This window comes from Chionomys nivalis, chromosome 2 (genome assembly GCF_950005125.1).
Source record: "Chionomys nivalis chromosome 2, mChiNiv1.1, whole genome shotgun sequence".
NCBI classification, from domain to species: Eukaryota; Metazoa; Chordata; class Mammalia; order Rodentia; family Cricetidae; genus Chionomys; species Chionomys nivalis.
The window spans coordinates 104,212,639-104,356,817 of record NC_080087.1 but is presented as its reverse complement, the minus strand read 5'-3'; the positions used below and the strand labels follow the sequence as shown (position 1 = coordinate 104,356,817).

Below are 144,179 nucleotides of genomic sequence, written 5' to 3'. Positions count from 1 at the left end.
CCACTGGGAAAGGAGCCTTATATCTAGGAAGCCGTGTTGTAGATTTTTGGGGAGAGACTTCTGCCATACTCTCAAGTTGAGTCTCTCCATGTCTCTACTTCAAGGCTTGGTAACACAAGAGCTAAGGCATGCACAGAGAAGAGAGCGGGCTGGGGAAGGAAGAAGGAGGAATGAATGCTCCTAAGCCAGCCAGACACCCCACAGGAAGGTATGAAGGACTGGGGAACCAGGCCACTGGAGTGGAACACGTCCTGCTCAGTCACATTCAAGTTACTAGCAAAATAAGCAGCAAACCCAACCATGATCTCTGATGTTGGGGATGGCGTCACCTGCACATGTGCATCCAGGATCCTCTCTCGGTGTGATGCTGATGGACTCAAGGGGATGGAGACCCGGAGTGGGATGCAATCTTCAGAACGGGAGGAGATAGGGATGGGCGACCCCCAGAGCCCAGCTAAGCCCCACTTGCCACATCTCTTACCTGCTGCTGATTTTGCTTTGCTGCACTCGTGCTGCTTCAGAGTGATGGTGGACTTGGTCTACCAACAAATTAGTTTATTGTTGAGCCTATCACAGATGTCTTCTATGACCTGGTAATGGGCACATATACACAAGTATAAACTCTGTTCAGTAAAGAGACCATTACCAACTGCAGAATCTCTGCATTGCAAGAACTGTAAACAGACTGCTCCTTCATTCCCAGCCAACCAGGCCCCAATAATCACACAGAAACTGTATTAATTATAACCCTGCTTGGCCCATTAGCTCAGGCTTCTTATTAACTAACTCTTACATCTTAAATTAACCCGTTTCTATTCATCTGTGTATCACCACGAGGCTGTGGCCTACCAGTAAGGTTCCAGTGTGTCCTTCCTTTCAACAGCTACACGGTGTCTCTTTGATTCTGCCTACTCTCTCTTTACATATCTCTTCCAGCCTGGATATATTCTGCTCTGCCATAGGCCAAAGCAGCTTTATTTATTACCCAATAAGAGCGACACATATACAGAAGGACATCCCATATCAAGCCCACTGAGAGCAGATCCGGGGTGAGTAGGGACAATTCTGTTCTGGTGAAGGCTGATTCTGTCTTCAGCTTGAAGGGTGTGGCTATAAGAAAAGCCCCACCCACTGGCCTGAGTAGGGTCCACCATACTAGACCCTCAGCCTTCAACTTCCTGGATTCATGCTGGCAGGAGACCCATTGTTCTGAGCAGCTCCGGGATGGGGTGTTTCTAAAGGGGGAAAAACTTCCCTGGGGCAAACAAAAGCAACAAAAAAACAATTCCAGCCAGGCTACTGAGGGCAGAATAGCGAAAGTCATCTAACTAATGATCTCTGCACTCCGGCCACAGAGCAGGAGATGGGGACAAAAGAAGAAAGACACTGGCTGTCCTGGGTCCATTTCCATGCCTCCTTATTCAGAAGCAGGTCAAAGCGGTGGGGGCCAGGCTTAGGAGCAGCACAGTGTCTCTTTGCCAGGACACTCAGTGTGTCCCCGATGCCTGAGCATCCCTAAGCTGGGCTGGGTGGGTACAGCCCACTTGCTGCGAGGTTAAGAGAGGGTGATGAATTGTACTCCGTGGAGAAGATTGTAGAGAAGAGAAGGTGTCTTCCAGATTTCCTGACACAGCACAGCCAGTTGAATCTGGAGGCCAGGTTAGGGCCAGCTGCCTACGAATTTCACCCAGAGTAGGGAGAAACCCATGGAGTTTGCGCCTGCTACACAGCAGATGCCCAGTGGCTCAGGCAAGGACCTAGAATTAATCTTCTGAAAGTTCGAATTTGGTAGCTCACAGTCCTGATGATGACACCCATGACAGGGACAGCGACTCTTTGGTTCACTTCTCTCTGGATGTTTCCAATGCCTCGGCCCATAGCGCTCTGTTCCTGGGGATATTTCTTGGATGTGTGTCTGACGATGGCACCGGAGTCTGACAAAAGCGGGAAGCAAATGTGCCAGCCAAGCACTTTTTGAGAGTTACTTCGTCTTTTTCCTCTGGGCCATTGTCCCAGGTCCTCATCCCCAGAGAGAAGGCCATCGCCTAGGATCCTATGCCAGCTTTGTGGAAACAACCAAAGGTGGCATAAAAGCTTCTGGATGCCAGTGAATGCCTTGGGTCAATCCTAGCATCCTTTGTGTGCTCCGTGGTCCAGCTGAGGGACACAAGTTCCCCATCATCCCAACTCTTCTTCACCTTGCCATCTGCCCCACGTCTGCAGCATCTATATGGGCTGTGTTTTTTGTTTGTTTGTTTGGATTTTCAAGACAGGGTTTCTCGGTAGCTTTTGGTTCCTGTCCTGGCACTAGCTCTTGTAGACCAGGCTGGCCTCGAACTCACAGAGATCCACCTGCCTCTGCCTCCCGAGTGCTGGGATTAAAGGCGTGTGCCACCACCGCCAGGCATGGGCTGTGTTTTGCAGACCTAACCTAATGGACCAACTCCAGGGGTCAGTCTACAACCTCGCCCTTATGATGGCTGATGTAGAACTCTGTAGGAAGGGCCCAGGGGGCCTTCTGCCCTGTTCTCTAGCTCACAGAGCCCGCTGAGTCTGTGTCTGGGTAGCCATCCATCATGGTGACCTCATCCTCATTCAATACAGCATGCGTTATTCTTTCTCCTCTTAAGATGCCTCATGGGATGTGTGGTTGATCGCAGAGGTTTGTCCCAAGCCAAGTAGGCAGTGGGGGTAGACAGAGAGGCAATACTTGTCAGGGACCACCACAGTGCTGTCCTAGGCTCTGCAGAGCAGATCCTCGCTAGACTTCAGCCTACCAGTTCTCTCTCAGCCTCGGGGTACCTCCCAGATGCCCAGTCCAACCAGATATGACTCACTGCTGCCCATGGCTTCCTCTGTCCCTGATCAGTTTTCCACCGCTATGCTTCTAAATACATAACTCACTGTATAGCCACACTCATGAGCATTCAGTCCTTGCTAAAAGTGAGTCAAACAGTTCTGTGGCTGAGCAGTGGGCCCAGCATTTGACATGTGTCATCTTATTGGCCCCTGACAGCTTCCCTTAAATGAGAGTGGCTAACTTAGCTCCGTTTCATAGACAAGAAACGTTAGATTCAGTGAAAGCATGAGCTTGGATTCCAAGTCTAAATATTTTATTTGGGTCCTTTGATCATCAGTTATACTATGAGAAGAGGCCATGCCTCTGGAAGTCAGCCCAGGCCAGCCAAAAGGGTATTGGCCTTATGGGGGATTGGGTATGCTCCTTGGGTCAGAAGCAATTAATTTTCTACATTCCAACCCTGGTCCATGTATTCCTTTGGTTTTTCCTAGCTCAGCTTTTTATTGGTGTGTGCTCTTGTGATCCATGAACGTCCTTGGGTCCCCTGCTAGGTTTCAGTTCCTCAAGGGAAGCAGCTTCCTCTGATTGTGACTCATATTCCTCAGACAAAAGGACTTTTGTCACCCTATAGAATTCCGCGTATTGATTAGCGTGTGTGTCACACTCCACAGATGCGTCTGTCTCCACGCTAGAATGAGAGCTCCTGGAAGTCAAAGTCATTCCATTCAACTCTGTTTCTTTTGGATTCAGACAATAGTAAGGGCTTGGTAAGTGCTTGGTGGGTGGATGAGTGGATGGCTGTATGGATAGATGAACCCTTGGATGAATACGTGGATAGAAGCATGCATAGATAAGTGAGATGTGGGTCGATGTGCGGATGGATGGATGGATGGGTGATGAGTGCTTCGATGGGTGGACCATAGATAAGGAAGTGTGTGGGTAGATAGCTGAGTAGATAAATGGGTGTGTAGATGGGTAGATGCATAGAAGCATGCATGGGGGTGGATCGATGCGTCTGTGGGTAGATGCATGGATAGTTGGGTGGGTGGTACTTAGATGAGTAAAGGCCAGAAGAGTGGATGGAGGGTTGGACAAGTAGATGAGTTGATAGATGTTGAGTGAAATAGCCAATGGGTAGATATATGGGTAGGTTAGTGGATGGATGGATGGATGGATGGATGGATGATTGATGGGTGTATGAATGGATGGATGAGAAGTGGGTAGATGGGTAGATGGATGATTAATACTTATTTGAGTATACGACAGAGGAATAGATGAATGAAGGGATGAATAAGTGAATGTATGGATGAGGGAATGAATGGAGAAGTGGATGAGGTGGATGGCTGGCTGGCAGGGTGAATGGCTGGATAGTGCCTAGGTGGGTGGATGGATGGGTAGTCGGATGGCAAGTTCTTAGATGAGCGGATGACAGATGGGTGGAGGAATGGGTGGGTGGAAATATGAATGAGTGGATGAGTGAGTTCGTAAGTGAAATTGTGCATGGAGAGGAGGTGGGAAGAAAGACGGCTTGATGGCTGGGTAGGTGAGCAGGAAGAAAAGTGGATGGAAGGGTATATGCTGGGCATGTGCAAGTGCTTACTATTTGCCCTCTTCTGAAAGATTTGATATTGGAGGCTTTGAAAATAAGAAAAAGGACACACGAAAAGGAGTGTGGGTGGTACCTAGAAGCTAGAGAAGAAAAACAGAGAGTTGTCTCTTGGCACTTGTTGAAGGAAAACAGCTCTGTCAACACCTTAATTGTAGCTCATTGAGTCCTCTATTGGGTTTCTGACCAGAAGTTATGAATAAATGAACATTTTTAAGCCTCTAAATGCATAATAATTATTCCTGGGGCTTTGGTATTCAACAAAGAAGGGCAGAGGGCTTGAGGATTGTCTCTGTTACAGTCGGGGAGATCAGGGCTATTCTCCCAAATAGAGTTATGTAGAATGGTAACGACTGTCCTCAAATCGGGGCTTCAGATTAGACCATGTCCTTGTATGGAAGCCTTGCCCTTGGGCCCTTACTCTTGCCAAAGCACCTCCAAATTGCCATGGCCCACAGAGCTACATTCCTGCCAGCAGGGTGTGTTGCCCTTCTTCACTTCCCAGACACAGACAATGTGTGACTGGGACTCACTCAGGACCACCCCAACACCCAAGATCCAGGTGCCATCAGGGCCACACTACCTTCAAGGCTCCAATAGACGATCTGCTCTTCCCTTTCTCTGCCTCTGGTGGCTCTAGACTTCCTTAACTTGGCAGCTGTATCATTTCTATCTCTGTCTCCATGGTCACATGACATTCACATACACCTCTGTCGTTCCCTCCTCTCCTCTTAGTCTCTTTTGTGAGTTTCTATGTTAGTTTTTCTGTGGCCACCATAACAGCACCAATAGAAATGTTCCCTTTGCTCCAGAGACTGAGGATCCCTGATCAAGGTGTGGTCAGGCCTGGGTCCATTTGGTGCCCAATCTCCCTCAGATTTCAGCGTTACTGTCTTGGAGCCCCTCCACTGGGGCTCCCCCATAGCCTTTGCCTTCATTATCACATGGCTTCACGCGGCCGTCTCTGTATTTAACTCCTCTATTTTGAAAGTCTGTCCCACTGGATCGGGGCCCACCCTGATGACCTCATTCTCACTTCACTTCCAACAACCACCCTGTTCCCAAAGAAGGGCTTTCAGTGTGTTTTAGGGGGCATGATTCAACCTAGACAATCTCAAATCTTCCTCTTCCCTTTCTTAAATGTCACCATTTACTGAATATCGGGCCCCTGAGGAAGGAATCCTAGAGGACCCTTTCGTCTTAACTCCAACACATCTTTATAGAGATGGAGGTGGGGACAGATCTTTCTTGGAGCCACAGTTCAATCCACGCATGTCGGGTCATAGGGGCACACACTTACTAGGTCCAGCCACGGCTCCATTACAGCTTGGTGGGCCTCTACTTTCTCATGTAGGTAAAATGCTCGGCATTTCTCGGTGTTTTCTTCTCTGTAATTTCCAGTAACTGTTTTGTCCAATGTTTACTGGATTTTCCCCCTTTGGAAAGCTGATTCGTGGCTGCCTCTTGAAAAGAAGCAAAACACAATGGATAAAGAGAATGAAAGAGATTTGTAAAGGGCCCCCATAGGGACCTGGAGCTCCTCATAGAGACCTGGCTTCCCCCACACGGAACAGGAGGCCCCCCACAAGCTTCTGCAATGACAGAATGGTCCCAGAACCTCAGATACACGCTTTTAGGAACAGTGAATCATTGTGTATGTCCCTGGTAGGGGGCCGGTGCTGCTGAGGAAACTCGGGCCCTATGAGGTCACTCACACCGAGTGAGCGGCAAGCATTCTCATGTCAGCTCACTTGATACCACAGTGCCGAACAAGTTTGGCCTGAGTGAGCCGAACACACAGTATGACTCTGTGTCACATCCCTGGGACCTACTGTGTGTGCTTAGTTACCACAAGCCAAAGGAAAGAACCTGGTACTAGAACCTCATCACCGTTAGGAGCCGGAGACACTTGATTCCCAAGGATTCCACAGAGACCTCCAACTGAGCCAGGTCAGGCCCACCCTGTTGTTAGACCAATGGCTTTTTACCAGGGAGACCTGCGTGTGATCAGAATATCTTCCCCAGAGGAACACAGCCAGGGTAAGTCTACCCTACACACTCAGTCACTGGCATTGCCCTTCTCCCTACATGAAGACCTTGGGAGGCAAATAAAGTTGTCCAGCATAGCACAAGCCATTGGGTATGGGATGTGCCTAAGAGCCAGGAGATGGGCCCTGACATTTTCTGTCCTACATAGCCAAGGCTAAGTCGAGAGTCACAGAACTTACTGATTACCCCTAGAGTCAAGGGCCCTGGACCATGGCCCCACCTGCCGCTCCTGAAGCCTAGACTCTAGGGCATGGCTGGAGCAGGGATGTCCTGCAGCAGGGCAGTTTTCAGATGCTGCCTAACACCCGGGCATGTGGAGGGAGGGAGAACCACCAGGTCTGCCCAGTCCATGGGCTCTGCTTTAGGCTCTGGAGTCACCCAAATCCAGGCAGGTTTCCTCAGGTCTTCGTAGAAAGTCGATTCTTTCCTCCCCCACTTTCCCAGAATATCCTAAGAGCTCTCCAGGCAAAACCACACTCCTGTCCATAGGGCAAGGAAAACTGAAACAGCTGCTATATTTAACAAAAAACACATCCTGTTGCCATGACAACCTGTGTTCTAAAATTAGAAACGCCTCACACAGTGGGGTAGCTGCCATAAAAGAGAGCTGCTGGAAAATGCCTCTCCATCCATCAGTCCTCTGGAGGGGAGCTCGGTGCCCCAGCCCGGCCCACCCACACTCCAGACATCGTGCTCACACGGGTGCAGCCTCCACCTTCTGGAGGGGATGAAGTCCCTCTCTGCTTTCCCCCAGTTGGGCCGAGGGGTTTCTGTCCAGGTGATGGGGGTTCTCCTTCAACAGGAGGTACTTGACCATGCATGATCATGCACCATGCACCATGATCCTGGGGCTATAGACAATCCTCCTGGGGAACATGTGTAGGCATGGGAGGCCATCAGGAGCCCAGGGCAAAGAGCCAGGTAGAACCTGGGGACCCTGGTCACTTCTCCCTGCCTTTAGAGGAGCAGGGTTTTGCCAGTATTTCACAGGGCTTAGCTTACAATTGCTTCCCGCCTCTCAGAGTCCAACCCCTTGCCTCACCACCCTGGCCTGACCACTGCACACTACTCAGGAAACTAGGGAGCTGGACCCTTGGGGTCACTCCCTCTCAGACAGCGTTGGAAAGTATTGCTTTAACAGACATCAGGCCTCCTTTCTTCTCCCAGGACCTGGGACTTTGCAGACCTTTTAGTGCGTTGGACTTGTCCCTGCCTTTTGACCATAGGCTCCTGCCCATCTCCATCCACTTCCAAGCAATGGGGGCTTTTAAGTGAGCTGCCGACAAGCCCGTGCACCCCTTAACTTCCACGGGATCCTGAAGGGGGCAATGAGGTGACATCCCCCTCCCTCCATCAGAGTGATTTTCTGGGTCCATAACTTTTAACAGACACAAGAGTGTATGGTCACCCAGTCACGGCTCTGCATGGCTCTGCATGCCTCGTAGTCTCTGACACCCCTGGCCTGCTCCATGTCATTACTCACTTCCACCCAAGCCCTGGAGACGCCGCTCGGTCCTACATCCACAGACACCATCCCCAGTGGCATAGCACCAGAACCCAGCAGGATAGCTCCCTGGAGGCTCACATGACCATGGCTGTCTTGAGAAAGAGCTCCCGTGGTCACTCACAGGAAACCCTCCGGAGACGCTGCCTATCAGCCTGAGCCTTCGGGAGATCATCAGGATGTCCATCTCCTCCCGGAAGTTAAGTAAGAGGTAAGCGTTGCTGGGGGTGGGGGAAGTGCTTTAGTGCGTGAGGGATGGTAGGTTGCCCAGAGTGCTCCAGCGACACAGCTTCCATGAACTGTCACCTGTGCTGGATGGAGTTCTCAGTGGTACAGGTCTCCGAGAGTCACCATGCTCCTATAAGTAAAACCAGTAAACTCACTGGTTTTGGCAAATGGTCCCCAATGGAATCTTTTCTGCTCACCCTGGTTTCCCCTTTTTATGCAGTCTGGGACTCACAGGATGGTGTCACCCACATTCCGGGTGGGAATTCCTTGCTGTCTAACTTTTCACCGACACAGCCAGACATCCGTTTCCATGGTGATTCTAAATCGTTTCGGGTTGACAGTGGAGATTAACTGCGACAGATTTAGAGGGAAATTTGAGGCGAAGCAAGCTTGGGTTTAGGGACCTCAGGACTGGGGCAGCGGTTCAGTGTGTAAAAGCGCATTGCAAGCATGAGACCCTGAATTCAGACCCCCAGCTCCAATGTAAAAGTGCACAGTGGTGCACGTCTGTAGTACTAGCATTGGGGGCAGGTTGGGGGATGGGAAAAGAGACCCGTGCTTCCCTGGAGCTTACTCGTCAAGCCAAATCTGGCTCCAAGTTAGGTGAGAGACCCTGCTTCAAAACTCAGGTTGAGAGCAATAGAGGAAGACACCCAGAGGGGACCGATGGCCTCATACCCACCGCCACACAACTGCATGAGCACACACGGCGTGCACACTCACACACACAACTACACACACACACACTTCCAATAGGCTCGGCCTCACCTAACAAGAAGAGGCCCTGTGAAGAATCAGTTGCTGCTGAGAGGTCTTTCCCAGCGCAGCTGAGGGAAGCAGGGTCAGAGCACCCCAACCTCAGAGCACCCGCCCACCCCAACTCTAGCAGAAGCATTGGGACACATTGAGATCATGTTGGGAAGAAATACGGTAGGGCTCTTCCTGAACGTGAGAGCAACCCCGACGTGGCACTCTGCAGTAACAATAGCAAGTTGCCAAGTTGGGTGAACTTCCCTAAGCAGGAGAAGAAAGGTTGATTGGATCATGCTGGAGACGGGATCCCGGCTCTGTTCTCTTTATGGGAAGAAGGTTCTGCAGTTGTAGGATGAAACCATGAAAATTGCAGGCGGAAGAGCAGAGAGGGATGTCAGGCAGGGAATTGCATGTGATTGATGATGTTTGCCTGGCCTCTGATGCTTGTGGTTACTTGTGGGGCCTCAGAGCATGGTGATTGGCTGAGACTCCTCATTCCAGATATGATTCACATTTACAGCTGTTGGTATCTACGGATTTCCTTTTCTCCTTACCTGGCACGCTAAGGTGTAAGATCCTCCACCCATGCACCTGTGCACACTTCTGTGTGGAGGGCTGCAAGTCTCTCTCTCTCTCTCTCTCTCTCTCTCTCTCTCTCTCTCTCTCATCCTCTGTGTGTGTGTGTGTGTGTGTGTGTGTGTGTATGTGTGTGTTGGAGGTATGGGCACCTGTGTTCAGGAGCATACAGAGGCCAGAGGTAAATGTCAGTTATCTTTCTTCATTGTTCTCCTCCTCAGTTTTGAAGACACAATCCCTCACCAGACCTAGATATCAACCATTCAGCTGGACTATCGAGCCCCAGGGAGCCCCTTACCACTGCGATTATGATCACACACTATCAGGGACGCAAACTCGGGACTTTATATGTGTGACAAAAACTTTTACCAACCGAGCCATCTCCCCAGCCCTCTGCCTCCTCCTGGTGCTCCTGTACCACTGTCCACTGTTGCTGAGCTCGACACAAGCCCTTCCCGAAGGAAGGCATAGTCTACAGTAGGAGCCATGGGGCAGAACTTCACAGGAATGTCAGGGGACCCCAGAAGTTCAGTCAGCTCCTTCCTGAGCAGGGACTTGACTAACAAGTGTATGGCTCAATTGGTCTAAGCAAAGCTCACCAGATGTGGCTTTTCTGGGGTCCCCGTCAGAATTCAAGGCCACCAGGCAATGGCTCTATAGCAGGTCTGCCTTCACAAGACTAATGCTACCAGTTTGATGATCAGGTGGCCTCTTGGCTCTCACTGCACTTCCTACACGTCATTGCCCTTGATGGTGTAGCAGGAGCCACACCTTCCTGGTTCACTAATGCTGCATTTCAAGCACCCCAGTTGTCAAGCTAAAAATGATGAGGACACCCACTTAGCTCACAAATAGGTAATTTTGGAAGAGTTGGGTAGACTACAGCTGTCTGAGCCCTAAGTACTGGTAGTGTGAGGTAGAGAGGGCCGTGTGAGGTAGAGGGGGCCGTGTGAGGCAGAGGGAGCCGTGTGAGGCAGAGAGGGCCGTGTGAGGTAGAGGGGGCCGTGTGAGGCAGAGGGGGCAGTGTGAGGCAGAGAGGGCCGTGTGAGGCAGAGAGGGCCGTGTGAGGCAGAGGGCAGTGTGAGGCAGAGGGCAGTGTGGGAGAGAGAGCCCTGACTTTGCAGGTGCTGAGAGTCTCAGATTCCCTCACAGATGGATAAACACTGTCTCAGCTCCCAGGCCAGTGGGTCTGAGCTCAGGTAATCAGTACTTCCAGGTTCATAAACAGATGCTCCCAGTTAATGAGGGAATTTGCATGCGAGGGAACATCGGTGGACCCGATGTGACCTGAGTGTGTTGCTTGGTACATTCCTTTCTTCCTCTGTCTCTGTGATTAAACACCTGCCGGCAGCAACTTAAAAAGGGGAGGGTGTGTTCCCTTCACAGCTGAGGGGATTCAGTTTATTGTGGTGGGAAAGGCATGTTCGTGGGTCTGGCCCACAGCTGTGGAGGTGAGGGACCTCTTACATCTGCATACATCGAGGAGAGGGGCCGGGGAGTAAAAGTGGGCCAAACTCTATAGCTCCAGAAACCCATCACCCTAGCAATCCCCTTCCTGCAGCTACACCTCCACCTTTTGAAGCTTCCACAGCCTCCCAAACAGTTTTACCTTCTGTGGACCTGATGATAAAAACAAACCCATAGGGAACATTTCACGATAAAAGTGTTATATTCTATCCCAAGCCCTCCTTAGGCTTGTGACGGCGTAATTAATGCATTGGGGTGAATTTCAAAAGTAGCCATTACCTTTAGAGGTCCAATATTGTTTAAAAGTCCAAACGTCTCTTCAGAGACTCAAAGGAATCTCATAGCTGTGAGCCTCTGTGGGATAAAGTGCACGTCACACACTTCACATACCCAATGGTACAAAGTAAAGTCTCCATTCCAAAAGAAGAGGAGCAGGGGTTGGGGGGGCTGGGTATAGATAGGGACAGACAGGCTGAAGCAGGGCAGGAACTCGGCAGAGAGAACGCCAAACCCTGAAACTGCCCGTTCAGCTTCTGGTACTCGTGAGGGTACTGTTTACACATGAGAGGGTTTGGCTAGTGTCCCGCCTGCTCCCTTGCCTATGGTACCACCACGTGTCTTCCCATAGCCAGTGCTCTTGGCAACTTAGTGCTTACAGTTTTCCTTGGTGAGCAAGCCATGTTTGGGGCATCTCCAGTAGCCTAGGGTCTCCCCTGTGATGTAAGGCTTCATGTTCACGGCCTCACTCACATTCTACTCAGTAGCTTCTTCCCGGGCCTGCTACACATTTGTGGACCTCAGGAGCTTTCTTGAACCTTGGCACAAGCCTCTCTCTTGTGTCTTCCACGATGCCTGCGAAGACAGTACCACATAGATGATGCCACGTTCTGATGGAAGCTTGAGATGTGGTCTCTCCTTTTTAGGACATGGATGCAGGGGCCTGTGTGTGTTTTCTTGGCAGCACCTGGAAAAACATTTTCTAAGAAGCTGTTTTCCAACAGGGCACCCTTTTCTATTCTTTCTGATGACTTCTCACTTTTGTGCCCGAAAGCCGTCTTGATAGGGAGGGTCTTACCGTCAAACCCCTTACCTATCATCCCAGTTCAAAGTCTGGGTGTCTCTTAATAGTGTCATCTCTCCAATAGCCACGGGTGCTTTCTTGGTCCACACTCCCTTGTCCAAAACCTTTAAACCGGGCTGGAGAGATGGCTCAGTGGTTAAGAGCACTGACTGCTCTTCCAGAAGTCCTGGGTTCAATTCCCAGCAACCACATGGTGGCTCACAGCCATCTATAATGAGACCTGGCGCCCCCTTCTGGCTTGCGAGCACACATGGAAGGAATGCTGTACACTAAATAAATAAATAAATAAATAAATAAATAAATAAATAAATACACAAACCCTTTAAACCCTTCACTCTCTTTCTTTGTCACATCACATGGGTTTTGGGTTTCTGCTCTGCTTTCTCTTTTGAATTTCCACTGCCAATCTCGCTAAATGCACTGAGCAATAACCCTGCCCCAGCCCGACTATGTTGCTGTCTTGAATTTTCTTTCACCCAACAAATCACCTCATGTGATGGCTCAAATGTGTAGAGCATGAACAGAACACAGCTAGATCCTTAGTCAGAGTGGCATCGGTGACCAACAGCCCAGTTCCCAGTAGAGTCTGCTCCCCTCTGAACCCTCATGGCCCTGGCCTTCCTTGCTTGCCTGTGCCCCAACATTCTAGAAGGTCTGGACTCCCACCAGAATAGCCGGTTCGGCTCGCTTAGCACTCTAGGTTTTCTCTTGCACACAACTCCTCCACATTGTTCTTGCAAACCAGTGTAGAAGGCCTAAGAACCATGTGGTCATGTCTATGGCCCAAAGGGCCCTAAAACTCAGTGCCAATTTTTCTGCATCCGTTACCTTCTTACAACAACAATGAAAGAACTGAATAGAGGAGGGAAAGTATTTTGTCTCAGAGGATGGGTACGTGCAGGCAGCCCGTCACGGCAGGGAAGGATTGTCAGCGTGACTGGCCCACGGCTGTGGTGGTGGGAGCTTAGTCACATCCAGGTGGATCAGGGAACAGAGAGAGAAAGACACTGGGCCAGAAGCAAGGCTCGTTAGAATCTTGAAGACCCATTGTGCCTCAGTGAGTCACTTCCTCCAGCTAGGCCCCACCTCCTAAACATCCGGCAGCCTCCCCAACAGCTCCTCCAGCTGGGAACGTGAGCCAGTGAGGAGCGGAGTGGGGACTTTTCGAGCTGTAACCGGAACCATAAAGGCAGTCGTTGCTCTGAGCTCTTCCATCTGGGCATCTGCAGCTGTTATCCCGGAGAACTCACATCTGGAGGGGGCATGCACAGAGCCCTGTTCAGCAGAGTCCCCCCTGCAGCAACTGCCAAGCCCCAGGGCCTAGTTAACTGCCGGCTTAAAATGGAACAGGAGCTCCTCCAATTCTATTTTCCATAAAAATACAAGTTCCAAAAATAGCTGCTTATTTTTGTACCTGTAAAGCCAGGCTGATGTGAGTGACTATGTGTGACTTTGTGCTGGTGAGCGGATCTGAGAGTCGTCAGCTGCTGGTCTCAGTCTCCTTTTCTGTGGCGGCGTCAGGCTCGCGCTGGCCCAAAATGATCAGAGCTTGGGAATATTGGAGAGGAAGGCATTGGGTCCCAACTCTTCCCCACCATGCGGTAGGAAAGGCGGATTTTCACCTCAAGGGAGGATGGCTGGAGGGAACCCTTCAAGCGTTCCTAGTGAAGTCAAGGAAAGTCCTTACTCAATGGTGTGTCCCCTCTGCCTCATCCCTTCTGTGGGTGGAGCTCCTTTTCACTAGCTGCCTCCTTGAGGTGCCCAAGGATCAGGTGGCACTCATGGAGGGTGGAAATCATTCTTGAGTTGGACTCTGGCAGAGTGCACAAGGGGAGGGTGCTGGGGGCCAGCAGAGAGGACCTATCCCCTTGGACTTGGAGCTGTTTTAACGAGAGGAGCACACCATCATCTAGAGCCAGGTTACAGACAAGGAAAGAAGCCACCAAAGAGAGTGCGGGGCACCCTGGATCCTCAAAGCACAAGTCAAGACTGTGCCTCTTGAGTTAGGAGTGTAACATTAACAGAACTGGGCTGGGGGAGTGATATGGGGGCACCTCAAAGCCAGTCTGAGCCCTGGCATGGACTAAAGGGAGAGAGGAAGGCAGGACAGGGATCTGGGTCCATGGCCAGCTTTTTTTAATGTCCCTTTTCTCAGCTATCAGTGGAGGGCACCAGCACCCCCACCACTTCTTCCACCTCTTGAGTTCCTCAGATTCTCAGCATCCTTGCCTGTACTCACCAAGAGACAGGATGTGTTCAGAGATCCCTCAGCCAAGAAAAGATACTGTGCTTCCTGCCAGAGCTGGAGACTGCTGCTTACAGAAGAGACATTAGATGGAGCACCTATGAGCTGCTGGCCTCTGAAACGGAGTAACTGTGTGACAAAGAGATATCAGAGACTAGTGGTAAGTAAGGAGCCACTCCCTAAAGGCCTGAGAAGACTCATCCAACTTTCTGAATTGGAAATCAAGTCCCGGTGTAAATCTCCGCCATGTTAATAGACTCTGGACTCAGATTCCCAGAAAGTCAGATGCCCAAGGAAGAGCTGCATGCATTGTTTTCAGCCACCTCCACAAGGGTAACATGGTAATTCCATGACTTCCTTGTAACAGGCACATGACTCTCATGTCCCGGGACTGTCACCTGAAAAGCTTATGGGGAAGAACTGAGCATGTGCAGTCAGGCAGCACCTAGAACTGAAGCATCACAGGTCTGTGATGTCATGACCGGAAACAACTACATGGATCTCACGGTGACGCTGCTCCTCTTCCAGCCTCACATGACAGAGCCTCTGACAGCTACACGTCCTGAGGCCACAGTTCTTCCTCATTGGGACATCTTTCCTTCTCATTGCCCTGTGGCTGACAGCTTCAACTCAGCTGGATTTAAATATCCCAGGAGAGCTCTGATGTCAGACACACGGTGAACCCAGGCAGTCAGAACAGAGGCTTGGGAACATGAGTTCAGGCCATCTTCATAAGTCAGAACTGATGGAAGTGTTTCAAGAGTCATGTTAGTGGAGCAAAGGCACCACCAACCACCATTGAGAGAGACCTCTATGACATTAAGACGCTGCCAGACACCCTCCGTGCTAGTGGAAGGACAAGACATCCCGGGAGAAAGGGAAGGAGAGTAAGAGAGCCAACCTGAGACCAGCATGGCTGCGTAGCTGGGAACACTTGCCCTATGATCAGCCCAGCTTCTAGCTGGTGGAGGACACTCTCAAGCCGCCGCTAAGCCCAGTCACCATAGCCCCTTCCTCCTGTAACAGCAGAAGGCACCGCTCACCTTTCTCAACACATTTTACTTTCTGGAAAACTCCATCAATTACCTTTATCGAGGTTTCTGTTGTCTGGTCCTGAGACTGGTTGACCTTCCACCCCTGTTCATCCTGAGGCCACAGTTGCCCAGTCTCCTAGTTTCTTTCTAGTGCCGTGATAAATGCCGTGACCCAAAGCAGCTTGGTTGGGGAAAGGTTTGTTGCAGCTCACAGCTATAGTTTATTATAAAGGGAGGAAAGGGCAGGGACCCAAGGCAGGAACCTGGAGGTGGCACCTGGAGGCAGGAACCGAAGCAGAGACCAGAGAGGAGCGACGCTTGCTCTCCGTGGTTCACCCAGTGTGCTTTCTTATGCAGCTAGCGATACCCGCAAGTGACTGGCACCACGCAAGAAAATGCCCCATAGACTTGCCTACAGGCCAGTTCTGTGGAAACATTTTATTAGTTGTGGCTCCTTCTTCCAAGATGACTCTAGGTTGTGTCAAGTTGACAAAGACAACAACAACAACAACAACCAACTACCGAGCATATCCACACACCCACAGCCTGGAGTAACTTCTGTTCAGTGGGGGCCGTGCAAGTTCTACCTCCTCTTTGTGGCATCCTGTCAAAGCAACCCTCAGGAGGGAGGAAATTTGGGAGAAACGGAGCCAAGCAATCTCCCGCAAAAGAGAGGAGGAACAAAAAGCACTCCAGGGCTTTGCTGTTTTTAATGAGTTAATCTCAACAGTTTATTTAATGTATTGTCTGGCAATGGTTTTTGGTTTGCAATGAACCTGCTCAGGACAAGAAGCACTGAGAAGCTTCCAGCTGATGGAAAGTTCCACCGTGCTCATAACGCTGACGGGGTAGGGTAGACTGCAGGAATGATCTGCGGATCTGAACCCTTCACCACGGGCCTAGCTGAAATCCTGGATCCATGAAAACTAGGAGACACGACCTTCCATGAATGCTCCAAAGGATACTTAAAGGAAGTGGTTGGCGGTTCAGGAAGATGGTTTGGCCACTAAAATGCCTGCCTTGCTGGTATGGGGACCTGAGTTCAGTCCTCTGCACTAACATTAAAATGCTGGGTTTGGAAGCTGGGTGTTAAAACAGTTTAGGGTATGGGTATTGGCGGAACACACCTTTAATCCCAGCACTTGGGAGACAAGAGACATGTGGATCTCTTTGAGGCCCGCATAGTCTACAGAGCGAGCTCTAGGACAACCAAAGCTACATAGAGAAACGCCTGTCTCAAAAAATTAAAAACAAAAAAAAAAACCCACAGAAAATATGGAACTAAAATGAAAACTTTCATTTAAAAAAACTGGTTTAAGCGCTACGGCATCTATTGTTCTTCTAGAAGACCTAAACTCAATTCCCAGCACCCATATGGCAGCTTCTAAGCATCTATAATTCCAGGTCCAGAGGATCTCACGCCCTCATCTGGTCTCTGTAGGTACTGCACACACATGGTACGCAGACAAACATGCAGGCAAAATACCCATGCACACAAGAATAAGTAATAAATAAATAAATAAATGCTGTGTGTGTCAGGGCACACTTGTAATTTCAGTGCTGGGAGGAGGAGACAGGCAGATTTCCCCGCTCAGCAACCAACCAATATAGCTCAGTTGGCAAGCTCTGGATTAGTCAGGGGTCCTGTCTCCAGGGAAGTGGATGGTATTCCAGGGGATGACACCCAAGTGTATCCTCTGGCCTCCACATGCCCTGGAATACAGCGATAGCGAGAGGATACAGAGACAGAGAGGCAGAGACATTGGTTGTTATTCATAAACAGTAGCCAAGAATCATAACATTGTACACGCAGATACAGAAGATACCTCGGTCTGCTCGCTGTAAAACGCGACTCTTCATTTATATCAGTTCATTCTTCTAAGTCAGTTTGCCTGTTAAAACGCTCAGCTTCCATGTGCACCCATCAGAAGGAAGCCGAGCAGCCAGGCGCGGCTCCCTCAGCAGAAGGACGGTGAGAACAGCAGAACAATAGGGATGCCCGCTCTCCTAGCCGGTCCATCAGTGCCCCTAGGTGCAGTCAGTCCTAATGAAGAGGCCTGCTTTTAATATCCATTGTGGCATCAGGGTGAATCCTAGAGAAACATGTCCCTTTGAGAGTGTGAAGTCTGATGAGGTCATGAGTGTAGCTCAAGCTTTGAAGGAAGCTCCCCGGTTCCCCTTTCCCCAGGGAAACAAGGCAGTGTTTCTGCAGGGAGCACAGCATGGCGACATCATTCCTGCTGAGTCAGGAAACCTGAGGAAGAGAGCCCGGGTGGTCAGTGAGTGACTCAGAATCTTGTCAAACAAGTTAGAGTCATTAAAACTGAAAATCACACACGTGTATGTATGCATGCATGCATGTATCAAGGGCTTCTAGAAAAATGGGAGAGGGAGAGGGAGCTCCGTGGTCACTGAGGCTGGGTGGCCCCACAGTCTACTGGAAGAAGGAGCTCAGCTGTGGTCAGCGGTGTGAGCTCTCTGAGGAGGGAGCCCTGAGAACATGAGAGCCAGTGAGCATCCCTTCAAGAGCAGAGAATGAGCTGAGCCATTCCGCCATGCTGTGAGTCAGGACAAGGAAACTGTTGTTACTTCCTTCCCTTTGAGTTTGGCTCAGGCCCTCTGTGACTGGATAAAGCCCTGGGAAGGGCTGTCTCCACTACTTAGACAGATCACCAAATGTCCATCTGGACACACCATCCCAGACACCCAGGAGTCTGGGCACACGGTTGCCTAGCCAGGCGGGTACATAGAGTTTACACACACACACACACACACACACACACACACACACACACACACGGCAGGGGGAGTTGAACCACACACATCTGCGATTGAGTTATATTACACGCAAACACAGATACCATAGCAGTGTACTGCTTCCCTTTATCGCCTGTCATAAGTTTAATTTTATGAACATCTGAGTTCTGGAAATCAACCCAAATGTCCTATCATGCTATTGATGGCACATTACAAAAACATTTTGAAATCTTTACTCAGAGTGTTAACTAAATGGAGCGTTGAAGAACTTCAGTGTTGAAGACTTTGGCTAATACAATGATTAGAAACAAAGCTAAAAGCGGAAGACCCAAAGACCACAGGAGGGATGAAGAGCCGGGGACTTCCAGGCAGCAGCCCCCGCTCCTCAAATTCCCCAGCCCACAGCAGTCCCAGCAGCAAAACCCTGGTTACTTTCATAACTATTCAAAATACTGGGAAGAAACCAACTCAGGGAGAAAATGGAAAAGACATAATTCCTCCAAAATAGGAGAGTGTCCTAGAAACTCCAAAGTCTTAGGAAATATATTACTTAAGATTCCTTTGTAAGTTTTTATCCACGGGAAAGAAAATAGGACTTACTGCTAATTCAAGTATCAGAGCTAGCAAGTGGCATTTTTAAACAACTATGGCTAGTATGTTAAGTAGGGAAAATATATAAAATAGAGTCTAAATGATTTAATAGACAAAAAAAATACTCTAAAAGTCATATAGGTCTCCTTGAACTGAAAGCCACAATATCTGAACCTAAGAAATGTATTCAAAATAGATTTCAAAATAACCAGAAAACTGTGGCAGCAGAAAAACAAGCACGCTGGGTGATGCTGGTGTCCTCGAAGCCCGTAAGACTTTGAAGAAAAAACTTGGAGATGATTCTGCAAACCTAAAAGTCTATGTGAACTTATAAAAAAAAAAAATGGCAAAAAAAAAAAAAAACCAAAAAACACAAAACAGGGCCAGGGAGATGGCTCAGTGACTCAAGGTGCTTGCTGCCAAGCCTACAGCTTGAGTTTGGTCCCCAGGACCCACAAGATAGGAGGAAAGAACTGAGCTCTGAAAGTTGACCTTTAACCTCCGCACATATGTTGTGGTGCACGTTTGTTGTCGTGCACATGGACACACACACATGCACACACACACTCACACGCATATAAATAAATCAATAAATAAATATAATATTAAAGTGTTTTTGTTGTTTTTGTTTAGTTTAGGCAAAAATAACTATGTTTAAAAAATCAAAAGCAAGGGGAGCTCATCGTTGGAAAACTTAGTTCCAGAAATACTGAAAGAAGCATGTTGCTCAGAATTGAGGAGGAGACCATCCCGACAGGAGCTGGGATACAGTGGTAAAGAGGAACCAGCAAAGGGCACACGCGGGTGCAAATGTAAAGGATGCTAACATGCCAGCAGCAGTAATGACCGTGCGTGTCAGGCTTCTGAGCTTCCTATTAACAACAAAATAGCAGGCTTTGGCAAAAGGAATTCTATTTCTGTGAGGCTCTTCTCTCACGCTAGTTCCGGGAAGCCAACACCACATCAGGCCTGCAGAAGGTTTGCTGGGGACATACTTGTGGAGGGCGGGGGGGGGGAGGAGCAGAGCTAATAGCACCTTTCAGCCATGATGCTGGCCTGCCACCCACAAAGAGAGAGGAAAGGGGAAAGAGTAGGCGGAGGACCCTAGATGGCAGACCTCTGAGACCATCTCACCTGTTCTCCTTCTGGCCACAGGGAGTTAGGGTCATCTTTCAAGGGAACCCTATGACGCAGGAGTAAGTTAATTGTGCCCTTCTTCTGTGCTGTTCTTGGCTGGAATACCCTGAAAAAGGTAGCGAGCCATATGGCAAAAATAGATCAGAATAATGGGTTAATATAAGCTACAAGAGCTAATAAGTAGCCTGAGCATGACGATTTGGGGGATCTGTAATTGTGGTAGCCGAGGCTGCCCTCCATCCTGACCTTCCTTCCATCAGGTCCTCATGGATCCTTAGAGAATCCTCATGGCTAACACTGCTCTGGGTGTGGTACCATGGCTGTTAGAACATGGATGCACCACATCAAGTGGATGCATGGGACAATCTCTAGGCAGCCTCTGAGAGAAAAACATAATATTTATGTTTTGAATAGCTTTAAAAAGTGTAACACAAATGGGGCCTGCTTGTTGGGGTTTCTGTCCCACCCAGTATCCCACAGTTGGCAAGCCCCTCAAGAAATCACACAGAGATCTCTATAAGTTATAAAACTGGCCTTTTAGCTCAGGCTACTTATTAGCTCTTGTAGCTTATATTAACCCATTATTCTGATCTATTTTTGCCATATGGCTCGCTACCTTTTTCAGCTGGCAAAAAAGTTTTTAAAGCTGGGTGTGGTATTGTAAGTCTGTAATCACAGAACTCAGGGACCTAAAAAGTAAGCAAGTTTAAGGCAATCCTGGGCTACATAGTGAGTAACACACACACACACACACACACACACACACACACAGAGCTCTTGGTGAATAAAACGTGAGAGGAAGAAAACAGATGAGACAAACATAAAACAAATAGCAAGACTTTACAGTAATTATATTAAATGTAAATGGCACAAACTCAAAGGGAGAACAGACCATATTACACAGATGAAACCTCTCTTGTGTATAAGATTTAAATTTGAGATTTTGTGGCTTTCCTTTGGTATATCTTAGTTTGTGGGGGAAATCTCTTAAGAGAGCACCTATTTTTAATGGGATAAATTTATACTCTGTACCAGAAAGGAATTAAATTGAGATGTCTTACAGTTTTGCACAAACTAAATATGGTAAAGCATTCAGAAGAACCATAAATAGATATGGTTCATTTGACACATTTTATCTTATGTTTGCAGAAGAAATGTACTCTCAATGAAGGCATAAAGATGGTTTCCATGGAGACACTTGGTCTGAGAGGTTTACACATTGATACATGAACACAGAGTCTAGATTGTCCTCTGCTTTGTAGACATGAGGCTGAGAGACACCTCAACACATATCATGAACAGCAGAAAACAGCCACTGGAAGAGGTCCACACTTTAAAATGTACTGAGTGACATTTTAAGAAGAGATGAAAGTGGAAAATAATAAAAAGATAAATGTTAAGCCGCATTGTGAGACTCTGTGTCAAAATTTAATGAATTAGTTTGTTAAAAGATAAACACATTTATGATGGGGCTGGAGAGATGGCTCAGCAGTTCAGAGTGATTTCTGTCACTACCCATTGCTTTACTGTGTGTTTCTAAAGCACAGAATCCTTACTGAAAGCAGTCATATTGATTAGCTACATAAGTTAAAGGATTAGGGCCACACCACCAAGAAGCATAATGAGTAAGGAGACTTCCATTGGAAGCTTCCATAAACCATTACGTTGGAGCCTCAGTGACCTGGCCTTTGAAGACCTTCCCCCACAAGTACCACCGTCAGCACCACTTGACCCACAGACCAGTGAGGATGATGCTCCTAACACCTGCCCATCCCAAAGATATGCAAACCGTATTTGTGCAGGAGGTCCTTGGTTGTCCCAAGAGTGTTTGATAGAAATTGGATATGGATGCAGAGGTGCTCACTTACAGGAGGTATGGACTAGGGACCAGGAACTAGTGGCATTACTAAGTGGTTGTGTCCTTAGTGTTCGGAGCCTAGAGTCCCTAAGAAGCTTAGCTCCCCAGGGCCCTTCCCAAAAACAGGAATGCAACTGTCATGTTGAGGAGTCCCTGATAGTACCTAGGACAAGTTGTTGACTCAGGCCCAGACACTTCATGCCCAAGTGACTCCTGGGACCAGGGCTAGCTTCGAGCTACTTTTTCACCACACAAGAATGGGCTCAGACCTGCTGAATAACTGAGATGAAGGGAAAGAACTGCCCCATGTAGAACTGCAGCCAGAGAAGTCTAAATCCAGCCCCAGTACGTTGGGGAACTGCCCACTGCCTCAGGGAACTCCCGGTTGCTCCTGGAGCCTTTCTACAAGATGTGGTTTGTTCTAGAAGGTGAGCTGGGAAGACACTGCTTAGCTTAGTGTCCTCATCTTTCTGAAGGGGACCAGGCATTAGATGACTGTCCCTCATCTTGTTCAGTTCCATGCTGGGCCTGACGTCCAGCTCATCTAGATTGCTTCATAGTCATCTTCTCAAGTCAGCTTGGCTGACATACAATAATGAAATAAACCCACCCACACGCCCAGGGCCACTGACAAGGCTGAGCTCCCACAGGGTGGTTCCTTAGATCAGCCACTCCTCAGGACCAAGATGAGTTCTCCCTCCTGCCATGGGGTTACACTCCTGGTCAGAGTTGTCCAGAGTAGGGTGGACAGCCCTCGCACTGCAGCCTGTGAAGGGTTCCTGTGACAGGCACACCCTGATCCGCATCGGCCACCACTGGACTATCTGGAGCCATGTCTTAATGTGGTTACCACATCTTCTACCAGGCCATATTTTTAATGAGGAATTTCCTGGAATATCTGCAGTTAAATGACCACAGCCCTAAAACAACTCTTGACCTCTTTTAATGTTTTTAAATAAACTCCTTTGTTGAAATATAACTTCTATACAGAACATTGCCAAAATGTCAGAGTATGGTGTGCCTATTGGGGTGACCTGCTCCAGTAAAGGGCTTTTCCAGGTACTCAAGACCTTGGGTCTTTTAGAAGCACCATCCTTGACTTTGACACAATCCATGAGCGCTTTCTGAGCAGAATGCCACAGTGTGCTCTCTCTCCACAGCCTCTGTAGGAGCTGCCCCTGTGAGTGCATATTCTGCCATTGTCCCTTGGACCCTGGATGCTACAATGAACCCACCCTGTTTTGGGGACTTCTCTGGTGCCCATATGTTGCTCTACTGGGTGTGAACCTCAAGGTGTGACACTGGGAGGCCGTCACTGTGGAAGGGCCCTAGCTGGTCCTGAAGTAGCCCTACCTGTCATTGCACTGCTCGCTGCAGCTCCTGAGGTTGCAGGCTCTGGCCAAACCAGTGAGTGTCGAGAGCGGATTTTCTTCTCTCTGCCTCTTTGCTGCCACAGAAAGGCTTCTGTTTGCCCTTTCCCACCACTCAATTAGGTCGGCTGGACCCTTTTGTCAATAGCTTGCTCAAGTCTTGTGCTGTTTCCCTCCCTGTGGTGGTAGGGATCTAACCCACGGCTCTCTGCAGACTAGGCCAGCACTCCACACTACACCGAGCTCCACTCCCAGCCTTTTGGCTCAGTTTCCTCGTGAAGGGCAGAAGTACTGGATCGATCCTGTGAAAGTCAGCAGCTTCATGGAGAAGTCTGCCCACTCTGACACTCAAATCTGTCTCTTGTTTTCTTTTTCTTTTTTGCTCTTCATGCTTTATCTTTTTTTCTTCTTTGCCTTAATGTTGGGTTTCTTCTTTTACTCCTACCAACTCCCTAACCCCACATTCCTTTAGTTTCTTTAGGGAGGGTTTCACGGACTTTGAGATGGAAGAAATGCATTCTTTAGTTACAAAATTCTGGAAGAAAATTTGTGAAATAAACTGCATATCTATCTATTATCCAATTATTATATACAGTCAAATACTTTAGCACTTGCCGTAGGTATGATTTATATATACTAAGAAGAGTAGCGGGGTGAGAAGATGGTTCATTGGGCAAAAATGCTTGCTGTGCAGGCACGGAAGCCTGGATTCAGACTCTGAGCACTCAACTGAAAAGTGAATATGTGTGCCTGTAACCCAAACACTGGGGCTGAGTGGTAGGGCAGAGACACGGGGATCATAGGGACTTGCTGGCCAGACCAGCCAAAAAAAGAACAAGTTCTAGGTTCAAGGGGACCCTGTCCTTGGGGAAAAAGGAAGACAGCAATAGAGGAAGACACACAAAGTCATTCCCTGACCTCTGCATGTGAGTGCATGGGTGCATACACCTGCACACATATACCAGCACACATGCATATAACACACATACACACACAAAAATAAGTAAATAAATAAAGTGCTTTGCAGGCAACTGAAAGGTCTGATCATAGCCCCACTCATCCCCATGCCATGGCTGCTTTCTCTTTTAGTTTGATAATCCGAAGCATTCTGTGTTCTTCCAGCCTGACCTGGGCATTTGTCCCTTCCTCATTCAAAGCTCCATCCAGGATTACTTCCCTCCTGAGGGAGACTTCTCTTGTGCGTTGCTGTTGGTTCATGTGTTTTGGCTGCAAATTTTCCCAGACTTTATTTGACAATTCCTCTGACATACCTTGGTCTTTAGATGGCTGTCGCAGGCATAGAATGCTAAGTCGGTAATTATTTTTCTTAGCACTTGAACGAGCACATTCACGTACAGTCCTTTGATTTCTGCCTTTTCTTGGCGGAGAAAGCAGCTGTCAAATTTATTTCTTTGGAAATTATGTCCCCCTCTTCCCATCTCATCTGAATTTCCTCCCCACACCCTCTCAGTCTGGGATGTACACAAGATGAAATGGACCACCTCAGTTGTTTCTGGCACACTTCAGTGATCTGTGTCTCAATTTAGCAGCCTCCCTGCCCCTGCCTGTGCCCCCAGCACCCACCATACTGACTCCTGTCTGCAGTCTGATTCCATCCGGACCCTCATGAGTAGACTCCGTGTTTGTCCTTCTGGGATTGTGATCTCGGGGCCCAGCAATGTTTCTGCACATCTCAGCATGTCCTCTGTCCCTTCTAAGGCTGGGTGGCAGCTCACTGTATGGGTAGACTGGACGGCAGCTCACTGTATGGATAAACCGCATTTTGGTTGTCTGAGCATCTGTTTCACGTTTGAGATGACTCTACATTTGAACTATTCTACACAGTACTGCAGCAAACACCCATATGTGCACACCTCCTTGGGATGACGTCTCATTGTTCTGAAGGATGTACCTAAAGATGATGTCAGGATTACATGGTAAACACACTTTTAATTTCTTGAAGAGCCAACATATTGCTTTTCCTAGCAGCTCTACCATTTTTTTTTGCTCTTGGGTTTTTTTGTTTGTTTGTTTGTTTGTTTTTGTCAACGTGACACAAACGAGCGTCATCTGGGGAAAAGGAACCTTAAGTAAGAGACTGTCCCCATCATCCCCCATGGCCTGAAGGCAATCCTTCTTGAATAATTATTGATGTGGGAAGGCTCAGATCACTGGGGCCAGTACAGTCCCTGGGCAATTGATCCTGGGTTGTATAATAAAGTAGGCAGAACAAGCCATGGAGAGCAAGCCAGTAAGCAGGCACTCCTCCGTGGTCTCTGCTTCAGTTCTTGCCTCCAGGTTCACACACCTTGACTTTTCTTCACGATGGACTCTAAGGTGTAAAATGGAATAAATCCTTTCTTCCGAAGTTGCTTTGGGTCCTGGTGTTTGTCACAGCAGTAAACAGCAAACTGGGACAAGGTATTTGGTGTTTGGGACGTTTCAGGCCAGTAAACATTCAAATATTGCTTTGTTCTATTTAATCTCCCTGCCCTATCTACTCCCTGGGGCTCTAATCGCATATATATTGAACTTAATTTTTTAATTTATTTTGTGTGTGTATGTGTGTGTGTGCGTGTGTGTGTTGGGAACAGAGTGACTGCATGCATGCTACAGCACACTTGTGAAGGCCAGAGGACAATTTTGGGTAGTTGGCTCTCTGCTTGCATCATGTGGGTCGCAGAGACTGAACGCAGGTCATCAGGCTTGGAGGCAAGCACCCCAGCCTCCGAGTCATACCCCCAGTTCCTATTGGGCTTTTCAGAAACCCTCCCATAAAACGTGGCTTTTATCCTGTGCGTATTATCCATGTATGTGCCTTGTATCCACAAAATCAGAGGCACTGGATACCCTGGAATTGGGGTCATGGGAGACAGTGCACCATGTAGGGGCTAGGAACTGAACCCAGGTCCTCCAGAAGAGCAGCACGCACTCCTAACTGCTAGGCTGTCTCTCCAGTCCCTCACTCCAGGATCTTGATCCCTCGGTTTTGCTTTAATGGTTCTCTGGTGTTCCTCAGCAATTTTAAGTGTATATATCAAGGTCATCAGCGATGGCTATCGGGGACGTTTGTTGCTGCTGCTCATTTTCTAGAATCGGACTTCTTTTGACTTTGCATGGCTGGGTCTGGTGCAGCTGAGGGCCAAGCGTGACCTGTGTCCCCCTCCCATCTTTCCAGCAACAGTAACTACTGCAAGCATCACCTGACTACTCTTCAAGAGACAACTCTTAAGATGGAGTAAAGAAGCAGTTGGGCTGATCCCCCGCAGTGCTCCCAGAGTGCGAGGGAGACAGGCATGAGTTCTGTGACCCTTGAAAGGTGATTTTAGATTAGTATTCCTGCCCTGCCAATGAAAGCCATGATGCCAGTGACAGCCAAGAATTTGACATCCAAGGGCTGGGGAGATGCATCAGTGGTTATAAAGGTGCTTGCCATCCCCAGGACTAAAAGCGTAGAAGGAGAGAGCATACTCCTGCAAGTTTCCCTCTGACTACTACATGCTCTCTGTGGTGTATGTGCACACACACACAAATACAGACACACACACAGACACACATGCACACACATGCATGCACATACATGCACACACACAACCACACTCATCAAGAATCAGGAGCAACACTGACTGTGACTTCTTTCTCTTTTAACTCAAAACACAATGATGAAAACACAAAAGGATTATTGAGACTTTTTTTTCTCACAAACTGGTGGCAAAGGAAAAAAAAAAGAAAAACCACATAGAGGGAAACCGACAGAGCGTCAGCCATCACACTCAGTGTACTCAGACTGTAATTCAACCAAAATGGAAGGAGTAAGTCAGCACTTGGGAGACACTGAGAAGCAGGGCCAACCTGAGGCTGGTGATGTTAGGATTTGTGACTGTCTTGAAACCCATTATCACGTCTAGAAATACAAGTCTTTATTTTTAGAAACGCACATTGAAGCATTTGCTGGGGATGTCACGTGACGACTCCAGTGTTTCTGAGGAATACAGAGGAAGGAAGAATCGTGAGGGACGTCAAAATAGGGAAAGGGGAAGACTGGCCACGTGCCAGACTTAGAACTGGGAACAGGATGCACGAGGGTCCGTGATTGCATTTTGCATGCCTGGAATTATATATACCAAGGTGTTTTAAATAGGCCAGGAACAAGAAAACGCATCTTGGGGTCCTATCTTTGCATCAGCGGCTGCTCTGCCTCGCTTCTCTTTTTATTCTTCAAGTTCAAGTTCCTAAGTAGACAGTGACTACATCAAATCCTGCCCCAAACCTCTGTGGTTAGCAAGGAGCTACCTTGTTGTCTGAGAAGATCAACTCTCTCTTTTCCTTGAGAAAGACCCTCAGCTGTGTACTGGTGTTCAGTACCTCTGTAGTCAAAAAAGAGGTCATAGGCTTTGAACATTTGGTCAGAGTCAGGGCTTTGTCATTTTCTGGGTGGCAAAGCAGTCCCCCATGTCTGCTGGGGCTGGCAGAGGAAGAGGCAAGGGGCGCCACCTTCATCGAGAACTTGGGTTTCCACTGGAAGGTCACTCCTAGGTAGAAGCCCAAGTCCCAGCCTCCCCCATTCGCTGGATAGCCCAACACACACGGCGCCATGCATTACCTAGTTTGCTCTTCACTGTCCTCTGCCAACCCAGGCAAGTACTGACCACCTTCGGGGTCCGTTCCTCATTTAGGAAACAAAGCTGACTGACATCCTCATCTGCTTCATCCGCGAGGTGAACCAAGGTCAGGGGGATGGAAGCCTGGGACAGAGCAAGGCTGTCTCTGTGTGAGTACATGCTAGTGTACTAGAGACAGCTAGTTGACGTCCTTGCGCTTCTAAAGTTATTCTAGAGAGAGCTGGAGGCTCTGGGCAGAAGCAAACTGCTCGTGAGAAACATGGCCTCTATCACGTCCAGAAGTTCAGGTGTGGGTATGGGCCCTCTCAAGCCTTGGTCACTATCCTCACAAGAGAAAAATGGTAGCCTTGGTGACCGAGAAGTGATCTCTTTCTTCCTGGTGGGGAGGCTGAAGGATGGGGTTATCCTCCTGCTTGGGGCGAGAGGCCCTTTATCTTCTGTAGAGAAACTACAGAGGATCAGACATTGGGTAGATAGAGCCCTTCATAGGAAATGAGGTTCACTGCAGCCAGTGCCAGGGGGGCAGAATCCACCAGCTGCATCTAAGGACACCAAGTGCCGCCACACAGGCCACGCAGAGGGGCGCTCAGTTTTCATGTCTGTTTGTCTGTCTGTCCATTTCCATGCAAGCCTAGGAACGGTATGCTTACTGCTCACGACAGGATGAAGGCGGCTTTAGAAAGCATCTGCTCCGTGTTCTCAATAAAACTCAGGGAACTCGGAAAAGAGACGGCGGCGTGTGAGAGAGCGAAGTGACAGACGAGGACGAAAATGGAATCGGCTGAGTGGTGGCAAGAGCAGGAGGAAATCGGGTGGGATGGAGGCTGGCCCCAGGCTGGGGACTCTGTCTGCAGAGAGGTCCTTGGCCATGCAAGGCCCTTCGACCCTTGCTTTAAAGACCTGTGAATAGGAAAGACATAAAGTCTTTTCACCTATGCCCCAGCCCTGCTCCTTCCCCCTCAACCCCAGCAAGGCAACTCTCAAAGCTTTCTGCAGAAACCGGTAGGAAGGATGAGACTGAATCCCACAGCTGCAGTCTACAAACAAGCCGATTACAGGACACTCACCTCCTTCCCGGCACAGACCCCATGGCCACCTGCACTCCCCTCGCTGTCCCTATAGCCTGTCCACCTTGCAAACGGAAGCACATTCGTTGCTGACCCAGCATGGTCCCCAACCCTGCTACCCCAGCTGGTGCTCTGCCCACTCCCACCCGCTCCCCAGTCCCCCTGCAAGAACACCTGCTCCCTGAGTACTCCCTGCTCTCCCGCTTGGGCTCCTTCCGCAGGCTGGCACCCACAGCACCCCTCCACCTTGCCTCCTTAGAATGGCACGTGACATTCCTTCCAAAGGTTCTGCTATCTTCCTGAATTTGGGTTAAATTTCTAGTTTCAATCTGGCCTTGTTATTTTAGCAATTTAGCCTCATAATGTTAACCTATGTTCTAGCTACCACCTCTGTGGTCTGTGGTACCAGGAAATCCCCATAGGCTCCAGTGTTTGAATGATTGCTCATCACCTGGGAGCTCTCCATAACTTTAAGGAACCTTAGGAGCTGAAGCTTTGTTGAAGGGTGTACATTGCTGCGGGCGGGCTTTCAGATTGTATATGCTGGCCCTACTTCCTGTTTGCTCTCTGCTTCCAGACTGCTGATGCAATGTGACCAGCCAGCTTCCCCAAAGGAGATGTGCTGCACACTGTGACAGGAGACAGGTCTGATACCAGCCACAAGTCAGGAAATAGCTAAAGACGGTGGAAGACAAAATAATAATAATAATAATAATAATAATAATAATAATAATAAGCTTTAGCTCCTCCAGAGGCAAGGATGGCTGCCTCCCACTCAGTTGGACATGGCTTCTCAAGTCTGAAACCGTAGCAGTTGAGCCAGCCAGATGGATATCCAGAGATCACACTGTTCAGTCTGTCTAGCCAACTGGGAAGTGCTGGGTTCAATGGGACACCTTGTCTCAAAGGCTAAGATGAAGAGCAATTGAGGAAGAAACCTGGCATTGCTCTCCCGGCTTCCACATATGTGCACATGTGTATACACACACACACACACACACACACACACACACACACACACACACACAAGAACTGCCTGACTTGGGGAATGCTACCTTCTCCTGACAGACAACCTAGATCTGAGGTTCTAGGTGACCTTCAAAAAGGCCACCCTCGTCCTCGTCTAATTTGAAATGTCACCTTCTCTCCACAGTGAGGGGAAGGTACCCTCACGAGACAATCCAAGATGCCGTAGTGAGATTCTTTGTCCAGGGTCACGTGGCCAGCAAGTGACAGTGACTTCACCTCCTATTTGTGGGACACTGGCTACGCTGACAGAGGGAAGGGTCACTGGAGAGAGCCACAGACACAGCCTACCCAAGTGGCTAGCCTCTGGGGATGGCTAACTCTGCCTACCAGGCTCCTTCAAGCTCCATTTTTAAGGACGCCCTCCTTTCGGGCCTTATGGAAGCTTCTATGCCCCTTTGAATGAAAGGCTGGGCTCCTCCTATGCCCACGAGGGTCTAAGGATGTTGGATTGGAGCCAGACAAGGTTACAGCCAGCATAGCCACGGCCTGGTCTCCAGATGTAGGCCTGCACTGCCTCTCTCTCAGCCTCAGTTTCCCTCTCTGTGAAACAGAGGGCTCTGCTGAGCAGGGTGCTTGCTTCTTCTACTGCTGATGATACTGCTCACTTATTTTCCCCCCGAGACAGGGTTTCTCTTTAGCTTCGGAGCCTATCCTGAAACTAGTTCTTTTAGACCAGGCTGGCCTTGAACTCACAGAGATCCGACTGCCTCTGCCTCCCCAGCAGAGTTTGGATTAAAGGCGTGTGCCCCTACCATCCGGCTACTGCTGATTTTTATTGCTGAAGGAGCAATGCCTCCTCCAGTCTTGGGGGTAGGTGCTTACAGGATTAGATACCCAGGATGACAGAAGGCTGCACAGGACACTGTCTGCTCCGTCTGTGGCATGCAAGCTTCCAGAGAACCTGCCTGTCCAGCCAAAGGGGGTTCTGTAGCAAGTACGCTCAGTAGCCTCCTGGGCCATACTGTCTTCTGCAGTGTGCAGACCCTCATGGAGAATTCCCTCCCAAAAGAAACAAGCAGTGCGAACTGCTCCATGACCTACGTGACTTCCAGGACAGAGTCCCAGGTGAGTGCAGACTCGGTGCTGCTCGCTGAAAAGCCAGGGTCTGCTCGCAAGACTGGATTAATATTCAAGTCTCAAAGGCTGCTGCAACACTCGCCTGTGGGGCCTCCCGTTGACTTGAGGATGTGTTTCGCTGAAGTCTTTTTGCCTATTAAGCCTCCTCCCCAGCACGCATCCAGAGTGCTGGCTCTGCGGGTCTTTGTTTTATTACCACCCTGCTCTTTCGCTTAATGAGGGCACTATAGCTTGCTAATAAGAAACACATTGATGCTCAGCTCCCTTGTGGCCTGGGCTCAGGGGAGCCATCTCTAAGCCCTTGCTGGGTCCCCCAGACAGTGGCTGCAGGGTAGAACAAGATTCCTCTCTATTTCTCTCTCTCGTCAACTTCTGGGAGTCACTGAGCCAGTTCCCATCTTCTGTCTCTATTGGTTCCGGGGATACACTGACTTCAAACTGTCTTGCAGGAGGGGCAGAGATGGCCAGACATTCCTCCTAGAGGAGGCTGGGAGGACCGAATCGTTACAGAAGTTTTAAGGCTGCCAGGAGCCCAAATCATGACTTCCAAGAAGTTATGTTTCACATCTGACTTTTGTCATCTCTGTGACATCAAAGCAACTCATACAGCACAGGACAGTCAGGGCAGACAGGCTACCACTTCCCCAGTCCAAGCCTCCAGCAAAGTTCCGGAAGGTTGGAGATTTGTTTCTGAGCTCCAGGCTTCACTCGTGTGCTGGCTGGTCCTAGGCAGGGACTTGTGCTTTGGGGCAGCTGTTTTCCCATCAGATCAACCCATCTCTCTGTTTGATCCTCCTTGCCTGAGACCAGAGGAGGAAGGGAAAAGAGGAAGGTTGTGTGAAGCAAGGCAGATTCCTCGGGCTCAGAGTCCAGGGAGGGGAAGTGGGAAGAGGACAGGCCCTGTGAGCCTCGGGGCTAGGCTGTCTCCAGCTCAGCCCCCAGGCCAGAGCTCAGACCTCTTTCTGAGAAAAGCCAGGGGGGAGATTCTTCCTGTCCTCAGGCACCTCTGAGGTCGCGTGGTGATCTTTGAACACGGCAGTCTGAACGCATAGTCTGAAAAGTTAGCTTTCCCAGGAACAGCGATCGCAGCCCAGCCAGGCGCCATTTCCAAATTCCACCCTGGTGTGGGAATTGCTTTGAACTTCTTCAAAAACAGAAAGTGTGGGACATCAGGCCTTCTCTGGGTAGCCCTGTCTCCAGCACATTTTTCTTTCTTCTGGGGGAAGTGATACAGGCCCCAAAGTGAAAAACAGATCTCACAGACAGGGGCCGCAGAAGGCCACCCTGCTCCCCTGGACAGCACTACAGCCATGTTCACTCCACACCCTTTGATCCAGAACAGAACTGGCTGCCCTCACACCTTCCCTCCAGCCAAGGTCAGTGAGGACAGAAGTCCAAAAGACGTGTGGCCACCTCCTTCCAAAACACACACACAGGGAGGTGATGTTTAAGGCGCCAGGGCTTGCAACTATCCTAATAAATGGCCCCCCAGAGTGTCACAGTGTCCTGAGTTGTCTATTTGGTAAATAATAGACTGTAGAAACAGTTGTTCTTTATCAAGAGACGTGGGTATGGTTGTTTTGTTACTGCGAGACTTTTAAATGTCACAGTTTACAAAGCCAGTCTTCAATCAGCGCATAGATTTTATTTCTATTTCTTTAGTTTTATAAGTAATATGATCTTTTGTACAGTCTTCCCCTTGTTTCGTTTTATTTTTGAGGCAGAATCTAGGTTTATATTCCAGGCTGGCCTCAAACCCCTGACCTTCCTGCCTCAGCCTCCCTTAGACAGGGAGGGTCAGAGGGGTGAGCTACTGTGCCTGTCTCACCTGTAGTTTTTCTGTGAGACCCTTTACTGACCACTGTCAGTGAGACCTTTTTAACCTTTGTAATATTTGTGATTCTAAGATATTTTTTTACATGTCATTGCTATTTTGCATCTAGTTCATATGCATATAGGCTGCTTTTTAAAATTTGAGTGACTTACACAATTCCTCCTGCTGTTTCTGTCAGGACAGGTTTCCTCGGCCGCGCTCCTGATGTCTTCTCAGCCATAGGTTTGTTTGTCTTCTTAGCTGGCCGTGGATTTTTGTTTTTGTTTTTTTTTTTCTGAACAGAAGAGGTGCATTTACACGTAGTCACACTTAGCAAAAACTTTTTATTGAGAGTTCTAGAACTGCGACCATGCTCCTTAAAAAAAGCCTCTTTCCAAAGTTTTTGCATATTGTTCTAGAAAGTTCTTAATTTTGGTGCTTCCGATTTAATCGGTGTAAATTTATTTCCTAGCAACGACAAGACTTACAGCATGGTCTATTCCCTAGCATCACACTGTCTCAAATAAAGTCAGCCCCTCCACTCGATCCGGAGAGCAGGTGTCTGTCTGTCTGTGTAACTGTCCTTCCTGCATGCTGGCACTGATCTCAGAGACAAGCTCTTCAATGACTTGTTGGTTCCTCATGTGTCACTCCACTCAATCTGAAGAGCAGGCTGCCTGTCTGTCTGTCTGTCCTCCCTGCCTGCTGCCAGAGGTCTCAGAAGTAAACACTTCGCTGAGAAGTTGGTTCCTCTTGCGTGACTCCCAGACACGCTCACCTTTAGAAGTTCCCTTTTGAGATTTGTGGGTTTCATTTCTCCATTGCGGTGGAGGAGTTTGATTTGTGCAACGGCATCCTCTCCTCTTGTTCATGTGTAAAAGCAGAAATGAACAGCTCAGAATGCGGCCATCATAACCTTCCCTCTAACCATGCAACCAGTTCTGAAGCCACCCTGCCAGGACCCTTTCCACAATGCCAGGGGGCAGTCAGCTTTGATCTTCTCACGCTGCCTTGCTTGGCAGCTCCTCCCTGTGACCCTTCCAAGTCTGTTGTCCCTGCCCAAGGCTCTTCGTGTTCTTGGGCTATACAGATTCTCCAAAAGCAGTGACCACCTCCCTCCAGCCTTCCCTGTTTGTGCTTGCTGCATCTGCTGGCCCTGGTGACTGACTGGTGAGTAAAAAGCTGTGGGCGTGGCCATGAGTGGCTAAGCTCCACCCTTTTCCTCTCTACCACCTGTACTTCTAATGTGGAGTCCCGAGGAATATTTGTTAATGGCCTGGGGGATCAATCTTTGTGCCTTAAAACTTGTCACTATCTGTCATGGTTTGTGGACTACCTGCACTCATCTGGGAGGAGGGCAGCAGGTAGGGAGCAAGGTTGTTTCACCCCACACTGGTGCTTCTGCTGAGCGCCGGGGTGGGTAAATGGATGGATGGATGGATGGATGGATGGATGGATGGTGGATGGATGGCTGGGGTGGGTGGATGGATGCATGGATGGATGGGTGGATAGATGGGCAGGTGGGTGAGTGGATGGATGGGCGGGTGGGTGGGTGGGTGGATGGATGGGTGGGTGGGTAGATGGATGGATAAGTGGGTGGATGGTTGGTGGGTGAGTAGGTGTGTGGAGGGACAGAAGGGTTGGTAGACAGAATCATGGACATTTAGGAGGATGACTTAGCTTTTGAGTGTGAGTTTTCTTATATTACAAGTGTGGATGCTGTTGGCTCACTGTGGCAAAACCCAGGATAAAAAGCTGTATGCTAGGATAAGACAGTATGAATGGATAGGCCCTTCCCTTCTTTTCTGCAGAGACTTTTGTCACATGGAGTTACGATTCCCTTTCCACAATCACTGCTGTCAATCCAGCTCAGTGGATCCCTGCCCTGGGTGACACATTAGAGGCCTCACTCCCCTTCTTCAGACTCGAAGGCTAGTCCTTTAGCCCTTCTCTCCCTGAAGCCAGTACTAAGGGCTGGACTCTGTCCAAATGTCTCGACCTTCCATGGAAGGGTTCCAAATTGGCCATGGGTTGGATTGCCAGGCAGAATGCCAGCTTCTTCCTGGAGATCAGCAAACAGATTGCACCCCAGACCTTTAACCTCAAGTCACCTGGCACCAACAACAGCCCGTGAGTGTGTAACATGGGCAGAGAAAGCAAACAAGTTCCGAGCACAAGCAGCGGTTAAACCCGCTCTGATTTTAACAGAGCCCTGACTTGTGAGATGTGAGCCAAGACCTCCAGGGGAGGCTCGGAGGCCTGGGGAAGGAGGTCTCCTTCAGTTCTTCTTTGGCTCTCCTGTGCCGTTTAAAGCAGGCCTAGCTGGGCTCGCACAAGCTCAGGGACCTCGTTAAACGGGAATTCTAACCAGAGGGTGGTGAGGTGGGACCTGAAAGTCTGTGCTCCCGACATCTGTGATCCTGCACGTTCATAGACCCCATGGGAAGAGACAGAGGGATGGGTTTTGGCCTTTAGCCGCCATTGTTCCCACAGTCATTAGAGTGAGGGCAGTGTATTTCCATTTCCCTGAGCCCTGGGGTCATATTTCGTTTGTGCCATTACAATCCCTGTTGGACTTCTGTTGCCCCTTTCTCCAAGTCCGCCCCCAATTCCTCCTCTGGTGGATGAAGACAGTGTTTAGAACTGCTAATGCCAATAGAGTTTCTATGTGCTCAAAAACAACAACAACAACAAAACCTGAGAGCTCGATGTGCGGGCCCAAAGGTGACACCCATCCCTCAGGTCTGCCCCTGGTCGTTTTTCTTCATATACAAATGACAGATCTCATCTGTACCCCCGTCAGGACCCCTCAACTTGATGTTACGCAGGACAGAAACACCAACTGGTTTCTCCAGCTTTCTTTCTGGCAATGAGGACAGGAGCCTCTCATGAGAGCACACACTGCCCCTTCCTCAGGTCCCTGTGGGCTGAGCCTCTGCAAGTATTGGTCATGGCTGAGGCAGGTGGTCATGACACCTACCTCTCTTTGTTCCCTGAGGGGGACTCAAGACCCACCCCTATCTCTAACGATCTGTGGAGGGCACAGACTGAAAACCCCCTCAGAGCTCCCTTGTGCTCCGCTTAGCTCTTCGATGTGGACACAGATGACACACTGGGGAGGTGACCGCAGGACTGAGCGCGAGCGTCAAGAGCATCTGGCCAGGGCTTAGCAGTCAGTGGAACTGGGTTCTCCAGGCATTTTGGAGTGGCATCAAGGGAGGGAAGCAGTGCTTGCTGGCAGCGGAGTCGGCTCTGATCAGAAGTGAGCCGAAAACAGCCTGTTTCCTGAAGCAGGAATTTCTGCAGTCATGGGATCTGCAGTTTCAATCTTTCCATTTAAACGGTCTAGCTTTGCTCTTTGTCTCTACCCCTCACAGATACATGCCTAGCCTTGGTAGGGGTCCACTGGCACGGTCACAGAAGAAGCCGCGGGTCCTTATCTCCAACCCTAGCAGTGGCATTCAAATCCTCTGAGAACCTCTTTCCCCGCTGAGAAGACCGCTGGGCTGGAAAGTACTGGATGCCGCTCTGGGACTCATAATGGGCATGGCTGTGAGGCAGGGCTGTGGAAAGCCAGCTGCTTGTGACAAGAGGTGGAAAGCTGCTGATGACCAGAGCTGGCTGGACTCTGAGACTGTCCCCTTGATGGGCATGGCTCTTCCTATGGCACCCTGTCCTCCTCCTCTGCCTGACCTGTGTTGACTATTCCCTGTGCCCCACCCTTCCAATCGACCTCTGAGGACCCCACATCTGCTGTGTGCTCCTCTTTCTATAATCATGGGGGCTACTCTGAATGTCACAGTGCTGGCCACCTCCCTCCTCTGCTTGAGGTTGCTGTTCCTAAGGCTTGTGCTTTAGGAAGTCAGACAGGAAATGTGTTTGCACCGTGTGTGGGCTCAGGGAGAGAGCGTCTGGAGGGCTCCATACATCTGCCGAGCATTGTCTTCCCTCTGTTGATTTCCAGAATGTTCATAGAAAAGTATGTGCCAGAGGGACTGGTGCTGCAGGCTCTGGCTTACAGTGGGCACATTTAGGGAATCCACTGAATGCCAGGGCAGATGCCAACCCAAACCCACAGACACACCTGGCTACAGACACGCCCCAAGCGATCGCTCATAAACATACGCTCAAGGGTTCATCCGAGTTCGCTGCTGTTTGATTACCTTCTACACACACACACACACACACACACACACACACACACAACCTGTTCAAACTAACACAGGCCAGTGAGCATGGAGGGGGGGTCACATCAGTTAGAAGTCGACGCGCTCAGAGGTCTCCTCACAGATCCGTCCCCGCCAGACCTTATGTGGCCTCCTCCTTTGCTTGTCAAACTTTGAGATCCAAAGCAAGCCCTACTGTGAAAACCCCACTTTACAGTCGTGGAAACTGAGGTAGGTCAGGGCCGAGTGAGCTGTTCTGAAGAGCAGTTTGGGAGGGTGAGATGAACGGTCTAGGCAGCCCCGCTTTTGAGGAACTGAGGTGTGAACCCAGAAAGGGCAGCACGTGGTCACTACACCAACGACCAAAGGACGGGTCTCCCCTCACTCCTGCGTGCCGAGGACCTTCTCCAGGGAAGGTGGGACTGTCTGACACCCACTCAAGGCTTATTGCCTGCATTCTGACTGCACCCTCAGCCACACAGGGGAGAACCACAGAGCTCCTGTGTGGTGTCCAGGTGTCTCTTCGGGGCTGTTCAGCTTCCGGCTGTCTACAAGTTGCTTCCGCCCCACACCCAGAAGGTCCTCCTCCCAGGCCTTTCCTCGAGGGCCTCAGAAGAGCCCTGTGCCCTCTGCCACAACCCCTGTGAAGCTGGCACCAGGGTCTAGACCCTGTGCTCCTGTCCATGACTCTGCTGGGATGTCACATTCCTCTCTGTCAGCTCAAGCAGGGAAAATGGAGACACAGAGTGCTGAGAGTCTGCAGGGGCTCAGCTAGCCCCCTGCTCACCCCCTGTTCCCTCCCTGTGGCACCCTATCTACTGGACTGGCAGGGTCTCTGCTGGAGATTCTGGAACTAAATGCCTCTGCCTGGTGTGGGGCCTGGTTGCCTGGCCACCCGTCCTGATATTTCTTTGCTGCCTCCATCTGCGTGGCTCTCTCTCTGGGATGCTGACAGGACCAAAGGGGGCCAATTAGGTTTTCCTATCCCTAACTCTGCTTCCTTGGAGCCATCCCATACTGCCTGTGAAGAGCCCGCCAAGCCTGGAAGTCTCTCAGCTCAGCTCCATGTGTACTGAGCGCCTCCCTCAGGTAGTCTTCACCAAAGAGGCTTTGACCAGGCCAGCTCAGGAGCCTAAGAACACCGCATAGGAACACGGCGGTAACAGTGTAAGCCATAGTCACAACAGAAAGAGAGAAATTGGCAAACTGGTGTGAAAAATTCTCAAAACAAACTTATTAGCTAACGCAGGCGGTTACCATGACAACCAAACAGCACAGAAACAAACCCTTCCCCATGCAGACTCATTACGGGAAAACTTCCTAGCGCCATTCCGAAGGTGTATTATTTTCCACTCTCGGTTATGATAAATTTTTTAATAAACTGATTTGAAACACAGCTGCAGAGCTGGGCGTGGCAGGGATCTCCACACAGGGGCAAATGTACGTGGGTTCGGGACACACCTATTCACAGCCGTACGCTACAACAGGCTCGACCACCGAGTGTGGCTTACGGTGCAAGCCAAGACTGGCCCACGGGTGCAAGGCTGTCCGTGTGGCAGTGGCAGCTGACCTTCCTCCTTGACAGAATGACACAGAAGTATCCTTGAGACCAACCCTTTGAATTAAGCCCTCGCCTGGTGGTACATGACTTTCCTGAGGAGTCCTGTTTGCATTCACCCCAGTTGGAGAGGGCATGGCAGTCCAAAAAAATGATTCCATCTGGGTCCAGCTTGCTGAGCCAATGAGTCATCAGGGTTCCTGAGGAGGCACCTGCATCTTGCAAAGCCCACCCTAGCATGGGTGACGAATCGTGAGAACCTCCCCACTAGAGTCCTCACCCTACTCAACCTTCCAAGTCTCGTCTGCTAGTACCTCAAAGTCAAGTGTAACTTGGGGCAGGGTTACTCTCAGCCTGGGATGAGGACCAGGAGTGAGAGAGTGGCTGGAATCTGAGGGATCTGATGACACCCTCAGATCACATGGGTAACCATTAGTGCTCTGATTCCAAGACCACAGAGGCCCTGTTGTGCAGGGCCGAGTTCTATAGCACCTGGGATCATCTGGGAGCTCCTCCCACTCCTGCGTGAACCTTAGCTAATTGAGGAGAGCATGACCACACTAGTTCACGTTTCTCCTGGCCAGGCTGCCCGGGATATTTCCTTCCACAAACAAATGAAGGAAACCCAGCACCACCACAGCAAGTGGGGTATGTAGCGTACTTCCTCCGCCGCTGGGCAGTAATGCCTAGATCCTAAGGAAGTTCTCCCTTCCCGTTATCCACAGCAGGACATACTTGCTTTTTCCACATATGCAGATGGTGAGCACGTAAGGCTGAGCGTCCACCGTGGCCTGTCCAGACCCCTCACCTCGCCTCCTCCTGCTGCTGTGGACAGCCGCAGACAGTGGCAGGTGGTGGGTGTGACTTACTCAAGTCGATGTGTTAGCTTCTTCTCACGCATGTGACAAGGCAGCCGAGAGAAACCCTGAGAGGGGGAACGATTTGTCTCAGAGGCTTGGTTCCCACACAGCTGGCCTTGTTGAGGCAGGGCATCATGGTGGAAGAGAATGGCTCACCTCATGAGGCCAGGAAGCAGGAAGAGGCACGGGGCAAGATACATTCTGCAAAAATACAACCCTAGCAACCTGCTTCCTTCAACTGGGCTCCTCTTTACGTGTCTGCCTCCCTGCATAAATACCCTCAGATTGTGACTCCATCTACAGATTATCTCATTGATGAAGGCAGAGGCCCCTCATGGTCCGGTCATTTACAAGGCCCAGGATCGAACACGGCTTCATTTAGAGCCTACAGGCTCGCCCGCCGCCTGATGTCATGGGGTATCATGCAGGTATTTTCTCAATGGAGGCTCCCTCCTCTCAGATAACCATAGCTTGTGTTGAGTTGACATAAAACTAGCCAGCATAATGCAGCTGGCGTCCTCCAGCAGTAGAAGGAAGGAGATCCCACCATACACGGCAGGGAGATTTTGAAAGTCAGAGGTTAGGAACCAAGGCTCTTCCGGGATCCACAGTCTAGAACCAGCTAAACACCCACTGATGCTAGACCCATGACTGGTGCTGACGGATTCTGACAAGCATAGAACAGGGGTACTTTGGACATAAAGGGAGCAGCCTGAGGTTCCTCTGGGGGTGACAGCACCTTAGATCTGCGTCAGTCAACACTCTGCCTTACTGAATGACTCCGGCATTGATGAGGTGATGTAAGAGGTTCTGTTTTGCCCTGTCTCGTCTTTGTCTCACATCTCCTGTCACACAGACTGGCCTCCACTCACTACATAGCTGAGGATGACTTGGAACGTCTGACTCTCCTCTGCCTGACAAGAGCTAGGATTGCAGGTGTGCACCCCCATATCCAGCTACAACGTAAGTTTTTAGTAGAGGAGCAGAGATAGGAGTGCAGGGAGATGGGTGATTTTGCAGCAGTTGACCATGTCTCAGGGTCACGTGACCTGACCTGTCCCACATTGTGGTAGTCAGCTATCTACCGCTATAATAAAATAATTGAGAAAAACCAACTGAAAGGAAGAAAGGTTTATTTGGGCTCATGGTTTCTGAGGTTTCAGGGTCACTTGGGGCTGTTATTTCTGGGCCATGGTGAAACAGATTGTCATGGCACATTCAGTTCACGGTGTCTAGGAACATAGAGTGACTATTGGGAGTATTTTTTTTTAAATCCATGTTCCCAGTGACTTCCCTTCAACTAGGGCCCTACATCCTGGAAGCCCATTTGACTATAAACTCATCAGTGGGTTGATCCATTGTTGGAATCAGAGCCCCCCTCCATCACCTTCCTGAGCCTTTAACTCATGGGCCTTTGGGGGCTCTCCAGACACAAGGCATATCAAGTGTGGGCACTGGGATTGTGTGGCACCAGTCAGAGGTTGGAAATGAGTGAGCTGTCTATGGCAAACTGCATGCAACAATTCTTTACTGAGATGCTGTTGTATGCCAGGCAGTCTCACCCGGGCAAGAGGATACACGAGTGGACAAGGCTACATCCCATTTATTGCAGCTGACAAACAGAAGAAACAAATCTCTAACTTGTCAAGTTATGACACAGACTGGAAAGGGAAGTCAAACTGGAGACAGAAAGGAGGTGTGGATGGAGCCATCTTAACCGCACCTTTCAGGGAAGGCTCTCAGGTAAGAGGCCATTTGGGTTGAATCCTGACAATGTAGGGAAAGGGAAGGGGGGTCAGGCCAATGACTCTGATACAAAAGGGGTCCCTGGTGGAACAGAACCAGGCAGACCCTGTGACAATAGTGTGACAGCTGCAGGGGACAGGGGCAACAGGCTGGTAGGGTGAGTGAACATGTAGCTGGGGGATCGAGTCAGTGTGAGAAGACCCTGTGTCCTTCCCTCCCTGCCTACACTTGCTCCCTTTCCCATACCTCTGTCTGTGCTACGGTGAAAGCTTGCTTTCACAGGAGATGATGCTACAAGATGAAGTCCTAGGCCAAATCAGCAGCAGTGAGGATGATCAGACCCTGGCTCTCCTCAAAACAGAAAACCAAGCAGGGCTCACAAACCCAGGCAGGAGTCTGCCCCTCCCCATCCAAAGTCCCATGTCCTCAGCCTGCTCTCTAGGAAGGCCTGCGATGGTCTCTTCTTCACCCCAGGAGAGCAGAACAGATGGGAAGAAGTCTTTGTGGATGACCTCATGGCATAGGATTTACGCACTGGCTTGCAAAATCCAAGCACAACTCATTTCAGGCACAATTGCCTGGACCAGAATTGCCATCACCCAGGACAAAGGCCATGTTCACTCAATGATAAATAAAAAATGTCTTCCAAGTCACTAGCCATAAAGTTGGGCAGATGTCGTGTGAAGCCAAGGGAGGGTAAAGTGGGGAGAGCGGGCCTGGTTGGGCTTCAGATCCACAACTTCCCACAGAAAATCTGCTTCCCCATGCCAGCGAACAGGCAGTGACAAGCACGGAGCTCCGCTGAGGAGAAAGACCTGGAGAAGCTGGCGGGTGGTACAGAGCTGATCTGAGCCTGAAGTCACTGGAGCTGCCCAAGGCACAAGCTGCATGCTTGGCTGCCCTGCTCTCTTGCTGGCTTGAAAAATAATTGCATTCTCCATGCAGCACTGCAGCTTGTCACAACTGAAGGAAGACACGCTGGGCTGTAGTACCACAGCACAGAAGGAAGAAGCTGAAGCCTATGTTGTTTCAGCAGAAGGCAGGGCTGTGAGCTGACAGGTTAGAGTTGCCCAGCCGTGAGGACCATCTCAGCATTGGTACCTCAGAGGGTGTGCTTCTTAGGGTCATGGACCTAGGGGGATTGGGGCAGCACTTTAATAGAGCGCAGACTCTCAGGTCTTGCCAATGAGGGTGACACACACAGGCCACACCCACCAGATGGTAGTAGGCAAGCTTGAAGTGGCAGGCAGACTCATGAAGGCCACAGACTCATACAATGGCAGCAAACTTCCCACACGCAGTGAGAAGTAGTTCCACAGAGAAGGAAGATGTGGACACTCAGAAACCTTCCGTCACAGCTAAAACAGGGTCTTTGTGTACACTCCAATTACCACCTTCATCAATACAGAGGAGGAAGGGTCAGAGTGATGTGGGATTCCCCTCTGTATGCTATGGATATGTTTTATTACCATTGTTTAATAAAGAAGCTGCTTTGGCCTATAGCAGGACTGAATATAGCCAGACTGGAAGAGATATAGAGAGAGTAGGGGGAGTCAGAGAGACGCCGTGTAGCTGCCAAAGAAGAAAGATGCCAGAACCTTACTTTTGGTAGGCCACAGCCTCATGGCAATACATGATAATAGAAAAAGGTTAATTAAAGATCTAAGAGTTGAATGATCCCCACAGGAGCTGGTACAAGACAGCCACCACTGAGCGAACAGACCCAAGCCAGAGACCTCTGTGGGACCTGGCTCAAGCCAGGGACATCTACGGGAATAAACCTGAGCCAGCAATCTCTGCTGGAGGAGACCTGGAGGCAGTGAGGAGCAGGAACAAGGGAGCAAACCCGAGGGAGCAGGCCTGAGCCAGAGACCTCTGTGGGGCAGAGCGTGAGTTAGGGACATCTGAGAAAGCAGGCCTGAACCTCAAACATCTGTGGGAACAGGTCTGAGCCAGCCACCTCCACTGAGGAAATCCAGAGAATCATTAGGTCACATTTTGAAAACCTGCACTCCACACAAATGGAAAGGTTAAAGGGAATGGACAACTTTCTGTATAAACATTACTTACCAAAATTAAATCAAGACAAGATAAGCATGTTAAATAGACCTATAACTGCTAAAGAAATAGAAACAGCCATCAAAAATCTCCCAACCAAAACAAAGCCCAGGACCAGATTGATTCGATGCAGAATTCTACAAGATTTTCAAAGAAGAACTAATACCTATATACCTCAAAGTGTTCCTCACAATAAAAATTCTTTTTATGAGGCCACAATTACTCTGATACTCAAACCACACAAAGACATTACCAAGAAAGAGAATTACAGACCAATCTCACTCATGAACATTGTTGCAAAAACACTCAATAAAATACTGGCAAACGGAATCCAAGAACACATCAGAACCATCATCCACCATGATCAAGTCAGCTTCATCCCAGAGAAGCAGGGATGGTTCAACGTACGAAAATCTGTCAATATAATCCACCATATAAACAAACTATAAAATAAAACCCACATGATCATTTCATTAGATGCTGAAAATGCCTTTGACAAAATACAACATCCCTTCATGATAAAGGTCTTGGAGAGAGCAGGGGTATCCTAAACAAACAAAAGGAACAAACCTAAACATAATAAAGGCAATATACAGAAAGCCAACAGCCAATGTCAAACTAAATGGAAAGAAACTCACAGCAATCCCACTGAAATCAGAAAAAAAGACAAGGCTGTCCACTCTCTCCATATCTATTCAGTATAGCTCTTGAGATCCTAGCAAGGGCAATAAGACAACAAAAGAAGAGCAAGGGAATACAAATCAAAAAAGAAGAAATCAAACTCTATTTGCTGATGATATGATAGTTTACATAAGAGACCCCAAAAATTCTGCCAAGGAACTTCTATAACTCATAAACACTTTCAGTAATGGATCAGGATACAAGATTAACTCAAAAAAATCAGTAGCCCTCCTGTACACAAATGATAAATGGGCTGAGAAAGAAATCAGAAAAACATCATCCTTCACAATAGCCACAAATAGCACAAAATGTCACAGAGTAACTCTAACCAAACAAGTGGAAGACTTATATGACAAGAACTTTAAATCTTTAAAGAAAGAAATTGAAGAAGACACCAGAAAGTGGAAAGATCTCCCATGCTCTTGGGTAGGTAGAATTAACATAGTAAAAATGGCAATCTTACCAAAAGCAATCTACAGATTCAATGTAATCCCAGCAATCTCAGCAAAATTCTTCACAGACATCGAAAGAACAGTACTCAACTTCATATGAAAAAGCAAAAATCCTAGGATAGCCAAAACAATCCTGTCCAATAAAGGAACTTCTGGAGGCATCACAATCCCTGACTTCAAACTCTACTACAGAGCTACAGTACTGAAAACAGCCTGGTATTGGCATGAAAACAGATAGGAGGACCAATGGAACAGAATCGCAAATCCAGACATCAACCCACACCTCTTCAAACACTTGATTTTTGACAAAGAAACAAAAAATATAAAATGGAAAAAAGAAAGCATATTGAAGAAGTGGTGCTGACATAACTGAATATCAATATGTAGGAGAATGAAAATAGATCCATATCCATTGCCATGCTCAAAACTCAAGTCCAAATGGATCAAAGACCTCAACATAAAGCCAATCACACTGAACCACATAGAAGAGAAAGTGGGAAGTACACTTAAACTCATTGGCACAGTAGACCACTTCCTAAATATATCCCCAGTAGCACAGACACTGAGAGAAACAATTAATAAATAGGACCTCCTGAAACAGAGAAGCTTCTGTAAAGCAAAGGACACAGTCAACAAGATAAAACAACAGTCTACAGAATGGAAAAAGATCTTCACCAACCCCACATCAGACAGAGGTCTGATCTCCAAAATATACAAAGAACTCAAGAAATTGGTCATCAAAAAAATAAATAATCCAATAAAAAATGGGGTACAAACCTAAGCTGAGAACTCTCAATAGAAGAATCTAAACTGTCTGAGAGAAACTTAAGGAAATGTTCCATATCTTTAGCTATCATAGAAATGCAAATCAAAACAACTCGGAGATTCCATTTTACACCTGTAAGAATGGCCAAAATAAAAATCACTGATGACAACTTATGCTGGAGAGGATGTGGGGTAAAAGGAGTACTCGTCCATTGTTGGTGGGAGTGAGAACTGGTACAACCCCTTTGGATATCAGTATTGTGATTTGTCAGAAAATTAGGAAACAATCTACCTCAGGACCCAGCAATACCACTTTTGGGTATATATCCAAAGGATGCTCAATCGTGCCACAAGGGCACAGCAGCATTGTTTGTCATAGCCTGAACCTGGAAACAACCTAAATGCCTCTCGACCAAAGAATGGATAAGGAAAATGTGGTACATTTACACAATGGAGTACTACACAGCAGAAAAAAATAGCATCTTGAATTTTGCAGGAAAATGGATAGAGCTAGAAAACATCATTTTGAATGAGGTAATCCAGACATAGAAAGACTATTATCACATGTACTCACTCATAAGTGGTTTTTAAACATAAAGCAAAGAAAACCAGCCTACAAACCACAATCCCAGAGAACCTAGATAACAATGAGGACCCTAAGAGAGACATACATAGATCTAATCTACATGGGAAAAAGAAAAAGACAATATCTCCTGAGTAAATTGGGAGCATAGAGACCTTGGGAGAGGGTTAAAGGGGAGGGGAGAGTCAGGAAGGGGAGCAGAGAAAATGTGGCTCAATTAAAATTAATAAAATTTAAAAAAGAATGGGTTTCTTTGCTGTGCTGCTGGGTTTGGGCTCAGTATTCAGGAAGGGCTTGTATTGGTTTGTGTGTTGTTTTCGTTGGTTAATGAATAAAGAAACTACTTTGAGCCCGATAGGGCAGAACTTAGGGAGGCAGAAAGGACAGAACTGAATTCTGGGAGGAAGGAAGCAGAGTCAGAAAAGCCATGACTTTTCTGGATCCTCTGCCTCAGACTGACGCTAGTTAGAATCTTGCCGGTAAGCCACAGCCATGTGGTGATACATAGACTAATGGAAATGGGCTAATAAAGATGTAAGAGTTAGCCAATAAGAAGCTAGAGCTAATGGACCAGGCAGTGTTTAAATTAATACAGTTTCTGTGTGATTATTTTGGGTGTAAGCTAGCCGAGTGGCTGGGACAAACATGCGGGCCTTCTCCTTTGCAACACCAGAGAACCTAGACAACAACGAGGACCCTAAGAGAGACATACATGGATCTAATCTACATGGGAACTAGAAAAAGACAAGGTCTCCTGAGTAAATTGGGAGCATGGGGACCATGGGAGAGGGTAGAAGAGGAAGGGAGAAGGGAGGGGAGTGGAGAAAAACATATAGCTCAATAGAAACAAAATAATTTTAAAAAATATGTAAGAGCTAGCTAGAAATATGCCCAAGTCACTGGCTGAATTTGTAATTAATACAGTTTCTGTGCGATTTTTTTGGTCTGATCAGCTGAGAAACAAACGAGCAGCCTCTGCCTACATCAGAGGGGAGCACAGTGGGTTCTTTGTAGATGAGTACAGAAGAACCCCACTATGTGCCCAAAATTCATTTAGAGCCATGCCCAGCACCATAGGTTATGGGGACAAAGGGGACAATCCAACTGTGATGTGAGACCCACCTGGGTTTCATGGTCACTTCCCAAAGCAACTGGACTGAGGAGAAGGAGGACTCACGGCCTTGAACTTTCTGAAGTCATGTAAGCCTGGTAAGATCCAGAGGCAGTGCAGGGCATAGGCAAAGCCACAGGGAACCGATGTCACCAGGCAGGGGTCACAGGGAATCATGTGCTGTCACAAAGCCATACCTTCCACCCACAGTGACACCTTTCTCCTTCCATTCTCAGGGCAACTCCTGCCCTTTCCTATGCCTACTCAGGGGCTGTCACATGGCTTTCACTTAATGCCTAGCTTCTCTAGCCCCACAAGGCCTTGCTGAGTGGGCCCTGAAGTCCACCCATCTCCCCTCACACGATGGAACGAAGGCCAGCCATGGACTTACATTAGCACTTGTGAGGTGTTTTCACACCTGGGTGGGAACAGAATTTGGGGATGGCTGTGTACTCGTTATGAGCAAACCTCCTAGAAGGCAGGTGCTCTGATCAGCCCACCACCAGCTCGCCAGACTGGCAGACAGGGCTGTTCATCCCAGAGGAAGCAAGACATCCCTTTCCCATGGCACTCATCTTCTGGGTCTAGTCCATGTGGCTCTGAAGTTCCTGTCTCCTCCCTGGTCCATGTCCGTATCTTTGTTTGTCTGGTTGAGAATTTCATACATGTTCTGATCAAGCTCATCATTCCCTTCCCTCCAGTTTCTCACATATTCCCGTCTCCACTTTCCCTTCCCAACTTCCCATGCTTCTGTTATAAAAAATCTGCTGAGCCCAGTTTGTATTGCTTATCTGTGCAGAGTGTAGGACTGTTCACTGGAGCATGGGCAGCCTCCTGGGGTTTGCATCCCCGAAAAAAAAGCTGACTGTCCCTCACACATTGCATGCCAGCATCTTAACCCACAAAGGGGGAAGACTGTAGTGCCCCTCCTGGCAGCTGCGTTCAAATCAGTGTTAAAGATGAGGCACAGGGTCCTTGAGTTCACCGGTAGCACTAAGGAACCTGGAATGTGAGACCACAGGGCTGTTCCTCCAAAGGAAGGGATGCATAACTTGTTACACACTCAGAAGGCTGGAAGCAGATGTGGTTAATAGCCTGGAGACCTCTATGCTACCTGTGTGGCCAGGATCCTCCCCAGACCCTCATCGTAGGCCTGCTTTTCTCTTTCAATCTAAAGAAATCCTCTTTATGGAAGGTGTCACATGCACTGGACAAAGAGTTTTGATGTAGTCAAGTCCAGTCTTTATTGAGCTCACTTTGTTCCTCAAGGAGATTTATGTGTACTTCATTGTGCCTACAGGATTGAGGTCATTATCACCAGAAAAGTTTTAACCAAAGTGTCCTGTGCTTAAATAAACCCAAAATAAGCTGCTCGGACTCACAAAGTTTGAACCAATATCAGGTACATAGTCAGTTGAATCAAACACCTTCTTGCCTTCCAGGATAACTACTGCTATTGGCAATGGTGATCTCAGAGACCTTGTGTGCAGTGGCTTTCTCAGCTGGTATTGGGAATGTCACACTTGGAACTCACTGACTTCTCCTTCAGCTCCAGCTTCCCAGGAGCCTCTGGTTCTTACTGCACGTCCTGCCTCGGTCATTCCAGAAGCTTGTACTCTGGGGTTGAGTATGTCTTTAAAACCAATGGCATTATCACCTGAGTCCTAGGGAAAATCATGCCACCCTCATGCTCAGCAAATCTCAGAACCTGGCAGTGGGTCAAGAAAGAGGTCCTCAGAACCTGGGTGCCTGAGGTGGATCAAGAAAGCGGCCCCCAGAACCTGGGTGCCTTTGTTGGATTAAGAAAGCGGTCCCCAGAACCCAGGTGCCTTTGTTGGGTCAAGAAAGAGGCCTCTATGCTGACTCTCTTCTCTTTCAAATGACGAATGAGACTACTAAACAGGGCCTTGGGCTCCCTGTGCAGGCCCACCGTGAACTGAATTCAGGTTACTGGAGACATCTGGAAAATGTCAGGTATCTTCTTGGTTCCCACGGCATTATTGACAGTGTACCTGGGCTCACAATAAAATCGGGGTGCCATCCTTCATGCCAAATGCCGTTTATCATATCTCCGCAGAGTCCTAAGAATAAGTTTCAGGTCATTGTCATTGGAGACTTGTGTGGGGCCATACGTCCCATCACCACCACCAGTGACAAAGACCCTCAGTAAGGGTGTGGATGGAGCAAGTAGGGAATGTGAATTTCGTCCACACCTGAAGTAATGGGGCAATTAGTCTCTTGAAGAAGTGGGTGATCTAAGGCATGGTATGTGTCCATCCCTAAAGCAGGTGACCTCCAGAGTCTCAAAAAACAGCACACATCCCCAAGGAAGCACCAGGAATGAAATAAACATAAAGTAAAAACTCTAGAGAAATAAAAAAAACAAAAAACAAAAAATGAAAAAGACCAACTCTGCTGATAACAAATCCCCTAATTCCCAAGCGAGGACAGGGGGTCTGTGGTGCTTTGGTTGATTTGTTCCAGAAGCAACTGGCACAGAACTAATGGTGAGCACACTGTGCTGCCGCAGTGAGAAGGGTCAGGGGTCCCTACCCGGGATCAGAGGTTCCAACCCGGGGCCAGGGAGCAGGTGGACTCCAGCATGTGGGTCTTGGATGTCAGCGGCAAAGCCCGCTGTGTTTGTTGTTTCAGTAAGATGCTGACTCATGAGTATCAACGTGATCAGATTGAGACTGTCAGAAGAAGAGCAGGGATGCACACGGCTGGGGTTTCCAGAGAGACTTAGACCTGTTCTGAGTATGAATGGTGCCGCCCTTGCAGGCTGGAGGCCTGGGTGGGTTGATGGGAGAGAGGAAGGATTCCCATGGTGCAGGCCTTTCCCTTCTCTGTAGCCTGGGCGCACAGCGTAAACGGCTCAGTCTGCCATGCCCTCTCAACCACTGTGGCCTCTGAAGCCTCCTTTAGCGTCACTCCTCTGTGTGCCCTAATGGTGGGAGACTGACCAGCGGTCAACTTTTCCAATAACGAATGCCAAAGAGTGTGTTCAGGCCTGGGAGAAGGTTCCAGCTAAACCAGAAGATAAGTGGCAGGGCAGCTTCCCCCAAACCCTCCCCGGGCTTGGGTTACCAGAGGCAGGAAGGCCAGGGTCTCCAGTAGGAAAAGAACAAGATAAACAGGATGGTTCTCATACATTTCCAGGGGCTGCTGCACCACAGGCTAAGCCCGAAGGTCACGGTGCCACTCTTTATTCCCCGTGACTTTGCAGCTATCCCAAGATTTCAGTTCCATCCTGGCTCCTCACCCCCAACCCCTTCCCTGCTGAGGGAGCTGCCTGGTGCTTGGCACTGGTGTGAATGACTCTGAAGTGTGCCATTGTGGCCGTGATGTTCTGAGTCAGACTGGACCTGGGGTAAAGCAGAGATGCCCAGCTGCCTCGGGATTGGTTACTATGTAAAACAGGATTTTAGGCACCTACTGCAGGCTTCTGTGTCCCTGAGGTGAGGTCAGCTTGGCTCATGCTGAGACAAAGAGGCCCTGAAGTACCTGCAGTTTTTAGGAGCGGAGTTTAATTGGAAACTTCCCTGGCACTAGTTGCCTTCTGAGAAAATCAGCTTCAGAAAAGCAAAACCAGACGGCCGAGGCGGGCCTAGAAAGATCCACCTCGGGGCATAATGTGAGCACTTTCTGCAAGGGAACTGAAGGAGACAATTCTCGGCATTTAAAACAAATTGTGCTGATGGCTGATATTTCCTGAAAGATCCAGGCTGTTGAGACGCTCAGGATGAATCTAGCAGCTGGCACAGGCTCCCTTGGGGCTCATCTGAGGGACAAGGAACAGCCCCAGGCGCACTGCCAGGACTCTGAGGGAAAATTCCTGTCCTCAGGGGAACCAGGGAGGGGAGCGGAGTGAAGGCTCTGAAAAGCAGAGAGAGCAAGCGTCAGAGTCAGATGCCGATGGAGAAGGGACCTCTCCCAGCCCTGGAATCCCAGGGAGGGCAGAGGTGGAGGAGGCTGGTGGTAAGCTCCTGATTCTATAGGGCAAATTCATCTGGCACCTGCAGGGCTCAGAGAATACGGGTTGGTACGGGGTCGGGCAAGTGGGCTACCCACATGCACCCTCGGGGGAGGAGAGACTGCCGTTGCAAATGGGAACCAGACCTTTAATGCTCGCAGGAGGAGCCCCAAACTGCAAAGGCTTCACTACATTCAGAAAAGGGAAATGCCACACGTCACTTCTCCAGCCTACACCAAGAAGAAAGGATGCCTACCTAACCATCCTCTGCCCCGCAGAGGCTAAGGATGGCCCCTCAGATCACAGGACAGTGTAGCCCTGGGGCCACAAGTGAAGGGATAAGCACACATGGGACATGGGCCAAGGTCTCTTCAGTCCTGGTTGTGATAGAGAGCGGCTCCTGATAGCAGGTTGCAGGGGAACTCAGGGCTGAGATATGCACAGCTTTGGAAAGAGATGATTAGGCCTAGGGGAGATGCCCACTGGGGAGGATTTAGGGTACCCTGCTGTGCCTTATATCCTCATGCTGCTTTTGGGACTCTGCTAGAGAACCTTCAGGACAGACAGACATCAAACAGCAGGGGCGCACAGGTAGACAGGGGGGTTAGAGTCCGGAATAGATGGGCCGCCCCTCCTAGGTTAACCCCGAGAGCCCAGAGCCTCCATTGGTCCCCAAATCCAATGTAGTGACTGTACCACAGTTGGGGCCACAAACTCCGCCTTCCTGATGCCCATGGTTCCTGCAGTCTTAGAATCCATCACTCAGGTCACCTTAGCCCAACGCCCCCCCCCCCCCCATAGAAGACACCACTGGCCATTTCTCCTCATCTCCATATCAGACGTGAGAGGGTCCCATGGGGCTGTGGGCAGATTCCAAGTGGAAGAGTCTGTCTGTCCTCCTAGTCTAGAAAGAGAGGCAGACACGGCTTATGTGCCTCCCCATTTATGGTGTCCTTAGCTTTAAATCTCCTCCGTGGGGGAACAGAGACATTTACCCCCACCTCGTGTTGTCCACACAGCCTGACACCAGATGAGGGTCACCTCCAGGTAACGCTCATACAGTGAGCCCCTTCTGAATTCTAGACCTCTGGCAAGAGACCTTTCCGTCTGCTGAAATGATTTTGATGACTATTTTAGTTTTATTGTTATTAAGTGATTATTCTCTGACTCAAGCAGAAACAGCTTGCTGTAACGCCAGGATAATGCATTATGAGCAGTGTGTTTAATTTAAATAGCTTGTGTATTTGCCACCTGAGTTTTCCCCCACATACAGGCAATGTAGCTACAGTATCCTTTTTTTTTCTTTTTCTTTTATTGCTAATAAATTCACCCAAACCTCCAGAATCACAGCCAGGATTTTGCCTTCTAAAATAAATCTGAGGTTTTTTTTTTATTTCATCTTTATTGCAGTCGCACACGTGATACATAGTGTCTAGAACGGAGACAGAGAAGCCAGCAGGCAGGATAGGGCTCTATGGACACACATCTTAGGCATGTGGATCTGTTACTAAGGTGGCATGTCTTATTTGATTTCCAGATGTTCTGAGTGTTGTTACTCTGGAGGGTCCCCACTGGCCTAGGAGTCCCATCTCCGGCCCTCCTGTGAACCAATAATGGGGTACCTCTCTCTCTGCTCCATGGCTGTTGCAGGGACTTAGGATGATTTATACATGCAATTTGACGCCAGTTGGAACCGGAGCTCCGAGAACAGTGTTCTTAGTGTTCCCAACTGCAGCCCCTCTGGAAGGGGGTCCTGAGTAAACCGTGTCTTCTCCTGCCATCCATAGTGCGAACAGCAAGGCGCCTCGTCATGTCCTCTTCCAGTTGTTTGTGCCTCGGCTGGGTAACAAGTTCTGCAGTTCCAGCTGTGCTCTTTTGGACAGGATACTTATCTGGCCACTGGATGTCCTCTCTGCAGGATGGACGAAGGCTGTTGCACAGGCCAAACGAAGTGAACCTGTGTGCCTTGTCCCGTGGTGAGCCAGGGTGGCCAGCATCTGCACCACCGGCCGTGTTAGTGGCTCTGATTCTGAGCGCTCCTCCCCAAGCCCACTCAGATCTGTCTCTGAAATCCTGCTTGCCAGCATTACCTAGGCGCGACTCGCTGACTGCTTCCCAATGTTTAAAGTACGTTATTTGGTGAAAAAAGCAACTTAAAAAGAGGAGTTTGGTTTGGCCCACAGCAGGAGGCTGCAGCCCGTTGCAGCAGGAAGGCACGCGGCTGGTCACATGGCATCCACAGTCAGGAGCTCAGTGCCCTTTTCCCTTATTCAGTGGAGAATCCCATCCCAAGGGATGGCGCCACCCACAGTGGGCGGGACTTAACTCCTTACTTAACCCAACCAGGAAAGTCCTTCACAGGCACCCCCAAAGCCTCACTTCTCAGGGGACTTTGGAGTTTGTCAAGTGTCGATGCTCTGGGGAAGACCCTGTGTCCAGTGTCAGATCATGACCTTGTTCATCTCCTTGCGTTTTGGGGGTGGAGGGACACTGTTTCTCGCTGGCCATAAGCTGGGGTTGCTCTTCTCCTGAAGTTTCTGACATATGCCCCTGAGGTAAATGTTGGCAGTTCACAGCATGGCTCAGATAAGGTCAGCAGGAGAGAAACACGCGGCTCTGATGTATTCTTATATATTATCTTAAAAGTGCCGTTTTAAACACACAAGCACACACACACAGACAGAGACAGAGAGACAGTGACAGAGACAGAGCTTAAAGAAACAGACTTTTAAAATTCAAGCACCAGGGGCTGGAAAGATGGCTCAGCAAGTACGAGTGCTTGCAGCTCTTGCAGAGGATCGAACCTATGTAGGCAGCTGTGAGCAGCCTGTAACTCCAGCTCCAGGGATCGGATGCCTCTGGCCTCCAAAGACACCTGCACTCATGAGCACACTCTCATACACATATACACATTTAAAAATAAAGATGGACTTATCTTATGTTTGTATGTGTGTATCTGAGTGGATGTATGTGTGCGCAGGTGTTGGGGGAGGCCAGGAGATCCCCTGGAACTGGAGTTACAGGCTATGGTAACCCACCCAATGTGAGTGTTGGGTACGGAACCCAGAGCCTCTGTAAGAACAGCATGTGTTCCTGACCACTGACCTACCTCTCCACAAATAAAATGGACATTCAAAAAGATGCAAACAGCAGGAGCTGCCAATGAAGATAAACAAATGTCAGGCTTAACAGGGAGACTGCGAAATAGTCATCATGGATTACAAATATGTCCAAATAACAAAAGGAAACCTTGATTCGATTAGAAAATACAGGTTTGAAGATGGTGTCTCATCAAGAAGGTTTTTAAATTAAGCTGGAGGACTAATTTTAATCACTCAGTTGGGTAAGCACTCGGCTTGCAGGCGTGAGGAACTGAGTCTGATCCTCAGAAGCCACATGTCAAAATGGACACAGTGGCTAGCATTTCTAACCCCAATGATGGCAAGGCAGGCAGATAACTTAAGCTCACAGGCCCGCTAGCCTAGCCTACTTGGTGACTTTCCAGGCTAGCGAGGGGCCCTGTCTCTAAGATCAGTGGACAGTGCCTGAGGAACATCTGAGACTGTCCTCAGACTGCCACAGGCATGTATACAGGTGCACGCACCCCGTCATACACACGTACCCACCCACCGGGATAGCCTCTGACCTCCACAAACATACATGTCTGTGTACCTATCCACGCACAAATACGCGCATGCACACACACACACACACACATATACACAAACACACATGCGCGCGCACAGGAATTCTAGCAACAAGAAGTAAAAAGACTAAAATCAAAGCTTCAATGGGAGCTCAGCTGTCAGTGGGAAAAAGAGTGAACCGGGAGAATGGAAGACTTAGGCTTGTAAACACTGTGGAACCCAAAGAACAAAATGACAATGAGAAGGTGACAAGGTAAAGGGGCTAGGGACCATGATGTGCTGGGCATTCGGATAATGCTGCCTGCGCATGTTTGGAGAACAGGGGGTGGGGCAACAGAAAAATGTTTGAAGAAATAATGGTTGGAAGCTTCCCAACTCTATCAGAGAGTGCCTATCTTCATCCTAGCAGTCACGTGGTGCAGGTAGGCTGTGGTTGACTGCCGGGAGCTGCTCCGGACAGTGACTGTAGCCATAGCGATGTTTCCAGAAGACATTCCTGTAGTAGAGCAAGGAGAGTGGAAGTCACCCGCCATCATCTCAGGCAGCAGCCCAGCCCAGGAGTGCTGAGTGTCAGCCAGAACTCGCCCCTGAGATCCTGAACATTCGGAGCAGAGATCACAACAGGACCAAGCTCATTCCAGCTCTGCAGACCTTGTTTGTAAAGGTAGGGCCAGACCTTCCTCCTGCCATGGAGACCAAGGGGCCAAGTCCTCTCTTGGGCTTACACATGTCCTGGGGCTCACAAACATAGGGACAAAGCTTGATGTTTCTCCTGTCTTTTTTTTTTTTTTTTTTTTTACACCTGTCAGCTTAGATGCTGGGTCAGGGTCCCGCTCAACTCTGCACACAGATACATTAAACAAGGAGGGAGTGTTCAAGACAAGGCAGCAACTCTTCAACTCAAAGCTGAAGACACCAGGCAGTCCTGCTGCACCCTGAGCCTTTGGCCCACCCCAGCACCAGCGGCACTCAGCTGTCTGCTGCTGTCTCAGTCACTTTGCCTGAGGTCTGTCTGGGCCCCAGCACATCACACAGGGGACATCAGGATCTGCAGCTGGCCTCACCAGTATGGTTACCTGTGAATGAGGCAAAGATGGAGGGAAGTGTGGCTCTTTGCTCCTGTGTCCACTCTGCTGGCCTCCAAAAACCTGGGATGAAAGTCCCAAGATGCAAGGAGACAACGGTAAACAAGCTAATCCGTGTGAATCTTTGGGGAACCTGCAGCTGCACACCTGTGCCACCACGCTCCTGGGGAACACAGTGGAGAGTGTCTGTGTTCTAGAAGGGCTTGAGAGTCTGTCATGGAGTACTTGAGTGGGTGAGACAGCTGCAGAGGAAATGAGGAAGTGGTCGGGTGATGCTGTGAGGGTCTCTGAGGCCGGACGCCTGCCATCCTTCCACAGTCAAGCTTTTCCTTATGAACATCCTCCAGAGCAGCCCGCTATTCTCAGACTGGCCTGCGAAGGGTCTGAGCTGCCCAACTCTGCTCTTCCTTCTGTGAGTCCCTGTACCACAGCCTGTGACACTGGCCTCCTGGCTTCTGCGGGCACCATAACAGGCCCAGCCCCATCCTCCTGCTCAGAAACGGAGAGTGCTCATCCAGCTCTGACTGCCGAGTGCTGAGCTCATGGCTGGCTGCTTGTGTCAGGGGCCATCACATCCACATGCCACCACATTGACTTTCTCTCCCTCTCCATCTAAGCCCTGCCACTGGCTGGCTGGAGAGCCTGGGACATAAGCTGTAGTACCCCCAATTTGAGATAGGGGATCCATTGCCCATGAACCTTCATCTAGGTGCTGTGTCCTTCAGGAGTTCTGTGACCTTCTTATTCCCCACCACTCCAGGCCTTCCCATCTCACATCCATCCTTGCCAGAATTCTCTGCAAAACCAGTAATTGTCTCCAAAAACAATCAGAAAATATGTCTTCCATTATGTTTGCCTACTCAACCATCCATCTTTATCTATTTATGAGCTATCTATTCTAACTATCGTATATTTATTTATTCTGGAGGCTGGGTCTTGCTATGCATCCCAGGCTGGCCTCAAGGTCTCCATAGTCCTGCTTCAAGTCTCTTGAATGTTTCACTTACAGGCATATGTCAACAGCCACCATAGCCTGCTTGCTCTAGTCTTTTTCTAAACTCAGCAACCATGAGAACGATGTGCTGCACACCTCAGGGGCCTGGAGTGGAGGAGACTGGTAGGTTCACAGGCAGTGGACCGTCTCACCTAAGTCAGGATGCTGCAGACTATGTCCCAGGCTCTCCAGCAAGCTGATGCCTTGTGTCCGGGGAGGGGGGATCCGTGGCATGTGGATGGGATGGCTCCCGATACAAATACCCACCTGTAGCCACACCCTCAGCAGCTAGAGCTGGATGTGACCTTGCGTTTTATGTGACAAGGGAAGTTGTTTTGAGGCAGAGAGCAGCGGGTTCCAGGCGATGTGGGGAAAGGCCTCACCACTGAAGGACGCAGGTTTATGTGCCCACAGCCAAAGGACAAGCTGCTTGCCTTAGTGCGTTTTAGAACACAGGGATTGCCCACCTCATTGAAGTGGGGCTCCCCTGCAGGCTGGGCTTGAAATAAGATGGAAAAACAGCTTTTCCTCTTTTCAACAGTGGGGCTAGATCCCAGGGCCTCAAACATGCTTCAAAAGAACTCTACCAATGAGCTTCAAAGAACTTGAATCTGGGTGAAAGATTAATCATTTTATTCTATTTTTTTCTAAATATTTAAGAAAAGGTTCTATGTTGAAAAGAAGGAAAACAAAATACGTATTACTTATTTTTAGACATATAAATGTATTTATGAACAGAATTCTGTCGGATCTCTGACAATGTAAAAGAAAATATTTGCTTATAGAATATTCTTTAATCGTGTCTCCGTTTCTTGGCTAACATCAAGTGAGGACTATTCTTTAAATACTTTGTTTTTCTTTTAAATTATAAGGAATTTTTGCTTTCAATACTGACTTATCTTTTGCAACAAATTACAGGGTAATTAACAAAACCTTTGAGTTCTGTGATCCACGAAGAAGACTTGGGCATGAAAACCATTTTTTTTCTTAGTCATATGCCTCTTCTTTTTCTTGCTCAGAGCAACAGGGAGGTATTTCCAGAAAATGACAGTCTTTAATAATAAGGCTTTTGCCTGATAATGTAAACATCACACACACACACATACACAGATACACACACACACACACACATTTAAATGGCTTATTATATGAGTTTCTACCAATGACAAATTCAAGAGAAATCTAATTTTTATTAAAAATTCTGACACTAAACATTTCTGGGGTTAAGTTGATTTCATGGCTCTATAAAGAAAAAATGAAGTGTTTATGTTATATATTTTTTTTCTTAAAATGAAAGAAAAAGCAAAGAGCCCAGACAATACACAAGTGAGAGACAAGTTTCAATGAGAGTGGATTGGATTCAGCCAACTGTGGCTTCGAGGTCACAAAGCTAAGGGGTGAAGAGGACGGTGGCTCTTGTTCAGCGCCCACGATGGGATTCTGAAAACCATCCATATTTGATGCAGACATCCAACAGCTTATCCGGCGAGCTTTGAAGTTGCTTCACAGTGCTGAGTCAGGGGCATTGAGGCTGAACATCCAACCCAGGCAGGGATGCGGAAAGGCCATTCCACAGTGGGGAGAGAGTATGTCTTGACATCACCTGACTGGCTTCAGGGTGAGCTCGGGTTCCAGAGGGCAGCTCAACAGATAGACACGGAGGATGGAGGCTCAGACGACAGCTCACAGTAGCCATGAAGGCAGAGTCCAGGAAAGACAGGCTGGGGCTGGGAGAGGCCAGTGGGCTCTGTGTTCAGTGTGCCAAAATGCTGCTGCTCCACTGTAGGGTGCCGTGCTAGGGGCCAGTTGTTGTAGCCCTGGCCATGGAGATGACGACATGGGAGAAACACCTTTAGAGAACCCAAATGGCCATTGGATACTTCCATAAGTCCAGCTCATGAGGCTGAGGGATGGTGGCCCATCAGAGACCAGAACTGGATTACAAGACGGCATGCCAGTGGCTTCCTGGATGTGCCCTCAGTCAAATGCATGTAAGCTATGGTCTAGAGTCCTGATGTCATCTTTGCAGGACACCCTGGACTCTAAAGTCCTGTTCTAGGCCACAGAAAAGACCTGTCACCTGTCCACCCAGGTTCTGTATAGGACAGAAGGGAAAGAAGGCATGCATCTCACATAAATGACTCTAGCAAGGTCTAGTAGGAACCTGTAATGAGATCTTGCGTCTGTGGGGCAAACCCAAGGCCATAGACAGGCTAGGAGTCTGGACCTCAGCCTTGGACCTGAAGACATCTGCTGCCTGGCTTGCTGAAGTCTCCTTGCTCACACTCTGTCTTGGTACTAGGAGTAAGTGACACATACAAATGACTTCGGAGGAGGGAAGAGGGTGGGGATCCAAGGCTTCTGAGGTTCTAGGCCTCTCCTCCTCTGTGCATAGCCCATCACCCAGCCTCAAGTGAGCATCCCTTGCTGTTGGGAGAGCCTGAGACTTGAAACCTCCTCTGGATTCAAGTTCACTAACTCCAGTAACAAGACTGTACAAGTCAGAGCTGTGGTGGGAGGGAGGAGGCCCTAAAGCCTCCAGTCAGGCCCAAACACAGGGTCAGACCCCAGGCAGCTTAGTGCACACGGCCCCTTCCAGGTTCCACCTCTCAGGATAAATGCTGGACGTGCTGTGTTCATTGCCTTTCTTGTTTTTGTAATAAAATACTCAGCTAAAGTAAGTTTTTTTTTTTTTTTTTTTTTAAAAGGGGGGTTTATTCTGTCTGAGTGGTGGTGGTGCATGCCTTTAATTCCAGCACTTGGGAGGCAGAGGCAGGCGGATATCTGTGAATTCGAGGTCAGCCTGGTCTACAAAAGCTAGTTCCAGAACAGAGAAACCCTGTCTTGAAAACAAAAACAAAACAAAGCAAAACAAACAAACAAACAAACAAAAAACAACAAAGAAAGGGTTTATTCTGACTACAATTCGAGTACCATCCATCCTGGCGGGGATAGCATGGTGGCAACAGCTTGAGGCCGCCATTCACACTGCAGTGCAGTCAGGAAGCAGAGACGCCTGGGACCAGGGACATTAGACCTGCTATTCTGTTTGTTTATGTGCATGCTTAACCAGTGAAACTCACGCTGAGAGTCTGAATGGATGGACGGGGCAGGTGGGATTCAAGAAGGCCTCTTGCCTGGCTCTGGGCACTTGACTGCCAGCCTGGTGATGCTGCCTTGTCTCTAAGGCTTCCCAGGTCAGAGCCGGAGTCAGAGGAGACACTCAGGATTCTGGCTCCCTCTCACTCAGACATAGGTACCTAGACACTCAGACTTTTCAGTGGCCTTGGACCTGGAACACCTGGAGGTACACGATCAAGGTGATTACATGGTACCCTGGGGACAAATGCCAGGGTCTTGCCTAGAGGTGGCACCTCTGCCTGGCCAGCACACACCAGGGGCATCTGTGGCTGCAGCAGCCCACAGGGTTCTATCCCCTTGGCTTCCCACTGGCCTTGTCAATGCTTCTGGGAGCCTGTAAGGCCGGAGAGGAGGCCTGAGCACTGCTGATGAGAAGGATGGGATACTGGCCACTTTAAAAAGGGAAAAAATGATCTGGAAGTGTTTGGAAGGATGAGACATAATTATACCTGTTATATGTATATTCAAAAAGCTTGGCAGCTTGGAAAATAGGGCCCGGATCTGCCATTTCTTCCCATTTCCTGCAATTTCCCCTACTATTGTCCAGGGCTCCCTGAGCCAGCTCACCCTTCTCCCAGATGGTTCCCCCTCAACAGCTGCTGGTTCCTAACCAGCCCTGCCAAAAGACTTGCTTTAGGCCAAGGAGGGGACTAGAGAACGGGGTGGCTCCTAGATTTAGGGAGCACTGGGCATTGACATGGGGCAGACCAGGGTCACCTTGCTGGCCACAGGGCACCTCAGGGCTGCAGGCTTGACAACAGGCTGCTGTCAGGGGAGCTGCTGGGGAATCCTGAGGGCAAGGGTGTCTGTCACGTGAGATCCAGGGCTGTGCGGAAACACAGGTTGTAGCTCACACTGAGCATCAGGGGCCAGGGCATTGTGTGGGCCTTGAGAGTCCCCTCACCCAGAGCCCATCTCCAGGCTGAGCAACTTGGACACCCAGACCTCCTCAGGCTCCGTCCTCAGACTGCACAGCCCACAGGTCTTCGGGACTCTGATCGCTGTGTGAGAGCAAGACTCCCTCGACAGCAGCAAGAGCCGCCGAATCAAGGGCTGAACTCCAGCAGGGCACCCGTGCTCCAGAGAGACACTTACTGAAGGACAGTGTGCAGAACACATGACATATCCACACTGGGTCTCCACGGACATCACACAGGACCCCTGGGGAGCTGTGTGCCAAGAGGTATCTAAGAACACTGGAGCTTCCTTCTCTCTGTGATGACAGTGAGCTCAGGGGCTGGAGGCTGGCTGTGAGGCTGATCAGCGAGGTGTCGCTCCCCCTAAGACACCCATCCCAGTTTGGACTTCAGAGTCTTATCTCTCATAATGAAGAGTATCTCCTTACCTGGGTTTGATCAGCAACAGGGCCTTGCGGCAGCCATTCTTTCCCGATTGGCCACTGGGAAAGTCAGGATGCAGAATCAGCAATTAAAAGGCTAAGGACAAAATGACCCTTGTCCAAACAACTGTTTTGACTGAGGGCTGGTTGAAATGAGGAAATCTCACTAGGCGACTAAGGGCAGGTGCACACATCTGGCTACAACTCCGCACCTACAGGCTGTGACTCCATCGCCTATATAACCATCCCTGTATTCCAGTATCCCTTCAAGACAGGGCTTTCCCCCCATTGGCCAGCTCTTATCCACAATGGTTCTTTCTCCAGCTCTGCCTAACCTCTTGCCTCTCCAGGGCTCTGTTCTGCTCTGAGCAGCCTGGGCCTTGAAAGGACATCCTGAAGAGCCAACCGCGTGGGCTTCCTTTACCTCCTACGGGCACGGAGAGAACTACGGGCACAGAATGCTGTGATTTGAAGTTGACCTTGCACTTCCCTGCTGCAGGCAGTGGAAAGGGTTGAAGGCAGCATATGGGGAGTGTTAGGAAAGCCTGGGATGGAGGATCCCACATACAGATCTAACCATCACCGGGCTGTGCCCACTGCAGTGGCCCTAGGCTTAGCAGGCAGTGAATATGACTACCTAGGACTGTGAGGAGGGAAGCCAGTACACGTCTTTGTCCTTAGTACTGTATTCTCATATTGCCCTGGCTCCAGGTCAGTTTCAAGGTGGCATCATCTTGTTTCCTGCCACTGACCTGGCTGAGGCCTCACTCACATCCCACTGGACTATGCCCCGACCCCTGGAATGCCCTAGCTCTGGCCCCTCAGTCCACTCACTACCACGAGGCTACCGAGTTTGTGAGGAACACAGGGAGCCTCTGCTTCCAATGCATGCAGGAGAAAGACCCTACTGTTGCTGGCACCACCCCTTCCTAGGAAAATGCAGCTTTAAAGGGTAGATCTGTTGGATTAGCTTGCTGTCAGAATACTAAAAAAGTCATAAAGGTCATCTCATAGGTGCCAGTGACACCCTGCCTTAAAGATCCCTTGCCACTGATCCTTTGGGGTAAGCCTATATTGGAGATCTCTGGTCCTAGGGTGTCAGATCAGAGTTCCGGAGAAAATGGGATACACCAAAACTCAGAGCTCAGGCCTCCCGACAAGGCCATGCAGGTGAGAAAGGCACTTTCCCTCAAACTCTCTGGTCAAATCCTGGACTTGTCTTCCAGAGGAGCTTATCTCTAAAAACCCCAACAGGATAAAAGGACCTAAGGGCTGCAGGTCCAGGGAACTCCCTCAGGGGCTGGCTGGCTTTATAGTCAATGTAAATCCCGGGGTGATTCGGGCTCTACCTCCCAGCTCTGAGCTGTTTCAAAGGCTGTGTTAAGTGCAGCACCATCCTGCCTACTGCACAGCAGCCCTAACCTTGCAGATCTGCCACAGAGCAGGCCTGTCTCCTTGGCGCCAGCACACACAGCTTACAAACAGCCAATGCAGAAGGCCTTTCTGGTAAGCAGATCACAGGATGTTTCTTAGCAATGAGGAGCCATCAGAGCAAGGAAGACAGGTCGTCATTCGTACTGCACTGCACAACCCCACGCTACATCACATTCAGCCTGACTGCAGGTCCTTAACCCCTCCTAGTACCTCGCACCCACAAGTGGCCACATAGCTATACTGCCCTCACTGCACTGCTTTGCCTGGTGGGTGGCTATTTGCCATGGCTCCATGGCTGTACTGTGGACTGCAGTTGGCAGCAGTCTGATGCCTGGGGAGCATGCCAGCTGCCACCAGGCTGAGCCTTGCTCTGCTGAAGACCGGGCGGTGGGTGTGGGTGTTAGGGGAGGACAGCCACAAGGGCGTTATGTCATTGAGGACTTCCTCTTCAACAGAAAGCACAGAGAACCAGTGTTGAGACAGTGCTGAATTCCTGATCCTTAAAGCGCCCAGGCTGCCAGTGCGGGATACGCAAAGCGCATGCTTTCATCTCAGCCCTGAGCTAAGTTCCAAAGGGCAGTAAGCATTTTGGTGAAACTAATGAGGTAATGCACTGAAACCAGATTAGAGCTTCTACTAGACTCCACAGGGCTTCACCCTGGAGGAGTCTGGGAAGACAGACTTCTGTGGCAACACAAATCACAGGTGACACACACCCAGGGAGTAGAGCCACTGGGAATGAAATAAGCATGTGGACTCTCAGGACGGTGTGTGTGCGTGTGTGTGTGTGTGTGTGTGTGTGTGTGTGCGCGCGTGTGTGTGCTGTGCTGACATGTGCTAGCCAACATGGCCGAGAAGGCTGCGTGTCTGCTGTGCTGGGGTTCAGGAGCAGCAGCTCCTTGTAGGCATGGGCCGGAAATACAGCCAAGATAAATATTTTTATCTTTTTAAGCCATTCCTCAATGGGTTCCACAACTCCAGGGCTGGCCCGTTTCAGGAGGAGGAAGAGAGGTAGGAATGACAGGTGGGTGGCAACAGCAGTAAGGCCAAGCAGACTGTTCTGGAAGATGAAAGTCTTCTGTTTTGTTCTGTCTAATACTGACCCCAGCTGCCATGTGCTGCGCGTACCTGATGGAGTCCGGTGCTACTAGGAAACTGAGCGCTAAAGTTCATTAAGTTTTAATGAAGCTAAATGTAAATCGTATGTACTAGGAGCAGTCACAGCAGGGGGCTCAGTACAAACTTACAGCTTAGGACAACTTACAGAGGAACTCCCGAATAGCAACATGGATTGACACTACCTCATAAGGACTCCTTCCCCCTAGGTTCCCATACAGGTGAAAACCAAAATGCAATTGCTTTCTTCACTTGGGACTGGCACCCTGATTTTTGGTGACAGTACGAGACCTTGCCTCTGTACCCACACTCCATGCTCATCAAGTGAGCCTGCTCTAGACGACACCATTCTGATAGTCTGTGGGGGTTCTTTCCCTTTTTGCTCTAACGTGCACTGTTAAAGAAGAAATGCTTCAGAAAATCATTTCAACATTGTGTGTGAGTGCAAACTGCAGGGAAGGCATGGAAGGGCTGTGCATCACCATCGTGTGTGTGTGTGTGTGAGTGTGCGCGTTCGTGTGTACGTGCATGTGTGTCCGTGCGTGTGCGAGCCTGCGGACACAGGAGGAGGAGCTATAGAGCCAGATTTATTTCTTGAAGTTGAGAGGACTGAAAGACAGCACGGGGACACGGGGCGTCCAGTGGGAGCTGCTCTTCCACAGCAGACCTGCCTTGTTTTGTTTTGTTTTCCCCCAGATGATTCCAAAATAAAACTGGAAGGTTCCAGAACCTTTTCAATGGAAGTTGAATCTTTCAATCAACTAACTAGGCACAGGAAAGACTGGATTTTTTTGACCATTTCTTCAGGCAATCTCCTGATCATTGCTTTTTTTCCTGTTGTCTTGTAAAGCTCTGGAGTTCAGAGTTGGGCAGAGCAGACATCATCATGGCTGTGACACAGCTAGGCAGAGGGGACCCTTCACTTCAGCCAGATCCACTTGTCACCCACCTCTTCATTGTATCCAGGGTTGTACTTGCGGCCTGGCAGCTGTGGGGGGAAGGCATTAAAACACTGTTTAGAGTAAAGACCACATTCCCAACCCCAGTTGGTCAGCTACTGCCCATCTAGTACCCAGGGGAGCACCCGAGAGCAGGGATCCACTGCAACGAAGCAGTCTTGCCCAGAGAAGCCCTGATTAGATGAGACAAACCCGTAGAATTCTCACTAATGTCAATAAGGACAGGAGGGACAACAGACAGCAGAGGCACTCAGCAAGAGCTGGCAGAGGGGACCCAGCCTAGGAAATGTCTTGTTCTCAAGCCGTGACTGCCTGCTTGACTATTGTGAATGGTGATTGGCTTTGAGAATCAGTGACGAGATCACTAGATGTTGTAATATGAGCGGCGGGACTGCGTCCCCGGCACCCAGCCGCCCGCATGGCTACCTTATGCCCCGAAATAATTACACGGAAACTGTATTCTTTTAATCACTGCCTGGCCCATTAGTTCCAGCCTCTTATTGGCTAGCTCTTACATATTGATCTAACCCATTTCTAATATTCTGTGTAGTACCACGAGCTGGCTTACCAGGAAAGATCTTAACCTGCGTCTGTCTGGAGTGGGAGAATCATGGCGACTCTCTGACTCAGCTTCTTTCTCCCAGCATTCTCTTCTGTTTACTCCACCCACCTAAGGTTTGGCCTATCAAATGGGCTAAGGCAGTTTTCTTTATTAGTTAACCAATGAAAGCAACAGATAAAATACAAGAACCACCTCCATCAACTAGAGGCCATGGTCTTGGCTTTGAAGAATGCATGAGAGGAGAGTGTGAACTTAACATAGGTCCTGCAGAAGTGCAGACAGGTAAGGAAGATGGCACAGGCCTTGGGAAGTCACTGAAATGTCCAGGTCTGAAGGAGCATAGGCAAGAAACGACTGCGGAAGCAAGGAAGCCGTGGGAGAGGCCTCTGGCCTGTCATCAGCTGTCCTTCTCCAGCTGGAGAGTTGGATGTCACAAACAAGAACCCAGGTGCTAACAGCCTCAGGGCTCAGAAAGAACTCCAGACAAGGAAAGGGCACAGCAGGGACCTGCCCAGTATGACATCAGAATGCTCCACAAAGGCCACATGAGGGCAGGCAGAGGCTGGAAGCAGCTCCCCCCTCCCCCCACCTTTCCACATAGTGAACAGCAAGAAGCTTTCCAGCAGAGAGAAGTTGGCTTGACTAGAACTGTCTCAGGCAAGACATAAAGGTACAGTGTGCTGCAGACCAGCCCCACAGCCACTGAAACACAGAGCTTCTTCAACTGCCTTCCAGCTGAAGAGAAGGTCGCTTCTTCTCACTTGCTAGACCAATTCACACAATTCTGTCTGACGAACAGAAGATGTACATCCTTCAGAGGACTATCTGAGTAGGTCTGCACTACTCCAGTGGCCAGTCAGTCGGCAGGGCCAGGGCTTTCAAGAACCATTGTCCTGAGTTTTAGGTAAAAACTAGCTGAAAACCTCAAAACCTGCTGGGCCTCAGCAATGTCTACTAATTGCTTCACAAAACCCACTCTCTGGAATTCTTCAGGAACACTTAATTGGCTTATGAAATCCAGTAAGGGGTGCCCCCAGGTTCTGGGAAGAAGGCACAGCACCCCTAAGTTCCTAGTTGATAATTGTTCATCTGTGGTCTGGAAGCCATGCTGAATCTAAATGAGCAATTCAGATCACTAGAAGGCTCCAGATGAAGCGCAAGACACAACTACCTCTGTACAGGGCCTTGGACAGCTGGAGACACAAGGAATGTTACAGGATATACATGTATTTTTATTTTTTTCAAAAAGAGTAAATTGCTGGGCGGTGGTGGCACACACCTTTAATCCCAGCACGTGGGAGGCAGAGGCAGGTGGATCTCTGAATTCGAGGTCAGCCCGGTCTATAAGAGCTAAGGTACCAAAGCTACACAGAGAAATCCTATCTCAAAACAACAACAAAACAAAACAAAAAAAAAGAGTAAGTCACTTGCCTCAAGCACACGGCACAAGAATCTGCACTCGTTCTAACTCTGGAGTGGGTGCTAAGCCCGAGTCCCTAGACACCTCATTCTGCCCACTCCAGCCTAGAGTGGACCTGTGCTGCCATGTCCTGCTATTTCCAGCCTCCACTCCTCCCTACAATGCTTCTCCTTTGTAGATGCTTCGGATAAACTCACAGAAACAGAACTGCTTGCTGAAGCAAAACAGCCTCAACAGCAGGTGTAGACAGCACCCCTCCATGGCTCTAACTTGACAGTGTGGAAGTTCTGGTCTGGATTACTGTGCTGAGGCTTAGGCAAGGGAGCTGACTCAGCACCTCCTCTCCTTGCTCTTGGTCTCCAGGGCCTCCCACCAGGACGAGCAAACTGGCTGCTCTTCAGGCTGGCTGTCCTTGCAAACAGGGCACCATCTTACCCGCCTGTGCACAAGCTGACTATGGGGCTTCACCAAGGTTCAGTTGGGAGTCTGAGAGGCAATGGCAAGGTGTCTTGTTACCTTGTGTATCCCAAGTGAAGCCACCGAGTTTTGGATTTAAGTAACATGAAGGAGTGGGGTTCTGAAAGTCATAAAAGATACCCCCTTCTACATGCCACAGCCAGCGAAGTGGACACTTCAGGTTCAAAGAAGCAATTGCAGAAAAGCCCTCCCCTGACCATATACCGGACATGGGCCAACTTGTAACATATGGCCTCCAGGCCCCGGGTTCCAGGAACGCGGCCTGACAACTGAGGCCTGCCAGATGAAGTGCCATCAAGTAAGAGCAGCGTCCCAACAGGGTGTGCTACTGCATCTGGCCTTTCTCTCTAACCAGAAGCATTTAGAAACTGGAAAGCTGAGTCCTATGTCCTACCTTATCCTAAACAGGCCAAAGTGTAGGGACATAGGGTCTAAGCAAAGAAAGAGCTCCAGAATTTGTCAGGGCCACTGGCCTTCAGCTGAAAACAATGTCCAGGCAGCACAGATGATATCCTGCAAAGATGGACAAAACCTCCAGGAGCTGTGAGCAGAATGAATCCATGGCTACTCACTTTAGGTGGTGGGTCAGATGGGTTCCCACGGGCCCCTCCTCACACACACGAGCATAAGAGAGATCTCAGGTTATCCTGTCCCCCAAAACAGGCTATGCTAGAGCACTGGAAAACTAAAACTCACTGCTTGTAGGATTAATGCTGATGTGCAAGTAACTGCACTGAAGCCAGAAGACTTCTAACACTTGTCTCAGAATAGAACAGCATCTAGCATTCCAAACCATAAAACTCACAGCACTTGCAGCAGTGATGCACTTCCAGACATGTGCAAGTGGAAAATGTGACCCTCAGCCAGAGGGAGAATCAGGCTGACTCAGAAATGACGAACATGATGGATTAGTGAACAGGGACGTTAAAGCATCTGTTAGGCAAGTGCTCGATATGTTCTGGGAACAAAATGACAGATGACAGAATAAGGGAGAACTGGAAAACAGAAAGGCAGAAGTTCTAAGTTCAAAAATAAGATTCCTGAAGAACAATTCTATTGGATGGGGGGGGGGTGCACGCAAATGTGGGGCTATGAAGGACGGGCCCTTGGGACTCACTGTCCTGCTCATGGCAGGCCACACCATCCCTGTCAATGGCTGGGGGCAAAGGAACAATGCCAGTCCACTTTGTAGCCACAGGCTCTTCCCAGGCTCTCTAGCCTGGTCACACGACTCCTGGATCTGTCCTCCCCACTGCCTGCCAGGCACGCCAGAGGCTCTCCTGCCCCTTCCAGTTGTCTTCTCTGCTTCCTCCTAATACATTCCTTCAACATTTCCTTGGTCTTCTGTTTCTTTGAAGATCCAAATAATACAACGGAACAACAGCATATTTCTTAACAGCATAGAAAATAGCGAACACAAAAATATAACAGAATTGACTCAAAATAAGACAGAAAGAAAATGGTCAAAGCAGTTTCAGTGACCCATGAAAACTTCCATCTAATGTGCATATAATAGATTCCTCAAACCCCTAAGAATAGCGAAACCTTTCCCAAATACTTTACAGAAAGCACACCCAGAAACCCAGCAAACCTCTGCAAGATACAAAGACAACCACACAGACGCAAATCACAATGAACCCCTTAAAAACAGCACTAACGGGGCTACAGAAAACCCTGAAAGAATCCTGGGGCAACAAGACCAAAGACAAGAGTTGACTAGACTTCTCAAGAGAAACAATGCAGGCACAAGGCATAGAGAACCTTCCAGGTGTTGTGAGAATGGTCAAGCCAGAATCTTGTATCAATTGAAAACACCTCTCAGAAGTAAATATTTTTTAGTTAGGCAGCCAAAGGAATTTGTCACTATCAGACCAGTACTGTAAAAACTGTTAAGTCAAGCAAAACTGGGTCCAAATAAAGGTATGGTATACACTCAAAATGACAGTTCAGGAAGAAGTCAAAGCCCTTTCCAAATCTCTTTAAATGGTAATAATTTACTATACAAAGGCTTCTATAAGCAACATTATAGCCCTGCTGGAGACCTTCCTTCTCTTCCTTTCTTAAACTTTATTTTATAATTGACTTAAAAAAATCAGAGGTTTTGATATTTCTTTTTCATACACCCATTGTTTCTGCTAACTCTCCCATCCACAACCCACGTCTCCATCCTCCTTACCCTGACTGAAAGCAACCCACACCCAACAATATCGTTTTCTTTCATATCACCTATGCTCTACCAGACACCCTCACTTAAGGTGTCCCGATGGCTCCTTTCTAATTCCTGGCTTCTACGTATGTTCCAAGTTAAGCACACAGATATAAAGAGGCGAAGCTGGACCTGCATATGAGAGAGAATGCGTGGTATTTGTCTTCTGACCCTGGCTCATCTCATTTGGGAGATTATATATATAATTTTATCCATGTACCTGAAAATTTCATTTTTCTTTACAGCTGAGTACAGTTTCATTTTGTATATACCACATTTTTTAAGCCATCATCTGTTGACAAAATATATAGGCTGATTAATTTTCTGGCTATTGTGTCAAGAACAGCAATGGACATTATGGGCCAGGGTCTTTATAGCAGGATATAATGGGGTCTATACACAGGGTGGTAGAGTTGGGTCATATGGCAGGTCCATGTGTTGCTTTTTGTGGACCCTCCACACTGATTTCCATAGTGATGCACCAATTCACACTCCCAATAACAGTGACTAAGAGTGCTTTGCTCCCAACAGCATCTGCTGACATCTGACTCCTGGATAATAGCCATTCTGGCTGGGGTGAGATGGAATTTCAAAGTTGTTTCAGTTTGTATTCCCCAATGGCTAAATTATATTGACTACTTTCTAAAGTATTTATTAGCTATTAATATTTCTTATTTTGAGAATTCTCTATTCATTTCCAAGGCCCATTTTTAAATTGAACTGTTTTCTTGAAGTTTTAGATTTGTTCTTAGTTCTTTGCACAACCTAAATTTTAGTCCTCTGGCAGATGCACAGTTGCCAGATATTTTCTACTATTCCATAGGCTGCATGAACAAAAATCCCAGCACCAAATGCAAAATCTCTCCTTATAAAATTATTGGTCACAGAAGCCCCAATAAAGGTTCTCAGTATTCTTCTTGGTTAACTGTAGCCAGTCTTTCTCTGTCCTGCCTGCCAGCTCCCAAATAACCACATGGAGACTTTTTATTAATTATGAAAGCTCGGCCTTAGCTTGTACTTGTTCCTAACTAGTTCTTATAACTTAAATTAACCCATAATTTAAAATCCTCATTCTTTTACATGGCTTGGTTACCTTTACTCTGTACTGCCCATCTTGTCTCCTCTGTGTCTGGTGGTGACTCTGCCTTTCTCCTTCCCAGAGCTCTCTCTGCCCAGAAGTTTTGCTTATACCTCCTGCCTAGCTACTGGCCATTCAGTTCTTTATTAAACCAATCACAGTGACACACACATCTTCACACAGTGTAAAGGAATATTTCCACAACAGATATCCACCAGAACTAAATGATAAGACACCATGTACCTTGGTTTCAAGATTCAGAGAAATCAAACTGGATCCCAGCCAACTGTCTCTTCCCTGCCACATGACTCTCCCAGTGCTGAAAGTGTTATGCTAACTAAAGGGTGAGAAAAGGCCTCAGTGGTCTTACCCAGGTGTGAACCCTAAAAATATAAAGCCAACTTGAGAGACAAGCTGCATCCACAAATGCAATAGTGGCATTACTACTATAGGTAACCAACAACTCTTGGATTAGATTTGAAGCCTGCTCCACAGCAGAGAATACATGTCTGGTATGATAAACCTTTGCTCTCAAACTCATGGTTGGGAAACCATGGTTCTTAGAGGGAACTTACCACTATAGTCTGACCTGACACCAAACTGCCTTCTAAATACTTAAGGTTATACTCAGATAAATGCTTCTTGACTCAATCAGAGAATCTTCTCTGTGAGTGAATACCAGTGAATTCAGAGACTCATGACTGCTAAAGGTGCTAAGAATAAGTGACGGCTGGGGGCTCATCCCTTTATAGACCTCTTAGTTAGACAATGTCATGGACGAGGGAACAGAAGGAATATACAAGTGGGAAGAAAGGACAAATGCTGCAGAATGCTATCTTCAGGGCACGACACAGCCACTGAACACACAATCTCACAGCAGTTGTGGTTGCCTGCGCTGTACCTGTATGAGAGTCAGTGTCAACAGTCAACCATAGATCAGGGAGGGACTTATGGGACCCTCCTGTCCCTGCTGAACCACTGGCTACTGACAGATTCTGGAAGTTGCTGTTTTCAGGTGTCTACCCAATGGTGACAGTTCCAAACCCATGGTCCCACATACCACGTTGTTAAAAATCAGTGAGATCTACACCATCTGACAAGGCCCCTCTGAAGGAAGCTGCTAACAGATGTTGGACTTTTCTAGGGACAAATTGTTTTGTGTGCCAAAGCCATGTATGTAGAGATAACTTCCAACTCTTCACAGCCAGAGCTGTGACATCATAATGAGTTAAATGAATGAAGGAAGTACTGGTAAACACAGTGCAAGTAGGAGGCCGGGGTATACAGTATGTTTAGAGCTACCTTTGGATGCCAAGACAATGAGGGCCGACTTGTGATAATTAGTCTGAACTGGGAATGACCTAGAAGACAGTAAAGCACACCTCTGGGTGCCTCTATATTTTCCTCTGAAAACAAGAGCATGATGGTTCTGATCCACAAGTGGACTGATCCCTGGATAGACAGAGTATGATGAGATGCTTGGGATGTTGGGGCCCAGCTGGAAGAAGTGACTACCATGGACAAGTCCCTAGGAATTGTGGCTTCTCCTCAGCTTCTTAACTGCTATATTAGTTGTTGTTCCCTACCTTGTCTTCCTTGCCAGGATAGACTGCCACCCATGAAACTCTCAGGAAAATAAGTAATTCTTCCCTAATGTTGTTTTTATCAAGTGTTTTGCTGCCACTACAAAAAACAAAAACAAACCAACAAACAAAAAAACCAACTAAGTCTTCCAAAATGAGCAGGGACAGTCCCAAGCATGGCCCCAATGCAACAGCTGGGCCTCTGTGTATTGTGGCCTGAGCCCCTGCTCTAGTCTTTATTCTGTCTTCTGCCCCCATCTTTTCAACTTCCTCTCACTTACTCTTTGCCAACCAATTCACAAAACTTTGGTTTTTAATAACAAAAATCAAGTAACAAACTCAGAAAATACTGGCTAGCCAGTTCCCACTCTCCTGACACTTTTCCTCAAGGTTCACCTGAGACCCCACGCAGTCATCAAAGCAAAACCCTGAGCTTCCTTCCTTGTCGCGGATATTTATACACTGTGTGAAGGTGTATTGCTGTGACTGGTGTAATAAAAATTTGAATGGCCAATAGCTAGCCAGGAGGTATAAGGGGGATTTCTGGGAAAGAATGGAAAAGGAGGAGGGCTCTAGGCACAGGGGGATGCCAGGAGACATGGAGAGGAAACGGGGGTGCAAGATAGAAGAGAGGTAATGCCACATGATAGAATATAGATATAGTGGGTTACTTTAAGATATAAGAGCTAGTTAGGAACAAGCCTAAGCTATATGCCCAACGTTCATAATAATAAGTCTCTGTGTGGTTATTTGTAAGCTGGCGGCCCAAAGAAAAGTCTTGACCTTCCTCCCACAGTACCAAGGTACACAGCTCCTGTACCTCTTTATACCCAGCCAGTTCGCTCCTTTTCACTAGCCTCCTTCCTCATGACATGAAGTGTCTTAACACTGTACTCAAGTGCTTGGCTGGACTCACTATCTTGCTGGTGGCACTCTGTGCTTCCCGGGAGTGGGGTGAGGCAGTGTTGGCTCCCCAACAGCAATGGCAAGTAGTGCTTGCCAGTGCAGTGTAAGCAAATCACTATGTCAGAATTGTTTGAGGTTTGAGCGCAGTGGCTGGAAGACAGTTCTGCTGCCAGAGAAAGCCTTTGTGAAAGCTACGGACTCCCAGACTGTCAATAGCTAGGTGGGAAACAGAGGGCCTTCATGTGTTCATCTCTGACTCATCCACAACGCAATTTCCAGAGGGAAATTTTGTGATAATTGTTGATGTCTAATAGCAAAGAAAACTCTGATTCTAGGAAGAAAGTCGTTATTATTACCATGCTTCATTTCAACCCATCATTTTTAATGAAAACAACTTAGTTCTCTTAAAAGACAAACAAACAAACCAACCAACATTCCTCTAAACGGTTACAGTTTTCAGTCACCAAAGAGGAAGCTTGAGGAACACACAGTATAGAGACAGAGCGACCCTTCAGAGGAAAGACACGGGGCAATAAAGGTCAACAAATGGCCACACTGGTCATTCACTGAACCAGTGCCCACCTGAGACTGCACTGCAGGTTCCTTAGACTGTGACCGAGGACAAGGGGCACACGCATCACTGCTGAGAGGAGCCTGCAGACAACTGGAGTCTGTGCCATGAGGTCTGGGTGGGGTGGGTGGGGTCCTGGCACAGAACAGAGCGAAGTGCTGAGGAGACCTGGATGACACTTAGTTGACACCCAGTGTCCATGCCTTGTATCTCCTGAAAGCTGGTGACATCACAGCCATCACCCCCCACACACACCCACAAACACACACACACATATAAAAGATATATATGTAATTATCACATTATACTATATATCTGTTATGTCTTTTAAAAACTAAACTTATTTAAATAGATTTTTCCAATTATTTGTTTAAAATCTTAAACATTTCTAACATTTGATTAAATTCGCATGTTCAATGCTATAGACTCTTTTTGTTATTCAGTATTTGTTTTAGCATATTGTCTTAGGTATATTGCTGTGATAAAACACCATGACCATGAAATAAACTCTTTGCTCCCCAAGTTGCTTTTGGTCATGGTGTAGTGAATCTCCTTGTGGGTGAGTAGCACTGTCAAAGTCTAAAACTATCTTTATATTCTTAATCAAATACAAACAAAAGGGACAAGGAACAGCCACAGTGAGAGAAGATGTGAGACAGCACCTGCCAGGCTGCAGAGACAAAAAGATCACACAACAGCAGTGAGACAGGCAGTAAAGCAGACCCTAAGACAGGCACTGCAGCCATCAGAATACTCTATTTGAGACTGTTTCGGAAATTTGTACAGCAAAACTAATTTTGCAAAGTTGAAAGTGTAAACTCTAGAAACAACAAAAAAGATAATGATTAAAATTAAAAGCTCAGTGATAAGAACAGCAGATTAAAGGGCAGGAAAGATGCCCTTCAATACTTGGAAGATGGCAGATGAACATGTGTGGGCTGAAACACACTGAGAAAGGCGGTAAGAAGACTGTGCACGGGCACAGTGAGACACAGCCTTTGGGAGCCCGAGGAGAGCAGAGAACTGGTACTGACTGTGGAGACCAGCTACAGGGACAAAGGGCTTCACAAACCTCAAGGCGACTGAGGACAAAGGCACATGGTCTGGGCCCAGGTACACACACCCTTGGCAAAGCTCAAGACCACATCAGCAAGCAGACAAAAAACAGACCCTGTGGAGAAACAAGAACCATGCCACAGAAATAGCAAGCTGCTCTTTAGAACACAGAGCCAGAATCCAAAGATGCTCAAGTCTGTACTGGGTGAAAGAAAACAAGCTGGCAATCCAGAATTCTCTGCCCCAAGCAAATTATTCTACAAGAATGAAGATAGTCTCCCTTCCAAGTTTAACCTAAAGCTGAATATGGCTTATGACTCCCTGGAAGTGGGGGTGACAGACATTGTTAGGGTTTGAAGCAAACCATGGTAACTGTAATAGGCCAACAGGGGAGCAGGCAAGGCTGCTCACAGTATCAGTCCTATAAGTGCCAACAGGGAGAGTGTGAGAAAGGCTGAGCTGTCTCCACACTGCCCTGTAGAAGTGGGACCCTGACAGCATGAACTCACGACTTTCAACACACACAGATAAACACACAAAAAATCGTATACAGGGAGAGTATTTCCTCACAGCAGATACTGAGGATGTGGAAGGGGTGACAGAAAAAGAACTGCAGTTAGGAAACCAGGCCGGGCAGTGGTGGCGCACACCTTTAATCCCAGCACTTGAGAGGCAGAGGCCAGCCTGGTCTACAGAGCAAGTTCCAGGACAGGCTCCAAAGCCACAGCAAAATCCTGTCACTCTGTACTCACTCTGTAGACCAGGCTGGCCTTGAACTCACATAGATCTGCCTGCCTCTGTCTCCCCCAGTGCTGGGATTAAAGGCGTGCGCCACCACTGCCTGGCTGAGTGTCCCAATCTTTATGGTCATTACAGTCAACTAGAAGACTCAAGAGAACACAATCCCACAGCCCAGGCTGGGGTGTGAGCTAGCAGGCCTAGCGGTCCGAGAAGCGGTATTCCTAATGCATGAGCATGCACCCTGGAGAAAAGGTGCAGAGACCACGCAATGAGGAAGAACAACGGTGTTCAATGAGTTTGATGATATAGGATAATAAAAGGGCATTATAGTGATCTCAGATAGCAAGACAAGGTTATCTTTTTCTATTATTAGGTACTTTTTTTAGGTTGGCCATGAATTCACTGCATAGCTAAGGATTATCATGTGCCAGTGGACACATGGAGAAGGCACAGAATCCTCTGTAACCAGAGTTCTAGAGTTATGAGTTACTGTTGGGGTTAGTAACTGAAGCCAGGTCCTCTGCTCTAATTGCTGAACCATCTCTTCAGTTCCTCTTACCATTTTTAAAAGTTTGAAGTATCCCCCAAACAAATTTAAAAATACAATAATAAAAGATAAATGAAGATCAAATAAATATCATTTTAATTTGCTGCAACAAAGAATTCCTCCAGGAGGAATGATCCTAAGCAGAAGCAGAGCCATGAAAGGATGTGAGCCCCAGCAGGGTTAAGTGGTGGGTGGTGCAGACCTATCTTGAGTCAATAATGTCTTGAGGGACTTAAAATGTACAGAGAATTAAGACACACAATCACAACAGGTCACAGGAGAAGTTGGGCAAACGGGGCTCAATGCAGTCTGTGACTTCCCACGGTCTGCAACTGGAAAACTACTGATATTAGACTTAACTATATCAATTCTGACCACTTTAATTACCAGTGATTACTAGCTAATTACAGCAAGCAGAGGGAAATAAATGAAGCCAGAAAAAAAGGTAAGATAAAACAGAGAGCAAAAACCCATGACAGGCCAGAAAACACTGTGAAACAACGCAGCTAAACCCACCTTCCTTCCACTGTGACTGGATAAATATTCCAAATATTGAGAATAACAGAGGTTTGTTTTTTTGTTTTTTTTGTTTTTTTTTTTTTTGGTTTTTCGATCTCCCGGAACTAGCTCTTGTAGACCAGGCTGGCCTTGAACTCCCAGAGATCCGCCTGCCTCTGCCTCCCGAGTGCTAGGATTAAAGGTGTGCGCCACCACCGCCCGACATAACAGAGGTTTTTAATGCCTTCATGGAACTAGAGAGGCTGACAAAAGAAGCTGTGCTATGCAAACACTTGCTGGAGAATGGAGAAAGGGAGGCGCTGCAGCAGCACTCACGGGAACAGCCCATTACTAAAGGCACAAAAGGGACAGCACTAACTACCTAGTCATCAGCACATCTACTCCGCCAATGAGGTCAAAGCGAACAGCACAGAGTGGCAGGGCCAGCAATACTGTAGACCCTCTTGCTACAGTACACAGTGGGCAAGAAGGGCCTGAATGAGGCTGCTTCTACACGGTAGAGGGAGGTAAGAAGTTCATGGGGAGCAGCTGAGTCCACTGAGGCTAAGATGTCGTCAGTCCAGACCCAGACCATGCACAGCAAGGAGCCACCACAGCCTTGTTTGAGGAAGCCACGGTCTCCACGTGCACGCAGGAAGAGACACGCAACTGCTTGCTTTCATCTCACAGTAAGAGCAGCAGCAACATGAATGGACGGTGCCTGGTGGGGGTCTTTATGGCTGTGCTCCCAAATTTCTACAGTGAATAAAATTATTTTCAAAAAGGCCCACATTAATTGCTTAAAAAAACATTGAATACTTCAAGAAAGGGAAAAAAAAAACAAACAAAACTGGCCATGGTGGAACCCTTGATCAGTGCTTCTGGTGTGCAGGCGGCAGGAGCGCACGCACCTCTCACAGGGAGGTGGACTCACACATGTTCCCCTCAATGCCCACTTCAATGCAGTGATCTCACACTTTCCAATAACGAGCAAGCCACAGCAGACCATGACAGAGGATCGATCTTTCCACTCCATGATGCTGCTTGGTGCAGACTGCTACTCCTGCTAAGTCTCTGATCCTGGCTGAAGGGCTGGAAATGACCCCACACCAATGGAGGGACAAACGGCTCGTGAAGAAGAGTGTAAATTAGAGGAAGACATGACCGGAGTGGTAGCTGCTGCCTCCACTGTCTTTTCTGCTATCCTTGCTGCTTGGCAGCACTTGGTTGGAGGACACTGCAGAAATGTAAGCCTCATGACTTAGAGACACACTGTGAAGAATACGGTGACATCAGATGGAGCCATGAAGAACTGGACACACCAGCTAAAGAACGGAGGACATGTGTCCATCAAGATGATGCACCTGAACGGTACTGGGTGTGGTGTATGAGGACGCACTGCTTTATGACTGAAATTGAGGGGGACAGCAGCAGATCTATTCTTCACAGAGGTGGCTTAGTGGCCACAAGCACCCCAGACTCTGCCCCTTGGCTAGGGCTCACCTCTCTGAAGCTGTTGTAGATTCGGGTACCCTGGTGAGCTCCAATCGTGATTTCTGGAAGGTAGACAGGAATAGTCGTGTAATTCAGCACATCCATCTTATCCTGAACCCTGAAAAGACAAACATGAATTACAACAAGCCATCAAAATAAGCACCATTAGGAAACTACTATCTTTGACTCTTAAAAGTATCCATATAATAGACAAACAAACAAACAAATAAATAAATAAACCCTAAGATAGGGGCTGGAGAGATGGGTCAGTGGTTAAGAGCACTGGCTTCTATTCCAGAGGACCTGGGTTCACTTCCTAGCACCCACAAGGCAGCTCACAACTGTCTGTAACTCCTGTTCCAGGTGATCTGGTACCCTCGCACAGACATACATACAGGCAAAACACCAATGTACATAAAATAAAAAAATAAATCTTTAAAAGAACAAAACAACAACAAAAAGCCTAAGATAATGGCTGTTCAGCAGCAGGTGTCTCCGAAACACCACCTCCCTCAAATCACCGGGGCTGTGTGGCCACTCTGCTGAAACAGCTCCAGAACTGAGGGAGTTCTGTGAAGCACTGAACCTTCAGAGTTTGGGAAATGGGAAAACATCAATGTGTCCTTCACAGACAAGAGCAGGGAGAAAGGGACCAGCAGATGGTACACACATGCCCTCACTAAAAATAGGCAACATCAATACCACTAGAGGAGGTGGGCCATAGCTATCCATGGTCAGCCTCACTGGGCACTAATGATACCAACTGTGGGCTTCTCTCCTTGCTTTACCATTTCACCCTGCTGATACGAGAATGTTTATAGTGTTGTTACAGCGCATTCACTTTGAAGCTGGTCTCAAAATAACCATTGTGCTTGAAGAGACAGTTTTTTTTTTTTTTTTTTTTTTTTTTTTTTTTTTAAAAAGAAAGAAACATAAAAGCTGGGCCTAGTCATACAGGCTTAAATCCTTGGATGCTTGGAATCTTTGTACTTGGGAAGCCACGACATGAGAAATGCCACAAGTCGGAGTCCAACCTGGGCTACCTGGTGAGACAACTGAGGGGAGAAGGCACTGAAGCTTTTCTCACAGGCTCAAGAAGCAAAGTAATTATTTTCCACAGATACTCAGCCACACCTAAGTTGTAAAGGCAACAGAGGGCATTTCTTCTCTGCAATTTCCAAGTGGAGATTCAATACTCATCTGGCTCCTGGTGGCTGGACTATGTAAGAAGCATCCAGGCTCACTATGCAAACCTGCGGACAACCAGGACCCCACAGGACTAGAACACCTCTAGAGAAATGCAAGGCACATGGCTCCATGGGTCCATAGGGAAACTAGGGCTGTGGCGGACTGAGCTTTGTGCGTAGCAGCAAAAGCTGGTGTCCTAGCACAAAGTGGCTCACATCCCACCCCATACAGCAGCTGTCCAGGTTGCCCTTCCTGCCTATCCTCACTTGTTTAGGTAAATGGCCATATTCGAAACAATCAAAGATAAAGGTTGCTTTTACTAGCTTTCATATCCAGTTGGTTTATCTGTCAGAAAATAAGAAAACATTTAAAAACAATGCAAGCATGCAAACAGTAAAGTCTGCAAGGACATAAGTAGCTGTGTTCTGTAAGCTTGCTTTGTTTAGCCGTCAGCTAAAATTCTACAGGACCAAGGCCCATCTTCGCATCGCCTTCTAGCGCCCTCTCCAGAGCCGCAAGCCGACAACTCTGTCACACACACTCTTTACACGACACTATTCCAGCAGTGTAGGAACACACAGCTCTCTACTGCATCACACAGAATTGTTTTGTACCTGCTACCGTCTGATTTTGTTGAAGTGGTAACAAAATATTTCAACTAAAACGAAGTACATGGCAAATGTTAACAAATATCAAAGTCGTAGGGTGGTACCTGGTTTTCTCTATAGCTGAAAATCCTTAGAAAATGTTGAAAGAAAAAAAAAGGAAAGAAGTGTCCTGGGAGTCTACGAAATAGAACAACAGCGCCATCTATGTTTAGTCTGACAAAATTACAATTTACACATGCCCCAGAAAAAGTTAGAAGGCTGTAAAAGTAACCTGCTGCTCTATTCTGCACTTTATTTAAACCTGGAAAGGTTCAACTCTTAGCAGAGTCACAGAAATGAGGAAGAGGCACACAGCACATCTCCAGGAACTACTTCTCAGGCTAGAGAGAACACCCTAGATCAGAGATAATTAAAGAAACAAAGGCACTAGGAAGCCTTCTATGGCTGAGAACATAAGGAGCAGCTAAGGAGAGTTCTGCTCACAGAACTCTTGGTTCAACTCTGCAGCTGGAAGAACCGAGCTGAGAACAATGTAGCTACTACACCAGTGTCCAGCTATGATGTGGTGACCATAGTCTGGTGGGAGCTTTGAACAGAGGGTTGAGGCAAGAAGACAGAAAAGAGTAAGGTGGCAACTGAGGTTTTATGACTAAAGACTTCTCCGTCCACAGAATGTACCCTTTTCTCCCACCTTTCACAGCCTGTTTTTGCTTCCTCCTCAACCATAGTTCTGCCTGAAACTGTGTGGACAGCCTCCATCTGTCTCCAGACTTCTAGATTGCTGTTTGGAAATGGGCTCCCAGCAGCCACAGTGAGCCTCCTGGGCAGCAGTGGTGCTCTGTGGAAGCCAGGAGGTTGGGCAGGGGTGAGTGAGTGCACCGACAAATATAACTGAAATTAAATGGAAATGCTTTGAAGCAATAATTTGGTCAAGTTCTGGACCAAATTATTATAACTGGCAAGTGGCATGTTTACAGTAATTGTCTTAGAAAATAGATCATAATTTTCACTCAAGAAATTAAAATCAACTCAATTACCATTGGAAACTGTTATGAAACTGAGGAGAGGACACAAGACAGGGAAAGGACAAGGCCATAGTAAATGGAATGAAAGCAATCAATTGGACGTTGTAACTCACAAACTCTGGGAAAATTACAGGACACAGCTCTAGACCCTGATAACCATATAACTAAGTAATTACCAAAATTATGATTTTTAAGCATGGATCAGATCAACACGTGTTTCAGATCACTTTTAGAAAATGACATGGTATTATCTGTGGGAGGTCAAAAGCCAGACACACACCCCAGTCAACACAAGTCTACCCGGATCTTAGACAGAGCTCACACACTGCCCAGCGGTGACTGATCCTAAAAAGCAAGAATCACAGAAATTTGTGTGACAGACCCACAGCATTAACAGGAGGTGCTGGGAAGGTGACAAGGTGACGAGATGAAGAACACTGGGATTCAGATAATCACCGGTACTGGACCAGGACAGAGGCCACAGTTCCTGAGCTAATCCAGGAACAGAATGTCAGTACTTGGGAGCATTCTTCCTAAAGGGGAAACAGGAACAAACAAACAAACCACACTCTGGAGTACAGGAAATGGTTAAGAGCAATTAGTAACTGATCAGAAGCAGAGATCCAACATGGGGACATGAAACCAGCACGGCAGAGAGGAAGAGGGACAAGCAGGAAAGCACAGCGCAGTGCATCAGCTTCAGAGTGGACGTGAGGGAGAAGGGAGCATCGGCATGAACGACAGAGGCCCAAGTTAGTACTACAGCCTCAGACACGGGCATGGACAGAGCAGGGCAAGGCGGCCATGGGCTCAGAGCACAACAGCAGCTCCACTTCTCAGAGTTTCAAACACCAGACCCTTTCTTTCCCCAGCCCTCATATGGACTGCAGGCACATGGCCTTGGCAAGCCAAGCTCCCTGAGCTGGCTCTCCTCACCTGAAAAGCAGGGGTTCCACGAGTAGAGAGAACTTTCCTGCATGCCCTCCTGATGGCACTGCCACATGGTGGCAAACAGGATTTCAGAACTGAAGGTCAGACAGTAATACAGTAATGAGGACTTGCCAAGCAAGGTTAGAACCATAAAGCAGGTGTCACGAAGGTAACTTACCAACATATATGTACAATGTGCACAACACATATACAAGGAACAGACAACAAAGCCAACAACAACCTTTTTAAAAAGAACTGTGAATAAAAAACACTGCCACTAAAAGCAACTTGAGAGTTTATCTTGGTTAGGGTTCCAGAGGGCAAGTCCACACGGATGGGAAGGCACGGCAGAAGTCAGCTGGAGCAGGGACCCGACAGATAACACCTTCAAGCACTAACAGGTATTAGAGAGCAAAGTGGAAGTGGGGTGAGGTTCTGAACTCTAAAAACCCACTCTCAGTGATGTGCCTCCTCCAGCAAGGCTCTGACTCCTAAAGGTTCCGCAACCTCACCGAACAGTAGCACCAACTGGGTACTAAGTATTCAAATACATGAGTCTACTGAGGCAGTTCTCATTCAAATCACATTCCACCCCCTGGTCCCAACAGGCTCTCCTCATATCATAACACAAAACACATTCACTCTATTTTAAAAGTCCTTCAGTTTTAACAGTTTAAAAGTATAGTCTCTTCTAATACTCGTGACAATCTTTTAACTGTGACTCTTATAAAATCAAAAAGCAAATCACACCCTCCCAACAGCATACAATGGCACAGAATATACATTTCCATTCCAAAAGAGAGGAAAGGGAGCATATGAGAAAATATTTGACCAAAGCAAGACGGAACCTGTCAGGACAAACTCAGGATCCTATAGCTCCATATCAGTTGTCTAGGCCTTTAGTTTCCAATGACTTAGATGGCCTCCAACACACATATGTTTCTTGAACTGGTATTCCTTTATATAGCTCTTCCTGTCAGGCATTCTATGGCTCTGGCATCTCTAACATTTGGGGTCTCCACTGCAAACCAGATCTTACATTCTCAGCTTGATTCAATAATCTTGCATGGTCTCCTGCCATCTTAGGGTCGGCCTTCTTGCAGGGACTTCCCTGCCATGTGCTGCCTGGATTTGCAGCTCTCTGAACCATGGAAGAAGAATCCCTGACCCCTCAATCCTTGCATATTTTATTCCTCTAGAGCCCCTGCCTGTAGATAACACTGCCAAAGTCAGCTGTCAGCTTGGGATGGCTCTTCCTTGTCTTCAACCACACTGGTATGTTGAAGCTTTCTAGAGAAGACACCAGGCTTCCTTGTAAGGTGGAAGCTTAGCTGGGTGGGGTCTTGTCTTTTGGGCATCTTATTCCTCCAAAGTAGAACAGGTGGATTCTCTTTCACTGTGCTAATCTCTTTAAATAAGTAAAGTCTCTCTTGAAAGAGATGCCTTGTTTATATGCTTTGGCTGTAAAGATTAAACTTCCTAGAGCTTTTGCCTTCCAAACTGTGTATGTTTTATTTCTTTCTGTCCCAATTGCTCTTTTCAACTATACCAAATATCAATACCATACCAAATACTGTCTTGAAATTTCCTCTGCCAAAGAGATTAGTACATTACTTAAGTTGAGACAAGTTCTCAGAATGAGGGCAGAAGGTAGCCAGATTCTTTGCTAAGATATAACAGCCTAGTTGTTGGTCAAGTCCTTGTTTCCTCTGAACCCCGTGAGCCCTCTACTGTCTGCATTACCCCTAGAATGCCACTGACTTCCAAGTTCCTACTAGAACAATCCATTAAGTTCTACTTACAAAATTCAACTGCTTTTCTAGTCCAAAGTACCAAAGCCTTCCACATTCCTCAAAACAATAAACAAACAAACAAACAAAACACAGGTCAAGTTCTTCACAACAACCGCCCACTATCTAATACCCAAATTTCTAGGACAGCAGGGCAAAGGTCATAAAATCAGGAAGCAAAATTTTTCCTACCAGATCACTAGGGGTGACATTGAATGGAACCATTCCTACTTCCATCCCAATACCTAGATTCATTAATTCTGTCTATAGGAGAAGCAGTACCATACACTGAATGCTAATACAAAGCATACACTACCTTCTGAAGGACCCTGAAGGGAATCTTCATAGTGGGCAAAACTACGGGTAGTGTGTAAGTTTCAACATTTTTCTTGGAAGGAGAAGTAGCAGCTGTGTTGATTAATGGGCTTGTAGACAATGGTTTGGCTGGGTGGTCAGGACTACAGAAGGAGGAAACTGTTTCCCACTTGCTTGTCCTCACTCCTGTTAGCAAGTTTATCTATCCTGTTGCTGGAGCATTCATGTGCCAATATTAGAAGCAACTTCTTTGGGATTCTAATGTATACTAAAGACTCTAGGAATCCTCCAGGTCTTCAGCACCAGATTGGGACTACAGAGAAATCCAGCTTCATGGACTGAACACCTACCAGATTCTCAGTCTCTCCAGTCCATTGCTGGACTATCAGGAGGGTATCCAATGAATTAATCTAATGAATCAATCAGTTCTTCTTCCCTCCCTCCCTCCCTCCCTCCCTCCCTCCCTCCCTCCCTCCCTCCCTCTCTCCCTCCCTCTCTCTCTCTCACATACACACACACACACACACATACACACACACCATTTCAAGCAGTTATAGGCACCCCACGGTGTCCACAGGGATGTTTCTAGGGACCCTGTGGACAGCAAACTCTAAGGGCATAAAAAGCACAGTACTGTCACACAGCCTCCATGTTTCCTGCCATACACTTTCAGTAACCCCACTATGGACACAGCTGTCACACCACAATGCTTAAAGAATATGAGACAGAAACGTCTCTACACACTTAGCACAGTCACAATTTAAAAAAAAATAACTTGACTGGTGTTGTGCCTAGAGTAGGCTAACTGCTCTTTTCTTAGAATGAGTTACAACATCCTAAGAGGTTATAGCTTGCAGGAGAGTGGAATAATGCCAGCAATGCTGTTAGGGACAGAGGGTGCTTCCTGCTGTCAGCCACCTGCCCTCCTGTAGAACAGCAGTCGACACGGAAGAGGTGGGAAGGACAGGAAAACACAGGAACTAAAAATGTTAGGTTTTTTTTCTAATGTATGAAATATTATATATAACAGAATTATTTAAAACTATCAGTTAAATTCAGAGAGGGGGTTAAAAGAAAACAATGTAACAAGTAGAAAACATGAAACATGGAGAAATGGATTTCAATAGTACTGCTCACTTTAATGTAAAAGATCCAAACATAGAAGACACCACTATCAGATGATACGAAAAAACAAGACTCAACCATTTGTTGTGTAAGAAAATGATTTTAAATTGAGGCAATTTAAAGTAAAAGAATGAAGAAAAAGATGCTATGCTTATGCCAAGAGCCAAAGTGTCTTTAATAGAGTATTTCAGACAGAGCAGAGTTCAGAATAAAGTAAAATATCTAACTAGAAGATATAAGATTCTTAGCAACAGGATTCAAATCACAAGGCAAAAATGAATAGGATTCTATGGAGACCCAGGAGAGCTGGCATTGCTTGAGCTCTAAACCCATTTCAGAACTGACAGATCCAACAGAGGACACAGATGACCCGGCCACCGCATGCCTCTGCTTCCTCAACAGGCAGACTCAGCACTCCCTGTCCCGCAGCAGAGCCTACAGTGTCTGCTCAATGGAGCATGCACCAAGGCATAAATAAGATATGCCAGCCTAGCAAACACCTGAATGGAGGGAAAAGAAGAGAAACAGGATGTTTCCAGACCACACGAGGGTTAGGATAGGGGAAGAACAACAGGTAGAAAACTCCAGCGACAACAACTGACAAGTGAGCCAAGGAGGTCTCAAAGGAATTCTGAAAATATCTTCCCTAGTGAAATTATCAAATGTGTAGGCTGCAGGAAAAAGAGTACTAGAGGGAACCTGAGTGCACCAGGGCCGTGTTAGGACAGAGGGTCTAACAGCTGTCTGAGCATCTTCCTGGGATGCTACAGAGAGCAGCTGAGACCTCAGAAGCAGGAGGAAGAATGAAACAAATAAAAATCAACAGCTGGAAACAAAGCAGCAAATGAACAGGCCAACACCCGGCTCTCTGAAAAAGTCACCTTTAGGAAAAGGAGGCTCACAAAGGCACTGATCAACTAAGAGGAACATAAGTAAAGATTTAGAAACTGCACTGCAAGGCAATTCTTTTCTTTGGGTACAAATGGCAGGTTTTGATTTCTATTTAATTACACTTATCACTGTGCATACATGTGCACACATTAACGTTGCTGTGCTTGTGCAAATGCATGTGTGGATGTGTGTCACTATGTGTGCAGAGACTGGAGAGCAAAACTCAAGAGTCTTCCTCACTCTCTCCATCTGAATTTTTGGGATGGGGTCTCTTACAGAATGGATTTGGCTAGACTAGCTGGTCAGCAAGTCCCAGGGATCCCCTGCCTCCAAACAAGCACAACTACACCCAGTTTGATATGGGGTGCCTGGAATCTTAACTCAGGTCCCTTACTAACTAGGTCATCTCCTAACCTTAACTGTACTTAACAGATAAAATATTCATTCACTTGCAAAAAATAAATCAATAACTGTAAAATGTATTTATTTGTACAGTCTGACCCAGCAACAATTCTTACAACTTAAAGTAACATGGAACCAAGGAAGTGTGTACAATATGTGCATTATTGTGTTGTAAATATGAAGAAATAAAAATAATTAGAAATATCAGTATCAAATAAGTAGTCAATGAGCTCTGCTTTATCCCAGAGGTTAATAAGCTTTTCCTATTGAGGACCAGATAGATAGTAAGTAAGTAAGTGAGAGGCTTTAAGCTAAGCGCAGGTTTCACTGACACATTTCTCATGCACCACTGGGAGGGCTGTACAGTTTTGCAACTTTACATGCAAATCTGAGCAGCTCTGGGCTGATCTGACACACAGACCACAGTGTGCCAATCTGATTAATTTCTTTGTTAATACACAGACATGGCATATAGAGGCAGCCACTAAAAACAAAAAAACTTCAATCTTTAGTAAAATAGGGACATGTTTGTGATATTAAAATAAAATATAAACTATAAGGCAATATTCAAAAATACATAAACATACACTTCATTGACTGAAACCCCCATTAAGCTGCCAATTTTAGGTTCTGTGACAGTAGAGTCGCAGGGGATTTGGCTTTTGATCTTTGTTTCTAACTTCCCAAGACAAGCAGGTGTGCCTTTGCCTTCCAGTTACTTCATCTTGCTATTTGTACGTCTTCTTTCTGGAGCCTAGTCTTGAGCGGCTCAACTAATGCTGCCCCCCACTGCTAGGGTGAGCCTGCCTACTGCCTCATCTTTCTTCACCACTGGTGTCCTGAACCCTCTGCCTTCCTAAGAGCCAGGTTGCTTACCCTTCCTTAAAAATGCACTGTTGTACAAAAAGTCACAGCTCACACATATTACAAGAGAGCCTGTTACACTCTAGGGTGAGAGAGAAGTCCTGTTTGTGGGTAAAAGCAAACAAAACATAAAAAGGAAGAAGGATACAAGCAAAGTACTGAAGAACAATATTAACAGAAGGAACACAGGGTAACTACAATCTATGGGATACAACGATGTATAAACTAGCAAGGCTCAGCACTGGGGCCACTCAGCTCTAAGCACTTCACACTACTAACAAATTACAGCAATTCTGTGGCAGGTTCTGGGTTTTTTCTCTACCCTACAATGGGGACCCATGAAAGCTGGATTCTTTGGTTTGTTAGTTTTGAGACAGTGTAATAGTAATACTTTTTGTAATAGTTCTGGCTGTCCTGGAACTCACTCTATAGACCAGGCTGGCCTCAAACTCAGATTCGCTTGTCTCTGCCTCTCTAGTGCTGGGACTCAAGAAGTGTGTCGCCGCCATCCAGTAACAGTTGGATTCTTAATATTCTCCTCCAAAGGTCTATGTGTTCATGGGTACAGTCACCAGCCTATGGCTGTATGGTCTTCAGCACCCAGCCCTTTGTTTCCTGGCCACCAAGATCTGAGGGGCCTATTCTACCACATGTGGCCACCATGTTGTGTTGCTTTGACACAAGCCCAAGCCACACAGCCAAATGATCATGGTCCCAAACCTTCAAATCATTAGCTAAGCCTTTCTCCGTTTATGTGTCACCATGATAGAAAGTTGACACACTGAGATGCGCTAGCCTAGCCCCCACAAGGAACACCTCTGACCTAGTCATGACATGATAGTCTGATATCAAGTGTCTTTTCTTTAATGAAGAAAAGTTTCTTTCCTTTTGGAGACTTTTAAACTACATTTCTGCTTCTGACCTCTGCTTCTTTTCGTTTTCCAGTGTGCATCTAGCAGTGGAAACTGTTGGGACTATCTTCCTGATACCTTGCCACATTTACAGCAAGGCACAAACTCCTACAATAAAAACCTCAGGGAGCTCACAGCTGACTACAACCCAGCAGAGAACTTGAGCTTCTGAGGTACCTGAAGTTCCCTATTGTTTCTGTTTCTCACTGTGTCTGTCAGCAGCCTGCAGCCTCTGCTGGACTGTGGTGTGCATTCTGAGCAGGACTGCAGAGCACTCACGCAGGGCCCACAGGCAGGGAAATTCAGAAGGAGCCTTTGCCTTGCGTTTCAGTGGAGGACATGCAGGTCTGTAAGTGGGTTCTTTCATTGACTAAGACGGCTGCAGCGAGGGCCAGTGAGTCCATGGACTGGAACGCATGTGAACTCCGTACTTACACTTACTTTCGTTTTCTAGTCATCAAGATCAGCCTCATGTTCTCTTCAGTGTTAAAATTGTAAAGATGAAGAAAGCAAGGCACAGAGGATCAAGTGACCTGCCCCACATTCTAGCTAGATCAACCCTATCCCAGGCCTGCAGTCTGATGCACACTATGCCGTGTCTCCCTTACTCAGCTTTCAACGTCCATTCCAACCAACGAGAAAAGTAATTTATACCTAACACTTCAGTTTGATTAGAAGTAGAAATCGCACTTTTAACACCGCGCTGTAAATGAGTAAACTCGGTATACTGACTGACTCCTCCTCCCACGTGAATCTGATTTTGCTGTAGCACACATCAACTTCAGCCACCCACAGCTGTGCTGGAGACCGAAGCCACAGCATCACAGGCAATGGGCTGTTAAATGCATGCATGTTAGTGAGCTGGTTCTGTCCAGGACACAGGAGACCATAGCTCCACTTGACCTAGTAGGTGGAGAAAGCACAGTTGACCCATCCTACTCTCAAGGACCAAGGACGTCGGCACCACTGAGGAGGCACCCCCCACAGCACCAAGCAGGGCCTCTGAAGCAGTCACAGTCATTTACTTCTGATATTGAGCAGATCGACCTGAGCGCCAAGGCCATTCTGGTGTGGGCAGCCCAGGAAGAGTCAAAGGAACCATAGCTGTTGTGTCAAAGTGCAAGGCCCTGGGCCCAGTATCAGTACAGTGGCAAGACTTCATATAAAGGCATGCCCCAAACACCATGTTCCCATCACTGTAAGTTAACAGACAGTACGGCAGCAATACTGGTGTAGGCTGGTCTTTCCAACTACTGGAGAGGCATCATGAGATGGTCACTTAGACCTAGGGGTTTGAGACCAAGCTAGGAAACACAAGGAAACCCTTTTAAAAAGGGGGACTCTAAATACTGAAATATTTTGCTATATAAGCAAAATCAATAATATTTTCTTTACAAAGTCATTCCTGAATTTGTAGGAATAAAATTTGTAGCTATAAAACAATAAACAGCATCTCCTCCAGGAGTCTCTGTTGTGTGCACATCTGCATGAAGCCTGTGCAGGACGAAGATGGAATGAGAGGCCTTATGCATACATGTCACCTCTGAGAACCTGCTACTGACATGCCACAGAAGGCTAACTGGGAAAGGAGTGTCTTTCCCCACACCTGATTTGCATCTACCATGGCTCCTCTGCCTGCTCACACTGGTTTAACTGCGGGACTACAACCCATCCCTAGCATGTCCCTGCCTTAGTCTCTCCATTTGTGGCCTGATACCTGGTAAGCTTCAGACACATAAGGCTGAGTCCTACTTCCTTCAGGCCTCTTCATGCAAAGGCCTACACACCCTGGTCACTCACACTCCAGTACTGAGGAGTGGCCTTTATGACTCAACAGTTACACACCCTGGTTTACTATCCATCTCCCACTTAAATGTGTCTCTGCTGAGAGCAGGAATTTTATTTGATGCAAGTCTTTCAAACTAGAACCAGGCCTAGCACAGGGTAGAAGCAAAATAATCGTAATTAATAACAATAAACAACATATTGAACCCACTAGAGAATTCCAGAGTTGTCAGCAAAGGAAAAGGGTAAATACTGTAGTACTGGCTAGTGCAGTTGACAACAAATCGAAGCATTAACTATGCAAATATCGTCTACTTCTATGCATGTAGCAGACCCCGCAGTGCGCTCCAAGGAGTCGTCTTTCCTGCTCCCCCAGTGACTCACAGCATCCGCAGGTTGTGAAAGGTACGGTCATCCTGTTCAAGCCACGGCCCTTTGTTGTACTTAAGGTATTCTATGTCCTCTACCACCTAAAACAATAGAAATAGAGAACCCCATTTTAGAACTGTGAATGAGGCAACACTATATATTGTAAACTCTTGGCATACAAGTCAAGGAGAATAATATGGCAGGACCTAAGTGCTGCTCAGCATGATCCTGCCTCAACATTGCAGAATACCAAGGGGACAGAGCCGCTCTCAAGACTGGAACAAAAGTAAGACTGGACAGAAAGCCAACATTAAGGTCAGACTACTCTTGTCTTCTCTAGAAGAGCCACCAGAGAAGCAGAGGAACCTGAATACCAACACATTCCTGGAGAGTCCCGGCCTCCAGTCCTGCCCTTTCAGAGAGGCCATTTTCTCACACTCAAAGTTTTTCTAGAACACGCCCAGCTTGGACCTCACTTAAAGGTGCATTATTTTAAGATACATACCATTTAAATAGATACCCAATCAAAGGGTATAAAAATACATTGAATATGAACAGGGTAGCACTGGACCAGGAAGGTAATGAAAGCAGCCTTTCAGACCAAGTAGGACAAGAATGCTTACAGCAGGAAGCAACAGAGCTACACTAGGACCCAGGATCTGTCTCAAAGCAGAAGGCCATTCCCGAGTGGGAGAGCTCACCAGGTCCCCTTCCTCCTTCCCTTTGTACAGAGGAACTGGGCATACAGGATGCTCACAGCCACCAGCTCTACAAGATCCTTCTGCAGGACAGAAGGGCCTGAGCTGGCACTCAAATCTTGAATTCCTATGCTTCTTATTATTTCCTAACTTGTGACTTTCATTTCTTTCTGAGACCAGGTCTTGCTGTATAGCCCTAGCTAATCTGGAACTCATTATGTAGACCAGGCTGCCTCAAACTTGAGTAATCTTCCTGCTTCCCAAGTGCTGGCATTACAAACACGCCTCACTGAGCGCTGGTAATTGAAGCTATAGATACAATGAAAAAATTTAAAGGGGAACTCCTGTGGGAGGTTTGGTGTTAGTTTTTGTCATTATCAGCAGGGTCTCATTATGCAGTTCAGGCCGGTCTTGAATTCACTATGTAGCTCAGAATGGCCTCAAACTTCTGTTTCTTTACTTTAGCCTTATGTTTTTTCATTGAATGGATATTTACTTAATACCATTTAAGAAATGACCTTTTCCTCCTATTTCACTTTTTATTATTATTATTATCTTAAAGGAACTTGCTTTGCCACACTAAGATGGTCTCTGTGTTGAGTCTGATGAAACAAAAAGAATTCACACTAACTGGGTGACTTACTACTTCTTGCATTAATGACAGAGTTTTTTTGTTACTGTATGTGTGTGTGTATATATATATATATATATATATATATATATTATATATATATATATATATGGTTTTGTATGTGGGAGAGCAAATGTCCTAAATTACTTCTTTCAGAATTTTCTTGGCTGGTATTCACTGCGTTTCCTGAAAACTGCTTCACAAAACAGAGACTTAAGGAAAACAGCTCTCTTTATTTTGTTTTTTTGTTTTTGTTTTTTTTTTTGGTTTTTCGAGACAGGGTTTCTCTGTGGTTTTGCAGCCTGTCCTGGAACTAGCTCTTGTAGACCAGGCTGGCCTCGAACTCACAGAGATCCACCTGCCTCTGCCTCCCAAGTGCTGGGATTAAAGGCGTGCGCCACCACCGCCCGGCAAACAGCTCTCTTTAAACAACTAACTTTTCCTCTGAACTAAGGCAAGGTGCAGCTGTCATGCTCTGTGATACATATATGTACAGAAGTGTTTCACATCTTTGCCATCTATGATTTTAAGACTGTATAAACAAAGCTATTTTTTAAAAAAAAATAACAACTTGATGGCTCAGGGAGGGTAATGAGCAGGACAGATACTGCTGTTTATGTGATGTGGGAGTCCCCTCTGTGTGCTGTCGTTTCCATTACTGAATAAAGAAACTGCCTTGGCCTGTTGATAGCACAGAACTTAGGTGAGTGGACTGAATGCTGGGAGAAAAAAGGACGGAGTCAGAGAGACACTATGGAGCCGCCAGAGTCAGACATGTCGGAACTTTGCTGGTAGGCCACGACCTCATGGTGATATACAGATAATAAAAATGGGTTAAATTAAGATGTAAGAATTAGCCGATTAGAAACTAGAGCTAATGGGCCAAGTTAATACAGTTTCTGTGTGATTATTTCGGGTGTAAGCAAGTCAGGCTGCCAGGAAGAACAAGCGCCCCTCCCCCTCCAACATTTATGACTCGCCGAAGCTCCTAAAGCCAGTAGTAATCAAACCCATCATGTGGCCCGGCGAACCCTGAACATAAGTCTAAGAACATGTGCCATTGATTAGCACTGCCCCACCTTGGTTGAGTCTTCAGATTCCCAGGTACTGTACACCAAAACCTCACACTGCTCACTGTAAGACAGAATGAGAGATACAAGGTAGCATTACAGGTGGAAGGTCTGCACAAATGCCCAGAAGCCACTAGAGCCCCTGCTCTGACAAGCATCCCCACTGGCTGGAACCTGGGTATTCTGGTGTTCATGCCACCACAGTACGGCTGTGCAGGAGCTAAAAACCACTTGCTTCATTTTGTTCTTATTCATAACTTTGAGAATTTAAACAATGCCCTAAAACTTTTCAGTATCAATTTAACTGTAACACATACAGATATACCTAGGACCTGAGAACCCTGTGGAGAGGGGAAGCATTCTTCCCTCATGCTTCAACACATGAACAGAATGAAAGAAGACAGACGTGGTGATGCTAACCCCAATACTGCTTAGGATACTGACTAAGGGTGTAAAGGACTGTATATTGATAGAGTTCCTCCACAGGTATGCTGTGTTTCAAGCAATTTTTCTAGATATCTGTTACATAAATAAGAATGTACCTCTAATGCTAAAATTTATTTTTAGCATCAAGAATCTTAAGGATTTAACTGGAAGGGGAAAAAGCATTTTTAAAAACCCAAACAAATTCACAAAACCTAAACTGAAAAGTCTCCTGTTGGCTCTGCAGCCTGAGGCTGTGAATGGGAGAGAAAACGCTCTGAGCTACGAGGCTTCCTGCAGTCTCTGCAAGACAGCCTGAGTCTGGCACGTGAGCACTGTGCTGGGCTCACCTCATCTTGGGGAGGAAGGTGTTCTTGTAGGCATTCTCGATGTCCTGGAGATAGGCAGAGGTGATCTTCATTTCATGTGGCTGAACAGAAGCAGAGACAAAGAGCAGGAGGCCTTCAGATTCCGTTTCTCATGTGAGTGTGTAAGGCGTGAGCACATTGGGGGCACGGCTTTTTCCTAAGGACCGACAAGCTGCAAGAGCTTTAGGGGCAGGTGGCGGGGGCACAAGCAGCGAGAACTGTTCCTGGCTACAGAGGAATCCATGTCATGACCCTCCTCTCACCAAGCAGGGCCAGGAAGAAGGTCCCTGTGAGAAGCCCCGCCTGTCTCTCTGCTGTACCTCACATCAAGAGCAGGCAACGAGGAACCACAGAGACTGGGAGGCCCAGTCTCTCCCATCGGCCTGCACTTTCTTCTACTGCAGACCCCTCTCTACCTCTCTGCTCTTCCCCCTCTTTCCCACCTTCACTCTTCCTTCACTCTTTCACTTCTCTTGTCAATTAAGAGTGGACAGTTTAGCCAAAGCTAAGATTCACTCTTCTCCCAGGCTCGCCTTCTGTGGCTTTTGCTCATTTCCTTGCTCAGGACAGCGCTCCTCTACCAGAACAAGCTGCTGGGTGGGAACTAACCTATCCAGTTAACACTCAGTCCCAGCATTCTGTAGTTGGTACAGAGGACTCAAGAAACATGTGGGAGGGAAGAGGCAAGGGAGGAAAAGAAGACTAGCCTACTGTTCTGACGTACAGAAATAAAGAAAACATTCCAAAACTGGATGGTGATAGAAGCTGCCACAGTTTGCTAAGTTGGCTAAAAATCAGCTGCAAATTTCAACTGGTGCATGTAATCAAGTATAAATCCCACCTACTAAAGCTGTTCATAAAAATAAAAAAGTCACCCATTTCCTGAGTGCCTGCAGCCCTGGCACCTAGACCAGGCACAGGAAAATGGAACAGCCAGCTGTCTATAAAGGTGAAGAATTCACTCCACCTGGGAACATTACTCCAGCACAGGGGGTGCCAGGCACGAACTGCAGGCACTTCTGTCTGACAGACACCAGCACTTAGTAGTAATAGGTGAGGGGCCACAAAAGCACTGTGGGGCGACAGGGATGACATGCAGATGTGCATCCTTCCACACCCATACAAGCCCAAGGAGAAAGCCAGGCTTTGCCCTGCTTGCTAGACTTGCCATGTGCCAGCCAGCCTTGCCCTCTGTTAAGGTAATACACTTCCTTGCTTGTAACATAAACTCAACACAAAACACCCATCAAATTTACATGACGCTTGAAAGGACATTCAAATCACTTTCATCTTTAGGACAACAGGACATGAGATCCCTTAGAGAAGAGAAGAGAAAGGACAGAGGATATGCTCACTTTGCCTCCCCACAAGAATGGCTCAGGGGATAGATATGCTCTCGCTGGGTCCTCCTGCCTTGTGGGGTCACTGGGAACTGGCACACGCTGATCACAAAAACATGTAGACACCTGGCTCGCATGGGTACCGACTTACATCTCCTTTCTTCTGGATCCGTTTCTGTATCTCTGGTACGGGCACATCGATATAGATGACTACGTGGGGTGGCAGGTACTCTGGGAGAGTGAGCCGTTTTACTTCATTGTAGTGGTCCACACCTACACAAGACAGCCCATCACTATCAAACTCTAGACAGCTACAGACTTCTGGCATCGTAACTGCTGTGCACAGGACAGACCCTGAGTATGTCTACCTCACTTCTGGGAAAGTTGGAAGCACACCAGTTCTCCTTGTGTGTTTCTTTAGCTGGGATGTATGATACACCTGCTGTGTATCTATTTCTTTATGAACACAAATAAGTGTCTGGTCTACAGGGAGTTCAGAAAGCATTTCTTAAAAAATTCAACTGAAAATTTAAGCTCCACTTTTCCGGGTTCAGAATATTTCAGAGAGTTGAATGGACTATGTGTAACTACCCACTGAATCAGATTCACACCAAAATAATCTGGGAGTCCTGAGACTGGAGCAGTCACCTCACCCTTTTCAAAGTCGTAGTAATCGGAGGTTTGTCATTCAAAAGAATTAAAACCCACTCCTTGGGACACGCACACCATGTCCACATCAGCCCCCAACAGGGCACCTCTGGGCAGTGTTGAGAAAGAACTGCTTGTATGGTAAAATCTTCCTGAATGACAAGCGGATGCTCACACCAAGGCCCACAGAAAGACACTTCTTCCACTTCACAGAACACCCCAGTGACCCGCCTGGTCACTGTGTCGAAGGCTATCTTTGGACTGGACTGTGACCAAGACCACTGCAGTAGGGAAAGCATGATGTAGGAGGCATACCTATGGACATAGGACACTTGCACAGACTGCCCTGACCACACCCCCACGAGCCCAGGAGAAAACCAGGCCTTGCCCTACGTGCTGGACCTGCAATGCAGCAGCCTTGCACTCTGCTAAGGTAATGTACTACCTTGCACTCTGCTAAGGTAATGTACTACCTTGCTTCCTCTGTTCCATCTCCATTTGCCTGCTTACGTCTGACAACATCCTATTCCTTAGGCCTCTTTTCCTCACTGGATGCCACTGACTTCCGCCAATGTACTTTTCCCTATCCTGGCACTAATATGACTGGCTACAGTCTCCAACCTTATACATGTAAAATCCAATGGTCATGTGTTACAAACATTGGCAAGGCCAACCCCCTCACACTCTTCAGCTCTCTCTGGGCACACACAGCCATGGAGCTTTATCCATGGGGTTTCCATCTCCTCAGTAATTGCACCCAGGACCTGGTCACCACTGTTATCACTCATGAGCATTACCAAGTGAAAACAGGCCCACTGCAGGCGCTGACACCAGACCACACCTGCTGGCATCAATCCCTCAGGCCACAGCAGCGTGAATCTACGTTTAGGTATACCCTGGGCCCATTTAAGAGAGTCTTGTACCCAGGACACCCAAACAGAAACCACCTCGGAAAAACTGATTCTTCCTCATTCTAGAAACTGGTCTCCCATCACTCTCCTCCCGTGCTTCTGCAAGACTGAGCATTGTTCCCTCCTATAGACAGTTCCCGCTGCCAGTGTGTCCTCCAACTTAATCCTACCCCAACATGTTCCCTTCCAACCTCCTCCCAACTGGCCTCCTCCCCTTGGACTTTTCCTCACCATGTATATTCTTTCCAGACACTTCTGTGAGCTTCTAACTACCAAATCTTCCTTCTCACACTTAAAATGCCCAGCGACCCCTCAGGACTTCCAGAAGACATTCAAACTTTCTTCCCTAGGCCAGCCCTTACTTGTCCATGCCCTGTCATGCACTGACACTCCACACCACTGGCCAGACCCCATCCCTCCCCTAGCCTGCTGCTGACAATGGACCTGTCCTCACTCCCTCTGGCACTCGGTGTCTGATCCCTGAAGGCCATTCACTGCAGGAGCTGTCCCTGGCAATGACTCCCAGCCCTGCCACACGCTAGTCAGGCCCCAGGCGTGCTCTTTCCCTAGCACTCCAGGGTGCTCAGGGACGCTGTGCTGCCGCTCATCACTTCTGCGGGCTTCATTCCCCTGTCCCAAGGATAACAAAAGCCTTGCCTGAGATCCCCAAGCATCCAGGCAGAGCTGTGTGCAGTGGCCCCCAGAAATACCTGTTGGCCAACCTCAACTGCCGCTTGGCATGTACAGGGCAGCTGTCCCTTGCCCACTCCTTCCGCTTCACACACACAGACGGACGACTTCTAGCCACCAGGACACAGCAGAGCCAGAGTCTCAGATTACAACTATCCTTTTGCTTGCCTCAGTTTCCCTGACCGACTATACTCACGCTGACCATTAGATTTCAGTACCCACTAGTACAGGCATCAAGCACACAGGCAAGAACCTAACACTGAAACTGACTCAGGCCAAGCACAGTATAGCCCAAACTCCTTACAGGTACACCAACCACCCCAGGGTTCCCAGGCTAACCGGCTTTAACCAACAGACTTTTATCCTTTCTCCTTTGTCATCTGTCAATGTCCCTAAAACAGCTCACTAATTTGTTAGAGGGGCAACTGCACAGAAACTGGCAGGGAAAATAAAATGGCCCAATTTCATAAAAACTACACACTAGACCTGGAGAGTTTAGCAAAATTAGCTATATAGGCCAAGGAAAACTAGTGGAGCTGTGGGCTGACCTCTTGGGGTAGAGCGGGGGGGGCACTGCGTTGCACTGCGGGATGCAGAGTTTTCCTGAACAGCAAGGAGGCCTCTAGGGTGAGTGAATGGACAAAAGACATCTATTAGGATGACAAGGACAATGGGAGCTTGCTGGGCTCCCTTTCTCCTGGGGAATGCGGTATGTAACAGCACAAAATACCCTCCCCTCCCCTCGGCCTCTGTGGAGGTATCTCCATCAGCAGAGGGCACAACTCACACTCCTTTCGGATGAAGCCCTGGTTGTACATTGCCTCCAGGAAGACAAAGTCACTGTAGATGGAGCGCTCCAAGACCACACCTTGTCCTGTTGAAACAGGTAAACAGTTTTAAACCAAATGAATAAAAAGTACTGCTAACTAGAAATTTCATTTTAGAAATGGAAAACAAAAGCCCAGTCACTTATAGTTCTAGTTCTTATAAATACATTCAAAGACTACACTGTTACAAGTGGAAAACAATTTAAAACCACAGTGCTTTTTTGGTTTGGGGTAACACTGTCTCCTCCATCACGTGGAACAGAAGAGGAAGATGGGTTCTAAACCAGCTACTTCTGCCTCACTGTGACCTCTCAGATCCCAGGTCAACTCTTCCTATACTTCACGCCTTACTCATCACAACCCCTCAAAGTCTCTCAAACATAAAACTATATATATATGTTAGTTTTTCTAAATATAAAGAAAAGTATAAAAATGTCCCAAGTTCAGAGTAATTTAATAACTCTTTGTTATCTCATGTGTTTGGAAATGAGACAAATTCATGTCCTGATCATGCCACAAGAGGTGGAATTCCAGCATTTGGCAAAGTGCTGTACCATAGGGTCAAAGTAACATTCCTATTTTTCCCGAGATCGTCTCCATCATTAAAGAAAAGTATCTTGCTCTCTTTCAACAGCAGCTTCAGGTTTCTGCCTCAGAGCAATCACGTCCCAAAGAAGAGCCTGGTTCAGAGCACTATTTTATGTTGACAGAGATGTGCTTAACTCTCCAATCAAATACACTTTCTAGACCAGATATGTAATGACCACTTCTTTCTCCAGGTCCAGGGTCTTCCACGTCTGTTAATATGATTTGAGAGATGGGCAGCCAGATGGGGACACTCCTGTCTTTGAGGTGGTGGTGCTGAAGCAGCCAAAGGTAATCGCTCCAGTCACACTCAATGAGAAGGCAAGGAAGCTCACAGCCTTTCCCAATGATATCTGCACTCTCCGTTCTCAGCAGCAGCAGGCCACTTGCAAACTGGGCTGATAAAGTTGGGCTCACATCTCCTAATGGCCTCCTCTCCTTTAGAGTAACGACCTCCATCCAGTCCAATATTCTAAGCTGGCCACTTCTCACCTTTATTGTCATCACTGCCAGATTCACTCACGGCAATGTGGTCCTCATGATACTCAGGACAAAAGTCCCTGCAATCCATCCCGCTGGGTCTAGGCAGAACCTTCCCTACGGAAGAACGGGCCCTGGCTCCACTCACCACCCAGAGAAAACTCGTTGTCCAGTGTTTGAGAAGTTAGCTGGTTGTTATATAACTTCATCTAGGACCAGCTTCCCTAGAGCACTCACCACCAACTCACTTCTGCCACACATCTTTCCAGTCAGTCTCTATGCTCCTATTAAAACAGAAGCTTCCTTCCTGCAGTATTCCTGGCTTGAGGAATGAGCCTAGCACACAGCAGGTACTTACTCACAAAATAGTAACTGAACACAGCATAAAAGGAAGCAAATCACTGTTCACTGAACATGTAAAATGTTTCTTTTTAATTTAAGAAACAAATGGTCAGGAAATAGGGTAAAATATGCTAAAAAACAAAAACAAACAGACAAAAAAACCAACCAAGGACTGCCCTGAGGGCCAATATCATTTCCAAGCTACTGCTTGGATTTCCCTGAGGGAGGTCCTGGTACAGAACCCAAGAAGACTCCAGATCACATAAGTTCCTAGGAATAATACTAATCAAGCCCAGAGCTTTTCCATCCTTGGAAGAAAACTAATCATTAACAAAATTGGGGAATAAAAACCAGACTCGTCTGGGACAAATGGGAATCTGTGAAGCAGCTTTATCAGCTATCTTGAGGCCGTGCCGAAAACACATCTTTGTTCTTCTAGCTCAGCTCAGAATCAGAATCACTGGTCCAACTTTCAGGAACACCTGAACTTGTCTAAAACCACAATCAACCACAGGGAAGCCACTGACACAGGAAGCAGACACAGCCTTAAACACAAACCACCTGGTCTTTCCCACACTGTCTGTCTATCAAGCATGGGGCAGCCACTGCCATACAAAGTAGACTGAGCCTTAAACATCGGCCACTCCCTCTCCCACACAGTTCACTCATCAACCACATAAGAGTAGACACAGCCTTAAATACCACCCATACCCCCCCCCCCCCAATACTGTGCCACTGTGAATACAGTTCCTGACATTTGGCACAGTACGCCTGCTGTTAGTTTTCAGGATATTCTGGGTTCAGGTCCAAGTTAACAACTTTGCTGCTTCCCAGGGAAGGGGCTATATCCTTACCTCATCTACACACATTCCTGTTCTGTCATGCCCTTGCTTGAGTCCTTGCTACCAGTCTCTCACTCTAAACTTTGCTTGTCCAAATATACCCAGCTTGAATAGCATCTTAGGACATACTCTCCCCTGAGACCCTGCATATTTTGCCTCCTCCCAACTTTTGCCATCTTTTCAAGGTTTAACTTTTATTCTGTGACAATTTCCAGCCTGGCCACTGTCCCTCCAGAAAACCCACTGGCTGTCATTCATGTCTATACAGGACACACAGTCCATCCTGAAGAGTTCGGCTTCACATTCTCCCAGTCACCCGTGTGCTCCATCCTCCATCACGCTTTATGCTTAAAGCGGTGACATTACTTCTGTAAGTTTGCCTAAAGTACCTTTTCAGAAAACCTTTATTCAGAACGGGATCAAGAAAGGGAAAGCCCACCACCCCTGACCAAGAACAGAGCAGTACCTGTGCTCAACAGGTGTTCCAGGGCGTCTGAGTACTGTAGGAGGCGGCTGGCGTACAGCCAGGACTGCAGGCGGTAGCTGTTGCCATCGTTGCTTTTGGGATTATCATAAAATTTCTCTAAGCTACAGCTGCCACTAAATTCCGTGTGGAGGGGCCTTCCATCGCCTGTGGTGCTGCTTGAGTACTGGATGCCTGCTTCTGGAAAGTACTTCATGCCTAAGGTAGAGAACACCCAGAGGAAGCATGGCTGACTACTACCACTTGAAGTGCATGGTTGGACAAAAACACAAAGAAAATGTGAATACTATGGCCAGGGCTGGGCATCAGAGCCCAAGGGAAGTCACCTTTGTGCCCACACTTCTTTACATGCTCAAGAAGCACATGAGGTGCTGGGGACAATGGCTAAAGAGCAGGCTTCACCATTTCCTGCCACCCAGCAGCACATGGCAGTCCTTCCAATCCTCACCCCACTGCTGCTGTCCAACACCATCAAAAGGCAAGTCAGCAGACTGCTGCACCCAGAACTGGAGCAGGTCAGCCTATCTCCCCATCATCCCATGGGAAAGCAAACACAGTGACAGCTCCTCTGGCAATGCAGTTCAGGTAGGCGCTCTGCTGCACTCCCAGGGAAAAGCCAATCCCAATTTTTAAATTTACATTTGAACCCCAACCCTGCTCCACAATTCAGTCTTTTTGAGATAGGATCTTTCTATGAAGCTTTGGCTGGTCTAGTACTCACTATATAGCCCAAGCTTGCCTCGATTTCATGGCAGTCTTCCTGCCTTAGCCTCTCAAGCACTGAAGATTATAGGCATATATTAAATAAGCAACTAAAAAAAAATGTGAAAGACCTACCTTAGGCCTAAATTTACCTAGTCAACAGAAAGCAAATTCTAGGTGGGATAAGCAGCCACATGCCTGAAAAGCTAGGGTCATCCTGCATGATGTCCATACCTAGCTTCTCTGCGATCTCCTTTGCGAGCTTGTTCTTCCCAGAGCATATGTTCCCATCTACCGTTATCACTCGGCTGTACTCATTCAGTTTTTTGGTTGTCTTATCACCAAGAACGAAGGCGAGAGGTCCATACTTCAGCTGGCATTGCACACTGGTATGAATCTGTCCCTGAAAAAAAAAAACATCACATCACCACTCTGGTTACTGCAGGCATTAGCAATTATTAGGTAAAATAGGAGGAGGCCTCTCTTATTTGATGAGCTGACTCCCTTCTTCCTTAGTGCAAGCTCTCTGAGAGTTGAATGTTTACATCCCTAGGTCTCAAAACAGGGCCTGAAACAAGGATGCTTGCTATGTTAATGAAAACTGGGTGGATGGATGAACAGATGAACAGGTGGATGGACAAATGGCAGAGGGGAGGTGAACCCGACAGAACAAAAATACCACTCTGATCAAGGCTTCTGTCTTCAGCCTGTTACCTAGTTAGCTCACTACCAAGTACACAGTTTAAGCACAGGAAAGCTAGAAGACTTAAACCAAAGTAGAGTTTTCATACTCTAACCCCCAAGTATGATGTCCTTTACAGCAGGAACTGTCCACGATCTAACAAACAACAGGGTAAATAAAGCATTATCTTTGCCTTCCTTCAACTCCATAATCACTCACAGAAGCCAAATTCACAGGTTATGAGGAAGAAGCATCACCCCCCTCTCCTACTGCACTGCTGCTGAGATCATTTTTACATCTCTCATCCATAAGGCAAGAAACATCCTCAGCAGTCTCGCAGTCCATTCAGTAAACTGAAGTAATCCACACTCTCCCCAAACATAAAAAGATCAGCAAGCAGGGAACAGCAGTGGGTACATAGTTAAAAGGCAAACAACTGGAAGGGCAGCAAATTCTAAAGTGGGAAGTAAACCGATCTCAAAGATGATGCAGATGGCAAGTAAGTGCCTAAGATGACCCCATGAGAACCCAGACACGCACTGTGTGTGCTCACAGGATGCCCACAAATGCAAATGACTGCCAGTACCAACACCAGCAAGAGAGCGTGCAGTAGGACGCTCTGCACTGCTGAGTAGTGCAAATGGGACAGTCAGTGGGCGACAGATGGTTACAAGACTACCATCTCACTAATACCCAGCAACCGCATCACAGCTGATAGGAAACACTCCCACGTGAAATTTGCACGCATACTCCATGCAGCTTTTTTTTTTCACAATTGCCTCAAAGGGGAAACTGTCAAGATGGTTTTCAAATAGGCAAATAGACAAGTGATAACATATCCGAACTATGGAGCATTACCAGCGATTAAAAGGAATGACACAAACAGGCCATAAAGACATGAACCAATCTTTTTCTCTTTTTGCTGTTTCTGAGGTTTGATTTTGAGACAAGAGCCTCACTATGTGGACCTGCCCGTTTCATGATGGAATTAAAGGTGTGCACCATGATATCTGGCTTAAGACTTATTATTTAGAGAGAGAGAGAGAGAGAGAGAGAGAGAGAGAGAGAGAGAGAGAGTTAGAGGAGCAACCGCTGAGCTATCTGTCCAGCCCCACTGTAAAAGTAATTGTACACATAAATAGTAGTGTGACAGGCAATATAATGTGTGACTGACTACAGTCCAGAAAAGGCAAAATGACAGAAATCATCAAAAGAGCAGTGGCTGTCAGTTTAGGGAGTGGAAAATAAATGAACATTAAGCACAATGGATTTTTTTAGGGCTGTAAACTAATTTGTTGTACTATAAAAAGGCAGCGACGTGTCACTGTCCACTGTGCAAAACCACTGGACTTCACAGCGTGAGGAACGAACTCAATGCATGCAAAACTTAGGATGGACTGAACTTCCGACATACATTTGTGAAACAAGCTCACTGAAGGGAGTGCTGAAGGAATAAGGATTGTAGCCTCTAAGAGTCAAGGTCAAAGCAAAAGTGCACTGGAATTTGCGTGGTCCTAACGGGGCATAGGCAGATTTCGGCTCACATTCATGCACACCCCATTTCTCTCTCCGGCTCTTTCATACTTCTCACATACACCACTCCTCTGCTCAAAACAAAAATTCTAAATAAGGAGGTCAACCCCTTCACAAATTTAACACCTCTGCAGTTGTAGCTACTAAGAAGCAAAGACGTTATGGTGCTGTCAAAAAACGTGTCCTGTTCCCAGCCACGGCCCCCGCGGAGCCTAGTATCACCCACTATTCTGCATGCATCTTAGGAAGTCCTAATCCTCCCCCAATCTACCCCAAAAGTCTCTGCTACGGCTCCACATCACGTCACCCCAGCGTCCACGGGGCGCTCAACAAAGCAGCTTTGCCAAACACTGAACCGACGAGCAAGCGGGCCCAGATTCCAGGGCTCCAGCATCCCGGTTCCCCAGATGCAGCTTGGAGAGAGAGTCCGCGGCAAAGCTGCACCCGGAGCTGTGGGTGGGGACCTCGGGAGCTTGCGGCTGGAGGGTCTGACCAACAACGCCGAGGAATCGGGGCTCGGAGACGACAGGCCAAGACCCAGGCAAGACATGCCACCCGCCGCTCACCACGCGCTGGGCTCCGGCCGCGAGGCCCCGCGCGGACGCTGACGCCGGGAGAAGTCTCAGCAGTCTCAAGGCCATTGCTCCGCCGTCCCCGCCGGCTCAAGGACCAGACGGACGCGAGCGCGACGGGGTCCTAGGCTGTCTGCGGCGCGCTTCCATGACGTCACAGCCGAGGTGTTCGTGGCGCCTGTCGGAAAAAAAATAACCTTCTTGGGGTGAATAGAGGATTGGGCCAGGTTATATTGGAGGGACGACGCTTAAGCCTAGACCTACACTATGGGCAAGGTGTTAGCTCCTTTGGGCGAGTAGCGCGGCTGGACCCCCAGACAATAGATCTACGTATGTGGCGAAGGGCGAGAAGACCCTCCTGGGCCTTGCCGATTGCATGGAGGCTGCCAACTCTGAGCTGGGGTTCTCGTAGATGCCTTGAGGGATGCGACGAAAGTGTGACTCTACGTGTTCTGTGGGGTGGATCCACCCGCTCCCCAGATCCTGTGGTGAGAACGCGCCACCCGAGTCCACGCCCGATCTCTGAGGACTGGACCCCACTTCCTGGGTTCTGTGGACTTCACCTACTCCCTGCCTGGGTTCGGAAAGGAGGCTTTGCCACCCGCTTGGACTCTGTGGGTGAGACCCGCTCGAAACTCGGTTTTGAGCTCTTATCCGCTGAGAGCTGAGGGGGCCTCGGGTCTAGAACCACCATCGTCTCCAGGGCAGAGCTCCCTGCCTTACTTCCACAGCTGCCTCCTGGAGACGTCTTAAGCTCCAAGATCCTCTGAGGCTAAGAGGAAGCGTCTGAGGAAGCCAAGAAAGTGCTGTGGGGAGTGTGTGTGTCCCCAAAACAGTGGGAGTCCCGCCCTGGGCGTGGACCACCTTCACCAAAGCTCCCCTGCGTTTCCCATTTCTAGAAAGCCCAGTACTCCTTCCAGTATATTGAGAATGGCTCTCCACATTCCTCTTGCATCTCGATCATCCCATTTCGCAACTCCCCTCCAGTGCGCTAGGTGTCAGTATCGGGCAGGCTCACCCTTAAGAAAGACACTGCCTCACCTCCTAAATTGAGGTATGCCTGACAGCTTCAGCTGGTGGCATAATGGAAAACGGTGTATGCCATTAACTTGCAGATCTTAATGGTGCTACTTAAGTTGGAGCCTGCCCCAAGTTTGCCCAGAGTTTTTGTTGTGAATCAACCGTGAGATATTTTAAAATATTGACTATTGGATGAGCTTTGAATCTCTGAATTCCTCCCCCCCTGATTTTTTTTTTTAAATTTATTGTTCTTAATGAGCTGTATTTGAACTTTTAAAAAGAATTCTTCACAAGTGAAGTCTATGATTTTTAGTCAGGGATTCTTTTTTCTGTCTCGCCTTATTGCCAAAATAATATAAGCGTCAACAAAATGACCTAGGAAGTGTTTGCACTCGTTTTATTTCCCCTGGATGCTTGTGACCAGAGGGTTTTTTGATGGGGGTTGAGGCTCTCCCGAAGCTGTTGGAGGAACTCCACAGCCACTCAGAGGAAGAATAAGCCTACTTGAGTGGCAGCTTTCACCTTCAGCAAGAGTTTTCTTTAGAAGAGTTGAGTGAGGAAGTTTCCCAAATGACAGCAGAAGACTGGGAACTCCAGCAGAGTGTCAGAAAAAGAGAATGGAGAATTGGAGCTTTATCTATTCCTTGGTGAATGAGTTTTTAAATCACATTTGGTTGAAACAAAACTAATATTCTTGGTGTAGTGCTTCGTGTGTATACAGGAAATGCTCAAAATAATTATATTTAGAAAGGGGGGTGTCAAGAAATATCCAAATGAAAGGAATGTTGGTCCAGTGAGCAGAGTAGGGAATCAGCCACACAGGAGGTTGTTTTAAGTTTGTCTGCATAAGGTAACTCCTTGACTTACCACTTACAATGCTGCAAAATGATAATCCCCAAACATAAGCAAATAAGGATGAAATTCTTTTAAAAGTATGTAGAAGGTATCCATTGGAAACTGGAGGAAAAGTAGAGAAATCAAACAGAACACAGTGATTTCATGAAACTAAAATCTGCACAGCAAGAGAACAATTAAGAGAAGTGATAGCCTGCAAAATGGGAGAAAATCTTTGCTTGCTACTTATCTGTCATAGGATTGATATGTAGACTATACAAAGAACTCACCAAACACCAGCCAGCCCAGTCAATAAATAGGCCAGTGAAATGAGCCAATAGACCTGTGAAATGGGCATATAATTCTCAAATGATGAAACACTGGTAGCCAATAAACATGAAAAATTTAAGGGCATCATTAGTGATCAAAGAAATAAAATTAAAAGTACATTGATATCCCACTTCACCCAAGTCAAAATGACAGTCATAAAGAAATGAATAACCACAAATTCCGGTGAGGATGTGAACAAAAAGGATTATTTATGTATACACTGCTAGTGATAATGTATATACTAAACTAGCCTGTATGGACATCAGTATGGAGATTCTTAAAAAAAAAAAAAAAAAAAAAAAAAAAAAACAACAAAAAAAAAACCTGGAAATAGAGCTACCATATGACCGAACTATACCACATCTAGTCGCTTACCCCAAACAATTCAAGTCAGCATGCCATGAAAATACACTTGCACCACGATGTTTATTACAACACTGTTCACAATAGCTAAGTTGTGGGGCCAACCCATGTCCAGCATCAGAGGAATGAAGAAAATGTGCTAGATATAAAAATAAAATTTTGTTCAGCCCTAAAGAATCTTGAAATTTGGAGGAGGAAGGAGTGCAACTGGAGAGTATCATGTTAAGCAATTAAGTCAGAAAGGCCAAATTCTCATCTTTTCTCTTGTTTGGGCGTCCTAGAGTTTATAGATAAACTCACATATGTACTGATGGTGTGAAAGTAGAAGGGAAACTGGGCACCAAAAGGAGTGATGTGAGATGTAAAGCGTGAGTAGAGGGTCGTGGGGTGTGGGGGTGTTCAAAGCACATTACAGGCATGCGTGGAAGTAGCTTGTGAAACCTATATAATATTTTGAAGTCATTAAAATGGAAAAGACATACGCAGGCCTTCATAAATCAATTATATGATAACCTTAGTAGTTCTGTGTTGAAGAAATTGAATTTGTAATTTAAAAAAAAACCACTTAACCAAAAATGAAGTTCTTAAACATGCATGCTTTCCTGAAGAATTTTACTTGATATGTAAACGTATAAATTTGTATAACCCCCTTCAAAAACCAGAAGAGAGAATGCTTACCACCACATGTTATGATTCCATAACTGTCAGACAGTGCAAAGATTTGAGAACTCCATAGATTAGTATCTCTTATGAACGTATACAGGAAAATCCTCAAGAAAATATTAGCAAATTGAATCCAATGACATTTGAAATGAGACACCAGAAGCTAATGCGATCTAGTCAAAGGATACAAAGCCAGCTGAAGTTTGAAAACCCACTAATATAAGCAAAACAGAGGAAATATATGTGACCAGAGTGCCTGATACAAGAAAAGTATTGGACACAACTAAATACTCATTTATAATAAAAGAACACATCTGCTCCAATAAAGGCTTTAGGGCAACTGCCTCATCTTCAGAAAGCCTGCCCACAAAACCCTAATGCTAACATCAAGTAGAGAAAGAATGAGATTTGCCTTCTGAATGAAAAACAATTCCCACACTTACAAAACAATGAAACCCCTTAGTCATGTCATAAGTACAAAAGATATAAACAGAATACATGTGGGAAAGAAAGAAAAAAATATCTGTAGATGATATTTTTACTCAGAAAACCCAAAGGAGATAGCAGAAAAACTCCTCGAACGAAGAGTAAGGTCAACCAGGTTGTGCAATACAAAAAAATCATACAGAATTACAGTATTCTGTATACTAACAGCATATAAGTCAGAGCTGAGTAGCAGATAGAATCCAATTTATGCTTGGTCTAAGTAAACTGTAATACTTGAGTTTAAGTGTAACACATCTGTAGGCTACAACATATAAAATAACATAAGAAATAAAAAAAAACCCTCAAAAAATTGAGAGGCTTACATATCACAGATCAGAAGAAATACTCCAGGTTGATTTTTCCCGAGGATGTTTTAATAGGTAGAGACAAACTTTAAAAAATTACAGAAATGTAAAGATGCTAGATTGCTCACGATGAATTTAAAAAGAAGAATAAAGTCAGAGGAACTACTCTCCTGTTGTTGAGCTTTAATAATGCTGCTATCAATCAAGAGCATGCAGTGGTTCTGGAGGCTATGGTGTGCATAGAACAAGAGCCAGTGAAGCAGAGAGAGCTGCCACAACTGAGCCAGGATAGATCTCAGCTGTTTCTACAGTGGTGCAAACATAGTTCCATGGCATAGTGGGAGAACAATTGGCTAGCCATGGGGGAAGCAAATGAACTGTTAATAACCTTAACACCTGGAAAAAAAAAGTCCTAAAATCATGTGTTTGGATGGATCCTGCATTTGAATGTAATATGTAAAATCACGGAGCTTTTAGGAAAAAAATAGGAGAAACACTTTAGGATTAGGACTAGGGAAGTAATTTTTTAAAAAAAATATTGTTTTTATTGAGCTATATATTTTCTCTGCTCCCCTCCCTTCCTCTCCCCTCTCCCCTTCAGCCCTCTCCCATGATCCCCATGCTCCCAATTTACTCAGGATTTCTTGTCTTTTTCTACTTCCCATGTAGATTAGAACCATGTATGTCTCTCTTAGAGTCCTCTTTGTTGTCTAGGTTCTCTGGGCGTGTGAATTGTAGGCTGGTTTTTCTTGGGAAGTAATATCTTTAACTTGATATCAAAAGCATAATCCAGAATAGGAAACAGGTTAACTAGACTTTACCAAACCCAGAAATGCCTTCTGCATGAAACCTTAAGAGGATGAGAGACAAACTACAGGTAGAGAAAATATTTACAAGCCACACATTTGACAACAGACTTGTGTCTAGGATATATAAGTAGCTTCCTTAATTCATATTTGAAATAATCCAAGATCAGGCATGGTGGCACACTCTGAAGGTCAAGAGGTGTGGTTCCATTTATAGTATATTATGCATTGAAGTAAAAGGATGGAGAACAACTTGGGGCATCCAGAGGCTCCAGTGTAGGGATGTGGCTGTGTGTCAGCAGCGCCAGATGTCTTCTGATGATGGGAATGCTCCGCCCCCCAACTACACTGTGTCTAGTCATCACAAACGTGCATACTCTGTGACAGATGACTCTGCATACGTGCTGGGATTTGAACAAGTGTTGTAGGGTGTGCCATATTCATGCAAGAAGACACTGGTGGGAAGACCAGGCAAGGGACACGTGGGACTACCTAGTATATGTCTTTACAACTTTATGTAAATCTTTCTAAAAGAAAGCTTGAAATTACATTGTGCGCAGTATAATAAAGTAACAGAATTTTACAATTTACACTTAAGAGATGGGTTTTTGTGTCATAATTTTTAGAAACCTAAGCACTGGAAAGAAGAATTGCTATCCAAAGCTACAAAGTAGGGTCAAGAAATTGAAATTGTGACAGAAGACAGGTGCTCACTATTTTCTTCAAAATTGTGATGGTAACAGTATCTCCTAATTAATCTGTAGATTCAGCACATTTTCACGAATGATAACCTGTGAGCGTTTCTTCTGTTGACACTGACAAACAGATTCTAAGATGTGTAACTCCTTTCAGGAAGACCCGAAAGAAACCAGGACGACATAGACTAGAAGCACATGAATGAAGGACATGCTCGCGGATCTCACAGCGTGGGAAAGAGCACATGGAAAAGCCCTGTAGGACTGATGCACGAAGAGACAGACAGGCAGGTTGACCTGGACCAGGTCCTTCTTCAATGACTGGGTATTGAGGGAGAAGTGCCAGGAGATGGGTGTGTGGGGTAGAAGATAGATAAAATAAAAGCTGGGGTCTTGCATAAGCTGATGACTTATGCCCAAGCAAGTTTATTAAGAAATCCAGAAGCTTTACCATTTTCAGGGGGAGATATGGCTAAATCAAACTATGCTGGCAAGATAACACATGATCCTTTTGACACAGCTGCTTTAGAGCTGATAAGCTCAGCCCAGAGAGAAAATTCGGGTCCCCAGAAACCACAACCTTGGCTCCAAGGCACTGACATGAGCCCCAGACTATCCTTGTGATATCTACACAAGGACACAGAGATAAAATGCCTTTTGCCCTTTCATCTGAGCCTCTGAGAAAGTCTTGAATGGGTCTGGCTCCCCAAAACAGGTAGATAAAAGAAACAGGTTGGAGTTCAAAGCACAAGGATCCATATGTTCTCGCTGATTTGTTTTATTAAAGGTAACACTACCTAGGGAAGGATGTGACCTTCCAAACAATGGGTGAGTGTTAGACTAATTTTAGATCCTTATAAATGGTTTTAGTTTCAGATGGATTACAAATTTAAACATTTAAAAAACAAAGGTAGAATGTCACAGCAGAACATTTTCATGAACGTAGGGGAAGTAAACATTTCTAAAATGTAAAATCTCTATAAGGGAAATTGTACACATTAAACATGAAAATGAAGAACTTTTCCTCGCTGTAAGACCCATGAGGTCAGAGCATATAATGAACTGGAAGGTATTTTCTTCCAAGGGCTCAGATCTGACAAGGAGCTCGGATCCAGACGATGTAAGAAGCCCTGTAAGGAAAGAGACCAGTGTGAAAATGGGCAGAAGATGTGGGCGGCTCACCAGAGAGGTCATAGCCAATGAACAGTGAGACGCTCAGTGTCAGTACCTGCAGAACACCGTTCTGCAGATATAAGTCACAGTGAGAAGCCTTTGGAGCCCAGAAGAAAGGCTGATGGAAACAGATGAACAGCTCTGCGTGTTGGCCAGGATTTAGAACCTCTAGGATTCTTCTCCTATACTGGTAATGGGAGTGAAACTGGTACATAAAGTTTGGAAACCAGTTTCTTCTAAATCTGACCATACACATATCTTGTGTTTCAGCAGCTATAGAAACATACAGCCTTTGTGTACCTATGTCTAGCTTAGATACAGCTCTGTGTAACTCACTAAACTGCATAGATATCAATAAAATACTACCTAGATTGTATATAGCAGCATTACACATCCTAGACAGTACCTGTAATACTGTCAACCAAGAGCAAAATACAAGACTACATGCTGATACATATGTAAATATCGCTGAGCAACAATGCATGAATCATTGCTACATGCAAAGACACCCAAACACAAACTGCTGAGCCAAAGCAGAACATGAAGGTGTATGTACTTCATGATTACAATAATGAAACTCAAAACATCCAGATTACTCTCTGGAAATAGTGGCCAGCATAGTGGTTATCTTGAGGCAGAGAGGGTGCCTAGAGTTGGACTCTAATGCTTGATCTACCTGGACTACAGTTTCCTGAGTCCACACGCAGAAAATATGTTTGGATAAAGGCTCATTACTGTAGGTAATTTTATAGGTTTGTTAAATTACTTTAAAAATATTAAATAGAATATGATATGAGATTTTATTTGAATTCTACTTGAGAATACTTAATGTCTACTGAGGAGTATTACCCAAGCCCAAGGTCCTTCTCAGAGCATCCTTAAATTCAGTGTTCCTCAGACAGTAGATCAAAGGATTCATCATGGGTGTGAGGACAGTGTACACAGCAGAGATGAGCTTGTTGGAGCTCCGGGAATCGATGGCCTGTGGCCTCACATACATGAAGATCATGGCCACGTAGAAGAAGGTGACCACGGTGAGGTGGGAGGCACAGGTGGAGAAGGCCCTCCACCGTCCTGTGGCCGAAGGGATACGCAGCACAGCCAGGGTGATGTGTCCATAGGAGAGGATGGTGGCTACGAGAGGGAACACCAGAATGATGAAGGCCAGAATGAAGTCCACCAGCTCTGCAGTAGAGAAGTCAGTGCAGGCCAGCTTGAGGATGGGGGAGATGTCACAGAAGAAGTGGTTTAAGACATTGGAGCCACAGAAGGTGGCACTGGAGATAAAATAGACCTTGATCACAGAGATGGTGAAGCCACTAGCAAAAGAGAAGGCCACGAGCTGGACACACAGCCCCGTGGTCATGATGACTTGGTAGCGCAGGGGATGGCAGATGGCCACATAGCGGTCATAGGCCATGGAAGCCAGGAGTACACACTCCGTGCACACCAGGGAGCTGAAGAAGTAAAGCTGAGTCATGCAACCAGCAAAAGAGATGCGTTTCCTCTGCAGGAGGAAGCCGTCCAGCATCTTGGGGATGATGTCTGACACATACCAGATCTCTAGGAAAGACAAGGAACCCAGGAAGTAGTACATGGGTCTGTGGAGAGAGGCGCTGCTCCAGACCGTGAGGATGATGGCCAGGTTCTCCACCAGCACGAAGAGGTAAGCAAGCAGGAAGAGGAGGAAGAGCGGGTACTGCAGCCTGGGGGCTGTGGGAAAGCCCAGCAGGATGAACGTGCTGACCTTGGTGATGTTCTCTCCCCTCATCCTTCTGCACCTGCAAAAGATCCACAGGCCAATAGGACGGGCCAAGCATCAGCTGAGGGGAGAACAGGGAGCAGTCAGTAGCTTCAGGTGGAAAACAGAGGTCCTGGTTCCTGTGAGCAGCAGGGAAAGAAATTAATTTTCCTGCCAGGTCTTAAACTGGGAAGACCAATGCACTAGTGTTTGGGTGCATAATGAAGAGGGGATGGGCAAGAGGGGAACTACATGGCCTACATGGCCCATCAGGAGACTAGCTGGAGTTAAGAATGGGTTTCTGAGAGGTTGTGGGGACAAGGAAACACTCTTGCATTGCTGGTGGGAGTGCAAGCTGGTACAGCCCCTTTGGATGTCAGTGTGGCGATGTCTCAGAAAATTAGGAAACAACCTTCCTCAAGACCCAGTAATACCACATTTGGTTATATATCTAAGGATGCTCAACCATGCCACAAAGACATGTGCTCAACTATGTTCATAGCAGCATTGTTTGTCATAGCCAGAACCTGGAAACAACATCCACTGAAGAATTGATAATGAAAATGTGGTACATTTACACAATGGAGTACTACATAGCAGAAAAAATAACAGCATCTTGAATTTTGCAGGCAAATGGATGGAGCTAGAAAACATCATTTTGAGTGAGGTAATCCAGACCCAGAAAGATAATTATCACATGTACTCACTTATAGGTGGTTTTTAAACATAAAGCAAAGAAAATCAGCCTACAAACCACAATCCCAGAGAACCTAGATAAAAATGAGGACCCTAAGAGAGACATACGTAGATCTAATCTACGTGGGAAGTAGAAAAAGACAAGATCTCCTGAGTAATTTGGGAGCATGGGGAACTTGGGAGAGGGTTGAAGGGGAGGAGAGAGGCAGGGAGGGCAGCAGAGAAAAATGTAGAGCTCAATAAAAAATCAATAAAATTAAAAAAGAATGGGTTTCTTTGCTGTGGTGCTGCTGGATTTGGGCTCGGTATTCAGGAAGGGCTTGTATTGACTTCTCCAGCCACCATCAGCATCCACCCCTTGTTCAATCATGGCAAGCATATATGTGTGTGTGTGTGTGTGTGTGTGTGTGTGTGTATTCCCCTTGAACCAGAGGTGCCAAAGCTGGTGTTTTCTCTGCTCTACTTTTATCATAAACATTTATCATGGAGAAAGCCAGATTAGACAGGGCTGTGTGTGCTACCCTGTAGGGGTGAATATAGACAAGGTTTTGCTCCTTAGTCTTGACACAAGAGGACAGAAAGGACTGTGTTCCTGTCATCCTGGAGATGTGAGTGTAATGGTCTAGGCTGCTTCTGTGACTCAGTGAGGTCTCCAAAGTGTGGCCAGCTTCCCCCCACCTAGCCAGCACACACCAGAAAGAACTCACATCTGCTCACACACCCTGACACTCCACATGTAATAACCGCATCACCGCCTTTCCTGACTATATACAAAAGTAGGGTCTAGGAAGCTGGCTTAATTTGAATACAGTGCTGGGAAGTCAACTTAATTTGAAAATAGAAAACCCACGGCTAGAGGAGGTCTAGGAAAGTTCCTGGAAGCCCTTTTGGGGAAGAGTTTGTCTCAGCAGATAAAGAACAATGTGCTCTGGGGCCACTGCTGCAGTTCTGAGAACACCGGTTAGACAATTGGAGAGGAAGATGAGGTACTGCACTCCACGCATACTGAGGCAGGAAGGCCTCATGGTGTGGCCAGAAACATTGCATGAAGTGAGGACATGGCAGGATGGAGCTGTGGCCATAGAAAGCTGAGGTGCAGCCGGGGATCCCTGAAGTAAATGCTGACCTATTGCAGTTCCAACAGTGAAGGAAATCAAAGAAGACTAGGGCTGAGTATTACAATGTACAGAAGCTAGTCCACTCAGGGGAACAGGGACTAGGCCCAGGTCTCAGAAGCTCTAGAGTCAGGCAAGAGTTCCAGAACAGACTTACTCAAGGTGGACAGGGAGCAGGCACAGAGGTGGCCCCATGAATGCACATGGTGTAAGCCTCCAAGATTCCTGCAGCTCAGACAAAAAGATTTGGGACAAGATCTGGATATCAGGCAACCAAGCTGACCCTGAACTAAATGGGGGGGGGGAGTTCCAGAGGCTACTCAGGATCCGGGGAACTGGTGGGCAAAAGGGATGTCAGGAGCCTTAGCCCCTCCAACTAGGGATCCTGGGCATGGAGTTATAAAGGAGCCAACACCCACCAGCCTACATCCACAGAGGAGCCAGAGCCAAGCCCACTGTTCATTCAGGAGGATAGGTCTGGGCCTAGGAGAGGCCCCACATCCTCAGATAGTTCTTGAAGGTAGCAGAGTGGCACCAAATAGGCACAGACCTATTTTCTCCAAACACTGAGATGCGTGCCAGCTCCAGGATAGAAGACTGTCTTGTGGGGCTGAGCGTACAACTCGACAGCACTGGACTTGCATTCCCTTAGCTGCAGGTTGGGAGCTGTCCTGTCCTATTGTGTCTGCAGGCCTCTGTGTCTGCTCTCCTGCTTTCTCCCCCACCACCCATTGATAGCTGCATTTGCTCAGCTCTTGCCTCTCCTGTTTAGCTGTCCATGAATGACCTCTGACACCTCACGGTAAGGCTTGTGTATCTGCCAGCTACGCTGCAGCACTTAAGGTGAGGTGGACACCAAATCTGAAGGCAGACTAGAGCGGAGGACAATTGTTATTCAGGCTCCTGAAACTATGCCAGTGCTAATGGTCTGCCAGTTACTGACTTGCAGGCTATGGGTCAAGTTAGTCTGGGGAAGCAGTTTTCAGGGTGCTCCCCATGGCCCTGGAATTCTAGCCCTAGAATTTTGAATTCTAACTCTAGAATTCTGGTTTGCAAAAGAAAACATTATGCAAATAAATTCCTAGGTGTCCAGCTGACATCAGTGGTTACATGATTGCCGGAAAGAGACAGTATCTCCTGGGAAGGTTGTGTCATTGGAGCCCCAGGAAGGGGGTTTTGGACCTTCAGTATAAAAGGAGTCCTCTACTTCTCATTGGTTATCATGGTATGCACACGATGGCCACAAGGCAGACTCAGATTTCACTAATTTCTGACCTCCTTTTTGGTGACCCATAAATCCAATGATTTTCTCAAAGACAGCAAAGAATAGACATCTAGGAAGGGATGGCCATATGAAAACCCAGGCAGATGTTGAAACCATGCAGCCATAGACCTGAGGATCCCTCAAGCCACTGGACATAGGAAGAGGCAGGGAGTGTTCTCCCCACAAGTCAGATGGAAGAACAACCTTGCCACACTTTGATTTTTGAGTGTCTGGGTCCCCAAAACTTTGAAAAAATAAACATCTGCCATTTTAAGCCACAGGCTCTGGTCCTATGGCAGTCCCATGGATCCTGGCAGCAAAGAGAGAGGAAGTGAAGAGTCAGGTGAGCCAAGTTGTTTAGCATACCCAGGACATTGCAATGACGGGAAGTGGAGAGAGAGCACTGTGGCTGCCCCAGGTCTAGGAGGACTCTGCTCGGGGAGATGTGCTGTGAGTGCGTGTTGGCTAGCCTGTTGGGTGCTGTCTGTAAGGTCAGATCAGCAAGCCTGGAATCCACAGAAAGGTTCTGGGACGAAGAAGAAACATCTAGGAAAGCCATGGCACAGGGAAGGGTTGCACTTGGGGTGGGGATTCCTGGCACCAAGCGTAGGTGTCCTGTCAGAACCCAAACTTACCACAGCTATGGGTTATCTCATGGTAACATAGCCCTTTCATGGCATCGTAATGCTAGTGTGTGGTTCAATGCGGAGAATTGACTTGAGCAGGATTTGCAATGTCATCCGGCGCACACCCCTTTAAGCTAACTCAGTAATGGCCTAGTCATTGCAATCTCAACATCTGGGACTGGACACCATCCAGAGCAAGGCTGTGTCTTTTCCTAGCTGAGTGGTCACAAATGGCTTTGAAGCTCCTAGGGGAGCCATTGGCATAGTGGGTTTTGCCCAAGATTTCACTGAGTTTGCCTGGGATTGCTATGTCTCCAGGAAAAGTCCCACAGATTGTGCTTATTATAGGGATATGGCCATTGTTCACTGTGAATGAGCTAATTAATGATGGATGATGGGTTAGATAGAATCTTGATCTGCGATTGAGCCCCTAGAGCAGCACGGCCCTTTTCACCTGTACCTTGGCCATGGCTATGTGTTCTTTCAAACAGACTTCCTATTTTGGAATCCCTTTGACTGGCAGACTGTGGACCTCCCACTCAGTTCCCTCAAGGCTGATGGTCCGTATAATAGAATGTGCTATCAGGATGAGAGGGGTGGAGCCAGGCACCTGCTCACAGCTGCACCCACTTAGTGTGGCTGTCACCTGTTGGCTCCCTTGTCCCCACTGATCTGAGGTCCCCACTATCTAAGAATGCATTTTCATGTTGGGTTTAATAGTTCTTGTGGAGACTGAGGGACTACCCAGGTTCTGATGAGGAGCCAGGGGTTCTCTCATCCCAAGCCAAGTCTGCCAGGTGCCTCAGACTGAATGTCTTTGCGTGGACAGAGTTCAAACTCAGGTCCGTGAGAAACCAAGAGAGGACAGGAAGATTTCTGCAGACTGGAGGTGCCATGGGAGTCTGTGGGAGGGTCCGGCCCCATATCAGCCTGTAGTTGTGAGCTCAGAGGCTACCCTCCTATCTGAACCAGTGCATAGGACCAAGCCATGGAGGGGAGCAGATGTGCTCTGATGTGCTCAGTGCAGCAAGGACGCTGACTCAGAATGTGTGCTGCTAGATGGGAGGACATAGCACAGCACCCCAAACTATGCATTCAGCATGGACCTCCAAATATGTACTCAGCACAATTCTCACAGATCCATACTCAACACAACATTGATTGATTCCTGGTCAACCAACATCTATCAGTGCTTACTCAACACAGGACTCAACAACAAACAGCACAGAAATCCTGGACAGGGACACATCAGACTGAGCACACTACTAATCTACACACTGGGCACAGCGCTCACAGATGTGTACTCACACGGTGTCCATCAATACATACTCACTGCAGTGTCCAAAGATGACCACTCAGATAGCACTTACAGACGCCACACCCTTTGATGCACTACTGTGAGCCTTCATGCTAGGTGCTGTGACTGCGGAGGTGAATCCTGCCCCAGCCTCAGTGTGGACATGCAGGTGAGGTCTCTGTCTCACTGCACACATAGATCCTCTATGACACACATTATACAGCACACTCTAAAATCACAGCACGGGTCCATCTAGGCTTGAGAAGCACTCATCCTACCTGGGGCTCTGGAAGCTTCACTTGGACAGACTTTGGGAACACAGAGGAGCCCCTTTCTGGCTGGTGACTCCCAGGCTGGCTACAGTGACTAGATGAGCTTCAGATGGATTCTTAGGGCATGGGCTCCTCAAGTATAGGGAAGAACTGCTATGGCTTTTTAGCTGGAGCCCAGTGTCTCCTGGGCCCAATTACCCCCTACAGCTGATGAAGCTGCCCACACTGGTAATGAGCTGGATCAGGGCCTTTGGAGCAGGCTGTCCTTGCCCTTTAGCCTCTGGAGCTTGTGGCCTTTCTTTGCTGTCTCCCCACATGCCTGGGCATCTGACTACTGCACTCTCCAACTCCAGCCTGGGTGTCTGTCTCAGAAGCTAGACTGCTATCTTACGGAATGCTTCATTCTCTCCTAAGCTCTCTACAACCAATCATGGAGATCATGAAAGACTTATCAATACTAAATGGTTACTGAACATGTAAGACAAAGAACTAAGTACAAATTAAAGGGACAGTGAACACAAAGTGGCTGACAGCTCTGGCCTGGGTTGAATCATGTGACCTCCCTGCATCCTTCCTTCTGAACACAACATGAATACCATGTACTGTGTATGTCCTCATGCCACACAACACCAAAGAAACACCAGGCTCAGGTTCCAGACCCCCATATGTTATGAACTGCAGTGTTTTTCCTGCAAGAGCACACTTTCCTGCCCGCTTAGACATGCAATGTTTTAATTATGGAACACAAAGACTTTTAATGCATTCCTACTGTTATTCCTCAGCTTGTAAGAATCAAATTAGTGTTATCTTTCTATTGTATCGAGTTCAAACGGGTTATTTATAAAATTGCTGTTTGAGTCATTGATTTGACTTTTAAGAGAAAGTGTTGAATTGATTTTGTCTCGAGACCAAGAATTTCCAAGAGTTTATGGAAAGGTGCTAAGTGAACTTCTACCATTTTGTTCTACTTATTTATGTGAAGCTGCATTTTCAGAAATTGAAAATTATAAATAAAGATATCAATCAACTGAAGAATCAGTTGAAGCATCTTTATGTCCTTCTGTACTAAATATTCAGTCAAGATTTCATTCCTTGTGTAAAAATAAATAAGCTCATCTTTGTGATTAAATATACAAGTCTGCTCCTTTCTTTAATAAATGGGGGGATTCTTTTATACCAAGATTAAAAAAATACATTTATTTATGCTTTATATCACTAAATACTTGGTTTGTGTACCTATTATGTAACTGTGCTCCAGAGGTTGTGTAAAATTTCTCACTCATAAAGAAATCATGAGTGGAATGTATCTAAGGAGTCTTTGTCTAAGGCACAGCAGCCAACAGGACCCTGCCTGGTGATGGAGAAGCCATCGATTGAGAATCAGAAGCAGAGGCCCATGGTGTAGCTTTGTAACATATTCTGCTAGACAGTCCTCAGCTACCAGTCTGAGTCTGCTAAAGACTCAGAAGGAGGCTGTCAGGTGCACTGGACCCTCAGTCCCCAGGTAAGTTAATAGCAAAGGGAGACCTTTCAGGACCCAAGGCAGCCCAACCGTGGAGCTTTCTGTACTCATTTGTCATACTCCTTAGGGACAAATCAGCAAATGTCCACACACACTTACAGCAGTGGAGGAACTGCAATACCGGTGGGGGGAGAGGGGGACAGAACTTCCCAGGCACGGTGTGACTGTCATCGGAACAACCCCAAGTGGACAACTCCTCTCCTTTGTCTTGGTGCCACCTTGCCACCATTAAAATGAGGCTTACATGTGCCAATCAATGTCAAGGCAGGTTTTTGTGCTGCATCTGCCATGGCTGACATTGAGAAGTAACCCTAGAGCTTTCCACAGCTCTGTTCCAAGCCTCATCAGTGAGAATGGTCTACTTAATAAGCAGAATTTGTGCTCCCGATTTGGACAAAACAACATACTTGATATCTGAAAGGATGTATAAGCTTGGCCCCACAGGCCTTAGTGACTGAGATCTTAAAGCTTTCTTCCTAAAACCCCAAGTCTGTGAAGTTGGGGAACAGGACAGTCATCCAGATTACAGACAAATGATGAGGTGACTGTTCCCAGTGTCCCGGTATAGCTTCTAAGTAGCGTTAAGTTTGTGAGACCTGTCACCCAGGAAGACAGTCAGCATTTCGCGTGGGGTGTCTGCACACTGATGGATGTAATTCATTAAAACGCCATCCTTTATGTAGGTAATGGTTAGTTTCAACTGTTAACTTCACACAAGGTTTAATCACCTTGGATGGGAGTCTTGATATGGGGTCTCTACATCAGGCTGAGTTGTGGTCGTGTCCTAGGTTTGTATCCTAAACTATAAAAGGGAGGAAACGAGATGAATACAAACATACAGGCATTCCTTCTCTGTCGCTCTGTACAGTGGCAGTGTCTAGCTGCTTCCTGTCCCTGCTGCCTTGACGTCTTTGCAATGATGGGCTGTAGCCTGGAATTATGAGTCACGTAAACCTACTTTCCTCAAAGTGTTTTATCAAGTAACAGGAAAGAAAACAGGAAAATGAGTATTTGGAGGATGTGGATTTAAGCCACAATGAGATAAGTTTGGAGCCCAGAAGCAAGGCTGAACTGAAACATATAAGCAACACAACCTTTTGGAGCAGGTATGGAACCGTTGGGATTGTCCTATACTGCTATTGGGAGGAAAACTGGCACACAGAGGTTAGAAAACTGTTTTTCAGTTTCTACTCAAGCTGGGTATCTTGTGTTTCTTTGGGTTCCTATATGTAACTAGGTCTGGCTTAGATACAGTTCTGTGTAGCTCACCAAACGGCATGGATATCAGTACAATAGACTGCCTGGATTGCATATAGCAGCATTACCATCCTGATAGCATCCACAATACTGTCAGTCAATAACAAAACATAGAATGTCATGCTGACATATATTTGAGTACTATTGAGCAACAACTCGTGATTCGTTGCTACCATCAAAGACAGGAAGACCCAAACGTATGATGCTGAACCAAAGCAAAATGTGAAAGTATAAATGATGCGTGATTACATTCATAAAACCTTCAAAACACCCAAGCTTTTCTCTGGCCCTAGAAACCACCATACTGGTTCTTCTGAGGCAGAGGGGCTCACTAGGGGTGGACTCTAACACCTGATCTACGTAGTAGCAAGTTACCTGAGCCTACACTGAGAAAACATATTTGGATGAAAACTCAATACTGTAGTTAGCTCTATATTCGTACTAAATTTTATAAAAAAATTGAAAGAACATTAGGTGCCATACAAGAAACTTTTTCCACCACAAATTAGATTCTAGAGCATTTAAGTTCTACTATAGATTGTGACCCAATCCCAGCGTCCTTCTCAGGGCATCCTTAAACTCCTTGTTCCTTAGGCAATAAATCAATGGGTTTAATATGGGTGTGAGGACAGTGTACACAGCAGAGATGAGCTTATTGGAGCTTCGGGTATCGATGGCCTGTGGCCTCACATATATAAAAAGCATGGCCACATAGAAGAAGGTGACCACGGTGAGGTGGGAGGCACAGGTGGAGAAGGCCCTCCACCGTCCTGTGGCCGAAGGGATACGCAGCACAGCCAGGGTGATGTGTCCATAGGAGAGGATGGTGGCTACGAGAGGGAACACCAGAATGATGAAGGCCAGAATGAAGTCCACCAGCTCTGCCGTAGAAAAGTCAGTGCAGGCCAGTTTGAGGATGGGGGAGATGTCACAGAAGAAGTGGTTCAAGACATTGGAGCCACAGAAGGTGGCACTGGAGATAAAATAGACCTTGATCACAGAGATGGTGAAGCCACTAGCAAAAGAGAAGGCCACGAGCTGGACACACAGCCCCGTGGTCATGATGACTTGGTAGCGCAGGGGATGGCAGATGGCCACATAGCGGTCATAGGCCATGGAAGCCAGGAGTACACACTCCGTGCATACCAGGGAGATGAAGAAGTAGAGCTGAGTCATGCAACCAGCAAAAGAGATGCGTTTCCTCTGTAGGAGGAAACCGTCCAGCATCTTGGGGATGATGTCTGACACATACCAGATCTCTAGGAAAGACAAGGAACCCAGGAAGTAGTACATGGGTCTGTGGAGAGAGGCGCTGCTCCAGACCGTGAGGATGATGGCCAGGTTCTCCACCAGCACGAAGAGGTAAGCAAGCAGGAAGAGGAGGAAGAGCAGGTACTGCAGCCTGGGGGCTGTGGGGAAGCCCAGCAGGATGAACGTGGTGACCTTGGTGATGTTCTCTCCCCTCATCCTTCTGCACCTGCAAAAGATCCACAGGCCAATAGGACGGGCCAAGCATCAGCTGAGGGGAGAACAGGGAGCAGTCAGTAGCCTCAGGTGGAAGTCAGACAGCAGTCTTGGTCAAAAGAAATTTTCCTGCCCGGTCTTAAACTGGAAAGACCTGTGTATTTCAGTTTGGATGCATTATGAAGAAGGGGCATGGAGTACAAGTGTCAGGATATAAGATGTCTATATTGTGATAGTGGCCCCAGTCTACAATGCTATATGTAGAGGGGTCTATGCCTTTTATCATTTAACGAGTCCATTCCCTCTACCCTGGATCTAATCCTTGAGTGGTTAAAAGAACATTAGTTCATGTTTCTACCCTGGAAGTACAAGTGAGTATTGATGAGGCTGTTGCCTTCCTCCTAGAATGCATGAGTGTAGTGACATGGGCCTTAGGGGATCCTGAGACTAAGTGAGATATTCAAATTTGGCTTGCCTGTGTGATTGCTTTAGTAAGTCCACATTAGCATGAACACACACACATACGAAGGACACACACACAAAGGACACAGACATATTTGCTCATACTCCTTGACACACATTCCACCTGTTATAGATAGCATCACTGCCTTCCTTGGCCTCAGATCAACGTGATGACTGGGAAGCCAGCTTAACTGACTATGTGGAAGATGCACTCAGAGGAGGCCTAGGGCAGTCTCTGAAGGCACAGCTCAGAAGGTTTGTCTCACAACAGGTGAATTATCCCCTCCAAGTCCATGAGTGTAATCCTGGAGGACACAGAATAGGGGGCTGCTGAGCGATATAGGGGGTAGCACCCATTCAGATTCAAGGAGGGAGGTCCCATAGCTGGATGTGTCCAGGAGCACTGGGTGAAGAGAGAACATCTAAGGATGGATTTGTGGGCACAGTGGGACGGAGTGCAACAGAGGACCTGTGTGCCAAGTGCTGGTGCCATCTCCAGGTCTTAGCTATTTCTATTAGCAGGTGGGTGGTGAGAATCAGGGCAGCTCACAGGACTTGTCCTGGTTCTGATGGTGGAAACTAGAGAGAATCCAGGTCCATGTGGTGACCCATATACCTGATTTTAAACAGCATTTGGGAGAATAGATTGGCATGTGTGGACCAAAGAAACTAGCAGAGGGAGCATGCCATTTGTGAAGTGATTTACTTTGGGGCCTCTGGAGGAGGGCACAAGGGAGCAGGGGATAGACTGGGGGCATCTAGAAGCACTGTTGGAGGTGTACAGGGACCTCAGGGTAGACAGAGCTCAGTGCTCTGAGACCGGGGAAATGACACAGCCCAAGAGTGGCTGGAGTGGACATGCATTCCAGTGGGGCACAGACATGGAGGCGGCCGAATGAACTGCAGGCTGAGTAGTGTGTTTCAGCATGAAGTCTAGCTGTCCACAAAATAAACAGACACAAAAGAAGGCTCTGTAAAGGTTGCACAAGCTCTCAGAGATCCACCCACCACAGTGGGTGGGTTGGGAAATGATAGCTCCTCTAACTATTGATCAGCTGGGGCTGCCTTCAAGGAACTTTATAGAAATCAAGTTCTCAGAGACAGGTTTGAATTTAGGGACATTTTTGATGCCATTGAGGTAGTCATCCCTGCTGTAAAATGCTAGTGTGTGTTTGTGTGTGTTTCAACATCTCCAAGGACATCATGCAAACTCCTTTAAGTTCAGTTCAGAGGCCGAAGATATGAACATCAAGTCTTGGACACGATCCAGGGTGTGTCTGTGTTTCTTCCCAGCTATGTGGTCACAGAGGGCTTTGACGTAGACAGGCAAACTCAGTGGAGGGCATCATCATTCTCCTATAGACGGGGATTGTTTATATTGTTTATAGACTGGGGGAGCTGTGTCTCATGTCCCCAACCATGACTGCACAAAACCACAGACTGTGTTCACTGTTAGGATGTGGCTCCCCATCACTGTGGGTGGGATAACTAGCAATGGGTCCATGGGGAGAAGACCTTGGTCTGCAAATTGAGCCCCTTCAAAGCTGCATCCATGATTCTCCAGAACGTTGGTCATGGATTGTGCACTTGCAAACAAACTTGCTATTTCAGAATAAGTATAGACTTACAGAAATCTGTGGATGCTTGGTTCATCTTCCTGAAAGCTGATGGTTGTCAGAGTTTGGGATGGCCCAGGCACCTGTTCACAGCTGTATCCACACTGTGCAGTTTCCATTTTCATGTCCATTCTTGCCCTAATTTCCACTTAAATTTGAACTTGTTATTTTGAATTGTAAGAGAATATATACCACTTGTGTTAAGACCCAGGCTATGGTCCTTAATGGTCTTGAGGAGAGGAGTGGACCAGGACACAGACGAGTCCATGTGTGGGATAATCTGAAGGTGACTGCATTTTCGTGCTGCATCTCATGGCTTTTGTGTAGACTAGAGGACCCCATGGGTACTGATGAGGAGTCAGAGGTCCTCTCGTCATAAGCCAGATGTACCAGTTCCCTCAGACTGAATGTCCCTGCATGGTATAATTCGAACTCATGTTCATGCAAGAAACCAAGAGAGGAAAGGAAGAGGTTCCTGCCCCGTGTCAGTTTGTTGTTGCCAGCTCAGAGGGTACCATCCTACCTGATAGAACCAGTGCACAGGACCTCGCCATGGTGGGGAGCAGATGTGCTCTGATGTGCTCAGTGCAGTGAGGATGCTGACTCAGACTGTGTGCTGCTAGATGGGAGGACATAGCACAGCACCCCAAACTATGCATTCAGCATGGACCTCCAAATATGCACTCAGCACAGTTCTCATAGATCCATACTCAACACAGCACCCATTGATTCCTAGTCAACCAACATCTATCAGTGCTTACTCAACACAGGACTCAACAACAAACAGCACAGAAATCCTGGACAGGGACACATCAGACTGAGCACACTACTAATCTACACACTGGGCACAGCGCTCACAGATGTGTACTCACACGGTGTCCATCAATACATACTCACTGCAGTGTCCAAAGATGACCACTCAGCATAGCACTTACAGACGCCACACCCTTTGATGCACTACTGTGAGCCTTCATGCTAGGTGCTGTGACTGCGGAGGTGAATCCTGCCCCAGCCTCAGTGTGGACATGCAGGTGAGGTCTCTGTCTCACTGCACACATAGTTCCTCTATGACACACATTATACAACACACTCTAAAATCACAGCACGGGTCCATCTAGGCTTGAGAAGCACTCATCCTACCTGGGGCTCTGGAAGCCTCACTTGGACAGACTTTGGGAACACGGAGGATCCTCTTCCTGGCTGGTGACTCCCAGGCTGTCCAGAGTGACTAGATGAGCTTCAGACAGATTTTTAGGGCATGGACTCCTCAAGTATAGGGAAGAACTGCTATGGCTTTTTAGCTGGAGCCCAGTGTCTCCTGGGCCCAATTACCCCCTGCAGCTGATGAAGCTGCCCACACTGGTAATGCGCTGGATCGGGGCCTCTGGGGCAGGCTGCCCCTGATACTGCCTATGCCTGTCAACCTGTGGAGTGTCTTGGCTTCACTGGTTACCTCCCCACCTGAATGTCGGCCTAGCTGCTATGCTCCCCACTGGAGGAGCACTGTATCAAGTGTCCCTGTGTCCCTGTGTCACCTGTGGTCCTGGGCTCAACAATTATGCAAGGGCTTGTGTTGAGAGCCAGGCTGGAACTAAACTGGAACCTAGGCCTGTGTGAACAAGGTGGACAAAGAAGGGGGATGGAGAAATGCAGAGGTGGCTCTGTTGAGCCCTTGGGAACTATAAAGCATCAGAGGTACTGGATATCACAAGAGATCTCGACTCATGTCAAGAGCCCCGGGATCTCACATGTATGCAAGGATCTTATGGATTCAACTGGCCTTCTGCTCCCAAGCCCCATCCTCATGCCTCAGTTATCCTGACCACTCTGTTGTTTCCCCTTTTCCCTCAGCTTGATTCCTCCCTGGAGGATTTTTACTGTGGAATAATCCTGTACACCTTGAAATGTGTTGCTTTCATTGTTAATAAAAAGCTGATTGGCTGGTAGCCAGGAAGAAGTATTGACAGAACAACCAAATAAATGATGCTGGGATGAAGAGCACAGCGTCAGAAGAGTTGCAAGTCAGACACAGAGAGAGCAGCAGATGATTCCTCCACATGGCAAAGCAGAGATGTAAAATATGGGTTAGCATAACTGTAAAAGTTAGCTAGTAATAAGCCTGAGCTATTGGCTGAGCATTTGTAATTAATATAAGCCTCAGTGTATTTATTCAGGAGCTGCTGGGGGAACAGAAACTTCCACCTTCAAATGGTGACCACTGTCTGATGTAGATCCACATAAGAACTGAGAAAGCTTTAGAAGGTTCTGAACACAAAAGCTGAATCAAACTTGGCTTCCTAGTCTTGCACCTCTCTTGCACCAAACTGTTCACGGAGTTTGATCTCCTGGCAGCTGCCAGTACACCATGAACTAAAGCACATGGTGGGTTCCCACAACCTCTTACATGAAGTCAATACAGAGAGCCTTTTCTTAGCCTTAGCTACCAGCACAAGCTCCACCAGCATGCTGCATTGCAAGTTTAGGGTTTTGCCTCATGCAGACAGAGAAGGTTACAGATATGTAGTAAAATCAAATTCAGATGGGAAAAAACTCTAAACAGGTTACAATGTGTTTCGATCCTAATACATGAACTGGCTTTGTGGGAGCTTAGCCTGTTTGGACGCTCACCTTTCTGGACGTAGATAGAAGGACCTTGGTCTTCCCGCAGGGCAGGGAATTTGGACTGCTCTTCAGTAACGAGAGGGAGGGGGAATGGAGTGGGGGGAGGAGAAGAGGAGTGGGGATAGGGGGAGGGAAGTGGGGGGAGGGCAATATTTGGGAGGAGGGGAGGGAAATGGGAAATAGGGAGCAGGTGGAAATTTTAATTAAAAAAGAATAAAAATAAATAAATAAGTAAAAAAAAATTGCATAGGCCTGGGATAGAAAGGAAAAGAGTAAAGAAAGTCCTTAAAAAGGTAATAGAGTAATAATAAATGTAACAAGCCATGTAAAGATGGAAAATACACAGAGAGTCAGAATCCTGTATTTTATTGTGTTGTCTTTGAACTTTTGCTGCTAAGAAACACTGGATTATAAAAACTGTTAGATTCAGCCATCATATATATTTTAAAATTATCCTGATTTCAAAATTTAAGTCAAATGACATGATACTTTGGGGGAGAGGTTATGCTTTTATTCCACAGGATATGAGAAGCTATGGATTCATTCCAGGTTAAGGAAAATCAGGTTTTATCAAGGAAGACCCCCCCTAAAAAAATCTGATTACAATCATAAACAAATAAACCCAGAAGAACTATAAGACACGTGATGTATATTTTACCTGCTCAAATATAAAATAGATCATCTTTGACTGACTTATGTACAATGCACAGTCTAAACTTATATTCATATAGAAATCCATGTTACTTTTAAAAGTTTATGTATTTTAAGAGCAAGGGACCAGATACCAATGAAAATAGATGGCCCAGGTGACCCAGCATTTGAAAATGCCTCTGTTACAGTTTCCTCAGAAGAGCTTCAAGGCCGCTGGCTGAGGTGACTGCCTCACAGAACACACCAGCCAAGACTTAACAATTATCCTGATTTTCTCAAGGTGTGCCCAAAGATGCCAGTGCCCCAGACCATGGGAAGTAGTCTAGAGAAAACAATGCCACATTCCCAAAATATTGGTTATAGATGTTTGCTATCATTTAAGAGAGGTTAGTTAAAAGTTTTTATTGTAAATGGTCAGAGAAAAAGCTGAACAAAGAAAATTAGATTCATGGATCTTGTTCTGAAAAAGAAAAGGTGGAATATAGGAATGATAAGGAAAAAGGATAGATTATTGTATCTACTTTAATCCCCAAAAGCCAATTATTAATCTGAAAATATTTTACATTGATATGGATTTAGGTATATTGATACAAATTTAAAATAGATTTTGTTTTACCATATGAATATTTCTATTTTTGTTTGGGATATTGTATTTATGTAACTCATTTTAAAATGTACTGTATAATTAAGAAATACATATTAATAGTTAACTATATTAGTCAAACTTATAGTCATATTACATATGTTTTCAAGGTTATACACAGATATATGTAGATATATAAGTGGACTTGAAACACTTCAAAGACCTACAGAATATAACATTTAATATGTTTGATAATCTAAGGTTTTTCTTGACAGTGAGACACATCTGCTCTTGGCAGCACCAATCTACTTCAGAGAAGATGATGGGCATTGAAGAAACTCCATATGGATTTTGTTTTCTTTAGGGCAAAAAGTAGCCATTTGGGCAAAGAAACTGCCCTTGCTTCAATTGCTGACAGTTACTGTTCAAACTCTACCAGCAGGACACAAAAAAAAGATGACTGCCAAATTTTGCCAAGACAAGGTAGGGCAGTCCTTCAAAATTCCCTGCTCCTCAAAAAAGTCTGTCAGATATTCTAGTCCTATAGGCCAAGGACAGATGCCCCACATTACAGAGGAAACTTGGGTGACTGTCTCTCAATTTTTGAATGTCACTTGCTATGCATTTCCTGTTTATTCAGATAATATTCTATCCTTCCAGGGTCTTTGATGGAGTTGAAGACTAGATAGTTATAATTATAGCTCTTCTTAGTTATGATAAAAAGGTAAATTAGATACAGAACTTTAGACTCACCAAGATAAGATAATATTTTCTATAATTTTGCCAAACACAAATGGACTGAATATTGTAACCGTAATTCTTATGTTATAATGGTTTTGGCTATATATAGTTCTACTATGTTTAGGTTAAAAATTCCTTTTTAATTATACAAAAGGAGAAAATGCTATGGAATAATACTGTACACTGTGAAAATATATTGCTCTTATTGTTAATAAAAAGCTGATTGGCAGAATTCTGCACTAAAATCATCTGGTCCTGGGCCTTTTTGGTTGGGAGGCTTTTGATGACAGCTTCTATTTTCTTACAGTTTATAGGTCTATTTAAATTGTTCACCTGATCTTGATTTAATTTTGGTATATGGTATCTATCCAGAAAATTGTCCATTTCTTTTATGTTTTCCAATTTTGTGAAGTACAGGTTTTTGTAGTATGACCTAATGATTATCTGGCTTTACTCAGTGTCTGTTATTATGTACTCTTTTCATTTCTGATTTTGTTAATTTGGATGTTCTCTCACTGACTTTTGATTAGTTTGGATAAGGGTTGTCTATCTTGTTGATTTTCTCAAAGAACCAGCTCTTTGTCTCAATGATTCTTTATATTTTTCTTTTGTTTCTATTTTATTAATTTCATTCCTCAATTTCATTATTTCCTGTGGTCTACTCCTCCTGGGTGCATCTGCTTCTTTTTGTTATAGAGCTTTCAGGTGTGCTGTTAAGTCACTACTGTGAGTTTTCTCCACGTTCTTTATGTAGGCACTTAATGCTATGAACTTTCCTCTTAGCACTGCTTTCATAGCATCCCATAGGTTTGGGTATGTTGTGCCTTCATTTTCATCGAATTATAGGAAGCCTTTAATTTTTTTTCTTTATCTCTTCCTCAACCCAGGGGTGGTTCAAGAATTCACTGTTCAATTTTAAGAGATTTTTAGGCTTTTTGCAATTAGTGCTGTTATTAAACTCTAACTTAAACCCTGGTGATCCGATAAGATACAGATGGTTACTCCATTTTCTTTTGTATCTGCAGAGGTTTGCTTTGTTACTGAATATGTGGTCAATTTTAGAAGAACTTTCAAGAAGAGCTAATACCTATACTTCTCAAAATTTTCTACATAATAGAAACAGAAGGAATATTTCCAAACACATTTTATAAGGCTACAGTTACCTTGATACTGATACACAAAAACTCAACCAAAAAAGAGAATTATAGACCAATTTTACTCATAAACATAGATGCAAAATATTCAAAAAAATATTGGCAAACTGAATCCAAGAACACATAAAAAATCATCTACCATGATCAAGTCAGTTCATCCCAGAGATGCAGGTATGGTTCAACATATGAAAATCTATCAATGTAATCCATTATATAAACAAACTGAAAGAAATAAACCATATGGTCTTCTCATTAGATGCTGAAAAAGCATTCAACAAAATTCAACACCCCTTCATGATAAAGGATTTATAGAGATTAGGGATACAAGAAATATATCTAAGCATAATAAAAGCAATATACAGCAAAGTCAACATCCAACATCAAATTAAATAGAGAGAAATTCAAAGCAATTCTACTAAATCAGGAAGAATACAAAGCTGTCCACTCTCTCCATATCTATTCAACATAGTTCTTGAAGTTCTGACCAGAGCAATAAGACAACAAAAGGAGATCAAAGGTATTTAAATTGGAAAGGAAGAAGTTAAACTTTTGCAACTTGCAGATGATGTGATAGTATACATAAGTGACCCCCAAACCTCTACCAGGGGACTCTTACAGCTGATAAATACCTTCAGTGATGCAAAAGGATACAAGATCAACTCAAAAACACCAGTGACCCTCCTATATACAAACAATAAAGGAGCTTAGAAAGAGATCAGAGAAACATCATCGTTCACAATAGCCACAAAAAATCATAAAATATCTTGCGGTGATAAGAACTATTTGACAAGAACTTTAAGTCTTTGAAGAAAGAAATTAAAGAAGATTTCAGAAAATGGAAAGATCTCCCACATTCTTGGATAGGTAGAATCAATATTGTAAAATGGCAATCCTACCAAAAGCAATCTTTAGCTTCAATGCAATTCCCATCAAAATCTCAACACAATTCTTCACAGACATTGAAAGAACAATACTCAACTTCATATGGAAAAACAAAAAACCCAGAATAGCCAAAACAATTCTCTACAATAAAGAAACTTCTGGAGGCATCCAGCTCTATTATAGAGCTACAGTAATGAAAAGAGCTTATTATTGGCATAAAAACAGACAGGTTAACCAATGGAATTTAATCAAAGACCTGTATATTAATCCACACACCTATGAACACCTGATTTTTGACAAAGAAGCTAAAAATATACAATGGAAAAAGAAAGCATCTTCAACAAATGGTGCTGGCATAACTGGATATCAACATGTAGAAGAATGAAAATAGATCCATTATCCCCATGCACAAAACTCAAGTCCAAATGGATTAAAGACCTCAATATAAATCCGACTACGCTAAACCTGATAAAAGAGAAAGTAGAAAGTAGCCTTCAAAGCATGGGCACAGGAGACCACTTTCTAAATATAACCTCAGTAGCATAGACACTGAGAGCAACAATAAATAAATGGGACCTCCTGAAACTGAGAAGCTTCTGTAAAGCAAAGTGCACAGTCAATATGACAAAAGACAGCCTACTGAATGGGAAAGGATCTTCACTAACCCCACATCATACAGAGGTATGATCTCAAAAATACATAAAGAACTCAAGAAATTAGACATCAGTAATCCAAATAACCCAATTAAAAATGGGGTACAGAACTAAACAGGATTCTCAACAGAGGAATCTCAAAAGGTCGAAAGACACTTAAGGAAATGTTCAACATCCTTAGCCATCAGGGAAATGCAAATCAAATGGCTCTGAGATACTAGTCAGAATGGCTAAGATAAAAAACACCAGTGATAGCTTATGCTGGAGAGGATGTGGAGTAAGGGAAACACTCATCCATTGTTGGTTGGAATGCAAACTTTTACAACCACTGGAAATCAGCATGGTAGTTTTTCAGAAAACTGGGAATCAACCTACTTCAGGATCCAGCAATACCACTCTTGGACACATACCCAAAAGATGCTCAATCATACTACAAAGACATATGTTCAACTATGTTATAGCAACATTATTTATAATAACCAGAACATGGAAACAACCTAAATGCCCCTCAACCAAAGAATGGATAAAGAAAATCTGGCACATTTACACTCAGCAGCAAAAAAACAATGACATCTTGAATTTTGCATGCAAATGGATAGAACTAGAAAAACCCATCCTGAGTGAGGTAACAGAGACACAAAAAGATGAATATGATAAGTACTCACTCATAAGTGGATATATACTAGTTATAAACAAATGATATTAGAGAAGCTAAGCAACAAGGTGAACCCTAAGAAAAACATATATAGATCCACCTGGAAATTGAAAGTAGACAAGATCACCTGACAAAATTGGGAACATAGGGGTGGGAGAGAAGGAGGGGAGAAGAGTAAGAGGAGGGGAGAAGGGGAGAGGTGAAGAGATCTTGAGGGAATGGGATAGTCGAGATGGAGGAAGGACAGAGATGAGAACAAGGAATGTGAGACCTTAATTGAGGGAGCCATTATGGGGTTATCAAAAAACCTGGCTCTAGAGAAATTCCCAGGAATCCACAAGGATGATCCCAGCTAAGACCCTAAGCAATAGAGGAGAGGGTGTCCAAACTGGCCTTGCCATGTAGTTAGACTGATTAATACCTTAACTATCACCATAGAAACTTCATCCAGCAACTGATGGAAACAGAGGCAGAGACTCGCATCGGAGCACTGGACTGAGCTCCCAAAGTCCAGCTAAAGAGTGGGAGGAATGAGAATATGAGCAAAGTGGTCAAGACCATGAGGGGTACACCCACTGAAACAGTTTACCTGAGCTAATGGGTATTCTCCAACACCATCCAGACTGGGAAGGAATAAGCATAGGACCAAACTAGTCCCTCTGAATGTAGTTGACAGTTTCATGGCTGGGGCAGACTTGAGGGGATGTTATACGGAGGGTGGGTCCCTTGTTCTGTCCTGCCCAGCTAGTTACACCCAAAATAACCACATGGAAATTGTATTCCTTGAAACACTGCCTGGCCCATCAGCTCTAGCCTCTTACTGGCTAACTCTCACATATTGATTAACCCATTTCTATATCTGCCACACTTCCTTTCTTCCCAGCCTTCTGTTCTGTCGATTCCACCCACCTAAGGGCTGCCCTATCAAAAGGCCAAGGCAGCTTCTTTATTTGACCAATAAAAGCAACACATAGAAAGAAGAACCTCCTACACCAAGGGGACACTGGCAGTAGCACCAGGATTTATCTCAACTGCTTGTACTGGTTTCTTGTGAACATATTCTCTTTGGATGGATACCTTGCTTAGCTTAGATATAGTAGAGAAAGTCTTGGAACTTCTCCAAAGCAATGTGCCTTACCCTCTCTGTGGAGTGGATGGGGATTGGTGTGGGGGTAAGTAGAGGGAATGTGAAAAGGGGATGGAATGGGAACTCAGATTGGGTATATAGTAAATAATTTTTTAAAAAATAATATAAAAGGCTAATTGGCCAGTAACCAGGCAGGAAGTATAAGCAGGACAACCAATCTAAGGATGCTGGGATAAAGAAAGTCAGAGTCAGAAGAGTTGGCAGCCAGACACAGAGGGAGCAGGAGATGATTATGCTGCATTGAAAGAAGGAAACATCATGTGACAAAGCATAGATAAAAAAAAATTGGTTAACATAAATGTAAAAGTTGCTAGTAACAAGCCTGAGCTATTGGTCATGCATTAGTAATTAATATAAGTCTCTATTGGGAGCTTCTGGGGGGACAGAAACCTAGCCTACAGGTTTTGGTAGATTTCTTCCCTGTGGATTGTTTTCCCCACAGTTTTCTGTCCTCTTTCCCCAACTTCCTTTACTCTCCACAATCTTCTGGATTAGGAGTCTCTTTCTTTCTCTCCCAGCTCTGGTGATTTCTGCATTCAGTAGCATCATTCTACTTTATGTTCATCTATTCACCTTTGTGTGTCAAATCTGCTGGTTTCTCTCTTGTAAAGACCCTTGTCATTGTCTGAAGACAACTAGATAATCTACAATGAATTTGCAGTATGAGTTCTTTAACTAATTGCATATGAAACAGCCATTGTCAACTGAGGTCCCATTCACAGATTTCAGAGCTATGACAAGCGCGTGTCTTGCTTGACTTGCAGCCGATTATCAGGACTGTGCGCTGTTTATGTTGTACACGCCCCAAACCCCATTCTTACAGTTAACCATTGTTGTCAACCCATGGAACCTATATTTAACCAAGAGACACATCTCTGGGCTACTTTCTGAAGGCATCTGGAGATAGGATTTCCTAAGCAGGGAGTCTTCCTGGGGACCACTTCCAAAGAGATGCCCAGCAATAAAGAAATATGAGCATTGACAGTCTCGCTCTCTGCATTTCTCTGATAGTTGGTAACATTGAACAATTTTTCATATGTTTATAGCCATGAGTCGTACTTTCGGAACTCTCTATATATCATTTATTAATTGGGTTGTTTGATTTTTTTAAAAGTTTTTTTGAGTTCTTTGTATACCTGGATATCAATTCTCTGTCAGATATGTAGCTTGCAGATTTTTTTTTATCCTATAGGCTCTCAGTTATTTCCGTTGCTGTAGAGAAAATTTCATAATGACCCATTGGTAAACTGCTTTTATTTCCTGATTAACTGGAGTTCTGTTGAGAAATCGTGGCCTAGATCCATAGCTTCAGGTGTTGTCTCAACTTTTTCTCTAACAGTTTCAGAGGTTTTGGTCTAATATTAAAGTCCTTGACCCATTTAAAGTTAGTTTTTGTGTAGGGTGAGATACAATGATCTAACCTCATTCTTCTACAGGTAAATATCCAGTTTCTGCAGCACCATTTGTTGAAGATGTATTTCTTCAATGTATATTTTTGGCATCTTTGTCAAAAAGGGTTACTAAGGCTATGCATGGTAATGTCTGTGTCCACTGTTATTCTCCGTAAGTTTGCATGTTCATTTTTGTGCCAGTATCATGCTGCCTCGGCTCTGTTGCATAACCTGAGGCTGATGCTGGCAACCATCCAACAGTATTCTTTTTGCTATGGCTTGCTTTGGCCATCCAAAGCCTTTTGTCTTTCCACATGAATTTTAAGATTATTTTCTATCACTGTGAACAGTGGTGTTGGAATTTTGATTGGGATTGTCTTAAATCTGTACAATGATTTTGATAGTGTGACATTTAGTTTCAATCATCAATGACCTGGAATGTCCGGGGACAGGCCTCCAGGCACCCCTGTTAGGAAATATTTAACCTCTAGACATGCACAAGAGGGACTATGTTGATTAGTTCATTGAAGTGAGCTACAAAAAAAGTGGGCAGTGCCATTCCCTAGGCTTGGGTCCTGGACCATATGAAGAAGAGAAAGCTAGCTGAGCACAAGTGTTTGCGTTTTCTTTCTTTTTTTTTTTTTTGGAAGTTAATCGCCTTTATTTATTATTGCTGCTATTTAAAGTTTTCTTTTTTTTCTTCTCATTTTTTTATTCTTTTTTAATTAAAATTTCCAACTGCTCCCCGTTTCCCATTTCCCTCCCCCTCCTCCCACATATTGCCCCCTCCCCCCGCTCCCCTCCCCCTATCCCCACTCCACTTCTCCTCCCCCCAGTCCACTCCCCCTCCCTCTCGATACTGAAGAGCAGTCCAAATTCCCTACTCTACAGGAAGACCAAGGTCCTCCCACTTCTATCTAGGTCCAGGAAGGTGAGCATCCAAACAGGCTACGCTCCCACAAAGCCAGTTCATGTATTAGGATCGAAACCTAGTGCCATTGTCCTTGGCTTCTCATCAGCCTTCATTGTCCGCCTTGTTCAGAGAGTCCAGTTTCAACCCATGCTTATTCAGTCCCAGTCCAGCTGGCCTTGGAGAGCTCCCAATAGATCAGTTCCACTGTCACAGTGGGTGGGTGCACGCCTCGTGGTCCTGATTTCCTTGCTCATGTTCTCCCTCCTTCTGCTCCTCCTTTGGACCTTAAGAGCTCAGACGGTTGCTCCAAATTGGGTCTCTGTCTCTCTCTCGATCCATCGCCAGATGAAAGTTCCTGTGCCATTCTCCTTGGCCTCTCGTCAGCTCTCATTGTCCGCCACATTCAGAGAGTCCGGTTTTATCCCATGTTTTTTTCAGTAGCAGTCCAGCTGGCCTTGGTGAGCTCCCAATAGATCGGCCCCCCTGTCTCAGTGGTTGGGTGCACCCCTCATGGTCCTGACTTCCTTGTTCATGTTCTCTCTCCTTCTGCTCCTCATTATCACCTTGGGAGCTCAGTCCGGTGCTCCAGTGTGGGTCTCTGTCTCTATCTCCATCCATCGCTAGATGAAGGTTCTATGGCGATATGCAAGATATTCATCAGTATGATTATAGGATAGGTTCATTTCAGGTTCCCTATCCTCAGGTGCCCCAATGAACTAACTGGGGACATTGCCCTGGGCATCTGGTAGCCATTCCAGGTTCAAGTCTCTTGCCAACCCTTAGGTGGCTCCCTTAACTAAGGTATGAGTTTCCCTGCTCCCCAATCCAACCTTCCTTTAACCCCAAGATACTTAAGGTCATGCTCAACCTCCTTAGCGATCAGAGAAATGCAAATCAAAACAACTTTGAGATATCATCTTACACCTGTCAGAATGGCTAAAATCAAAAACACCAAGGATAGCCTTTGCTGGAGAGGTTGTGGAGAAAGGGGTACCCTCATCCATTGCTGGTGGGACTGCAATCTTGTGCAACCACTTTGGAAATCAGTGTGGCGGTTTCTCAGAAAAATTGGGATCAACCTACCCCTGGACCCAGCAATACCACTCTTGGGAATATACCCAAGAGATGCCCTATCATATGACAAAAGCATTTGTACAACTATGTTCATAGCAGCATTATTTGTAATAGCCAGAACCTGGAAGCAACCTAGATGCCCCTCAATAGAAGAATGGATGAAGAAAGTGTGGAATATATATACATTAGAGTACTACTCTGCGGTAAAAAACAATGACTTCTCGAATTTTGCATGCAAATGGATGGAAATAGAAAATACGATCCTGAGTGAGGTAACCCAGACCCAAAAAGAAGATCATGGGATGTACTCACTCATAATTGGTTTCTAGCCATGGATAGGGGCCACTGAGTCTATAATTTGTGATCCTAAAGAAGCTAAACAAGAGGGTAAACCCAAGGAAAAACATATAGATATCCTCCCAGCTATGGGAAATAGACAAGATTGATGGGCAAAAAATTGGAATCTTGGGGGGTGGGGTGGGATGGGGATGAGGGGTGATGGGGAGAGAAAAGTGTGAAGGAGAGGATGAGGGGAACTGGGGGAATCGGGGTGATTGGTGTTTGCGTTTTCTATCTTGAGTGCTCATGCAATGTGACTAGCTGCCTCAGGTTCCTGCCACTGGGACTCCTGTACCAAACTGGATTATAACCTATGACTGGGAGCCAAATAAACTTTCCCTGATAAGTTGCTGTGTTTGAATATCTTATCAAAGAATAGAAAAAGCAACTAGAAGAAGCAGAAGGAATATTTTCATTCCACATACACTATGAAAAGTTTTTAGGAGGGACAAACCTCGATATCCCTAAGATGGGTGTGAAGACATTGTACACAGCAAAGAGGAGCTCGCTAGCATGACTTTTGTTACCATAGTAACAACAAAATGGTAAATGTTTTATAAAGAGCCCATTCTGTACTCTCTCTACCATAACCCCAGTGCTCCCGTAAACCATGCCCATCCAATCTCACCAGTTTGTTCACTGCTCAGTTGCAGGGCTGCTAATCACCCCTGAAAAGGCCTATATCTCCTGCAAGTCTCTCCACCATCTGCTAAACAGCTGCAAGTAGGCCATAGAAAATTTCATACTTTAGTGGTGAGGCTTGTGTATGCAGGGGATACTGACCCACCATCTCCCTCATTAGCAAACACCGGACTCTAAACCCATCAGCGCCTCTGTACTCTGCACCCTCTAGCTGCTTCCTGCCTCTGAGCTTCGCTGCCGCGGGGCTTATCTGGACTTCCTTTCCCCTTCTCCATCTTTCAGCACAAACCCCAATGACTCCTGCTTTAAAGTGTGGGAGCCCCACTACCCAGGCTCTCCTCAACCGACTCCTGTGGGTTTTCTATCTTCTTGTCCCAGGAACCTCCACAGGCTTCTGTTTCCCATGCCACAAGCATCACACCCAGCCTGACTCCTGATTGGTTCAGTGACAGCAGGCACTTTGGTGGTCTTTAAGGAACCAATAACAATAGGAAGACATATTCCTCATTTGACTGCGATCAAATCAAGGAGTAGAAAGACTTTACACTTTTTCAGCAGCAGAAGGGCTGTAAGGAGAGCGTCTGAAGGGAAAGGCTAAAGCTCATTCCTCAGAACAGTCTCATAACGTGCCCTGTGAGTTGCAATAAGTCTGGGATACTTTCACAGTTCCCAGATACACTCTGCTTTGGGGACTCCTGGGGCTCATTTTGCCATTTTCAGTATTTTTATACTTCCCCATACTGAAACCTACTGAGACTGCAGACCTCACCTTTCCGGCCCTGAAGGGCTTACAGTCTTATAGAATTTTGGATGATATTTTAAAAGGGAGGGAAAATGCATTGAATTTTTACCAAGTCCTGATCTCCTCACATGTAAAAGGTGATAGAAAGGCATCACTACCCAAACAGTGCCTGTTATGTCTAATCCACAAAGGATGTAAATGATGCTCTAAGTATCTTCAGCACTAGCAATGCCTAGTGTTTCCACATCCTCATCACCAAGGGTACATGATCATGAGATGCTCTGGTATCAGAAGATGCCCTCCCTCCTATGATGGTGCTTGACTCAAGCTCAAGGCCTTTCTTAAGGCCTCTTTAAACTCTTTGTTCCTCAGACAGTAGATCAAGGGGTTCAAGATGGGTGTGATGACCGTATACAGAACAGAGATGAGCTTGTTTGTGCTCCGGGAATCGATGGCCTGGGGTCGAACATACATAAAAAACAAGGCTGTATAGAAGATGGTGACCACAGTGAGGTGGGAGGCACAGGTGGAGAAGGCCCTCCATCGTCCTGTGGCCGAAGGGATACGCAGCACAGCCAGGGTGATGTGTCCATAGGAGAGGATGGTGGCTATGAGAGGGAACACCAGAATGATGAAGGCCAGAATGAAGTCCGCCAGCTCTGCAGTAGAGAAGTTCATGCAGGCCAGCTTAAGGACAGGGGAGATGTCACAGAAGAAGTGGTTCAAGACATTGGAGCCACAGAAGGTGGCACTGGAGATAAAGTAGATCTTGATCATCGAGACTGTGAAGCCACTAGCAAAAGAGAAGGCCACGAGCTGGACACACAGCCCCGTGGTCATGATGACTTGGTAGCGCAGGGGATGGCAGATGGCCACATAGCGGTCATAGGCCATGGAAGCCAGGAGTACACACTCCGTGCACACCAGGGAGCTAAAGAAGTAGAGCTGAGTCATGCATCCAATGAAAGAGATGCGTTTCCTCTGCAGGAGGAAGCCGTCCATCATCTTGGGCATGATGTCACAAACATACCAGATCTCCAAGGTGGACATGACACCCAGGAAGTAGTACATGGGTCTGTGGAGAGAGGCGCTGCTCCAGACAGTGAGGATGATGGCCAGGTTCTCCACCAGCACGAAGAGGTAGATGAGCAGGAAGAGGAGGAAGAGCAGGTACTGCAGCCTGGGGGCTGTGGGGAAGCCCAGCAGGATGAATGTGGTGACCCTGGTGATGTTCTCCCCCCTCATCCTTCTGCACCTGCAAAAGATCCACAGGCCAATAGGAAGGGCCAAGTGTTAGCTGAGGAGAGAACAGGGAGCAGCCAGTAGCCTTGGGTGGAAGTCAGTGAGCGGTCCTGGTTCCTGTGAGCAGCAGGGAAAGGAATTAGTTTTCCTGCCTGGTCTTAAACTGGGAAGACCTGTGTACTTGTGTTTGGATGCAGTAATAAGGAAGGCACATGGAGAGGATATGCTTAATATAGGTAATCATGATGTAATATGTCTATATTGTACATATGGTCCCAGTCTGGAGTGGTATATTTAGACAGGTCCATGCTTCTTTCCCTATTTATGGGTCCATACCCTCTACCCTGAGGGGTTGAAAATATTAATCAATGTTCCTATTCCACAAAAAGTTAGAGTGAGTATAGATGAAGGCATGGTTTACCTCTGTTTGGTGGCATGTATATTGAGGATCATACCTCACCTCCCAGAATGCATTGCTTGAGTGGCTTAGGGGGTCTGGGATGGAGTGAGATCTCCAAAGTTGGCTCGCTCATGTAATTAATCACTTCCTCACCCCACATTAGCAAGAAGACATGCACACACTAGAAGAAATTCATACATATTTTCTCACACTCCTTGACACACATTCCATATGTTGTTGATAGCATCTCTGCCTACCTTGATTCTGTCTAAAGACGTTGATGGGAAACCAGCTCAATGTGAACATCTGCAAACTGAGGCCAGAGGAGGTCTAGGGCAATTCCTCAAGTCACAGCAGGGTCGGTTGGTCTCAAAATCGATGAACAATCCTCTCCAGGACCCGGATTGTAATCCTGAAGGACACAGAACAGAGATCTGGGGAGGGAACTGGGGTGTAGCACTTTATTCAGATTCAGGGAAAGAGGTCCCACAGCTGGATGTGTCCAGGGGCATTGGGTGAAATGAGGACATCTAAGGATGGAGTTGTGGGGACTATAAGTTGGGGCAACCCAAGGACCTATGTCGTAAGTGTTGGTGCCATATCCTGGTCTTGGCTCTTCCTATTAGCAGGTGGATGGGTGAGAATCATGGTAACCCACAGGCCCTTCCTGCTCCTGGTGATGGGAAGTGTATCCAGTACTGTGCTCTGACTTTAAACAGCATCTATGAGACTATGCGGGCAGCTGTAGATTAACATAACTAGCAACAAGAACACAAAGGAACTTTTAGAATGAGTGCTGTCATTTGTGGAGTGATTCTCCTCAGGGGCCTCAGAAGAGAGCACAGGGAACAGGGGATGGGCTGAGGCATCTAGAAGAACTAAGGGGGTTTGTGAGGGGTTCCAGGGTAGACAGAGCTCAGTGCTCTGAGACCGGGGGAATAACACAGTTCAAGAGTGGCTGGAGTGGACATGCATTCCAGTGGGGCACAGACATGGAGGCGGCCGAATGAACACTTATGGCAAAAGCTTGCAAGTTTCCTGCAGGCTGGGTAGGCACTTTCAGGACAAGGTCTGGCTGTCTCCAAACTATATAGACACCAAAGAAGGCTCTATAGGGGTTGCCCAGTCTCTCAGAGATCCACCCACTACAGTGGGCAGCTGGGGAAGCAATAGCCCCACCACCTGGGGATCATCTAGCAGTTGTCTGCAAGAACTTCCTAGAAACGAGTTTCCCAGAGACCGGTTCAAATTTAGGGAAGTATTGATGCCATTGAAGCAGTCGTCCCTGCTGTAAAATGCTAGTGTGTGTTTCAGCATCTTCCAGGACATCATGCAGCCTCCTTTAAGTCAGTTCAGTAATAGCCACTGCCATTGGGATCTGAATATCTGCCCTTGGACACGGTCCAGGGTGTGTCTGTGTTTCTTCCCAGCTAAGTGGTCACAGAGGGCTTTGATGTAGACATAAGGTTACTCAGTGGAGGACATCAACACTCTTCTATAGATAGGGATTGTTTATACTGTTTATAGACTGGGGGAGCTGTGTCTCATGTCCCCATCCATGACTGCACATACCCACAGACTGTGCTCACTGTTAGGATGTGGCTCTCCATCACTGTGTGTGGGATAACTAACAATGGGTCCATGGGATGGAGAAGACCTTGGTCTGCAAACTGATCCCCTTCAGAGCTGCATCCTGGATTCACCAGAACATGGGCCATGGTTGTGTGCATTTGCAAACAAACTTTCTATTTCAGAATAAGTATATACTTACAGAAGTCTGTGGACCCTTGGTTCATATCCTGAAGACTGATGGCTGTCAGAGTTTGGGGTGGCCCAGGCACCTGTTCACAGCTGTATCCACATTGTGTAGTTTACAATTCTTGATTTCCATGTCTTTTCCTGCCCCAGATCCCTATTAATTTTGAACTTCTGGTTTCATTAATAATGAGGGAATAGAAGCCTGTTGTGTTAAGACCAGGCTATGGTCCTCACTGATCTTGAGGAGAAGTGGACCAGGACACAGGTTATCCCATGTGTGAGATACTCCGAGAATGATTTCATTTTTATGCTGGATTGCATGGCTCTTGAAGTGATTAGAGGGCCATACGGGTTTTGATAAGGAGCCAGAGGGTCTCTTATTACAAGCCAGGTGTGCCAGTTCCCTCAGACTGAATGCCCTCACGGATAAAGATCAAACTCGGATCCATGCAAGAAACCAAGAGAAATTTCTGCATACTGGAGGTACCATGGGAGCCTGTGAGAGTGTCCTGTCCCATGTCAGTCTGTAGTTGCGAGCTCAGAGGTTACCCTCCTATCTGAGCCAGTGCACAGGACCACGCCATGGAAGGGATCAGATGTGCTCTGATGTGCTCTGTGCAGCAGGGCGCTGACTCAGCTGTGTGCTGCTAAATGGGATGGCATAGCACAGCACCCCAGACTATGCCTTCAGCATGGACCTCCAAATATGCACTCAGCACAATTCTCACAGATCCATACTCAACACAGCACCCATTGATTCCTAGTCAACCAACATCTATCTGTGCTTTCTCAACACAGGACTCAACAACACACAGCACAGAAATCCTGAACAGGGACACATCAGACTGAGCACACTTCCCATCCATACACACTTGGCACAGTGCTAATAGATGTGTATTTACACAGTGTCCATCAATACACACTCATTGTAGTATCCAGATACCTGGAACTCTGGAAGCTTCACTTGGAAGACAGACTTTGGGAATTGGAGGAGCCCCTTCCTGGCTGGTGACTCCCAGGCTGTCCACAGTGACTAGATGAGCTTCAGACGAATTCTTAGGACATGGGCTCCTTAATTAGGGAAAATAAGAGTTAGGGCTTTTTAGCTGGAGCCCAGTGTCTCTAGAGACCAATTACTACTCACAGCTGATGAAGCTGCCCACACTGGTAATGAGCTGGATCAGGGCCTCTGGGGCAGGCTGCCCCTGATGCTGCCTATGCCTGTCAACCCGTGGAGTGTCTTGGCTTCATTAGTCACCTCCCCACCTGCCTTTCTGCCTGTCTGCTATGCTCCCCACTGGAGGAGCACTGTATCAAGTATCCCTGTGTCACCTGTGGTCCTGGGTTCAACATTTATGCAAGGGCTTGTGTTGAGAGTCAGACTGGGCCTCAGCAGGAACCCAGGCCTGTGTGACCAAGGTGGGTGAAGAAGGGGAATGGGTAAATACAGAGGTGGCTCTGTTAAGCCCTTGGGAACCATAAAGCATCAAAGGTACTGGATATCACAGGAGATCTCTACTCATAAGGATCTCGCATGTATGGAAGGATCTGATGGATTCTATGAGCATTAGTGCCCTCGGGGCTCATTTTCCTAGATCTCAGTTCTACTGACCCCTCCATTGTTTCCCCTCTCAGCTCATGTATCCTAAAGCCTCCCTGGGGGTTTTATGTAATAATCCTTTACACCTTGAAAACGTGTTGTTCTCCTCATTAATAAAAAGCTGATTGGCTAGTAGCCAGAAAGAAGTATTGACAGGATAGCCAAACTAATGAAGCTGGGATGAAGAGCGCAGCACCAGAAGAGTTGCAAACCAGAAACGGGGGGGGGGGCAGCAGATGATCTCTTTACATGGGAAAGCATAGATAAAAAATATGGATTAGCATAAATATAAAAGTTAGCTAGTAACAAGCCTGAGCTATTGGCCAAGTATTGGTAATTTATATAAGCCTCAGTATATTTATTTGGGAGCTGCTTGGGGGACAGAAACTTCCACCTTCATATGGTGACCACTGTCTGATATAGAACCACCTAAGACCTGAGAAGGCTTTAAAAGTTTTAAACAAAAAAACTGAATCAAACTTGGTTTCCTAGTCTCATGCCTCTCTTTCTGGCCACAGTACAGGGTTTCATTTCTTCAGCTGTTAGTACACCATGAACTAAGACACCTGGTTGGTTCCCACAGCCTCTTACATGATGTCAGTACAGAGAGCTGATGTAGGAGTGTCTTCTATCTATCTGTTGCTTTCATTGGTTAATTAATAAAGAAAACTGCTTGGCCTGATAGGTCAGAACATAGGTAGGTGTGGAAGACAGAACAGAATGCTGGGAGGAAGAAGGCAGTGAGGCAGACGCCATAGCTCTCCTCTCTGAGATGGATGCAGGTTAGAATCTTCCCAGTAAGCCACCACCTCATGGTGCTACGCACATTAATAGAAATGGGTTAATCAAGATGTGAGAATTAGCCAATAAGAGGCTGAAACTAATGGGCCAGCCAGTGTTTAAAAGAATACAATTTGTGTGTTGTTATTTCGGGGCATAAGCTAGCCAGGCATCCGGGAGTCGGGCGACAGGAACTCAGCCCACTGTTACAGATAGCCTTCTCTTAGCTTCTGTCTGTGGGCTTAAGCTACCAGCACACGCTCCACCAGCATGCTGCATTGCAGGTTTAGCGTTTTGGCTCATGCAGACAGAAAAGATTACAGAAATGTAGTAAAATCAGATTCGGATGGGAAAAACCTCTACACGGGTTAGTGTGTTTAAAAATATGCATAGACCTGGGATAGAAAAGGAAAAGAGTAAAGAAAGTCTTTAAAAAGGGAGTAGATTAATAAAAAATGTAGCAAGCAATGTAACGATGGAAAATACATGGAAAGTCAGGATCCTGTATGTTATTGTATTGTCTTTATATTTTTGGCTGGTAAGAAACACTGGATTATAAAATTTATTAGATTCAGCCAACATAAATATTTAAGTTATCTTGACTTCAAAATTTAAGTCAATAGATATATTACTTTGGGGGAGAGGTTATGCTTTTATTACATGGGATATGAGAAGCTATGGATTCATTCCAGGTAAAGGAA

At 46.7% G+C, this 144,179-nt stretch overlaps 4 protein-coding genes and 1 pseudogene across 9 annotated transcripts; all 5 read right to left on the bottom strand.

Annotated features, from left to right (window-relative positions):
* Nucleotides 1-57,513: 57,513 nt before the first annotated feature.
* Nucleotides 57,514-103,624, bottom strand: Ndufa10 (NADH:ubiquinone oxidoreductase subunit A10). Of its 6 annotated transcripts, none has more exons than XR_009056666.1 (11): nt 103,497-103,624; nt 100,950-101,118; nt 99,996-100,211; nt 97,241-97,327; nt 94,356-94,477; nt 92,847-92,926; nt 92,083-92,137; nt 89,690-89,775; nt 77,481-77,589; nt 60,830-64,361; nt 57,514-60,310 (listed from the first exon to the last, which is right to left on the bottom strand). XR_009056666.1 is itself a non-coding variant. In XM_057761524.1 (10 exons), the coding sequence occupies exons 1-10, from the start codon at nt 103,569-103,571 to the stop codon at nt 64,293-64,295; spliced, it is 1,068 nt and encodes a 355-aa protein (XP_057617507.1). In that variant the 5' UTR covers nt 103,572-103,624; the 3' UTR covers nt 57,514-64,292. The 6 variants fall into 6 exon arrangements, 1 of the variants encoding a protein (XP_057617507.1); XR_009056667.1 differs by having other exon boundaries at nt 57,514-59,644; XR_009056668.1 differs by having other exon boundaries at nt 57,514-58,438.
* On the bottom strand, nt 97,734-98,436 carry LOC130862575 (signal peptidase complex subunit 3-like; annotated as a pseudogene).
* Nucleotides 103,625-111,009: 7,385 nt separating the features above from the next.
* Nucleotides 111,010-111,948, bottom strand: LOC130870163 (olfactory receptor 6B2-like). Its single transcript, XM_057762758.1, has one exon. It carries the CDS (start codon nt 111,946-111,948, stop codon nt 111,010-111,012), a length of 939 nt encoding a protein of 312 aa, XP_057618741.1.
* An 8,550-nt stretch (nt 111,949-120,498) lies between these two features.
* Nucleotides 120,499-121,434, bottom strand: LOC130870147 (olfactory receptor 6B2). The gene has a single exon (XM_057762738.1). It carries the CDS (start codon nt 121,432-121,434, stop codon nt 120,499-120,501), a length of 936 nt encoding a protein of 311 aa, XP_057618721.1.
* A 16,570-nt stretch (nt 121,435-138,004) lies between these two features.
* LOC130869274 (olfactory receptor 6B3-like) lies at nt 138,005-138,943 on the bottom strand. Its single transcript, XM_057761276.1, has one exon. It carries the CDS (start codon nt 138,941-138,943, stop codon nt 138,005-138,007), a length of 939 nt encoding a protein of 312 aa, XP_057617259.1.
* Between the last annotated feature and the right edge of the window lie 5,236 nt (nt 138,944-144,179).

Bases quoted from the DNA above. Each gene is read 5' to 3' on its own strand.
- LOC130870163 (XM_057762758.1), bottom strand. From the start codon at position 111,948: ATGAGGGGAGAGAACATCACCAAGGTCAGCACGTTCATCCTGCTGGGC.
- Ndufa10 (XM_057761524.1), bottom strand. From the start codon at position 103,571: ATGGCCTTGAGACTGCTGAGACTTCTCCCGGCGTCAGCGTCCGCGCGG. The intron at 100,212-100,949 runs GTATGGACATCA...TCTCTACCTTAG, and splicing joins GGAGATCGCAGAGAAGCTAG to GCATGAAGTACTTTCCAGAA. The intron at 92,138-92,846 runs GTGAGCCCAGCA...TCTGTCTTACAG, and splicing joins ACCTTCCTCCCCAAGATGAG to TGAGCAGTGTGAGGTTTTGG.
- LOC130869274 (XM_057761276.1), bottom strand. From the start codon at position 138,943: ATGAGGGGGGAGAACATCACCAGGGTCACCACATTCATCCTGCTGGGC.
- LOC130870147 (XM_057762738.1), bottom strand. From the start codon at position 121,434: ATGAGGGGAGAGAACATCACCAAGGTCACCACGTTCATCCTGCTGGGC.